At 42.4% G+C, this 144,179-nt stretch overlaps 3 protein-coding genes and 1 pseudogene across 4 annotated transcripts; 2 read left to right on the top strand and 2 right to left on the bottom strand.

Annotated features, from left to right (window-relative positions):
- The first annotated feature begins 8,312 nt into the window (after positions 1 to 8,312).
- Positions 8,313 to 94,806, top strand: LOC139447161 (thrombospondin-1-like). Of its 2 annotated transcripts, none has more exons than XM_071228354.1 (5): positions 8,313 to 8,849; positions 82,817 to 83,067; positions 84,860 to 85,024; positions 89,905 to 90,102; positions 91,644 to 94,806. In XM_071228354.1, exons 2-5 carry the CDS (start codon positions 82,824 to 82,826, stop codon positions 91,724 to 91,726), a joined length of 690 nt encoding a protein of 229 aa, XP_071084455.1. In that variant the 5' UTR covers positions 8,313 to 8,849; positions 82,817 to 82,823; the 3' UTR covers positions 91,727 to 94,806. The 2 variants fall into 2 exon arrangements, with proteins under 2 accessions (XP_071084455.1, XP_071084454.1); XM_071228353.1 differs by lacking the exon at positions 8,313 to 8,849 and adding an exon at positions 62,701 to 62,917.
- On the top strand, positions 36,915 to 41,095 carry LOC139448648 (uncharacterized PE-PGRS family protein PE_PGRS54-like). The gene is made up of 2 exons (XM_071230209.1): positions 36,915 to 39,693; positions 41,031 to 41,095. Exons 1-2 carry the CDS (start codon positions 36,915 to 36,917, stop codon positions 41,093 to 41,095), a joined length of 2,844 nt encoding a protein of 947 aa, XP_071086310.1.
- A 5,760-nt stretch (positions 94,807 to 100,566) lies between the features above and the next one.
- Positions 100,567 to 113,725, bottom strand: LOC139448649 (uncharacterized; annotated as a pseudogene).
- Positions 113,726 to 124,608: 10,883 nt separating this feature from the next.
- LOC139448650 (uncharacterized) lies at positions 124,609 to 127,501 on the bottom strand. Its single transcript, XM_071230210.1, has 2 exons — positions 127,078 to 127,501; positions 124,609 to 124,904 (listed from the first exon to the last, which is right to left on the bottom strand). The coding sequence occupies exons 1-2, from the start codon at positions 127,499 to 127,501 to the stop codon at positions 124,609 to 124,611; spliced, it is 720 nt and encodes a 239-aa protein (XP_071086311.1).
- Between the last annotated feature and the right edge of the window lie 16,678 nt (positions 127,502 to 144,179).

Below are 144,179 nucleotides of genomic sequence, written 5' to 3' on the forward strand. Positions count from 1 at the left end.
GAGATGGAGATTTGGGTGGAATTCTTTAAATTTATTTTTTGTGATAATAATCTGTATGAGGAAATCGATAAAACAGTTATACTTCTTGGTTCATAGATAGACATTTATGTGACGAAAGGTGATGGAGCTACACATCCCCTAAAAGAAGAGCTAAAATTCAAACTTGATTGAAGTCATGATGTTAAATCACTTTGTTGTCTGTTAATGTTCTTATGAATAAGAACCGTGCCAATGCCCCTGACGTGGAATACATGTCGGGCAAAAGAAAGAAACTTCAACATTGGATTTGACCCCCAAATTACAAACGTTATCAAAACGGTACTAGGCTGAAAAAAGTCGAGCACCAAGGCAAATTTTAGATCAAAACCCATGGGTTCATGAATGCACGAACTACAATGGTTGACGAAGATCATATAAAGACGTCTAAGGCGACGAAATTCGCCATGTAGAGTTACGGTTCTTTGGCGCACCATGATCCTGTGATGAGGTCAAGGATGCCTGATATGCTCTGATATAGATTTGTGTTCAGTTAGTACGATACCCGTGCTCGTTTCTTCCCACATTAAGCTGACACGCCGTTATATAACTGAAACAATGTTCAAGGCGGTGTTAAACACAATCTACATGAACGTAAATCTACAACAGACAGTGAAACATACTTGCCTAGATCTTCAAGTGATTCCTGGAATTGCCTGAAAATATTTTTTCCAACTCACGATCACTTATAATGCCAGCATGAATTTCACTGGCCAAACTCGCCATGATACAAAGTCTTTGTATATCTGCTTGTATAACTCCAAGCACTGAATGATTGCACTAATCATACAGAGGAATATTTTCTGTCATGGCACAAGATACATCGTCAAGTCCGACTCCTGTTAAAAAACACATTTAAAAACCCCATTTTATTTTGTTGATTTTGTTTACTTTATCACAACTAGCGTCCCATCACATGTACCGTTAGCATTTCCAGAGGCAAGGGAGTTAACTGACTGGAAACGTCCAGTGGAACCCTAGCCGAACTAGGCTGGGTTTTCGGGGTTCGATCGTAGCGCCACCATTGCTATTATGAGTTATGTCCCTTCAATGTCCCTCCTATTGACCAATCAGATTCCATCTCTCATATCACTTGCATTTGCTTCAAATAAAATACCGGCGCCCAGTGAAGAAGATCTGATCGATAATCAAGATCTGTATTGTAAAAAAACGGGCCTTACTTCGCGAAGTGCATCAAATCAGGTGAGCACCTTCATTAAAAACATGAAAAGATTTGGAAGTTATCTGTTGATGCTTAGTTGACCTCACAAATGCTTTACAAATCCTGCAATCGACCGAATTCTGCACTGCAGTTTACGAACCGGATGTTGATTTCGTAACGTGATTTTGATTGGACTATGCATAGGCTCATTAGTCCAGCCAAAATATAACTCCATAATTTCAGCCTAGCTTGGCAAGAGTGGAAACTGGACTTTTATTATCAGTTAATTCCCTTGCTTCGGGTAGATGGAACCGTCAGGTGCCCGGCTGAAATTTAAAACGTCAACGCCAGAGAGTAACCAGTCTCAATTACACAAACTAATTCCATTAGGGGTAAAAGTTAAAATAGCGGTGGAAATTGTATACATGGTTCACTGAAAATCATTGATGACACCAGGTGTTCGCGAAAAGGGTAGGCATGTCCTGCTCTACCGGTAGAACCTGCAACTTCACACAATTTCCTTACAGAAGTAAGAGTAACATTTACTACTGGAGAGATTACATATTTCTTATACACATTCTTACGGAAACCTTTTAGGGCCATTTTTTTCGATACTATCTTGAAATTTCTAGATACTAAGTTGAAATTTCAAGATACAGAAGTTGAAATTTCAAGATACAGAAGTTGAAATTTCAAGATACTATCTTGAAATTTCAAGATAATAAGTTAACATCCTAAGATGTAAAAATACGTGAATAAATGAAAAATCTTGAAAAATCAAGATCCTACGGAAGCGTTTTAGGGCCATTTGTTTTTTTAATTTTTTTCGATACTATCTTGAAATTTCAAGATAATAAGTTGAACTTTCAAGATAGTTTCTTGATATTTCAAGATAATATCTTGAAATTTCAACTTAGTATCTTGAAATTTCAACTTTGTAGCGGAATAAAGCAAATGGCCCTAAAAGGCTTCCGTACATTCTTGCAACTCATTGTATACATTTTCTTGACATTATGTATAGACAAACATTCATTCGATGAAATCTAATATCACACAATACCCTTCTTGACTCTAACATTAAATTGCTGATTTTGGATAGAGCTAGCTAGAGCTGGCTAAACTTACTTTTGTATACATATCTAGATTTTTTAAATAAAATGAATATATTCCTAAGCCATGGTACAGGACTACATTAGGTACAAAGCTGGCATTTTATATTTTCAACGACCAAACCATTTAGAGTGGCTAGGTATCTCTGCGCTTGTTGTGTAACAAGATTAAGATATCCAGTGAAAGTGGTTTTGTTTCTAAAGAAGATATTAAAAGTCAATCTGTACAAGTCTGCGTCCGACCACGTGTAGCAAACAATGCTGAGTCAAACTTCAGTTGAAACGCAGATTTACGAGACAATTACTTTGTGACAATTCTCTTGATTTGTTACGAGGTGAAGACACATAATCTACTTAATATTCTGAACGTCCATGATCAGATGTAAGTAATCACCGTCAAGGTGTTGTAATTATGAAAATCAGACTATTTGCTAGAAAGAACTACCCTATATCGTATTCAAGAATTAAGTACAATCTCCCCCATGGGCATTCGTCTGGAGAGTAAATGAAATCTTCGGATATAAAATACTCCCCGAGTTCCATACCAGTGGCACATTAATTTGTTTTCCATTCAATTTGACGATTATTGGCGCGGAGAAAGAACTGTTCCCCTCTCCAGGGTTCTGCGGTATTGTTTGCAGGCTTAATTTACACCTCGTGGAAATATAAAGATGTGGTGTGAGAAGCGGGGCCATGAAACGTTTATAGGAGCACGGTAAGTTGAAACACTGAGTCCTGACTTCAAACATTCGATTATTTAGGCGAAAATAAACATGTTCCTTATTATTTTGTAGGTAATTGAAAACATGTTATGTGAACGATTTTCTTTTGTGCGATCGATAATGTTTGGTTTTGTCAGGTTGAAAATCCACGTTTTTATATCATCAGTGAATTTCATGATTGTCCGGTTTTTAACAGAACAGCGAGTTTGGTTTAACGCCTTTTTCAACAGCATTTCACTCAAATAACGGCGTGGCAGCTTGATGTGTGAGGAATTGAGGGTCGAAACGATGCACGTCCTTGACGTTTATAACTTGTTGAAACCTACGAGTATGGTGCTGAGAAATATAGAAACACAAATAGGGCGAGCTTTCACGGAAGACGTTGCCATGGTTGCTGACGAGTTTGAATTAAATTTTAATGTATTGGTCAGCAGAGCAAGAACATAAAAACAACAATCCTGCCATTTTGAAAATTACTTTCTTAAAAATATATAATGATTTGGCGGCCAACGTTTTGAATCAGTGTAGTTGTGTCACTACCCTGTTTTGGACTGTTTTTAAATCATTCTTTATACGCCAAATGTGATGATTTTATTAAAAAAAACTATATTTTTTCAAACCTTTTGGCCTACTTGCAGTGGTACGTATTTTGCATTTTGGAAACAAATGAAGGATTATGGTCTGCGGTTTGTTTGTTGTTTAACGCCGCACTCAGCAATATTGCAGCTATATGACGGCGGTCTGTAAATAATCGAGTCTGGACCAGACAATCCAGTGATTGACATCATGAGCATCAATCAAAGTAATTGGATACCATGACATGCATCAGCGTCCCTGATCACCCGATCCCCTTAGTCGCAAACTCATCTAAGCAAAAAAACAAAACATAATGTATTTGTACAAGATAAGTAAAATTTACAATGCAACACATTACCTAATTTTACACACACACACACACACACACACTTACACCATGCACGTCGCTATATAAGTGCAATAATCTTGATCGTGACGTTGAGCCCCATTTTACCTCAACTGTAACTACTGTTTATCTCTGTTGTTTTCTAACGCCAGACACAATATTCCAGCTGTATGACGGCGGTCTGTACATGATCGAGTCGGGACCATACAATCCAGTGACATCATGAGCATCGATCCACGCAATTTGGATACGACGACATGCATCAACCAAGTCGGCGAGCCTGACCACCCGATCCCGTTAGTGGCATTTTTCGACAAGCACAGTCGGCTTTTACTGCAAGCAATGGTTGCTGAAGACCTATTCTACCCCAGATCTTCACGGGTCTAATATTACTGACAATAGATGATACTGATTTTACGTCCTGACTCGCTATTGGAGCCTTTTCAAAGTATTACTTTTATGGTCCCGACAAGCAAACATTCACAAGTGCTTGAATACAAATTAATTTTGGTGGAGCTTTGTTGCTACCCTCCAAGTCTCTAAAGCAATTTTCGTAATGAACAAACTTCAGCGTAGGTCGATGGAAGGACAATAACGCTTTCATGTTGTCTTTCAGTCATCTTTTTTCTTAATTTCACTCGACCAATAATACTTTAAGTGATCACTTTAAGAAAAAAGACACCCTTAATTTTTTTTATTCAATTTATTTTCGACCACCAATGGGATTTTAAAAAGGAGCTGTGACAAACGATTTATATTCTGCCCGTGAAGAGAAAGAATATGACAGAAAATTAAAGTAGCAAAAGCATTAGTTTGTCTTCTGTTAACGACAAGTGGTGATATATTTCACTAAAAAAGACACGAGGATGAATTTGTTACAAATGTCCAATATTATTCTGAAAAAATAATCATTCGACAATCAAGCGGGTATTTGAGCCCATTTTGAAATAATTAAGGTTCCCCGTGCCAATATCGATATGCACCCCCACCCCCATGTCGAGACGTTTAAGAGCAAGAGGACCAAATATCACATCTTATGAACAATAGTTTAGTAAGATAAAAATGCACCCATAGCCTTCTCGGAAAACTGTCTCCCTGTCATTGTTGACCAAAACTCTCCAACAAATATCATGCATGACCGCCCTGGGGAGTTTGGAAAACCCAATCCACATGGATCGATATCGATGCTCCTGATATCAGTCACTGGATTGTACCGTCCAGACTCGATTATTTACAGACCGCCTTCATATAGCTAGTGTGTGTGAGTGCATGCGTGTCTGCTTGTACTAGTCTGGACTAATGCCGGTTCTACAGTGCTAGCCCAATGAAATACCATGCCGCAGGTTAAAATGAAAAAGCCACTTGAGACAGAGTATACCGACTCCGAGCCGACCAGTCCTTGTTTAACCCCTTAATGCTGAGCGCCAGAGAGCGTGACAACAAATAACATCTGTTAACGTCCTTTGTATGACGCGGCCAGGGATCGAAGACCTGACCCTTCGCTCTACGGGTGGACGCTCTACCACTAGACCACGGAGGCGGTCCATCAACTTTGGAAATGTCCTCCACATGTCTACCATACAAAGTTCTGAAAGACTTTCTGAAAGCTGATGACTCCGTGTTAACTAAACCCATAGACAACCATCAAGTATCAGCAATGAACATATTTAACAGATAAAAGTTGTTAAATTGTAGTTATGAAATATAATAAAAAGGAGCCCAGAGATTCTCTTCATTTTCAGAAAAATCTAGACTTGCCAAATTTTATAGACTTGCTTCTTTGGACATATTTGTTTTGGGTATGTATGCCCAAACCACTCAATGTTTGCAGCAAAGGGAGGTTTGGCGATCTTCAAATGTTCTCGCAAAGAACCACTCCCACGTTCATCGTGTGTGTCAAGAGTTTGACATACAGAGTCATTACTCCCGGACGCAGAAAACAGGTTCCTTGTGGGGAGAATCTATTACCATTTTATAAGCACTCCTGTCAGTCCGACTAAGTAACGGCCCCCATTAATCCACTCAAATTGGGTAATCTTCCCCAACCATTACCACAGTAAACTAGCCTGGTACATTTCGATTACAAAATGAAAGGCTGTTAGACGCGAATGATCGACCCAGAAACATAAGACGCAATAAGTGAACAAATTCACCATCAAACAGTATCATTAATACGTAGCAATGCCTCTCCATATCTACAAATTGCCAAAACCAGATTCCGGGGAGTCGAATATGTCAATCAAAAAGTGCCAAGTAGTTCTTTATGTCAAATAAATCCCCGTTTTCTCGGGGCAGTTCATTGGCCATTAAACACTTTGATGTCCGTGTAATCTGCAAATGGCTTCTTTAGATCCCGGTCTAATGACAAAATGTCACGGCTTACGTCTAAACGCTGTCGACTCCCGAACCGCATGTCTCGCTTACCGATCGTGATGCAAACACTATGTTCGCCGATTCAATACTCGTCACCTTACCGGGGAATTGTGTTTTATGATGAAAGCGAGTGATTATTCCGCCGATAGTAAATCAGCAGGAGGCGGCCCCCTTCACGGTCTCCACCATAACCTGCGCTAGAGTTTCTTCAGGGCGAGGAATATCGACAAACGGGTTTACAACAACCTACTAAGCAGCTGTAGCGCCAGTCTTCGCTGTGCGGAGTTAATTCCCTTACAACGAGATTGAGTTTGGGCGAATGTTTCAGACGACGGTAAGCAAGAACATTATTCACCGTCCTGCTTTCCATAAACCCAGACTGTGCTAGCTGTAGCAACCGCTGTAGAGATGTAAAAATTCACAAATGTCGGCGGTTAATCGTAGCTATGTATGATATTTTGAGTGGGTTTCGTATGTTAAGGTCATATATGAATTAAAACAAGATGTATATGAGGCCTCGGGCCGATACCCCGCGCACAACTGAGGGCATTGACCTTCAGTAAAAGACCCGCGAAGATCCGGGGTAGAATAGGTCTTCAAAAACCCACTCTTGCTGTAAAGGCGACTATGCTTGTCGTAAGAGACGACTAACTGGATTGGGGGGTGAGGCTCGCTGACTTGGTTGATGCATGTCATCGATCCCAATAGAATAGGTCTTCAAAAACCCAGTCTTGTCGCAAAAGGCGACTATGCTTGTCGCAAGAGGCGACTAACTGGATTGGGGGGTCAGGCTCCCTGACTTGGATTTGGGGGTCAGGCTCGCTGACTTGGTTGATGTATGTGACGGGTGTTTTTGATTTTGTATCGACATTAGACATTTCTCCAGCTACAGCTGCAGCTACAACGCCAGTTTTTTGTTTTATCATATCGAGCCTGATTTTTTAAAGGGAAAACACATTCTAACAATGTAATTATTGTGGCAGGCAATTTCTTTTTTATCCTACAGCCTGAAACATTATTATATTATTTTAAAAGAATTGTCGGGGAAACTTTATATTTTTAGATGAAATCCCAGGCGAATCCGTGTCTTCGGCGAGACGAGCGAACGCTTTAATCAGTAGCCTATCCCACGGCCCCATGATTGTTTTGAAAGAATATTGTGCTGATATATACTAACGGGATCGGGTGGTCAGTCTCTCTGATTTGGTTAATACACGTCATTGTATCCCAATTGCGTAAATCGATGCTCATGATGTCAGTTACTGGATTGTCTGGACCAGACTCGATTATTTACAGACCGCTGTCATAGAGCTAGAATATTGCTGAGTGCTGCGTTTAACAACAAACTTCGAGTTGATTGTGTACTCCAAAACCAAAAAAGATTATGTGGACTATTTGTCTGAGTGCCTTAAATCGCTGTGCAGAGTTGCCTCCCTTCGCTGTCAGGATCCGTTTATCCTAGATTCGGCCCGATAATGATGCACGAGTTCATTTTTCCATATGTAATTGCAAGTTTTTGCCTGGTATTTGGGCGTATGACTTGCGTTTAACAGGTCATGAAAACAACACACTAAATGGATGTTTGACTCGATATGAAACCAAAATATCACGAATGAGGAATTAATGGTAACACATATTAAAACGAATTTAACGAAGAAACAAATATGCATTGAAACAGAACAGCTCATGTACTGTATCGCACAGAGCAGAACTTGGCGAATCGTTCCAACTTGAATGCCAGCAAGGCGACTCTTAAACACCGCCTACAGAAAGATCACAATCAAATAAATGATTGAGACAGGACTGTTTTTTTACTTTACAAATCACTTGTCATACTAACGATCAAAGAATACTTGAAGATAGCCCCAAATTGTGTTCAGTGTTGAGGAAAAAACGCGAGAACTATGAATCAAAACCGGCGACATGGAAACAGCGCTCTCGAACGCAGCCGAACTCGATACGCCTGTGATTCCGAACACAGAGCCCAATGCAATGTGTCGTTTACTCGAGTGGCGAGGGCGACGCAAACAGACGCTATTTGTTGGAAGGTGAAATGCAACAGCGTTCATGGCACGCGATCGAAGGCAGTCAGTGAATATCGTCTTTGTATAGCCGAGGTAAATCGTAGCTGAGGATTGTCGTTCTGATTGTAACCGCCGAGTCAGGCCGACATCACGAATGAGGACACTCGACTATTGACACGGTGGCATAACCTGTTGCTTGTTGATGATGCTGTGTTTTAGGGACGCGCATCCTTCATCCTATCATCTCTAGCCTTTCTTTGAAGGATGTAACACAGACGTTGTCTTGTATTGAGGAGCTCCTTTACTGGTGAGCCGGTACCTTTGCTAAATTTAACCCGTCATCAACTGCATGGCAAATGAATGCGTTGATGAATTGAGTATTTTAACCAGAAGTTTTCTTTGTGACCTAATTACGTAGAATTATAAACTGGCAATCGCTCCAAGACACCAACTTTACAGATTCCACTGGATTTAATACCAATCGGCGTCGACATCACAAAGGTAAGTTCAACTATTTGGTGTTATGTGATCCTACTGAAGACCCCCTCAAAGCTTTCCTCGTTTTCCCTTTAAACCACGAGTCCCGCTCATTCATGAAACAGGATAAAAATAGCATCGCAAGCAATGCTCTTCAGGTCAAAACAAACCCGCTCCTCTCTTCGTTTGGGCTAGTCAAACCTGCATTCTACACCCCAACAGCTTGTCTATGTATTGATTTGGCGGTACGTATATTTTACATATGAAGAAAACCGGTCATCTTAATTGGCAGAACCACAATGGGAAGTCTGGTTAGAATTATGGATTAGCTTATTAACTTTGTATTTATGTTCACATAAATGTAACTAAGTTAATTTGGACAGCTGTGCCAACGACAGAAATGCATGTTGTAAAAAATAGGGGTTGTTTAGTAGCCAGCTGTACATTGTACATCACGAGTGAAATCGATGCGTCACGGGTTGCACGTGCTCCACGATGTTTATGTTTTCATTTTCACGCCATGATTTCATACGAAACGGTATCGACCGCCAGTGTTGACATGACGTCAAGGTTATAAATAAACCGTATCTTGATATATCGCACATGCGTTTGTGGTGTTGGAGCGGCGCGTTAATCCGGAATTGCTTTGATGGAATTTAAGGAATTTTGAATATGATTGGCACAAGTTATTCTCGCGGTTGCAAATTCTGAGCGATTTCAGGAAAATAACGCATGCCATAATCGGTATTTCTACAAATTTGTTGTCGTTGATTACTGCATTCGTTCAAATAAATGCCTGTCTAAAACCACTCGGTTGGCACATTGCAAGAACGCTCAAGAATGACAGATTGCAAAGGCAGAAATCTCACAACGTTCGCGTGACTTGACGGCTATACACGATCTATAATAGCTTTGATTCCAAGCCTGCTAGTTCCAAGTCGGGCATCTCTCGACATTAGCAATGGTGTAGCTTTGCGCTGACAAGATTGTTGTGGCTCTTTCATTGTGTAACGAACGGATGGAAATATAATTGGCATTGTTGTGAGTTCCGTCTCCTGGAATCCGAGCCTTGCGTGAGAAACAAGTAACATGATTAATTCCGTGCGCCAAGTTCACTTTTATTTGATGTTGTAATTTATCTTAACTGACTTGAATTGACATGAGTCAAGACAATGAGAATTTAGACAGATTTTCGTGAAAACAGAATCATTTACAAAAAGGTGGGTCATAAAGTATTCAATTTTCACGGCTTTGGAAATACCATTCTCCACACAGATGTGATATAAATGAGGTAATTATTCATACCCTCACAAATAGCAGGGGTAGATTGATTATCGTGTTTAAGTCTTGTGCACATAATCTATAACGGAAAACGCATAAGCACGTTTCATTAGTCACATTGATCATTAATCCTTATGAATTTTGGGCTGGATTAATGGATTAGTTTTTGTTTTTGTTTTTATAAAGGTTAAAAGACACCCGTGAAGACTCGGGGTAGAATAGGTCTTCAGCAAATCATGCTTGCCGTGAAAGGCGACTATGCTTGTCGTAAGAGGCGACTAACGGGATCGTGTGGTCAGGCTCGCTGACTTGGTTGATGCATGTCATCGTATCCCAATTGCGTAGATCGATGCTCATGATGTCAGTCACTGGATTGTCTGGTCCAGACTCGATCATGTACAGACCGCCGTCATACAGCTGGAATATTGTGTCTGGCGTTAGAAAACAACATCAGATAAACTGTAGTTACAGTTGACGTAAAATGGGGCTCAACGTCACGATAAAGATTATTGCACTTATATAGCGACGTGCATGGTGTAAGTGTGTGTGTGTGTCTGTGTCTGTGTGTGTGTGTGTGTGTGTGTGTGTCTGTGTGTGTGTGTAAAATTAGGTAATGTGTTGCATTGTAAATTTTACTTATCTTGTACAAATACATTATGTTTTGTTTTTTTGCTTAGATCGGGTGATCAGGGACGCTGATGCATGTCATGGTATCCAATTAATTTGATTGATGCTCATGATGTCAATCACTGGATTGTCTGGTCCAGACTCGATTATTTACAGACCGTCGTCATATAGCTGGAATATTGCTGAGTGCGGCGTTAACCAACAAACAAACAAACAAACAAAGGTTAAAAGGACATTAACCACGGCTGGGTCCAATGGAATGCGATTCCTACAATTATGTTGCTGGCATGCTTTCATTAAAGTTTAGAGAAGTGAAGAGTAATAAATTCGAGCCCTATTTCATTTACAACTTACAACTGTATTAATGAGTCTAAGTGAATTAACGACAGAATCATGATGCGGAGAACAGACATCTCCCGGGACCGGCATGTTGACACTCTGCCGACTGTATAGCAATTAAACAGCATGGCACACACGGGAGAATGAGGGAATGATATCTATTGATTGCTTAGATACGACCCCAGATAACCTTGCCACCCTAGGACCTGTTATTCCAATGTTGGTTAAATATGCAATAGATGCTTAGATTTGCGCAGTTTTGTTAAATTGTTTATGTAGGAAGGGCATTTGTAAAAGAAGAAAACATAGGTTCCAAATTGCAATTGTTTTCTAAGTCTTATGTATTAAAGATATACTGACCATGGATTTCTGTACATTCCAAGGCCGTCTACAGTTGCGCTGGACGAAGCCGTTTGTTTTTCGCTGATACGTGCTTTTTGAGCATGTTGGTTTCGTGTTATAGTGAGTGAGTATGGTTTTACGCCGCTTTTAGCAATATCGAGGCTGGGGACACCAGAAATGGGCTTCACACATTGTACCCATGTCGGGAATAGAACCCGGGTCTTCGGCGTGACGAGTGAACGCTTTAACCACTAGGCTACCGACCGCCCCGGTTTCGTGTTATAAAGGCACGTGGTCTCATGCACAGCGCGCAGTACACAAATCGGGTCAAGTTAGGCGACGTTGGTGGCGGAGAGTAGTTGGATTGATGACCGTGTTAGGCAGAATGGGTACCCGGTAGAACGACTGTTAACCGTCTAGCGTGGGTCGTATACTCCCAAGGGAGATGAGACTCAGAATCAACTGTACACTGATCCGTTCATCGGGATTAGGATAAAGTAGCATTTGCAATCATGCGGTTGGATTTCGGCGCATTATAAATGGACTTTTATCATGTAATGGCAAGTCTGACACGTAGTCTAAGCTTTGTGTAGCGCGTTTCATACTGACAAAACCTAGCGCAATATGATGTCCAATTATGAACGCCTGGGTGGGAAACTAAGGTGACGTTATGGTTGCTTGTTCATTATTCCAAAGACAAACGTCTTACGGGAAATGGAAGATGTTGGACTTACTAACTATTGTCTCCTCCTCCCCCCCCCCCCCCCCCCCCCCCCCCAGCTTTCTCCAATATTTTCACACACACACACACACACACACACACACACACCCGGTCGATGGCGTGGATCGTTGCCCCATAATATCGATCACTGGATTGTCTAGACGGACTCTTTTTTTATCAGGTAGCCGGTATATTATTGCGGCTTTAAGCAAGAAACGCACACTCAATTTTTTTCAAAATCAAGCTGACACGCCGTGATGTAATTGAAATACTGTTCAAAGCTGTTCTGAATTTCTGAACTCACTCACTCACTTATCGTATTCAGCATCAACAAAAACCAAATTATCACCGTATGAAATCAGTCGTATCGTATCAAGTCATGCGAAGGCGTTAATTATAATTCTACATTGAAAGCTTATAGCGTTTTTGTTTAGTAGCCCATTGAAAAAGTACACTTATATTATTAACACTATTTGCTGAGACCTCATTTTCCATATGAATATTGTATGAACACTGTCGGATTCAGCTGCAGTATATTATTAATATCCGATTACACATTGCAAATCAATAATCAGTTCCGGGGGAGTCTTTGAAAGAACATCTGTAGCGGATCAGGGAAGGTTTACAGGAAACGTGTAAATTTTGAATTCTTAAATAGGTTGGGAGGGTTAATATTTTCAGCCTTTGTTACGTATATATTATATTTTTGTTCTTTTTCATTTGATTCAAAAGGGGGCTCGAACCCGGTTACGTCCCCATCCATCTGTTTTTGTTTGTTTGTTGTTTAACGCCGCACACAGCACTATTCCAGCTATATGACGGCGGTCTGTAAATAATCGAGTCTGGACCAGACAATCCAGTGATTAATATCATGAGCATCGATTCACGCAATTGCGATCGATGACATGCATTAACCAAGTCAGCGAGCCTGACCACCCGATCCCGTTAGTCGCCTTTTACGACAAGCATATAGTCGCCTTTTATGGCAAGCATGGGTTGCTGAAGAACGTATTCTACCCCGGAATCTTCACGGGTCCCCCACCCATCTGGATATACCATTGACCAGAATATTTGTGTATTATCGTCTTGTCTTTTTGAGATCAGGTCAGGTCTTTGTTTTGTTTTGTTGTTTGACGCCGCATTCAACAATATTCCAGGTACACGACAGCTTTCTGTAAGTAATCGAGGTTGGACCAGACAATCCAGTGATTGATAGTGTTGGCAACGTCTCACGGCATGCAATCAACTATAAGTGACCAAGCCTGACCACCCGATCCATTTTGTCCCCTCGTATGACAAGCACGGTTTGCCCGTGCGGTTGGTGCATGACTGTCAGCTTGCGTGCATCACATTCGATCTGCAATAGCCACTGGTGTTATGTCAACATGCTGATAAGCTGTCACAAGTTTGAAACTGTTTGACAGCGTTGCCTATCGCCATTGCACCACAAGACACGTGCCTCGCACCACATAACTCGTACCATGGGACTGTTTGAGAAGTGCCTGGGGGACACATGGCTGTTTGGTGACGCTCACAGTTTTAGACCCGTCGGCAAATAGTTCCTCAATAAATCCTCAAAGTCAAAGATGAAAAAGCTTGAAGTCCGCAAAAATAATTCCCAGGAAGCATGATTTGCGAGCACAGAATGTCACTTAAGGTTAGTGTGCGAAGCTTTCGTGTACCGTGCTTTCGTCGAGGTGGGTTCGTGATAACATATTTTAACTGACATTTCACCTTAGCATTTTAGCTTTGTCTGTGTGAAACTTTTAAGAAGTGACCATCACCACCAGTATGCTCTAAAGAGTGGTTGAGTTTGATTTTACGCCGTTTTTAGCAATATTCCAGCAACATCACGGCGTTTGCTCCAAGGAAGTGTGACAGACACCGCAATTCGCTGAGCAGAGTTGCGCCCCTTGGGCATGTCAGGAAGCTGATCGAGGGACCATCGCTCGCTTTCCTAATTGATGGATGCTCATGATGTCAGTCACTGGATTGTCTGATCCTGACTCCGTTATTTACAGATCGTCATCGTACAGCTGGAAAATTGCCGAGAGCAGCGTAACCCCCCCCCCCCCCCCCCCCCCACACACAGAACGGATAACCAACTACGTGTTTATTTTTGGAATGGGTTGAAGATAACGTACTTGAAATCCCAGACGGGCGTGATCTCTCTCTTATTGCGATACACGTCGTGAACACTGCTACTTCTAACGGCCTCTGTAGCGGCAACACCGACAATAGTAGACCCGTGAAGTCCCGGGATAGAACAACCATGCAACCCATGCTTGCCGTGAAAGGCGACTGTGCTTGTAAGAGGCGACTAACGGGATCGTGTTGTCAGGCTCGCTGACTTGGTTGATGCATGTCATCGTATCCCAATTGCGTGGATCGATGCTCATGATGTCAATCACTGGATTGTCTGGTCCAGATGATTATTTACATACAGACCACCGTCATATAGCTTGAATATTACTAAGTACGGCGTTTAACAACAAGCACTCAAAGAAAACTGTAATATGGTCGCATACATTTCCACATATTATGGACATGTCAGTATAAAATGAAACTCCTCTTACCCATCAAAACAAAATCATTTTCTTTCAGGAATAATTTATCCTTTATATCGCCCAGTTTATCAATCAATGGATTGTCTGGCCCAGATCGAGTATTTACATACCGTCGTCATGCAGTTGGAATATTGCTGAATGCGGCTTTAAACGACAACCTAAATAAACCAATGTCGATGAATGCAAGAACGAAAGAAGTGAAATACCGCGTTTATCTCAGTCACAGACTGTTTATGACCCTAGATTTCGTTATATACGGCCCTCTAATATTGCTGGAATATTGAAAGTATATATTGACATAGCCCGGTGAACCAGACACCACATCAATATCAATGATAAGGGAACAATATAAAAATCGTTTCTTAGCAACAACAAAAACAAACTTGTGAAAACATCTGTGGTTATATTGGAAATTAGCCAAAACAGATAACACAATGCCCTTTCCCGATAACAAATTCACGTCTCAAATCAGTTGTATTGGTTGATAAATAAAAGCGACAAAAAAAAAAACCATTTCCACGAGCATGAGAGATCTCTGCTGAAGGTCGAGTCTGTTGTAGGATTTCGACAGTCGGATATAGCTTGTCTGAGTAAATATTTGTAGGTTTCGTGCTCTGCAATTAAAGGATTCACGTTATAAAGCCCGCTGTTGTGGCGTCCTCAGGACGCCAAACAGATGGCGCCCGGAATATCTACAATACGTGGTCATCCATTGAACATTCGGACGGGTGGTTCGGAAATCGCTTTAGGTGGTAAGATCGAGAAAAGCTGTCTATACTCCTGACGATGGACCTTTTGTAATCCCCAACCACATAGCCTAAAGGCCAACACAAATATCTATGTAAATTGATTTTAAACTTTCATCGCCATCCGAGATCGATTCCTTTACCCCCTGTCGACCTTGGGGATACATGAAAAGAAGCAGTGGTAATTCCCTGGCGTAATTAGCACGTGCTGCTCACAAGAGGGCGCCACCGTTTCCGCGGGAGATTGATCGGCTGGGGAATCCCCGGCTTGGGCACAGGTGGTCGACGGCGAAAATCAAACCCCACCTGTAGATCTTGTAGCGGTTATCTCCCTTGAAGTGTTTTTTAATTGGGTTTGAAGACGGAATAATTCTTCAAATAGCAAGGTTCGTGTTTCGTATCAACGCTCGAAGTAGGGTTTGATGACTCATTTTGAGACTTAATTGGACTGTAAGAGTTAGTAGGATTGCGTTTAGATGTTTGATGTAAGTTAAATATTGGAATCTACTAGATTATATTCCAATAGTCGTCTTTTTAACAACCTGGTTTCAATGAACGTTTTCCTTTGGGGAATATTAAGGAAATGGTCCGCTAAAGTCCATGTTTGTCGTAGAGTATGGTAGGACCTGGTGACAATGGGCAACAAGATGATTGTGTAAAGTCGTACGCCGGTGTGTTTGTTTGTTTGTTTGTTTGTTTGTTGTTTGACGTCGGACTCAGCAATGTTCAAACTATATGACGGCGGTCTGTTAATGATCGAGCCTGGACAAGACAGTTCCAGTGAGTGACATCATGAGCATCGATCCAACCAATTCGGATACAATGTCATGCATCAGCCATGTCAGCGGGCCTGACCACCCGATCCCGTTCCCCTCGTACGGGTCGCCTTTTACAGTAAGCATGGGTTGCTGATGGCCTATTCTATACCGGTTCTTCACGGGGGTACCTCGGTGTGAATCGGTGCTCATACTTTCAACCACTCGTTTTCTTCACCTAGGTATTCTTAGCTGTGAAATCCTATCTATTTACTGCGCCATATGTTTTAAGTACTTTCATATTCACATTTATTTATTATTCAATGTCTCTTCTTATGGATTCCCCCATAGTAATATTCTATTTGAGTCCGATACTGACTTTTCTCATAACAGACTATCGTGAACATTGTTACACTTCTCAAGCTCACGAACCATTAATCTTCAAGTACATAAAATATTTAGATTGGAAATAGTGTTGTTGCGACACTGTAAACTCCAACGGGACAAGGAAACTGCCTGGGACTCTATCAATATGCTACCCAACTATTGATAGGGGTAATCAGATAAGGTCATGATATTTATATATACACTTGGCATATTAGAACCATTTTTGTTTATCATGGGAACTTAAAATATTCATTGTCACGTTATTGAGACAATAAAAGCGAACCTTACATAAATGCGATATGACAACAAATTGAGATGCCACTGAGATACCATGCCGCAGTTTAACATGAATACCCTAGTCACACACAGTATGGTACAATCTGAGCAGACCAGGTATTGTTTTTTTCCTTTAGTGTTGAACGCCACGTAGGGTAACCACAGGTAAATCTTTTAACTTCTTTTGGAATGATTCTGCCGGGGAACGACCTTCCGACCTTCCGCTCTTTCTTCTAGACCACGGAGGAGGCCTATTGCAACTAAGATGTACCTGACAATAGGAGGGAATTCATGGAAACACTCTTTTTTTCGTTATGCTTCGAGGGCAAGAATATGTCCTTGGATAATAACCTCAGAAATTTGTGTTTTTATGACATTTTCTGTCAGCTTTCAGTTCAAATTTGGAGCAAAGTTAAAGCATTGAGAACTGGCTAAGAATTATAGCCTTCAAATGCTACATGTCACGAGGACTACCGTTATTAGATTTTTACTTGTCCTTACCACAATTTAGTAGTCTCGGGCTAGCGGACTATCGTGAATTTCGAAGGTTGGATAATGTGATGCCAGATGCCAGAACGATGGTTTTCCGGTTTTAGCAGAACCGTAGCTTGATCTAGACAGGTGATACAAAGCAGGAAGACATACGGGCGAATATCCTAGAGCTCCTGTAACGAAGGTCGATGCCCTTCTTACCTATCACACAATAGACCCACCCAGCATGTGCATTATGTTTAGCTCACCTGGCGCGTTGTTCGTTCGTCTGTCGATAAGTTTAACATTTTCGAAATTTTAGCACTATGAAAAAGAAAATGACGGTGTCTCTTTCAACCCGACTTTAAACGTGGCAGCCATTATGTTTTCATAATTAAAGTGAGCTACAGGGCCTTGGGGCTCTACATGTTTGCTTCGCGATGGAAACCGGTTATCATCATCATCTGTTTATGTTGCTGCAAAAGCAAGGAGTGACGACTCCGATGTGACAGAAAGCAGACTCCCACTTGATATGCCAAGTTAATGATATGTCCCACGGCGATGTTATTTAACATCATAAATAGTTACAAGCCATTATCGGATGACTCACAAGGTTATACAACTCATTTAACTCATTAACATAGCAGAGGCATCATTAGGGAAACCAGGAGCAGGAGCGATATGGATGCAGCCAGCTAAGCAGCCTTAAAACAATGAACACGTTTGCATAGCGGTGAATAAATATTGTACACCGCTGTGTCCATTGCCATGGTAACGCACACAGCTGAGCGTAATACAATACCTCCCTTCGTTTATGGTTGTGTTTGTTTGTTTGTTGTTTAACGTTGTACTCAGCAATATTCGCGGTCTATAAATAATCGAGTCTGGACCAGACAATCCAGTGATTAACATCACGAGCATCAATCCACGCATCTGGGATACGATGACATGAATCAACCAAGTCAGCGAGCCTGTCCACCCGATCCCGTTAGTCGCCTCTTACGACGATCATGGGTTGCTGAAAACCTATTCTAACCCGGATCTTCACGGGTCCTTTTCTTTTTAGAATGAAATACAATGGAAGCACTGCTGGCAATAACACTTACTAGGCTATGTCGAATTGGTCTCATGCTTGTCGTAAGATGCGACTAACGGTATCTGGTGGTCAGGCTGACGTGATTGATGAAAGTCATCGTCACCCAAATTGCGCGAATCGTTGCCCATGATATCAATCCCTGGATTGTCTGGTCCATACTTGATTCTTTAAAGACCGCCGACATGTAACTGAAATATTGCTGAGTGCGGTGTTAAACAACAATCAAGAAACGAACACGTTGGGTTAGTTCCTGTTCGAGACATTCATATCAGTCTTCAAAAACATCTTCAAATAGGACACTGTATTGATATTCCGCTGATTCCGATTCTGCAACACAGGAGTGCTCTCGATGTCAATGTATCTTTTGTTGTATCAGGGCATTGAGGTAGTTGATTGACCCTTTAATGGGTGACCTCACTCAAGTCGATGCTTCTATAATTCCCATTCAGCTGGTTTTGTTGCGTAATGCCACTTAAAGTATAAAAACAGTTTCCAATGTATTCATTTTAACGTCACTTCTTAAGTGTTTGCATAAAATCCGACCAACAATGAATTCCACTGTACAGCCTCCAGTAAAGATGGATTGACACTGATGCGGGGTTCAGAGGATGGTTGGAAATTGTCCTTTTGAAGATCATTAAGCGCGCCGTTATTTCCCATAATTCATCTTCACTTCAAGGTCCGCCATTAAGAAGGTATTCAACTGTCGAACCTAATGGCTTTGAAAGTTAAACTACTCGGCTTGTTTAAACGCGAGACATTCACGGGCCACCAGGTTTGTGCAGCATTCAAATAAAACACATTTGCCAGATTAAACATGATGTATTAAAAGGTTCGAAATCTGTCATGATTAATGTGGTTTTGACAGGTTTCTACGTGTGAATTCTTTAGTGGTGGAAATACCTCTTAACTTCTTTGCACGTTTTTTTTTGTATGTGAGTGTTGTTTCCGAACGTATGTGGTCGATGGGTGATGCGTGAATTTGAATGAATGTTTGAATTTGTTTGGTACTTGAAAATTGTTCAAGGAACAAAAGTGTCTATATTTGCAATGTTCCTCACTCTCTGATTCTAATGCAACAAAATCGATTCCGGCTTTGGGTATGTCATGCTGAAGACTAAAGGGTCTTTGTCCCCAACATATTACCTTCCTCTCAAAGAAAACATCCTTTGAAATGCTTATGTTTTTTTTAAAGAACGCAGTAGCATATAAAGCAGGTCTCTGTAATTGTTTGTTTATTTGTTGTGCAAAGCGTCACTATTCCAGCTGTATGACGGCGGTCTGTATATAAGCCGAGCCTGGATCAAACAATCCAGTGATTGACATTCTTACGGCCTGTTGGTGGATGTATGCAACATGTCTATTGTGTAGTGATTTAGTTCCGTAATCACGAAGAACAATAGACAGATACGACTTCCTTGTCTCAGAAAAAGACTCTTTTGAAGTGGAGGAATTGGAAAAAACCCAGCTGTTTTGTCTGACTTGAAGACATTTACAACATCAAGAGGAAGTCTGTGGACCACTCGGATGTCTTGAAAGCGTTTTATCAGTTCTAACTTTGTCTTGTTCCTGGAACAATAATTGTTCTTACCATGCTTACAGAAGTTTGAGAACAACAACAGAGAAATATATGATGCTTCAGCATGGAATTGTTTTCCAACGATATTGGAATTTTGGTTTCAATGACTTTTAATATCACGTTGGTATTGATCGAACAAAGAACCCGCAGCGCTTTGGTGAAAGACACTGATTCTTTTATTTGGTGCATTGATCTCCAATAATCTTGTTTCTATTGATGCAAACATGACAACATTTAAATTGACTGCCGTCAATGGTCAAGTTTATGTTTGTTTGTTGTTAAACGCCGCACTTGGCGATATTCCAGCTGAATGATAGCGGTCGGTAAATAATCGCGTCTCGACCAGACAATCCAGTGATTGACATCATGAGCCTCGATCCACGCAATTGGGATCGATGACATGCACGAACCAATCTAGATCTAGTTAGTCGCCTCTTACGACAAGCACAGTCGTCTTTTATGGCAAGCAGGGGTTGCTGAAGACCTATTCTACCAGGGGGTCTTCACGGGTGTCAAGTTTATGAAAGACGTGTGGAATGAAATACAATATGCAGGTTTGATTAAAGCTCCGAGCACATTCAGGTTTAATGACACTTGATGCACCGATGATATGTGATAGAAAGGCAATACTTGGAGTTGTAGATTGGCTCGGTCCGCGATGTTGGAAGAGATAAGGTACAGCAACCGATGTGTCGCAGTCAGCCAATCTACTGATTGACATCATGAACATCAGCTTGAATATTTGCTGAATGCGGCGTTAAACAACAAACAAACAAAACAATAAAGGTTCCACATTGGTTAATGACGTCATCGCATCCCATGATGATCTTAATATCAATCACAGGATGGTCTGACGCAATTAATAACAGGCCGCTGTAGTGAAGATGGAATAATGCGGCTTTCAACGAGAAACAAGGAAAGCAAACGGAAAGATTTTAGATCTTAGCAGAAGGTCGGGGACAGAGCAAAGTCGTAGACCCACCCCTTTCCACCCCCGTCAGGTCATGTGGTGGCCTCCGTTCCACCTTGCATGAGCTGCCGGTATGCGGACATTTTGTAGGTATTTGCTTTCAAGCTCAAGAGATAAAGTTTATGGTTATCCCTGAGGATATGCTACGTGCATATTTCAAGAAGATGATACTTTTAGATCCTTTTCGCTAATATGATATTTCACATAAATAATAATTTCGGATGCAATTTATCACTTATCGTGTATTTCCATGATATCTGTGTGTCAACAGGGGGCTTCAGATGGCGTCTTACAGACTTAAATCTTGTCTACGAGGACAGACTTATGACTCAAAGCCACGCGAGGACAGAGTAAGCAGATGAAAGAAACTTCCAATATCATTCCTGATAATAAATAGAAAGTTTATGGTGATTAGGCGCTTATAAAAAACCTGCTTCATACGGTTGGTCCTTAACCGACTCATTGTCGGTCTTCCAACGCAATATCGTCTGATGACGAGTACTGTCAAAGCCGAACAATGGAATCAACGAAATGAGCACGGCTTTGGCGCTGATCCGCAGTCTTAAATGAAGGCACAGGAAGCCAGGAATAATTCTGGAAAGCTTCAATAACGCGGTGTTTTAAAGAATCCGAATTTCGGCTGAATTGATTTCATTGAGAACTGACTCCGTTACTGGAAATCCGAATGCTAATGTCCAAACAGGGACGGAGAGTACTAAATTTTGTTCGCTCAATGTTTGCGATCTGGTCTAGGTGATTTCTTATCATGCAAATCGAGCGGGTTCTTTGGAACCAGGATTAAATTTACCGTTAATCACAGGTAACCATATTGGATGCTGCGCCAAGAGCAGTGATTTTAATTCGTGATAGCTGATGTATATTGTCTGAGACGAGCGTCTGTCCAGACCCTGGGAATGAAGTCTCAGACTTACCTCGTGGGATCTACTTTTTAAATTTTCGGTTTCCATGACATTGGCTGCAATACTTTGACTATTACCCCATATTGACGTCGTGATCCAAGACCTGTATGTAGAGTGACGTCATGCCTGGTGGCCAACTTGGCGCCGAATGCCATGTTAGTGGCCACAGGGAGGATTCCGGCGTGGGACTGGTCTGGAACTTCTGTGAAAGGCAGCTAAAACTGAACAGAAGAACGTTATTGTTCAACCTTGACCTGGACCTGTTTTACCGTATCCCGACTGTCTGGTTCAATCCAAAATGTGATTTTTACCTGCGCCAGGGCCGGTTTCATGTGCATTCCGTTGCGAATTTCCTTTAGAAACCGTGGGAGTTCCGGGTTAGGCCCACAGTCGTAAGGTGTGACTAGATGGATTTGGTGGTTTGATGGTCATTTGCGTGTCATCGTAACCCGACGTCGTGGGGCGTTGCTCATAATATCAATCACTGATTTCTCTGGTCCAGACTCGATCAATTAGAGGCCGCTGGCATGTGGCTGGAATATTCCTGAGTGCGGCGCTATGCAAAAAAACAAACAAATAGAACCTTAGCCAGCTTTAAGGACTGCATGCCATATTCACCAGTACGGCCCGGTAACTCACCCGTCAAGATCCGGGGTAGTACAGGTCTTCAGCCACCCATGCTTGCCGTAAAAAGATGACTATGCTTCTCGTAAAAGGCGACTAACGGGATCGGGTGGTCAGGCTCGCTGAGGTGGTTGATGCAAATTGCGTGGACCGATGCTCATGATATCAATCATTGGATTGTCTAGTGCATACTCGATTATTTGCAGACCATTGCTGAAATATTGCTAACTGCTGCGTCAAACAACAAACAAACAAGATACGTACAGAAAAGATTCAAATTATTATTCGATTGATCGCTCATTTCAAGACTGTTCTGTAACCGGAAGCCTGCCAATACGAATATTTGCAGCAATGTGATCTACCCAAGTACCGGAATATAATGTTGAAACACATTAAGACACATAAGACTGGTTTGTCCCTTGAACCAATTTAAGTTAGTGCTTTGTCAGCATGGCGTGACAACTCGACTACAGACAGACAAACGTGTCCACGATGCGAGAACAAACATGCCATTGATGGAACGGCTTGTCATATCGCCATTATGTCTAACTCCAATGCAACCCACTCTAAGTATTACAGTACCGCTTTTTACAAGGTTGCCAGACAAGGTTCTTAGATTCGTACATTGTATCGCTTATATCTTGATATAAGTTATCATCTGTTGACGAGCACTGTCAAAAACGAAGTCGACGAACTGTGGCTTTCTTATAAAACCTTTGATGTCTTGTCTACAGACAATTTCAATTTAGAGTTTCTTTAAACTTTCAGCTTTCCAACATCGATCATGGGAAACCATATTTATTGTCAGCAGATGTATCCATGTGTTTTTTTGCAACTAATGGAATGAATTTCAAACTTTTGTTCCGCGTTCCTTGTTTGAGATAACTGTGTGCGAGTGAGTGAGTTAGGTGTTAGCAGTATTCCAGTTATATCACGGCGTGTCAGGTTACTGTGGGATGAAAGCCTGATGTGATGCAGGTCTCGGCCGGTTACCAGTTCGGTGAAACCTACGAGCACGGGTATGGTGCTGACAAAACCCTCCCCTCTTATGTCAACCCCCTCAAAAACATTCAATTCTCCAATGCTCCATTTGATGCGATTTACTGTGGTTTGATCTGATACCAATCGCTTTTTGACGATGTAAATATTGACGCATTTAAAAGCAATAAATCTACAGTCTCGACCGATGCCAACTTAAGCCGTTTCCTATTGCAAACGTACGGGGTGTGCCAAACTCTTAACGGAAGATTTGTTAGTATGGAATATCAATCAGGTATTTACCACGCTGAAAGTAAGACTTGAATCCACCAGACTTAGCCGACATCTGATTCGAGCCACGAACTACATACTTTATCGCCGCCTGAAAACACTGCAACGACGATTGGGCTGAATGGATCTGAGAAAGAGGTCTGATTGTACCCTTGCTCTGAATAGCAGCAAGAAGGTCCTTCTCAAACAGCCTTGTTCAATCACCAGAATATATTCAACTGGGTGGCGACGACTGGACGAGGGATTGGATGCAAGTGCCAGTTTGCGTCGATTTCGGACGAGAATGCCTTTCAAATCTACTCTTTAAGGTTCCGGGGTCATTTAGGAGCAATTTGAAGGTATTTACACAACAATCGGACTCCAAATTGGGATTTTCTGCTCAATTAAAGGGCCAGGTTAGCATTTGAGGATCCAGTGTTTGAAATCCCATTCTATTGACGTCCACATCTTGAAGCGTCTCTTGATCAATGCTTAAGTGATTGACGTCTCGTTGTACGGGCGGATCGTAGGCCTACGGGCATGGCAATCCAATCGTTTTCGAATTGTATCACTTGAGGGAATACTTTTCATGTAAATTTCATTCCACCTTGAAAGTTTGACGAGGAAATACATGCAAATATATCAGTAATGACAGCTGAAGGTCCACGGCGAATTGCAGAAACATGGACCGATTAGGGCGTAATTCCATATCGGTAAAATTGAACGGTGCCGATTTGTGACGAAAACGTCTCTTAATGCTGAGCGACTCGGCGAGATATGCTATAAAATGAAAAAAACGCTGCAAATTTAATTTCGGTCCCAGAATCAATAAGGACACGTGGTGGAAGGTGAAATAATGCCCGCCTTGTTTTGCTGCGTTCAAAGATCAGGTCGAAATTGTTGCTGACGACAGGGAAGATCCAGGATCTGTCTTCTTATTAGCACTGTTGGCGTCTTTAATCTGAAGTGGTTATATTCGCCCATGTACGTTTATTTGTTATCACACTCGATTGGAAGGTTTGCCATGAAGTGGTCTCCGGTCCGCGGGCCACAGATTGAGGATCAATGTGCAGAATTATGTCCCTTAAATGCCAGGATCCGCTTGGCTTGCATTCGAATTAGATCTGTCCTGAGAGGCTCTGCGCCTCCTTTAACGGTTTTCACGACTGGGAACACCAGGAATGCGCGTTATACATTGTACCTATGTGGGAATCAAACCCGGGTCTCGGCGTGACAGGCGAACGCTACAATCACTGGACTACCCTCACTCCCTGAATATGATTGTCAAACCATATCTGAACTCGTGGCTTTCACGGACATATAACGTCCACGACCCTATTCATCACGGGTCGTATCCCAATTGCATAGATTGATGTTCATGATGTATATAGCTGAAATATTGCTGGATGCGGCTTTAAACAATTAGAAACTCAAACCTGTAATTTGTGAAAAGGTGGCTGGTTCACGAGGTGTAATTATAGAATTTGACACATCAACAGAGAACATGATTCGCCTTTGCTAAGAACCCTCGACAAACGTTGATGGCCATGTGGTCCAAACACGAGTTTACAGAAGAATTGTCAGTGTGATACAAATGTCGTGATAACGATCAGCCGTAATCCTTGTGCAAAGTGTGCTCGAGGAGATTGCTTCATTTAGGAGAACGTCTGTCGTCTGCTTGTTCAGTCTGTTGGACTTAAGTATGCTGAAGGGGGCACGGGTGGCCCAGTCGTCTAAGGCTCCGATTTCGCTGTGCAGAGTTGCGTCCCTTGGGCACGACAGAAACCTATGCTCTTGGGTTCGAATCCCGGTTCGCCCGGATTGTGTTTCTGGGTTTGTCAGCACCATACCTGTGCTTGTGGGTTTATACCAAAGTTGTAAACGTCTGAGACCTGCATCACTTGTGGCTTTCTTGTCACATTAAGCTGACAAGCGATCAAGGCTCTTTCATCCGACCCGCCTACTATGAACTCATCAAGCAATAATCACTTAATTGTTTAATTGGCTTCATGTCCCATTGACTTTCACCATGTGTCCATCGTGTTGTGACAGTGTTATATACCCTTGTTGTCAACACATTACCTATGCTATCCCACTCATATATGAAATTGTTGTTACTGTTAATCCTCCACTATTAATCCTCAAACTTACTATATATTCTGTACTATGTCCCTCATTCAGACTTGCTTGACAACGGTGAAAGGTTCTATACCGAAACGTCGCTTTTTACAGTATTAAAGAAGTTGTTATCCATAAAATTGTGTCTACCTTGTCATCCGTCAACTTCTAAGTAATGCCTATCAAACAATGTAGCTGACAAGCCGTTATATAGCTGGAATGCTGTTCAAAGCGGCGTTAAACCCAACTAACTCACTAGTATGCTAAATGAAGTTCTCCTTTTATCCCGCGGTGGTTAACGCGTTCCCTCGTCACGCTGAGCTTCAGCTGGGAAAAAGCGGCGTAAAACCATATTCGCTCACTTATTCTGACGGGGCTGCTTTTTAGGGAGACCTTCATCGCTTGTGTTTAATTAACGCTGGGCGTGATAACATTTGACAGGGCGTGATTGTCGAGATGTTGCTCTCTGCAGATTGACACAAAACTGTTTTCATAGCTGGTACCAATAATCACCATATTCGTTTGTTGCTCAACGCCGCATTCAGCAATTTTTCAGCTGTATGACAGCGGTCCGTAAATAATAGGAGTTTGAACCAGACAATTGGGATATAACACGCGTCAAACATGTCAGCGAGCCTGACCACCTGATCCCGTTAGTCGCCTCTTATTTTATAGATCTTAAAACAGTCATATTTCAAAACAGAACTGATTTTAGTTTCAATTGGTATACACACCCCATTTAAATGACCCCTGTTTTGGTAACAATTATGTACCACGATTTGGACTTAACCCCAGTTATAACAGGTTTTCATTAATGTGGCGTGTCAGTTTGATGTGGTTTGAAACCAGTGATGGGGTGTTTTAGACGTTTTTAACTTGAGACGACCAGGAAAAACGTGACACCCAATAATTATTACACAGAGATTATGGCCTACTTAGTCTTCTTGGGGGGATTCCGCGTCTAGCCCCAGTCCCTCATGGTAGCCGATCCCCTTAGGGATTCCCAGGTTAGAATAGATTCCCAAGCAACTTAGCGTGGTCGTATTAGAGGCTACAAGTGGATCGGGTGGTCAGTCTAGGTGACGGTTGACAGCGTATCCTCGAATCCCATTTGCGCGGATCGATGCTCATAACATCAATCACTAGTTTGTCTGGTCCAGGGATTAAACAACAAACAAGCAAATAAGAGCCGACTCCAGTGGGGATCGACTGGTCATGGTGTGTGTGTTTTTTGTTTGTCGCTTTAGGCACATTCAGCAATATTCCAGCTATATGACAGCGGTCTGAAGATAATCGAGTCTGGACCGGACAATCCAGTGATTGACATCATGAGCATCGACCTACGCAAATGGGATACGATAACATGCATCAACCAAGTCAGCGAGCCTGACCATCCGATCCCATTAGTCTTCACGGGTGCAATGGTGTGTGACGATTTTGATGAAACACTGTTGACTGCCGAGTTTAAAACACTCATGTTCACTCCCTCGCTTATAACACGGTGACCCACGCTGTATTACAGTCCATTAGCCTGAGTTAATTCTTGTCCCAAGAGAAGCCATATCGAGACTCGGTGTGAAGCACTACTGGTTCTAGGAGTAGATTGGTGTGGAAGTTAGGCTGCGTTACCACACAGTCAGCCTCCATGAAATCCTCTTCATCACCAGAGAGTTCAGTCGCTTTAATCATTCCTCTGTTATGGATGGCCTGGGCAGAACATCAGTCGAAGGTTGTGTTTAGTTCCTGGGAATCTTCATGGTTTGGGCACAAACTGGGAAGAATTGAAAAACATATTTCAATTCAGTCACATTGACCCGAAAATCGGAATCTTGAAACTTTGGATTACGCTGAGCTCCAAGCTTGCCCATGCTAACATACAGTCGCGATCGATCCTTCCGCTGCTTCCAACTTTTGCCTTTCGAATTAACTTTTTCTTCATCTCTATGCTTTATTGTTGTTTGATGTTAATAATTCAGCAGTCAATATGATACTTTGATGTTATTTAAACGATCGCCATTCAAGAATATTAATTTAAACGCGATCATTCTATCTCCATGCGTAATGGCTTGTGCATTTGGATGTGAGAACGTGGATTGTTTTTCTCATATTTCTTATTCCTTGAAATAACACCATAGAAGTGGATAGGGTTTATGGTACTGCTATGTCATGATATACATTTTAATCAACTTTCAAAATCTTCAAATAGTCCAACAGACTTATCTATACTTGAACTTCCGGTCTCTTGTGGAGCGCCCGCCATTCCAATTACCGCCCCGAGAGGTTTGGGGATTGTCCTGTTGGGACGCCAAATAACTGTTATTAGAAATAGACATGGTTAATATTGAGACCCATGTCAGTCATTCTGCGTCCAGCAGGGATCTTGACCAGATGACCACATTTGTCATGCGGGACTTCATGAAATCGATCACCTTAGGCCAGAAGCGCCAAACTGTGGTCGAGAAACAGCGAGAAATGACGAGCTTTGACATCGGTCCGACATATCACGCCGATACAGGACCCTTGGTTCTAATTACCAGTCGTGTGGATGGTAGTATTTGTCGATAAAGAGGCTGTTATCAAGATGTGTAAATATTTACACGCTGTTAGGAGCTATGATTTCTGGTACAGATATCGCGGATGAGTAGACTCATTATTGTCTGGATAAGGAAAACTGAATAAAGACTGACCTTATCCAACAGTGGAATGTTTCAATCCTCAGAGAGGTCCAAGGTCATAGATCCTACAGTTTTAACTGTGCTTTTAATCTCGACACGTGTCTTCCGGAAAAATACTTGGTGTGTAACGAGTTCAAATATTGGTGCAATCCGGCAGACACATTTCTCTTTGGGCGGTGATTTAGTGAGATTTCCACCCAGGGACCATCAATTAGAAATACTCAAATGGCTGAGAGTTGATTATTTATGGCAATCAATACCCTCAGCCAACTCGACTTTTAATCAAGTCTCTTGAAGTAACGACATGCATTGACGTGTATATAATTGGTCTGGGATTGGAGACAAACTAGCCGAGTGTAACTACCTATTATAATGGCCTGTATAACAAACGTCATCACGCAGCGACAATGATGTCGGAGGGTCTTAACAACGTCCACAATGCTCACTGTTGTCATCGTTTCTTTATTACGTCTACTGGCATTATACCGTGTCCTCGTTATAAAGCCACTATTCAGTAACACTAATAAAACAAGGGTATTGATTATACTGCACGCCGTCGACTCAGCACTTTAGTAATGGTGGTTGGCTATGGGTTTGCTCGGTCGGGTGAAACACCAAGTGGGAGATTAACGACATGATTTCTCTGTGAGCAAGCCCGACAGGTAATTCCTAGATGATAACGAAACACGCGGGGGACGGTGTTGCAAACACAGTCTTATCACTTTTAATGTGTTGTCGGAAACCGTTAAGGCGTTGTCAGTCCCATTTGCCTCACAAACGTAGTCCGGTGGTCGAGGAGGTCGCTCGTTGAACTTAAAACCATGTTTGGTTCTCATATTATACAGATTTGGAAATAAAAATATCAGAATACTCTACAAGTCTCCAATTTTTGCATGTTGTTTGTTTGTATTGTTTTCTGACGCCACGCTCAGCAATATTCCAGCTATATGACGGCGGTCTGTAAATAATCGAGACAGTCCAGTGATTGACATCATGAGCATCGATCATACAATTAGGATACGATGACATTCATTAACCAAGTCAGCGAGACTGATCGCCTGATCCCGTTAGTCGCCTCTTGCGACAAGCATGGGTTGCTGAATTACCAGTTCTAACCCGGATCTGCACGGGTACTTTGGAATGTTTATCCAGGCTGAAAATGGAGAGATTCTCAAAGCCCCTTTCTATTACGTAGTAAAGGCCAATTAAGAGATTTTAGAGATTAAATATCAGTCTAGGTCTCTACATTGGATATTGTTCGAAGCAATCCCTTGGTATCATTGATGGTATTATTGATGATGATATTAAAAACAATTTTTTTCACTGGAGCTCCGTTCCCAGTGATATTGTCCGGATTAGTAATTATTGGAATCGAGACTCATAAGTAAACCCTCTGTAAATATGGACTTTCCAAACTGTTTGAATGCCGAGTATCCGGAATAACAAGGTCCTGCAATATATCACTGCCTTAGTTCCATGTTCGATTGTGTTTCTAGGTTTGTCAGCACCAGACCCGTGTTCGTGGGTTTCACCAAGGAGGTAAAAGTTTGGGACCTGCATCACTTCTGGCGTTCCTCCCAAATTAAGCTGACATGTTGTGATAGAACTGGAATACTGTTCAAAGCGGCGTTAAACCAGCGCAGTCACACACTACACATCCAGTGTTCTCGCTGAATAAGTAACATCTTCTGCTTACAAGGACGACAACAACGTTTCTTCCTTTGAGCATTTCGCAAATGTCTGTAAGAACACAGTGAGAACTGCAAACAGAACCTGTCATGATCCATATCTCGTTGCCACACTTATCGGTATAATTGATTGCCTCTGGCATTTGACGTGGTGGAAATTCTCAAGAACATTTCATGTACTCTCATGAGAACATCGACACAACAAAAAAGTGGCGATTTCAGAAATCAATTTTTTAAACCCATGTCTTCAATCCATGTTCTCGGGATCTTTAGAAATCGGTCTTCTCGCGTACACCAAACCAGATCAGTAAATCTTCATAAGAAATTCTCAGATGATTGTGGAAGCCAATTTTGAACCTACTGGAAACTGCGATTCTCAAATGCGCAGAAAAAGTCGGAAACTGGTGCGAACATTGAACAGTACTACCAATACTAGTTGTCACTGTCACGAGTATGCAGACAACCTAAGTTATACATAATTCGTCTATGCCAAGTAACTCGAGAAGGAGCTAAGAGGGGGATCAATGTAAAAATAAGTTTACGAACCGAAAGAAACGTTCAATGATGCATAATCATGAAATAGAACGTTTTGAAATGACGTATGACGTTCATGAGCCTTCCAGTCGAACACGCCTCAAAGCCAGTGGTGTCGTCATGATTTGCACCAACTTCACCGAGGCCGAATCAATCTTGCACCTGCAACACGATTTTTCTCGTCAAAACGTTGAGCTCACAGCTGTGTCTTTCAACACTGTTCAAGTCAATATGAATATTTTGTCGTGATTCAGGTGTGATTGAACCGTAAAAGATTTCACGCAATCTTCAGAAAGTAGAAACATGTAACTTACTTCATATTCATGAAAACAACAATAGTAATTGTCATGGATACACACAAAAACAACAATAGTAACTGTTATGGATATATATATATCGAATAATAGGATAAAGGCATTTTAAGTATGACATCAGAAGCGAATATATTGACGAAAATTGTTATTTGCGTTGACAGTTTACGAAGTGAGAATAAATCTAGCCAAAGTGACATTTACCTTGTTAAGTCCATTAGCTACTGCTGCCAAGTTTAGATTGAGAATTGTTATTTGATTTGAATTGATCAGGTGTCATGTGGGACTCTGTTGGCTTGTAAAATGGTCTCTTGAGAGACTGTCAGTGGCCGCTTGATCTTATAACCCACTCACGAGACATGTTGATTGAATCTTTAAACTGATTCCTTCTACTTAGTTCAGAAGCCCCGTTAGAAAGGTCACCTTGGGCCCATAAAGGTAGCGTGGGTCACCTAATGCTCGCATAGGACGCAGGAAGGTCGCGTTACGTCAAATTGGACACAGGAAGGTCGTATTGTGTCACATAGTATGCCTAAAGGTCGCAGTGGGTCACATAGCACGCCTGAAGGTCGCATTGGATAACCGTAGGACGCCTGAAGGTTGTATTGGGTCGCATTGGGTCACATAGGACGCCTGAAGGTCGCAGTGGGTTACATAGGACGTCTGAAGGTCGTTTTGGGTCACATAGGACGTCTAAAGGTCGTTTTGGGTCACATAGGACGTCTGAAGGTCGCATTGGGTCACATAGGACGTCTGAAGGTCGTTTTGGGTCACATAGGTCGCATTGGGTCACATAGGACGTCTGAAGGTCGCATTGAGTCACAGGGGACGTCTGAAGGTCGTTTTGGGTCACATATGTCGCCTGAAGGTCTCATTGGGTCACATAGGGACGCCTGAAGGTCGCATTGGGTTACATAGGACGTCTGAAGGTCGTTTTGGGTCACATAGGACGTCTGAAGGTCGTTTTGGGTCACATAGGACATCTGAAGGTCGTTTTGGGTCACATAGGACGCCTGAAGGTTGCATTGGGTTACATAGGACGCCTGAAGGTTGCATTGGGTCACACGGGGCGCCTGAAGGTCGCATTGGGTCACATAGGTCGCATTGGATCACATAGGACACCTTAAGGTCGCATTGGGTTACATAGGACGCCTAAAGGTCGCATTGGGTCACACAGGACGCCTGAAGGTCGCATTGGGTCACACAGGGCGCCTGAAGGTCGCATTGGGTCACACAGGGCGCCTGAAGGTCGCATTGGGTCACACAGGACGCCTGAAGGTCGCATTGGGTCACAGACGCATGGAGGTCGCATTCGGGTCAGAAATGCGCATTTGGTCCCATCGGATCACAAAAGTCACATGGTTTGCACAGGGTCACGGGGCACGCCGTTGGAATCACACAGGTAGTGAACGATCTGTTGAAATAATATTTCTGTCTGGGGAAGACCGGTGTGTTATAACTGTATTGGCGGTGTCTGATTACATCATGCGACGTCTTTGTCAAGCCGATGATACCAGGTAATAACGGTTGTTTGTACAGATGCCGTAGACGTGATGTGTCTTATACTGTCATTACTGGGATCACCTTATGCGCCCAAGTAAGAAGATCCGATTTATGAAATCACGTTAAAGGTCCAACGCCGTTCATGAAGGCAGTACTTTTCCTACCTTTAGATAGGTAGCCTTGTGGTTCACGCGTTGACGGGTTGCGCCGATGACCCGGTTTTGTTCACTTCTTTGGAATGGTGTCCTCTGTCTTGTGTGACATCTTGTGTGATATTGGTTGACTGTTGCAAAAACACAACTAACTCGTAGTGTGGTATAATTTAGTTGTTTAATATTTTCCTTCTTTCCAGCCGTGACGATCCGGGGTAGATTAGGTCTTCAGCAACCCATGCTTGCCGTAAAAGGCGACGAAGCTTGTCGTAAGAGGCGACTAACGGGATCAGGTGGTCAGACTCGCTGACTTGGTTCATGCATGTCATCGATCCCAATTGCGTGGATCGATGCTCATGATATCAATCACTGGAATGTCTGGTCGATTATTTACAGACCGCCGTCATACAGCTGGAATATTGCTGAGGCCGGCGTTAAACAGCAAACCAACCAACCAATCCTGCTTTCCGTATGTCCATGTGGGGATTCCGGTGCAGGATACGTCCCGAGTACTTGATGCTAACGGTAATTGTCGACGATGTTACAGTATAAGTAATCCACGGGTCTCGAAGGGGGCATGAGTTGAGGGCACAGCTACTGCACTGCCTATTATATTGCAGGTATGTCTTATGCATGGTTGCTTTGGTCCGAACCGATAAGAACACCACAGTCAGGCATGTTTCAACTTCTTTCAGGAACACGTTCACAGCTGAATCCGTTATTTGTGCCCGGATCCGCTGATAGTAGGTTTGAATCCCAGACGCAGATTGTGATCTCAGCACGGACCACGTGTGGGTTTGACCAAGGAATGAACATCCTCGAAGAGCATCACTTCCCAACAAGTGACACACTCCATATCGGGGGCACGGGTGGCCCAGTCGTCTAAGGCGCCGCGATTCCATGTGCAGAGTTGCGTCCCTTGGGCACGTTAGAACCTATGATTGTGGGTTCGAATCCCGGTTCGCCCCGATTATGTTTTTAGGTTTGTCAGCACCATACCCGTGCTCGTGGGGTTTCATCGAAGTGGTAAACGTCTTAGACCTGCATCACTTCGGGCTTTCCTCCCACATTAAGCTGACACGCCGTGATACAGCTGGAATAATGTTAAAAACAGCGTTAAAACCCAACTCACTCACTCACTCAACCCCATATCCGTGCACGTGGGTTAAGACCTGCATCAGTTGCGTCCCTTAGGTCTGCCAGGAGCCTGTGGTCATGGGTTCGAATTCCTGTTATGACCCCTGCTCGGTTGTTCACCATAATGAAACTCCTCTCACATCAAACTGACCATAGCTGAAATATTTTTAAAATGACATGGATGACATACTTTGCCCCTAATAGAAACTGCGCATACTTCGCATATATTTCTCGCACATCAAATCAGAGTAAAAATCGATTTGCCTAAAGTAAGTCCCTTCAGATGAATACCATGGTAATTCTTGGATAAGATCCTTTCCTGTCAACTCCTGGGATGTATAACTCTTTAAGCAGGTATCATGATAGCACGGTCATTGAGCAGTCCAGACGGTATGTTGATCAAGACATCATGTTCTATTATGGCGGAACTCCAAATCCTGTTAGGAATATCAGAAACTCGTCTGGTGGAGATTCAATAATAACGGTTTAAGGTCAGTAAGGCAGTCTCACGTCGATGACAGCTTAGACAGCTGGATGTCCGATCTGTGTAAATGAGACGAGGGTTATGATTGCAGATGAAGACTGAAGCTTAGACCGATCAGCTGGGCAGGTTTTGGACATTCATATCGGCGTTCCTTTAGAGGTCCGTCCGTCCACCTACAGTGACCCTTATAGGCACGTGTGGTTAGCATGTACGCGATGACGATATTGAGATCAATGATATTAATTTAGATGTTCGATTGTGACAGGGATTATTTCTGAACCTTTATACACCTCTGGCCGTGTGTGAGTTAACGCCACTTTGGTGTTTGTTTGTTTGTTTGTTTGTTGTTTAACGCTGCAATATTCCAGCTATATGACGGCGGTTTGTGAATAATGGAGTATGGACCAGACAATCCAGTGATTGATATCATGAGCATTGATCAACGTAGTTGGGGTACGATGACATGCATGAACCAAGTCAGCGAGCCTGACCACCCGATACCGTTAGTCGCCTCTTACGACAAGCATAGTCGCCTTTTACGGCAAGCATGAGCTGCTGAAGACCTATTCTACCCCGGATCTTCACGGGTCAACGCCGCTTTGAACAGTATTCCTGTTAAACCACGACCTGTCAGATTGATGTGGTTGAAAGCCTGAAGTGATGCAGGTCTTAGACGTTCAGCGCTTCGGTGAGATCGACGAACAGGGTATGGTGGTGAGACACCAAGAACCATAATCAGGTCGAACCGGGATTCGAACCCACGAGCGTGTTTTTGCACGCAACACTGCAAAGAGGATGGCGGCCCCATGGACCACTGTACCACGTGTCGTGACTGGGGTACTAGCTGATTGGATATGTTGTTCTCTGACGACTCTGGTCGATGCTAATATCATGTGATTTGGGTGGTCCACCACCGCAGTGTTGGTCAGTATTCCCGACGAAGTGAGTTCATCACTGATTTATCTTCTCAAGATGGGATGCATAAGGACTGGTCTGCTCGGACCGTACTGTGACTGAGTAGGATATTCATGTTAAAACTATGACATTGTGTCTCAGTGGGCTAGCACAAGAAGATGGACATTTAACTTTTGAAAGCAACCACCCCCCCCCACCCCCCCCCCCCCCCCCACCCCCACACACACACACACACAAACACACACACACACATACACGTGCATGAACATCGCCATGTGAGTACAAAAACCTTGAACACGACGTTAAACCCGAATTTCACCTCGCCTCACGTCCCGACACATGCGTCCAAAAGCATTAGAACCAGCGATAGCGTACGTGAACACTGATTCCTGGTTAAATGATAAGGACATATGCGTATTTTCTACGACAGCCTCGGGAGATGGGATGACTGAAGTTCTTTGAACCTATCCCACCGAGCCAGCGTTGATCGATGGTGTACTCGTCACGAGATGACACCTGACACACGCTATAGACTGGCTCCCAGTCCTCCTGTCAGCCGACATCCATCAGCAGCCTCCTCACTCGTCAAAACTCGAGTTTAATTTGGGTGATCCCTGCGTTGTCTGTGGACTTTCAAGTACAGCTTGAAATAGCGGCGTCACCCGAGTTCAAACGTATTCCTGAAGCAGCGGTTATCAGGCATGGCGGATGATTTCATAGTTGGGTGACAATTCGACAAGGCATTAAATAGCCGCCATTACTTTCGATATTTAACGAAAACGAGGCTGCATTATGCCCCGACATCAAAGGGGACGAAACTCTTTGTGTCCCTTAGCTGTCGATGAGACTAACTCCCTCCCAGCGCGTGGCACCTTGGTTACCCTCCCGGTATCAGTGCTCCCACCAATGCGGAAGAATCTTGGGGGTTGGTGGGGGTGGGGTAGGGGGTGGGGGCACGGGTGGCCCAGTCGTCTAAGGCGCCGCGATTCGCTTTGCAGATTTGGTGTAAATAATCCCTGTCACAATCGAATATCAAAATTAATATCATTAATCTGAATATCGTCATCACGTTTAGCTCACTTTCGCCCTCAACTGTACATAGATTCCGAAACACTCCGGGTCACACTCGAGGCTCAAAAGTGATGTCATTAACTTTGGATATCGTTATCTGGTATATATTGAGCACGTGTTTGGTATATATTCCTGTAAGTAATAAATCGATAAAATTAATCTACCGGTGCGTTTTTGTAGACTTGTAATTAAGTTTCCCGTAGACTGATATGGCGATGTAAGAGATCAGTAATGCATGTCTTACTGCGCTCTGTAGGACTCTCGTCGATTAATGCCGCAGCAGGACAGACCTCCTACTTTCCTATGTCTGACATTATTGTGGATCAGGTGGTGACAATGGCTACCAGAGAATGCAGCAGTCAGCTGTGGCGTCACGTATGATGTGGGGTTGATTCAGAAGCTGGAACATGTTTATTGATGTGTGACACGCACCAACACAGAAGGCAATGCACATGCCCCCCAAGAGGAAGACGTGTCAGCTGTCTTTTAGGACGTGATTAGACAGCTCAATCCTTGATGTACAGACCTGACGGGATTGGGGGCACTGGTAGTATGCTGAAGCAGGGCAGTGGGGGCACTGGTAGGATGCTGAAGCAGGGCAGTGGGGGTACTGGTAGGATGCTGAAGGAGGGCAGTGGGGGCACTGGTAGGGAGGGTAAGGAAGGCAGTAGGGGCACTGGTAGGATGCTGAAGGAGGGCAGTAGGGGCACTGGTAGGATGCTGAAGGAGGGCAGTGGGGGCACTGGTAGGGAGGGGAAGGAAGGCAGTAGGGACACTGATAGGTTGCTGAAGGAGGGCAGTGGGGGTACTGGTAGGGAGGGTAAGGAAGGCAATAGGGGCACTGGTAGGATGCTGAAGGAGGGCAGTGGGGGCACTGGTAGGGAGGTGAAGGAAAGCAGTGGGGGCACTGGTAGGGAGGTGAAGGAGGCCAGTAGGGACACTAGTAGGATGCTGAAGGAAGGCAGTAGGGACACTGGTAGGTTGCTGAAGGAGGGCAGTGGGGGCACTGGTAGGGAGGTGAAGGAAGGCAGTAGGGGCACTGGTAGGATGCTGAAGGAGGGCAGTGGGGGCACTGGTAGGGAGGTGAAGGAAGGCAGTAGGGGCACTGGTAGGGAGGTGAAGGAGGGCAGTGGGGGCACTGGTAGGGTGCTGAAGGAGGGCAGTAGGGGCACTGGTAGGGAGGTGAAGGAAGGCAGTAGGGGCACTGGTAGGATGCTGAAGGAGGGCAGTAGGGGCACTGGTAGGGAGGTGAAGGAAGGCAGTAGGGGCACTGGTAGGGAGGTGAAGGAGGGCAGTGGGGGCACTGGTAGGGAGGTGAAGGAGGGCAGTGGGGGCACTGGTAGGGAGGTGAAGGAGGGCAGTGGGGGCACTGGTAGGGAGGTGAAGGAGGGCAGTGGGGGCACTGGTAGGGAGGTGAAGGAGGGCAGTGGGGGTACTGGTAGGGAGGTGAAGGAGGGCAGTGGGGGTACTGGTAGGGAGGGTAAGGAAGGCAATAGGGGCACTGGTAGGATGCTGAAGGAGGGCAGTGGGGGTACTGGTAGGGAGGGTAAGGAAGGCAGTAGGGGCACTGGTAGGGAGGTGAAGGAAAGCAGTGGGGGCACTGGTAGGGAGGTGAAGGAGGGCAGTAGGGACACTAGTAGGATGCTGAAGGAAGGCAGTAGGGACACTGGTAGGTTGCTGAAGGAGGGCAGTGGGGGCACTGGTAGGGAGGTGAAGGAAGGCAGTAGGGGCACTGGTAGGATGCTGAAGGAGGGCAGTAGGGGCACTGGTAGGGAGGTGAAGGAAGGCAGTAGGGGCACTGGTAGGGAGGTGAAGGAGGGCAGTGGGGGCACTGGTAGGATGCTGAAGGAGGGCAGTAGGGGCACTGGTAGGGAGGTGAAGGAAGGCAGTAGGGGCACTGGTAGGATGCTGAAGGAGGGCAGTAGGGGCACTGGTAGGGAGGTGAAGGAAGGCAGTAGGGGCACTGGTAGGGAGGTGAAGGAGGGCAGTGGGGGCACTGGTAGGGAGGTGAAGGAGGGCAGTGGGGGAACTGGTAGGGAGGTGAAGGAGGGCAGTGGGGGCACTGGTAGGGAGGTGAAGGAGGGCAGTGGGGGCACTGGTAGGGAGGTGAAGGAGGGCAGTGGGGGTACTGGTAGGGAGGTGGGCAGTGGGGGTACTGGTAGGGAGGTGAAGGAGGGCAGTGGGGGCACTGGTAGGGAGGTGAAGGAGGGCAGTGGTGGCACTGGTAGGGATGTAAAGGAAGGCAATGGGGATACTGGTAGGTTGCTGAAGAAGGGCAGTAGGGACACTAGTAGGATGCTGAAGGAAGGTAAGGACTCTAGTAGGATGCTGAAGGAGGGCAGTGGGGGTACTGGTAGGGAGGGTAAGGAAGGCAGTAGGGGCACTGGTAGGGAGGTGAAGGAAAGCAGTGGGGGCACTGGTAGGGATGTGAAGGAGGGCAGTAGGGACACTAGTAGGATGCTGAAGGAAGGTAAGGACTCTAGTAGGATGCTGAAGGAGGGCAGTGGGGGTACTGGTAGGGAGGGTAAGGAAGGCAGTAGGGGCACTGGTAGGGAGGTGAAGGAAAGCAGTGGGGGCACTGGTAGGGAGGTGAAGGAAGGCAGTAGGGGCACTGGTAGGGAGGTGAAGGAGGGCAGTAGGGACACTGGTAGGGAGGTGAAGGAAGGCAGTAGGGACACTGGTAGGTTGCTGAAGGAGGGCAGTGGGGGCACTGGTAGGGAGGTGAAGGAAGGCAGTAGGGGCACTGGTAGGATGCTGAAGGAGGGCAGTAGGGGCACTGGTAGGGAGGTGAAGGAAGGCAGTAGGGGCACTGGTAGGGAGGTGAAGGAGGGCAGTGGGGGCACTGGTAGGATGCTGAAGGAGGGCAGTAGGGGCACTGGTAGGGAGGTGAAGGAAGGCAGTAGGGGCACTGGTAGGATACTGAAGGAGGGCAGTAGGGGCACTGGTAGGGAGGTGAAGGAAGGCAGTAGGGACACTGGTAGGGAGGTGAAGGAGGGCAGTGGGGGCACTGGTAGGGAGGTGAAGGAGGGCAGTGGGGGCACTGGTAGGGAGGTGAAGGAGGGCAGTGGGGGCACTGGTAGGGAGGTGGGGAGTGGGGGCACTGGTAGGGAGGTGAAGGAGGGCAGTAGGGGCACTGGTAGGGAGGTGAAGGAGGGCAGTGGTGGCACTGGTAGGGATGTGAAGGAAGGCAATGGGGATACTGGTAGGTTGCTGAAGAAGGGCAGTAGGGGCACTAGTAGGATGCTGAAGGAAGGTAAGGACTCTAGTAGGATGCTGAAGGAGGGCAGTGGGGGCACTGGTAGGGAGGTGAAGGAAGGCAGTAGGGGCACTGGTAGGGAGGTGAAGGAGGGCAGTAGCAATATTCCAGCGATATCACGGCGGGGGACACCAGAAATGGGCTTCACACATTGTACCCATGTCGGGAATCGAACCCGGGTCTTCGGCGTGATGAGCGAACGCTTTAACCACTAGGCTACCGGACCGCCCCGGGAGGTGAATGAAGGCAGTGGGGGCACTGGTAGGGAGGTGAATGAAGGCAGTGGGGGCACTGGTAGGGAGGTGAATGAAGGCAGTGGGGGCACTGGTAGGGAGGTAAAGGAGGGCAGTGGGGGCACTGGTAGGGAGGTGAAGGAAGGCAGTAGGGGCACTGGTAGGTAGGTGAGGGAAGGCAGTAGGGGCACTGGTAGGGAGGTGAATAAGGGCAGTAGGGGCACTGGTAGGGAGGTGAAGGAAGGCACTAGGGGCACTGGTAGGATGCTGCAGGAAGGCAGTGGGGGCACAGGTGGGATGCTGAAGGAGGGCAGTACGGGCACTGGTAGGTTGCTGATGGAGGGCAGTGGGGACACTGTTAGGTAGGGGAAGGAAGGCAGTGGGGGCACAGGTGGGATGCTGAAGGAGGGCAGTGACAGGGCCTAACCGGTCTCAGACCAGCACGATTCGCTCCCTTCGGCTACTTTCAGAGGAGACGCATGCCTTCCTTGTCATTGAGCGCCAGTTTGTTCTGTCCTCAGCGCAAGTCTCAAGATCTCTCTGTGAGGTGCTTAGGTACTTGAGGCTGTCTTTCACGCTGTCCTCATGTCTCTTCTTCGGTCTCCCGTGGTTCCTTTGGCCCTGTGATAGAACTTCTCAGAGGGTCTGACGTGGCAGGTGGGGGAAATATCCATGCTGCGACGGGCTTTGAAGAACACGGTCTCGATACTAAGTCAATGTGCGTCCAGACCAAAATGACACAGCCAAGTGCACATTTCTTGCTATTTTTATTTTTTTCATTGCCGCATCCAGCAGCATTCAAGCTTTATGGCAAAGGCCTGTAAATAATCGAGTCTGGACCAGAAGATCCAGTGATCGGTACTGCAAGCAAAGATCCACGCCGACGTGGTACGAATACACACCATCAAACAAAGTCACCGAGCCTGACCACCCGATGCGACCAGCATAGGTTCCTGGGTACATATTCCAACCCGGAATCCGACTGACTGAATGAAATGTGAATATTTATTATTCCATACAAATATTGGCATAGTATTGCTTTGTCTCGAAGTCAGAGGCTGGCGTTCATCTTTTCTAATATATCGGTTCCAAGTCACCGAGGGACATATTAAACTTACGTAAACATTAAAAATACTAAATACAGTTGATGTCCATGTCCTTGACGTTGTTGCTTATCAGCTGTTGACTATCAGCTGTTGACGGACTGTTTGTTGAAAATATCGGTGGGCGATGGCCTCGCTTAACAGATCGTGTTTCCAATCACTGTTGGATTTGACAAAAAGGTTGCAACGTAAGATGACATGAATAGCTCTGATAAACTTATATAGTCATGTCCAAGAGACAAGAAGTCGCCGTTTCTGTAAGATCAAATGTCCTCAAGAGGATGAAATATGTATCTGTTGACTTGCAGAGAAATAGAACGTTTCCTTTGACAGTCCTCTGTGGGGGTCGCGGGTCGCGGGTCGCGGGTCGAAATTGTTTGTCGCACGAGGAGACGTAATGGATCGGGGTGACGTGGTTGATGCGTGTCATCGTATCTCAGTTACGTAGATCTGTGCTCATGATGTCAACCACTGGATTGTCTAGTCCAGATTCGATTATTTACAGACCGCCGTCATATTGATGCTGAATGCGACGTTTGTCAGCAAACAAACAAACAAACTAACTAACTACCGAATAAAATAACAGTAAGTATCCTTGTCCGTAGATTTAACGGTGATACTATGAGACATTATCTGCGGAGGCTGGTTGATCAGGTGTAAAATCTTAAGATGTTTGTAGATCTTTTAATTTGACGTTGACTCCCTCACTTATACATCTACGGGGGAAGTTTTTCTTTTAGTCATTTGGTCACCGACGAATTCGATGTTGTGTCCAAGCAGTCCTAAAAATAGTTACGTTTCCTTTTACCTTTAATTTCCCTAACATCACTGGCATCGCTCCATTTGATTCAATATCGATTCAACCTTAAAATAGCTTTTTGTGGCAAGACTAACACATAAACTATGGCCCTTCCCCCACCTACTCTTAAAACAATATTAGTTTTATGTTGTTGTTTGCATTTTTCGGTTGCAGTTGCGCATTTTAAAAATTATTTGTTTGTGTAACCTGCCCTTACGGCCAGCAAAAACTGTGAAGTTTTATAACGCTACACTGACGTTCATTAAGTAAATGAAGAAGTTGGGACTATTCAGTATTGAAAATCGAGATAAAAATTACAATTACAATTACAATTCGACGTACATATCCTTTCCGTTGAGAAAAGTGATTTTGTATTGGGGCCTCACCGCAGTCAAAGTAATTTACTCCACATTACGATTGAGTAACATATTGCTTTAAGACATGTCAAGGGTTATGCTCGATTGTGGAGATATGATTGAAGAGCCTGAGGATCAATTATACAGTAAGTCCTATTACATCCTCGGCTGTATCTTGTTGGCCAGATGTTCCCATTATCCGGCTCCTTCCATCGTGTCCTCTGTGGCTGCATCCAATCACACATACCTAAGCCCTATTACGCAGAGGTCTATACCGTGTAGGCTTACCATCCGCCAGTAACCAAAGTTAAATCGCCAGGTCAGGCGAGCACCGACATCCAAATGCCCCAGATCCCTTCCTCGTCGTATTGACATGACATACGGGCAGAGGGTGATCAAATCCCTACCACCTTCAAAATCCTCAAAGCGGATTCGGCCACTGGTCTAATCTCCAAACCTCGGTCCGTTATTGATCCTTCTTCTATCGTCGGCGAACCTTTGAGTCGATCGCTCCTCGGAGGGTACTCGCTGACTGCCGCCATTGTCCCGTTTCATCATACGTTGAGATTACCAGGTGGATTTACAGCCAGTGAGGTTGTTATTATTGAATACTTGCGATTTATAGAGCAAATGGAGTTAATATAACAGAGTCTTGATGCAGAGGGGAGTTCGCCAAGGCGATTACTTGAGAGCCTTCTTAATCGCCTCTTCCTCGTAATGATGGCACAGTCGTCAGGCACGTGAGCGTTCGGCGCCCAACAAAAGTCCATTACCGCTCACGACTTGTAGAATGTACTCTAATGTTTATGAAGAAGAAAAACACGTATGCGACTGGTATACAAGGATATGACAACTTGTGTGGAAGTCAATTCTGCCGTACACTGCTTTCGGCGCGTATATCTTTCCATATGACATAACATCAATACATCGGATACGGTTGAAAGAGCAATAAGAAGAAGAGATCAATTGGCTGTGGTTTCAACACCGATGTCCATTAAAGCTGCGACTGGTGAAAAGCCAGTCAACATGGCATAATGCGAAAACTTCGTGAGTTCGTTGATCTACGTCAGATTGGCTGGCCTAATACCTTCACGGGAGACATGTTCTTTGTAAGATGGCAAGGCAGACCTGTCTGGCTGTCTTTGAGGCGGTATACACGATGATACACAGCCCCAGGGCCTTGTGTTCACGGGAACTGAAGTACTTAGGGTCTACCGCATGATACATATAAGGCTGGATGTATAGAATAAGTTTGGGAATGGTCGATGAAGCTGAGAATCATTGCTGCGTCTGGTACTGCTCAAGCTATAGATCAACTCAATGGTTGGCATGGATGTCTTGTAGTTCAGAGTATCTGTCAGACGAAGGTAGTTTATTTGGGCAAATGAGCAAGCTGGACAGTTGAATTAGCACTGGGTCACTTATTATGTCATGCAATGCGCATGATCTTTCACTTTTTACCGTTATTCAGTGAGTCGGATGAATCGGACACTCGTGTTTCTTCCCCCTAGGTTGTTCAAATATACTTATACAGTGAAGTTTATGTGTGTTCAGCTTCCTAATTGACCCTTGCGATTCCGGTAGAACTGCCCCCTTTGCACATTGCTTGTCGTAATAGAGACGCTTTTGGCAATTTGAACTTTAAAATTAATCTAAGCACCAGTAGATTTCACCCTGAACCCCATGAGCCATAAAAACATAAAATACTGATAACTCATTTCGTCTGATCTATAATATATGTATTTTTGGAGGTTCAATGACCTATTCACGCACACAAAAGTTCCCAGTTAAATGCGTGAATGGTTTTGCACCACTTTTTTCAATATTTCAGCAATATCACGGTGGAGGACGCATGAGATAGGCTTCACGCACTGTACCCATGTGGGAACGAACCCGGACCTTTTGGCGTGACGAACGAACGAACGAACGCACGAACGAACGAACGAACGAACGCTTCAGCCAGTAGTCTACCCTGCCACCCCACCAATGGTTAGATGAGTACAGGGTGTTTCATGAATAACATGTCATCCCCGTATGATTGTTAGAGCCGAATAAAGAGGATTGGGTTGTCATTATGTGTGATCGGGGTTAGTGGGTGTGTCCCGACTGCGTGGAATGTTGCTCATGATATCAGCTCCTGGTTTGCCTGGTTCAGGAATACTTACAGTCTGGGTGCATAACATAACATTCACTCATAAAGATACAAACAGTTATAATAGGTCTTCAGCAACCGATGCCTGCCGTAAACGGGATCTGGGGCACGGGTGGCCCAGTCGTCTAAGGCGCCGCAATTCGCTGTGCAGAGTTGCGTCCCTTGGGCACGCCAGACACCTATGATTGTGGGTTCGAATCCCGGTTCGCCCCGATTATGTTTCTAGGTTTGTCAGCACCATACCTGTGCTCGTGGGTTTCACTGAAGTGGTAAACGTCTAAGACCTGCATCACTTCGGGCTTTCCTCCCACATTAAGTTGACACGCCGTGATATAACTGGAATACTGTTAAAAGCGACGTTAACCCCAACTCACTCACTCAGTCACGTAAACGGGATCGGGTGGTCAGGCTCGCTGACTTTGTTGATGCATGTCATCGTATCCCAATTACGTAGATCGATTCATGGTATCAAATTAATTGTCTGGTCAAGGCTCGATTATTTACAGACCGCCGTCAAAAAGCTGGAATATTGCCGATTGTGGCGTTAAACAACAACCAAATAAAAAATAAAATAATTTTCCATCTCTGTCTCTCAGTCACATGGTATGGATATCGCTGGAATTGTTCTGTTCTTAACGTAAATTAACGATCCAGAAATGAGATGACATTTTCACAAATGTTAACTTCGCAGACATCTCTATTTATAGACTTTCATAACAGTACAAATCCAATTAAAGGCTAATACGCCAAGACCAACATAGGGATGTCAAACATTGTGTTCCAGTATGCCCGTAAGGGCCGCCCCAATTAGCTCTAATGAGCTTTAAGATTTACCAAAACTCCCCTCTGTGACCAGTTCCTGTGAATAGGGTCAAATGTCCTAAAGAAGCGTTAACAATACTGGCCAGTATTATTAATAAGGTACCGTTACATCTTCTCCAGGCCATCAGCGACCTTTGCAAATTTACCTGTGTTCTTGAGAGCTCAAGGGTAAAAAACGACCATAGAGTTTCATTAAGACGTCGTTTCTTCACAAGTACCTCGAAGCCTTTGGGTCATATCAAGGATGATCTTGTATATTTTCAATATCATTTTTCGATATTTCAGATTCAATTATTTCTGCAAGTGGAATCATAGCAGAGGTTGTTTTCGTATGATCTTGTAGCGATCGATTCAGACCGCGTGCTGCACGGATGCACGGCTTGAAATGTACGCACGTGGTCGGGTTTTTTAAAGAGAGAATTTGCGATCGCGTGTTGTGTTTGTGTGTAAAACTGAACTTCAGATAGTTTTTCTGTGAGTTGAACTCTCTTTGTACTTAGAAAATCTTGTTGGTCGTTTTGGGAATTCTAACGAACATTCCCCAAATCGAAAGCTTCGGTTTTAACAGTTTCAATTTTTAATTCAACGATTTCCTCCAGGGAGATACGGTCGCAGTCTTGTACGCGTACCTCATAGTTGCCAAAATGGATTTTATTTTCTCAAAATTGTGTCACTATGGAAAATGTCCGATGCCTAGATGCCGGTAAATCTGCAGTTAAATCTTACGTTAATACGCAGATAATTCCCATAAAACGGCATAATGAACTATTGGTAGGCTTTATTTAGTTATAAGGGCACATGGTGTGGTTTTTAGAAAGGGCTTTTTATATACCATTCTGTTTAGTATCAACACCAGGCCATCTAACATCAGACCCCATTCAGCTAAATATTGATTAGGAAAACAGTATCGGCAAAAGAAAACGATGTGATGTTATTGGACGTCGTTTTAAAAATGCAATCAAATTATACGGTTTTGCGACGACTAGCTCCAATCGAAACCTAAAATCTCCAAACCTGTGCTGACTGTTTAAACGGAGATCAACTAACAAGAAATCCGCCAAATTGTCCTTTGCTGATTAAATTAAATTGCCAGCTCATATTTGCTGACCAAGCAATCTAGCTCTAACCCCCACCAACTGTACTGACCTAAGTTCGATTCAGCTACAATCTCCGTATTAGCACAGATCATTACATTGAATTTTTCTTCAAAGGCTAAAAGAATGAATTCCGCAAACACGTCAAGAATAGAAAATTTCGGTAAACCCAATTAGGATTTGTATCACTTCCCCTGGGTGCTAAATCTGTTTTAAATGTAATTTTGGATTTCTTAGGAATTTCCAATACCCTTGCGTTGTATCGGAAGGAAATGGGTTTTGAGCACCATGACTTTTTGTTCCGAAATAGCGCTAGATTGGGTATTCCTGATACGATCGCCTGGGACGGATTTTCTGTCCTTGCTTTCTAAAATGAGAGTACTTTGTGGAGGGAGCTCTATAACGTCAACACGGCTGTATTATCGAATGTTCATTTCTGCTTGCAGATATGGTATAATGAACAAAACACACGTTAAATTCAAACGTGATTGCTAATTAAAAAGAAAGTACGACACCGTTTAAGAAACACAAATAAAACAGCAGGGACAATGAAGGGAAGTCGTTGCTGGCCCAGCAACGGGAGGACTTTTTGATGCATGGGTATCTGTGACAGGTGATGTTGTTGTGTGATTAAGGGTTTTTTGACGCCTCCACCAACCATAACTCTTTGATTTTCCAAAAGTTTACGAATGCAGTGCCTGATCCTTTTATCTGTTGCCGAACTCTACGAATGTAGTGTCTGATTCTCTGTTTTTGCCGATCTCTGTGAATGGAGTGTCTGATGCTCAAAGTTGTCGTCGAGTTCATTTTTTTATCGTTGTGAATGTAGTGTCTAATTCTCTTATTATTTGTCAAACTCTGTGAATGGAGCTCGAGTGTCTGATTCTCTGGTTTGGGCGATCTCTGTAAATGGAGTGTCTGATTCATTTTTTTCTGATCGTTGTGAAAATAGAGTCTAATTCTGTGATTATTTGTCAAACTCTGTGAATGGAGTGGCTGATTCTCTGGTTTGGGCGATCTCTGTGAGTGGAGTGTCTACATTCACAGAGATCGGCAAAACCAGAGATTCTCTGATTATTAGTTGAATTCTGTGAATAGCGTGTCTAATTATCTGTTGTTAGTCTCTTTTTATCTGTTTTGTTGCTGAACCGTGAAGCCTCAGAAAACAATGTTGCTGTGTCTGACTACTTCATCTCTCTGGATGTACTGCTTCATCCGTCTTGTTACGGCAATTTGCCAGGGTCCCTCCCTGATTGAACCACATCTGTTTTGTATGAGTGTGTTGAGTCCGAAATATTTTGTTTTAACAATGTTGTGATTCCCGGCGTCCAATTTCAGCACCATCGTGAACGTCAGGTACCTGCGTCAAGTAGCCCCCTCGACTTCAACTGAGTTCATACGACTGAAGTACTAGTAAAACTCCATTAAACCCAACTCACTCTCAAATACCTAAAGAACCGGACATTTCACATTGGTGGCCAAAATGTTCTTTTAGAATGCAGTAATGTATATAGTATGGCTATTTAGATTTTTTTCAACAGTCTGAAGTTTATATATTTTTCAAGCATTTTCTGGGACAATATATTTTTTCAGATAAAATTCCAGGAACCCCCCTTAGCTATCATATGGCCGCTCCCTAAGCTGCGTCTGTCAACACCGCTGACATGATCCCCTAAGTAGGCTGACTCGAATGAACTAAGCGCCTGGACCGTCGGGGTGTGAACTTCATTAAACCATCTCCCACACGTACCAAACGTCCACAAACATACATCCACCACCACACAGAATACCTAACATAATAATCGACACAAGCAATTCCCAGCGAGGAGGTCCGAGGTCCGGAGACCCGTAACACCAACACCCGAGCTATGTGTGTTAACACATGTATGTCATCCCAACAGATCTCTTACTCGGCGACTTCAGATGTATGCATATTTAATACCTCCTCCGGCTCGGAAACTCCCTTGGGAAAGTCCTGGGTGTTAATCCGCGATCTGTCTGGGAGATAGATTAAACACGTTGAGTGTTGAGTGGAGGCTTGTGTCAGCGGCACTAAATACTGTATTAATCACTACTACATTTCCGAAAGGGCCTCCTGCCTTTCAGACAAAGTCGCGATGCATTACGTTAATTTTGAATCCATTTACCATCGCACAAACAGATGCTGCTTAACCAGTGATATTTTTCCGAATCGGTTCTATCAGTGTCTGTTTTACGCCTTTAAGATTGTAAATTGTGGAACCGTGTCGCATGGTATACAGATTCCACATCATCAGGACATTGTCAGATCTTGTCATCCGTCATGTTGTTTCGTCGGAACTGGAATTCTATGGGGATCTGTTGGGTGATTTGGGCTCCTTCTCTGGTGATGTTCAATGCATCATGTGGTTGGTGCGCTGCGTTTTCAGTGGGTAATTGACCCACTTCTAGTAGTCTTCGATCTTTTTGACTAAACATGAAATGAAAATCAATGGAAGGGAGTGATAGGTGTGTTATAGAGCAGGAATATATACATGTATTGTGCACAAGGGTGTCTGGTACCCATTAATGTCGGGTGAGGTGAGAAAGGGTTAAATTACGTCGCGGTCGCGGAGTGTGTGTGTGTGTGTGTGTATTTATTAGTGCTTGTCCCCTGAGATAGTATGATGCCGCAGTTGTGTGTGTGTGTGTGTGTGTCTCTGTTTATTAGTGCTTGTCCACTGAAATACTTTGCCGCAGTTGTGTGTGTGTGTGTGTCTGTCTGTCTGTGTGTGTGTGTTTATTAGTGCTTGTCCACTGCGATACTATGCCGCAGTTGTGTGTGTGTGTGTGTTTATTAGTGCATGTCCACTGAGATACTTTGCCGCAGTTGTGTGTGTGTCTGTGTGTGTGTGTGTTTATTAGTGCCCGTCCACTGAGATACAATGCCGCAGTTGTGTGCGTGTCTCTCTGTGTGTATGTGTGTCAGTCTGTGTGTGTGTGTGTGTGTGTTTATTAGGGCTTGTCCACTGAGATACCATGCCGCAGTTCTACATGAATATACCACTCAAACACAATATACTGTCTCCAAACCGACCGTGCCTAGCGCCATGTAGGAACACAATGACGTAAAGCGTATACAAAGCCTATGGCGTGGCATGTCATTGGAATTTGCACAGTCTTGCCTTAAAGCAGGAATAAAAAAGATTGGCTTAGCCAGTTAGTGGCCAAGTACAGGGAACTGTTCATACCAGACCCTCTTCTGAACCAAATGTCACGAGATTGTGGTTGGGATTTTGGGTGTGGATGTGGTTGTGGACGTGGTTGCGGATGTGGTGCATCGAAATTGCTCAGTGGTCCTCTCAGATGCTTATACCCGCCCGGGCACGACCGGAGTTGTTTGGTGTGTTCCATCCCCATTAAGGCGACAGAAACAGAACGCAGAAATGGCAGTTATAGCAGAAACACTCACTCACTCACTCAAACGCCGAGTTGCTCACTCCTAGGTACCTATTGGTTTGAATTCCCCGGGGTCCCTCATCTCTCGCTGTGGGCGGATACCGTCGACCACACCGTCCCAGTTAAAACAAATATGTATTATTACTGTCATTGTTTGGTTAAAGAATCACTACAGGTTTGAAATAGGTTGTCAATTAACGCAGCCCAGGGTGACGACTGACATCGACATGCAACATCAACGATAATGAACCAATATGTGAGTTTGTTAAGAAACATGCACAACCGTCCCATTCGCAACACAAAGTACGTCAATATTGAATGAGCCACTAAATACACCAAGCCTGGGTAAATATTGCTCGCTCAATGATAATACTTTCCTAATCTCCTAACAAAATCCCATTCATTGTGACGAAAGGCGCGAAATTGTTTTTTTCCAAGAGTGTTGATGGGCTTTTGGGGAAAAGTAGATGTACAAGTATTGAAATTCTGTAAACTGACATATATGAGGAAGAGAATTTATTGATGTCAACTCATTCACCTGATGAAGGATTAAGAATTTACTCCGAAACGTTGTGTTCCTCATAATAAAGAAGTTGACATCCATAACTTCTCTTCCTTATGTGTATCACTACTAAATGCCTTTCAAAGACTTGACTGACATGCATGGTTTAATCATTTTATTAGTATGTTAAGAGCTATTGCTAAAAAGATCCCAAATTGTTAACAAACTGTATCGCTGTATCAGCAGACGTTCATATTCTTTAAGACTCCTTGAGGGAGAAGCGGTCATGTGTTCGATTGGAATCAAATCGTCCAAATCATGGTCCAACATTTTAACCAGTAATTCCTTCTAATTCCCTCCGTTATTTCATTACTGACGAGGAACATGACGAGAATCTGCGATCTCCCTCGACTATCAGCTTAAATTGAGCATAACAGAAATTCGATTGTTTCCCATCCGATTGAATCCTCTTGTGTTTAGAAGATCTAGCAGTATTGATCGGTATGTCAAGTTCTGTCTCTGACCATTTGTCCGTTCATCCGTTCGGCGCTGCCCTGGTCAGTTTTGGTCATTAGATTCACGCTGGTCCTTCCTTGACCTTTGCCTTTCTTCGTGACTTTGGACAATTTGGCTAAAAGAATTAAGTCTTGTGGTCAAGCCACAACGACTGTTGATAAAGGCTGGCATGACACGGTAATCCAAAGCATCCGGTCTGGGGTAGCAGAGTTTTGAGAGCCATCTGGTTCTGTTCATTGGGAGCATTTCCCATCAAATTACGGTCAAGTCGAAATGGGCAGTTGATGACGATGTATGTCAATGTAGTGTCTATTTATGTCCAGTGATGCGCTGCCCACGTCTTCACGGGCGTCCGTCGTGTGTTGTTCTGTAATGAGCCCAGGCTCGTAATTGCATCGAATTCTAATTAATTTGTGTGGGTGAAAATTAATGGAAATATTGACCTTTTGAAGATTTCATATTCCCAATTGGGTGGCCGAATCGTCTTTGACGCCAGAGATCGATTTGCAGAGTTACGTCCCTTAGGTTTGTCAGGAGCAGGGCCGTGAGTTCGGATCCCGATTATAACCCTGTTCCTCGGTTTACCAAAATGGCTCTCCTCCCACATCAAGCTGACACGCCGTGGCCTACTTGAAATACTGTTCAAAGCGGAGAGAAAACATTGACACTCGCGCTTTTGATCAAAAGCCAACGTGTTTCTAAACGCAGATCGATTGAGCGTATTTATGGTGATGGAATCAAGCTTTTAATGGACGCTACAGCACACTAAGGACGTTCGTTATGTAAAGGTGGCCTAATATATTGTCATAAGTTGACAATACTGCCATACATCCGCCGCTTTCATACAGTTACACCATAGCCTGTCAGCCTAATGTGACATCGTCATTTGAACTGACTTAAATATATAATGCCTTCAATACAGAATAGCTTAAATATTACGTTTATACCTTTCTCCATGATAAGGGTATTGAAAAAGGGCGTGCAGATAATTTTAATAATTTATTTTTAAAAATCGTAAAACTTTGAATGCTATCTGTTACGCAATATTATCTGTTTCAATTTTTACCTTGCCAACGCCGACCGCAAAAGGCAGATGTAAAAATATGCCTGTCTATAAACGGTTTTGTAAATTGTAATGACCATGGATATTGTACGAACGCTCATAATGAACTGACGGATATAACGAACGTTTTATATGGCCCCGGCCATTTGCTGTATATATGCTGCATATATGCTTATAACGAACTACGGTTATAACGAATCAAAACTTGTGGTCCTTTTGATTCTGATATAACCGTAGTTTACTGTATATTTTATACGTGACTATTTTAACATTAGGAATTCCGACATATCTGCACATTTTAGAAAAAAATGAATCTGTATGTAAAATATTCTCTTTGTTACAATCCCATGGAATACCTGTTTCAGGTTCTGTGATGTGTTGTTTGTTTATTTTTAACGCCGCACTCAGCAATTTTCTAGCTATGTGACGGCGGAGTGTCAAAAATCGAGACCAGACGAGTCAGTGATTGATGTTGTGAGAACGATCCACGCCGTCACTCGTCTCTTACGATCAGCTTTGGCTGCTGGGAACCAATTCTAACCCAGAATCCCCAACGGGGTTATTTTTTATACAGAGTTTCAGCATGAAATAGGAGGGATGCCTTTAATTGAAGTCTGGGAGTTTGAACACGTTCTTCAACTTAAAGCCATCCACAAATCTAATTCTGTCAACGGCTGTTTTTCTTACGTAATTTGCGTCTGTATTTTCAAGCCTAGGCAACAACAAATTGATTTCTTTCGTCCTTTTTGTCTTCGTCCAGACTGAAAAACTATTGTGTGTTTTTTGTTTCGAAGTGATGTTTTCCTTTTAAAAAATAGAATTAGAATGACGTAATTTCTCCTGGTTTTTTTATGTGAGTTCGGGTTTGAACACTGCATTACGAATAAATAGATGTTTGGGATTAATTTGTAAAATGAGAGATACTTTTTAATGGAAATATGAACCTTAAGCCCCATCATAAAATAGCTTCTGCCTTAATAATAATTTTCTTAGATGTTTAACCGCCCGAGATCAGCAATATTGGAACTACAGATGTATTTGACAGCGGTATGTAAATAATCGAGTCTTCACAAATCGGATACGATGACATGCATCACCCAAAGCACCTAGCGTGATCACCCAATCCCTTAAGTCGCCTCTTACGGATAACATGGGTTGCTGAAGACAAATTCACATACGACAAGTTAAGTACAAATAGGTCACAGTAAACATTTACATGATGATGTTAAACTTCTGAAGCAACAGATATGTCGCTATAGATAGGCTATTTTTTTTATATTCATAGGACATGAAAAAAACTTCCATTAGTGATCTCTCAACGAAAGTACTCCCTAAAAGTATCTTCCCAAAGATGAAATTATAATAATATGTTAATAAGAAAATACTTAAAATATATTGTCAGAAAGAAAACTCACAGATAGAAAAAGAGCCACAATAAGTTTTGAAAAAACCCAATTCCTAATTTGTTTTATTAAAAAAAATATCCAATGAACAGTCATGTTTAGAGGTTCCTATGTAATCTTGACAAAACACACACTTGAGCTTTGTGTAAAAAACAAAACTCCTTAAATTACCTGTAAAAAAATGGAAAATCCCTGAGCTATGTGTGAGTACCAAATCTCAAATAATTTGTCAATAACAAAGATCACAACCTCCGTCTTCTCTCCTACTTTCACTCCTCCCTATCCATATCATATTACAAAGAAACGGGTTCAATATTAAAGTCTTGCCAATCCGAAATCAAACCAGATTTTCCTTGAACAGCTGATCGAAAAGCGTGAATGACGCCACGACACCCGACGATATACCTGTAACAGTGCCAAGTCGTGGCCCCAGGAGAACGAGGCTTCCAAGATGGCGCCATCATGCACCCGAGACAGTGTATACATTCAGTCCGAGACAGCCAGCGCGAGTCCGAACAAACTCAGACTTCATTAATGTTCCATTAGTCCAGCCGGTAGCTTCACGGAAGCCGACACAAGGCAACCTGCTGAAATCTCTATCTGCCCGTCGACTCGCCCAGCGTCAAGATAATTCGCTTAGCGAAATTTAATTCCAGGTATTTGGTCTGTTCTGCTGTGGGGTTTATCAAGGGAGAGAACTCAGATTAGGCTCCGAAGTCTGGCCTATTTTCAATATTGCGGAGTTAAACGATGTGTTGACACTCTTATCTGGTAATAAGTTGCTTAAAGGTGATTTATTCTGATGTTTTATTCATATATATTCCCCGTTGTAGGGGGATGTGTTTTTAGTATTATTTTGAATGGTACACGTGAAGGTCAAGGTGACTCATGCGTGTTGTGGGAAGCATGGTGGCATTCGTCACCACTCGCCTCTTTCCGCAACCTTCGGCTTGTCCCGGAATAACACGAGTTGGTCACGAATGGCATGGTTCGTGTTGTGCTCGTTCGTAGGGGCGTGAGTGAGTTACAGTATTCGAGTTATATCAGTGCGTGTCAGCTTAATGTGGAAGAAAATACCTTTATTAATAGTTGTCTGCAGACTGGGTTCGATTCCTGACATTGGTGAAAGAATTGCCCTCTGACATTAATGTTGCGGCGTGTTACTATAGCAACGTAAAACTTTGTTCGCTGATTGGACGAATTGAGTATAATCCGTAGTCTCATAGTTGTACAGACAGGCAACGGGTCTTCGTCTATATAATTAGATCCACACCTGAAGATCCGGGGTAGAATAGGTCTTCAGAAACCCATGCTTGCTGTAAAAGGCGACTGCGTGTCGTAAGAGCGACTAACGGGATCGTCATTCTCACTGACTTGATTGATGCATGCCATTGCATTGATCGAAGCTCATGGTGTCAATCACTGGATTGTCTGGTCCAGACTCGATTATTTACAGACCGCCGTCATATAGCTGCAATACTGCTGAGTGCGGTGTTAAACAACAGGCAGACAAACAAACAATATTGGATCCAGTTGTTCGGTTAAGGGACGTAACTCTGAACAACTAATAGTTACGCCTTTGACAGTTTGGCCACTCTTGCAAACCTTTAAATTTAACATATGATATGCTGAATTGACCTGTTACATCTGTAAGGGCAAGTGAGACGAAAGTGTTTCCGTGAATATAACTTTCAAGATGACAGGATGCAATCACCAGCCTGGGAGGCCTTTTTGGTCGAACAATTATCATGATCCAACACAGACCACTCAAGGGCAAATAACCACGATTCAGGCTTCTTGTCCGGCTGTAGACTATGAAACCCATGAAAGAAACTCACTCAATCCCGTATTTGGTTCAGTACGTGTGAAGCTTCCCCGGCCATTCTTTGTGTCAAGGAACATCTCAAGCACATTGGTCCGTCTGCGGGGGGCGTCCTAGGTCGACCATTAAGGCCCAAACAAATATATCTTGCCTCTACGCTTTTGCCCTCCAAGTGACCATGATTGCCGTCCGACTATTAAAGCTTTGACCATTCCTGCGTTGCAGACCACTTGAAGATGTGTGTTTGACCACTTAAAACAACTGGACAGAGGATCAGGGGAATTAGCAAACGAGTGGTTTTAAGATAGTTTACGTTGCCGCCCTTGGGAGACGGACTCTGCTGCTATTAGCTTACCAATCTCATTGAATTTGTTTCCTGTAACTGAATAAGTGCGTCCAGACTCTCTAAGTCTTCTCATGGGTGAGAGAGGGATAGGAAAATCGATCATCTTTGTATTGGATAAAAGGGTTTCATTTGGGGTTAGCATCAGCGTCTTGAAACAGCGACAAAGAAGTAACCAGTGGTCATTTCATCCGAGAGCCCCCTCCCCGGAACGCTAGACGGTAATGAACACTCGTGCGCCAGGGCCGTCTCCAAATTTCTGCATTCAGTCATGTAACTTAAAATAATGAGATTTAGGGGACCAATTTGTTGTTCATTTAAGTTTCATTTTACATCACTTGCGATAGTCATGTACACTAAATCTATCCATTTCTACCTTCAAACCTAATCGGGAGTTATCGGCAGTTCCCGGCTATTCTGGAGTTTTTGAACCACCAATAAAGTTAAACTAATCGGGAGTTATCGGTAGTTTCCGTCTCGTATACATGTATATACTGTGTACTCGGTTACTGTTATTTGCTATATTGATTTCTTTCGGCTGTTTCCGGCTCTGTTCGTTTAAAACCCAAATCGCGGTTCACTATGGTGATTCCGAACAAAGACATCTGTTGGCGGATATAGAGGGTCAGGGAAATAAGGGGAGGTAACTGTGCAGGAATCCAAGTGTTACAAATGCAGGACTGTGATAATTGTAGTTTTGGCGACGTAGTTGGGAACATACGCGTGGAGTTAGTTCTCTCCTCAAGTTTCCTTATCAACAACTAGGTCATCGTTTTACGGTAACACTCGGATGACATCGTGAAGAAACGACCCAATGTCAGAAAGTGAAACTATCTTCATCTCTGCACGAAACTCGCAAGGGTTCTGATCCACCAATCAGATTGTGTGTTATATCGGTGAGTTTCTGTTACCTGAAGGGGGTGCTTGTTCCATAAGAAATCAATTACTTCTGTGTATGCTTTGCGCCTTTGTACTCGGACAACTAGCGGGACAGCTTTCACAACAACCATTGATTCACTCTACAAGAAATACTACTTTGCTCACGACAAATTATACAAATGAATATTGATTACTATTGTTCGAAGCTTGTCTTTGATATGCAGTAAATGTCTCGCCCGAGACTTTGTATTAATGTACAACAAGTCTTAATTCAACACATCAGTTCACCTGGGACGTTACGCTTTCCAGACAACTAGTCTTTATTAGCCCTGTGCGTAACGGACTGGAAGATAGTGGAAGGGAGACAGCATCAATCTACTGAAACAATGTCTTCCAAATTGTATGCGATGGGGTTATGGGGAATCGATGTGTACATGTAGTCAAGCTCTTACAAGTAGAACATCTATTGCTACTTTAGCACAGATTTCAATACTCGATAACGAAATACAGATTGCCGATTAAAATGATGATGAGTGAGTGAGCTGGGTTCAAGCAATATCACGGCAGTGACTCGTTGAACACTTGTAGGGAATCGAACCCGGGCCTTCTAAACGTGTGTCGGGCGAACGCTCGATGTAGTAGGTTACCCTTTCACCCTGATGATGATGATGATGATGATGATGATGATGATGATAGTAATCAAATTAGTCATGAGATACAGATTATGAATATGTTTATATATTTAAGATATTGATGATTATGTATCTTAGCCTTATTTGTAATAACAATATAAACATGACAGATCACCACACACCCCGATGATGATGATGATGATGGTGATGATGATGATGATGATGATAGTAATGAAAATAGTAAAAGAGATGCAGATATGAATATTGTTATAGATATTTTAGATATTGATAAGTATGTGTCTAAGCCGTTTTTGTAATAACAATATTAAACATGGCAGATCACCACACCTCCGGATCATGTCTGTATTATAGCAGTGTCGGTATAATTAAGATGACAACGTTTGGTAAAAAAAGATAAAAACACTTCATCATTTGATCGGTTTTAAGTCAGCGGTACGCGCACAGTTTATCGAATTTAGATGATCGCGTCTAACCAAGCCTCTCAGATCAAAACAACGTCGTAATTTGACACTATTGTTATTTGTGAAAATTATAAGTTCAACCGTTTACCTTGTGACGCACCAGAAAAGCGATACGCCTTTGTGACCAGAAACGACCCGGGGTTGCGTAGGTGTCAAAGAAATTTACTGCTATATACCCCCATTCAATGGGGGAAAGGGGGATAAGATACTGGGGTAGTAATCCCCAAACTCACCCCCAAATACCTTGGGGGTAAGCTTACTCATTATCATCTCTGTCAGGATAACCAGGGACCCGGAACACAAAGCCAATCCGAATGCAATACCCCTGTCACCGGCCCCGTGTCTCGTTCAGTAATCTACTTCAGTTGGTAGTTGTCCTTACATGCCCCGGATCGTGCTGTGCATTGCGATGTTTGATGTTGGGGTAAACTGAGGACGGATCGAATCTTTTAAGGATATTGTTTTGAACTGGTGAGTAATTACTGTTGGTGACGTGTGTTTTGATGTAGCCATGAGCTTTTTGCTTTTATTAATATATTATTTTTATATTAATAATCGTTTATTACGAAATTATGGGGGCCTCGGAATATTACCTGGGACAGGTACGTTTGGCATCTTGGGCCACGGATGGGCTGTTGGTGGTGGGGTGGATTGAGAAACTTGACAGACATAGAGTTTATTTTCGTCACTGTCCCGCACAAAATCTGATCTTAATACATCCTGCATATGTACACGTTATTGAACAATTCCATTCAAAAAGTGAAAAGAAGTTAAAAACACATGGATAAAAGAAATATTTGGAAGAATGACATGTGTTAAATATTCTTTCTTCGATTGAGCATAATTTTTTTCAGATTCAGGCAACTCAAAATTTGTCCATTTATGAACGAATAGAAAAATCCTCCCTTGTCTCCTCATCAAACAGTTAAACAGTACATTGCCTCGTTCTACTAACGGTTAAAACAGTTTGTCTCTGCAAGGGGGGACATGTCACATCTGTCAGTTCTCTTCATCTTGGAGCCACATCACATGGCTACTGTTAAACTTATGGAATGGGATTAGAACAATCATTTCAGCGCAGTATTGGTGTTAAAAAAAGACTTCCAAACCTTATCTATTTCAACTTTGGCGACCTTGTTCATCGTACACATGTAGAGGTGCGTATCAAATGGCAATCCAGGCTATACACGATCTCACTAAATGAACAGGTACATACTTGTACATTTTAAATGTATTGTCTTAATTATATTTAATTATTCTATTTGTTAAGATACGTGTACTTCTTAGGCATGAAGTATCTCCGAAAACCTGGCTAATAGATTATTTTGTCAACATTACCGACCAATATGTTCGGTTATGAATAATGCATTTGATGAAAAACGATTTTGAGACAGAATTGGATACTGTGCGCAATTCAATAACACGATGCCGTCATAAGGATTATCGTTGTAAACACGTTCGCAAAAATGTATATATGTATCACTGTTGCAAATAATAAAACACATAGTTTTCATTTGGGTTTCTATAAATATTCTAATATGTATACAGAGCCTCGCTCAGATGCGAGAATAGACCCAGGGAATATGTAAAAATATGCAAATAGTTCGACTGGTGATTACCTCGCGTCGACGCACTATAGCATGCGCTCGCCATGGGACGTCAGTATTCAATGGAATGTGATTGGTTTCGACATGTTTGGTGATGAAAGCGTAAATGATTTGTTTTTTATTCCTCGTTGTCTTTTATCGTGGGATTTAGGGCGAGAGCTGGATGGCATAGGAATTAACCCGGTCTCTTGCGGTTAGAGATTTGTGGGACTTTATGCTTGAGACTTTCCTGGAGGATGACACGTTGTGTAGGTTGACAGGCCTGGCTTGACGGGGACTATGCTTGTGTGCTAACCAACTCGATAAAACCGATTTGACTGGAAGATTGCTGCCGGTTGTTTTTCATTCCTCTGTCTAATTGAAATTGCACCGTTATGCGTTTCGTGACTCAAATGTTGACTTGAATGATGTTGGCCTTGGAGAGAGCGTTGTAGGACTAGGACCTCTGCTACATGCAGGTTTAGGCACTAGCTTAAGTGATTCAAGTGATGTCTGGAATACATGTTGTTTGTTTGGTTTGTTATTGTTTGTTTCATGTTTAACGCCACACTCGACAATATCCCAGCTATTAGACGGCGGTCTATTAATAGTCTAATCTGAATCCAGTGATTGACATCATGAGCATCGACCTTGGACACAATAACATGCATCAACCAAGTCAACCTTACCACGCGATCCCGTTAGTCGCCTCTTACGACAAGCATGGTTGGCTAAAGACCAATTCTTACCTGGATATGTGTCGAGTTCATGTACAACAACAGCGGTCATTGTCCTCTGTGGTAAAAAACAACTTGATAATTGTTAATTTGTATACGTTTATACTCGACATTTTCAATTTGATGTCAAATGAGTGTTTATAGTTTAAGACTGTATATCAGTAATGTCCCGGAGTGCCAGCGTAATGCGGTTGTGGGGGCACAGGTGGCCCAGTCGTCTAAGGCGCCGCGATTCGCTGTGCATAATTGCGTCCCTTGGGCACGCCGGAAACCTATCATTGTGGGTTCGAATCCAGGTTCGCCCCGATTATGTTTCTAGGTTTGTCAGCACCATATCCGTGCTCGTGGGTTTCACCGAAGTGGTAAACGTCTGAGACCTGCATCACTTCGGGGTTTCCTCCCACATTAAGCTGACACGCCGTGATATAACTGGAATACTGTTAAAAGCGGCGTTAAACCAAACTCACTCACTCACTAATGCGGTTGTAAATATATTCAGATCAAAGTGACGCATAGACCTTTACTATGTTTTGAGAAGCCCACGGCACGGTCTAGTGGTGACGTACCCAGATATATTTTATATCTTCTGGTGCGATGTGGTAGCCTAGTGGTTAAAGCGTTCGCTCGTCACGCTGAAGACCCGGGTTCGATTACTAACATAGGTACAATGTATTAAGTCCATTTCTAGCGTCCCCCACCGTGAAATTGCTGGACTATTTTAAAAGCGACGTAAGATACAACTGGATGTCTTCTGCGAGTCAAAACCGCGATGCGGATCCTGTCACGTCTAAGGGGCTCAACTCTGCAAAGCATTGAGGCGCCTCAGACCACAGGATAAACCGTGTCCCCATGGTTCCTGATATTTCGAGGGCACCTGTGTACCTCTAAGTTGAATGCCAAACCCCATATAATACGAGCAGTTATAATACATACAGTGTCTTACAATCCACGCTTGTTAAAATCCGGAAACGAAATGTCATGTTTTAGATATTAAAATAACACTAATAAAGAGAACAGTCATCTGAAAATGTATGACTTGTCATTCAGTTTATATATGTTTAACTACGGACACTTTAATGCTTTTAAAAATGGTCATATAAACCTTAAAATCTTTCAAATCAAACATTAATTGCCCGCTTTGAGCGTACGCCTTTTGTGAACTGTTTATGCAGTTTGCTCCGGGGCTGTCATTATTACCACGAACAATATTGTTTAGAAATGCCACGGGCTGAGGAATAAGCGTGACAGGTTAATGCACTGTCTGCAGTGTTATTTACAACTCGTCTCCACGGTCTGCTAGCTTTTGAATAATAAATGCAGTTGTTGCGTTGCTCAAGCTTGACGTTGGCCGTCTCGCCCAGTACTGTGGATCTTTGTATCTATTTAATGGTATTTGAAATGGTGAAATAATAACGAGAATTTTGAAAATCGGGATCTGTTGTTTCGCAATACATATCCTGACGTGGTTAGGTTTGGACAGGATTGGCACTCCCGCATCGTTTCGACATTATCCTCTGGTTATTGTTTGATAGGCGAGTGTATGGCGGGTTGAAGGACAATAATCTGGTGTATTGGGTTGGGATGTAGACTGGGACGGTCTCCATTTTAATATAATAAAATATCATATGATAATTTGCTGCTCTATTTTCAAAGAAAGTGGAATATATTATCAAATGACATGAACACCTATGGCCTTTCTGTATTGTCTGTCGAATATGAATTCCATGTCTGCCTAATCTGCTACAGAATTACAAACCAGTACTCTTAAATATTATATGTATCCAACCCATATGGTGATATCATTGTTTGCAAAATCTATATTCTTTGCTCGAAAAAGCCAACTAATTTTCAATAGTATGTTCCAGTTATACATAATACATAAAATAAAGTCAAAGTTTCTCATCTATACCATGTATGAATATCATATAAATTGTGTTTCTTCATAAAGAGCGATGCATGATAATGCCCTGTACATGAAAAATGTACCAGTGGCGCTTTTACTTAAATAAAAACACAATCAATTATTATCAAGTAGTGTCTCAAATCACCTCAAACAAGCAAACATATAACTATTAATTATTACGGTTTTTGTGCATTCAGTTTACACGAGGGACGAGGAAAGCATGTGTATTTTTTTAATAATATTTTATTAATTCATATTCGAAAAGGGACTGCTCCCAGTCTAGGTTGGGAAGGAAGGGGTTCGAAGAGATATGGCTGGAACGGACATCATTTCTCATCCGCTTGCTCTGTTATTTGTGGTGTAACGGTTTCGCAAGATTTATGATACGTGCATGTACTTGCTTTGGCTTATGAAACACGGATGCCGGAGTTATAAAAAGATGATGTCGACAACCGTAAAGGATGCTTAATATTGCATAACAAAACACAATAAAGTACATTTTCTTACATCGAAACCAGTCCTTAGTAATTCATTTTAAAAATCTCGTTTTGTCGGCGCAGCTTCATAGCGTTTTCTAAGTGGAAATTGGGTAATGGAATAATCGATAGTTTCACTGCAGGAAAAAAATATCGAATTAGTTGCCGTGAACTTTAACCTTTGTTGATGTTACCAGCCTAATACAGCGTGTTGCTGCGCTCTCTGGCAATCAGATGGCATCTCTGCTCACATCATAAAGATGTCAGGATAAGAGCAGCTTAATCGACATGGTGATTGGCCTCATGAAATGGGGAGTCTTCTGTCACTCCGCCCATCGATCAAAGTATATGGATACATTTCACCGCTCGAAGTTTTCAAATCTCAACGTTATCATCATTATGGCAGCGTACATTGCTGTTTGATTGATGTAATAACAATGATTTTGTAACTTTTATAATTAATGGCAAATATTTGTATGAGTAAGATTCATCGAACGGAACATATATATGTTTTGTCAGTGAGTTTTCTATTCACAATGACCGATTCAAGGAGGTGACACGGGTCCTGCCTGAAGGCTATGATCTACTTGCCCGTCGGCAGTTACTTCCCTTCCAATCATAAAGGGAGAGAGCTGTAAAAGGGCTTAGAATGTGCGGTATAAATAATACGGGTTGAAGGATCGCCTCTTGCAACGTGGTTACCTCCCTTTGACAGAGTAAACGCGGAAGCAGGACGTAGATTGGAGGGTGTGTTATACACGCTGTGACTAAGGTTGACGATATAGCCCTACATACCGCCTGTGAGGACATGAAAGGTTGTGTCCAAACCAAGTCTTTCACGTAAGTCACGGGAACAGCGGAAACTCGTCATATTGTCGACACGGAGTATGTTGCTGACTGAAACCCATTCAGTCTCACTGTCCCGTTAACAAGGGCTACGTATCGGATTTACCTGTAGCGTTCGGGCTAATTTAAAAAGGTAAGTCGACTGAATGTGGTCTGGTTTGTACCCAAACGATTTCTATGTTACACGTGTGAAGTTTGGGAATGTCGGGGGCCTCTCAAGCTGTTTTGTCAAACCGGGTTTAGGTGTGAGTTTTGGGGAAAGTCCAAATCATTTGCGTGGCGGGCACATCCCGACTCGACAGAATGACGGTGTTTTTTTGTGTAGCTTGTCCCGTCTGAGACATCTATCAGAAGACGTGACACTTCCCACTCGTACTAAACAAAGTGGACACCCCTTTGTGCGTGGATTATCTTGACACAGCAACAAGTTTGCAGCCGGTTCTCGCTTGTTGATTTCGACTGGCCTGTATTCTCAAATAAGACTGAAACTGAAATTGGCTACCTTGGTTAGCGGTGTGTTTATTTTGAATACTGAACGACTCATATTAATATTGCATCGTGCCCAGAGAACCTTCAATGTGTTTATACGACTCGCATTAATATTGTGTCGTGCCCAAAGAACTCCAATGTACCGTTAATTACTGTTTGACAAGAACGGGCGCTTTGACAAACATTACGTAATAGCGACCTCGCTGACATTGACTATTTGTATGTGTACATAACTACTTACCCTCCTTTGGGTAAACGTGTGGCTTGTTTGAAAAGGAGTTGTCCAAACACAACAGAAGTAGGAGCTGTTATTTTGTTAGAAAGGAATGGTATCCCCGATCTTTGACAACATAGCTAACACAGCCGTCAACCAACTAATCGCGTTTTAATGACATATTGTTCAATGATAAATGGTTATCATTATTCGAAACATATTTTTCATATATTCTACACGGACGTATATGAACTGTTTCTCGTTAGGTGTGTAATTAGCAAAACACTCTCTATGTTGAGGTGAATATCGACCTCAGATCTACCTCAGCCACTGTGAGGTCAGTGGCATTCTCGATAACTGTCTACAATGACCTCTTGATAACTGTACCTATTATATATACAATGAAGATTGTACAGGCTTGGAGGTCGGGTCACGGGACATAGATACGTAGCCTACCGAGAGACCCCACGCGATCATATTTGTTGATGTTGTAAACGACAGCTCTACCCTGTTTTTAAAACAGTAGCAAAGTCTACATGCATGTTTGTTTTGATAAGTCATGGTGTGCGTCGGTTTTAAAAACACACTAAACTACGGCTATAAGGAACACGCTTACAACGAACTGACGGGTTTAACGAATTTTTGTTGTTGACCCGGCTATTTGCTGTATATAATAATAATAATAATGATAATAATAATGATAATAATAATAATGCGCTGTAGCTTTAGTCGTAGCGGTAAGTCAAAAGAGAGCAACACGAAGAGGTAATACGTCTTTTCACTATTGTATCTATACAAATACACAAGTTATTTAATGTATAAAATGAATTAGTCTGTTTCACAAGTACACAAGCAACCTCAGTGACACTTCCTAATAAGAAGTGCTGTTGTGCACTATATGAAATAGCAGCTTTGGTTCCGCAATTTGAATAGGTGCGGGTCACTGTGTATTTGCAATAAGCTTGGACGCGACGTTCTGGGAAGACTAGAAGAAAGACTAGGTGTGGATATATGGGTTACTGTGGTGATGTGTGACAATGTGTGACTAAAATGTCACATTTATGTATCCGTGATACTACTCCTGCGTCCATAATGTAAGTGAGTTGCCATGATATGTGAATGTGTGTAGCGGAATGTCGTATTTGAGTAGCCATGATATGTGAATGTGTGTAGCGGAATGTCGTATTTGAGTAGCCATGATATGTGAATGTGTGTAGCGGAATGTCGTATTTGAGTAGCCATGATATGTGAATGTGTGTAGCGGAATGTCGTATTTGAGTAGCCGTGGTATGTGAATGTGTGTAGCGGAATGTCGTATTTGAGTAGCCATGATATTTATATTCACTTTATTCAGATGTATTGTAGGCCATAGGCCCATGATACAATGGTTACAGTGTGGTAATGGGAGTTGGAGATCCCAACAGACTTTGCCTTAGATTCATAGCTTTCAGAATATACATGGCTAGTTTCTTAACAGTAAATGGGTTGGTAGATGACATTAAAATATTGTACTTATGTCTTGTCGGGAACTCATAATAATGCAAGGATATATATTCTGACCTCAAAGCTTGATAACAATCACAAATTAAAATAAAGTGATACTCATCTTCGATATAACCATGTTTACAGACAGTACAAACTCTTTCTTCTCTAGGTTCCTTGTTATGTCTACCTGATTCAATTCTTAGATGATGAGAACTACATCTGAAACGTGCCATAATACTTCTAAATTTATCACATGATAGCCTTGTAATATACATTTCAACACCAAATGTTTGCTTATACAAAGAATAATAATATGATTTCGAACTTTCATGTATAGCTGAATGCCAGTCTTGTTGGTACGATAATTTTAGCCTCACAAAAAAATCCTTTATGAACAAAGGTATATTTCCAACACACTGTTGATCCCATATAAAACCAAATCCTGCTGACACAATTATGTGTCTAATTTTGGAAACCCAGTTTACTTTACCATTACTTACAGCTTGCAGTTGCATATTATAGCATTTCTTTACGTATCTAGATTCTGGCATTTTCAAAATTTTGCACCAATATTTAACAACTCTTTTATAAGCATAAATGTATAGAGGATATCGGCCACATTCACCTCTTATAACGTGAATGTGTGTAGCGGAATGTCGTATTTGAGTAGCCGTGATATGTGAATGTGTGTAGCGGAATGTCGTATTTGAGTAGCCATGATATGTGAATGCGTGTAGCGGAATGTCGTATTTGAGTAGCCGTGGTATGTGAATGTGTGTAGCGGAATGTCGTATTTGAGAAGCCGTGATATGTGAATGCTTGTAGCGGAATGTCGTATTTGAGTAGCCATGATATGTGAATGCGTGTAGCGGAATGTCGTATTTGAGTAGCCGTGGTATGTGAATGTGTGTAGCGGAATGTCGTATTTGAGTAGCCATGATATGTGAATGTGTGTAGGGGAATGTCGTATTTGAGTAGCCATGATATGTGAATGTGTGTAGCGGAATGTCGTATTTGAGAAGCCATGACATATGCTTTTGTGTAGCCGTAGTATATAATTTTCAGAGCCCAATGTCACATTTGAGGACCCATGATATATACTTTCATTACCGTGATACGTAAATGTCTGTAGCAGAATATGTCACGTTTGACCAGCCATGATATATACTTTCATTACCGTGATATGTAAATGTCTGTAGCAGAATATGTCACGTTTGACCAGCCATGATATATACTTTCATTACCGTGATACGTAAATGTCTGTAGCAGAATATGTCACGTTTGACCAGCCATGATATATGCTTTCATTACCGTGATATGTAAATGTCTGTAGCAGAATATGTCACGTTTGACCAGCCATGATATATGCTTTCATTACCGTGATATGTAAATGTCTGTAGCAGAATATGTCACGTTTGACCAGCCATGATATATGCTTTCATTACCGTGATATGTAAATGTCTGTAGCAGAATATGTCACGTTTGACCAGCCATGATATATGCTTTTGAGTAGCCGTGGTATATGCGTATTCACAATCGTTCATATTTAGGTAGCCATGATACATACTTTTGAGTTGCCGTGATAAATACTTTTTCTTCCCCGTAATGTTATATTTGACCTGCCATAACATAATTATGGTTAAGTCATAATTGTGTAGCCATCATATATGCATTCGGATATCCAGGGCTCATTCGATATTTAAGATGCGGGGTAGAATAGGTCTTCAGCAACCCATGCTTGCCGTAAGAGGCGACTTACGGGATCGGGTGGTAAGGTTCTCTGATTTGGTTGATGCATGTCATCGATCCTAATTGAGAGAATCGATGCTCATGATATTAATCACTGGATTGTTTGGTCTCGACTCGATTATTTACAGGCCGCCGTCATACAGCTGGAATATTGCTGAGTGCGGCGTTAAACAACCAACCAACCATCCAACCAAACATTCGATATTTAGCCGCAGTCACACGTATATTACACCGTGTCTCACGTATACGTAGGTATAGAAAAACTAAATATGGACTAGTCACAGCAAATTGATTCTGATCGTTCACATTTTGTCTTTAGCCCAGATTTTATTATGCGAACAGACATACACTGTCCCGTTTGTCACAGATGTCTATATACATCGTCTACAGCGACATGGACACCTTATCGTGGGACACTGGTGTACTTACATATTCATATGAATAGTGACCATGGTATATGCATTTGAGTGGCAGTGGTATAGGAACTGTCACATTTAAATAACCATGATATAGGTATTTTGTAACCATATATTATTCAATATTTAAGCAGCAGTGATGCATACATTTGAGTAGCTGTGATATGTATCTCAGGAGTAGCCCCGTTTCCCCCCCCTGGGGTGGTATTATGATTCTCTTTCTTGTTAAATGCATAATGAAACGTCTAACAAAAATTGATTATTTTGCAAAATCAAACTCCTTCTTGGACGTTTCCGTAAAGAAACTACTTAATAAAATAAGCACTGATGTAGTATCCGGCTCGCTGAAAGTGTTTCAGTAACACGTCAATATACACCTGAAAAGAAATGTGTCAATACATGCCGGAAAGTGGATTGCAAACAAATAATCTATTTTACAGTGTTTTACCGTCATTATGATACTGAAATGTAAACACGAAGGCTTTTTCTTCTCAATATAGCATGTATCGATACAACGTTGTCGTTTTCTCTTTTCATTCGCTATGTAATAGAAACGGTGTGTATATAACTCACTGTTGATTTAACGAACGTGTCACTCATACAGACTTCACAGATTAAAGATTTAGCCAAAGCATACTATCATCCTCGGACGCATCGTCCCGTATGAGTCGTCATGGAAACGCATCAACAAGACCAATGTTTACAAACACATTTATATTACGGATGTTGGGAACTGGTTAAGCGTATTGAGGAGACGTTGACATTTGTGGGTACCAGTATCAACTTGCACAATCATATCGATCAACTGCGAAGGTAAATCCAATCCCGGTAACGCTATCTATAATCTCGAAGCTAGACAATTTACATAAACTCTGGAATTGGTTGAATGATTGCCCATTCCAGCGTACATTACAAGCTTATCCTGAACAGAGAATGATGGATGTCTAGTTCCATGGCCGACATAGTTGATGGCATTAGGTCTCTTTATTTGTTGTTGAACGCTATGCCCGCAGCTATTCTGCTCAAGATCAGTTAAAAAACTCCCGATTCTTTCATGTTACTATTAATCTGTCATGCCGGTTATTCTGTAACTTTATTTGGGTTGTATACATGGTGAGCGCATTAAATAGTCGAGTCAGGGTCGGGCAAATATGTGGTTAGTAGCTCCATCAACGTACCAAACCTGTGTGTGTTTTATTTGTTCCTGAAAATGTTAAAAAAATAATTTGACATCAGGTTTTCCCCCAAAAGTTTTTCGCTGGCCTTGTTGGATGTGGGGGAAAAATTAGTTGTCTCCCCCTTTTTGAGTTTATTAATTGAGTGTTCGGAATAAATTCTGACACTAACACCCCCCCACACGTGTGTGTGGCTGCTTGTACTGGTCCGGACCGGTGCCGGACATTGAGGTACCATGCCGCAGTTTAACATGAATACCCCACTCAGACACAGTGTACTGACTCCGAGCCAACCAGTCCCTGTTTTAGCGCCTTAATGCCGAGCGCCAGACAGGGTAACAACAAGTACCATCTTTTAACGTCTTGTGGTATGTCGCGGTCTTGGATCGAACCACGGACCTTCAACTCTCCGGGCGGACGCTCTACCACTAGACCACGGAGGCAGTCCATAGGCATATGAACAAAGTCGGGTGTTCCTTAACTTAACTGTGAGCATTGTAAACACTTGAAGGTGGCATGGTGCGCGTCCATACAAGAATTCTTTGTTCGTCACGCTCCAGTGGTCCAATAAGGTACTGCTGGCTGGACGACTGTTGCTAATGATCAATATATCGGGATGTGGCCGAACGAAAATACCTTTCAGCATCGCAGTTCTTTCGAACCCACGATTACAATAGTGAAGTCGATACTTTCCCGTAAGTCCCTTCTGCTGACCACATCACCCTAATGATCAGATCTGTATACTTGTATAACCGGTTTGAGAGTTATGTAGTGTGTCGCCTATACTGTATTGTATATGTGAAAGATAACATACTTTGTTTTGAAAAGGTTATCGTGTGACTGAACACTATTTCACGCCAGTACCTGTAGTGGCTTGTTTTGTGGACCAAATATAGTGTACCTTCACCCCTTTCTAACCTTGCTCCTCTGGTTGGTATTCTGGGTTTGTGCTGACGGGAAGGATCGCGTGGTCAGTGCGGTGATTTAGTTGCTTGTGTGTCATCATCTTATTTGCATGAACAGGGGGCACGGGTGGCCCAGTCGTCTAAGGCACCGCGATTCGCTGTGCAGAGTTGCGTCCCTTGGGCTCGCCAGAAACCTGTGATTGTGGGTTCGAATCCCTGTTCGCCTCGATTATGTTTCTAGGTTTGTCAACACCATACCTGTGCTCGTGGGTTTCACCGAAGTGGTAAACGTCTTGAATTGACCGGCATCACTTCGGACCTTCTTCCCTCATTAAGCTGACACGCGGCTATATAACTGTAATACTGTTAAAAGCGGCGATAAACCAAACTCACTCACTCACTCACTATTAAATAAATATATACACAATCACCAGTTTGTTTGGTCCAGATTCGTATATTTACTGACAGCCATGGAATAATGTGGCGTGGTGTAAGGAAGAAAGTACGCACCTTGCTTCAGCATGATGGTTCGATGGACTCGTCTCCCACCAGAATCTGGCTCTGTTCCCAGCCTTGTACTGTGTGAAGCCCACGTGTTTCCCCGAGTGATGGAGACCGGATAATCTTGTGACTGACAGCATGTGTACACGTCATTAGGATATCCAACCACAAAGTCTCAGAGCATGACCACCTGATGTTTGACTGCTCTGGTGACAAACATTGGTACGGGTATGGGTACTGACACAAGAATGGTACTGTGACAAGTATGGTTCCGTGACGAGAATGGTACTGTGACGAGAATGGTACTGTGACAAGTATGGTACTGTGACAAGCATGGTACTGTGACAAGATTGGTACTGTGTCCAGCATGGTACTGTGACAAGTATGGTACTGTGAGAAGCATGGTACTGTGACAAGATTGGTACTGTGACGAGAATGGTACTGTGTCCATCATGGTACTGTGACAAGATTGGTACTGTGACGAGAATGGTACTGTGTCCAGCATGGTACTGTGACGAGATTGGTACTGTGACGAGAATGGAACTGTGAAAAGAATGGTACTGTGACAAGAATGGTACTGTGACAAGTATGGTACTGTGACAAGTATGGAACTGTGACAAGAATGGTACTGTGACAAGAATGGTACTGTGACAAAAATGGTTCTGTGACAAGTATGGTACTGTGACAAGTATGGTACTGTGACAAATATGGTACTGTGACGAGAATGGTACCGTGACAAGTAAGGATACTTGTGACCCGGAATCTATTGATCAGTTTCCCGCTTTTGAGTTACGTCACCGTTCGTGTGTCAGATGAAGCAATAGTCTTTCCTTCTTGTTTCTGTTTCCAGTTAGTGTTGTCTTCCAAGAAACACCTCCATGTATTGTTTGTTTCGATTTCGATTTATTTGCCAAAGCCAAGCATTGAGTCTGTAATTGTCTCGTTTTGAAAACGCTTCACAAATGAGAGTACCTGTTGAACACTCGACGAGATTCAAAGCAATCACTTTCACGCTCATCAAAAGCTCATTTCTGTCGACATATTTACCACCTAACGTTCAGATCAATATGGCTACCTGCGGCGCGAGGCTAGCTGGGAGACATTTACCGTGTTGTCGTTCAAGATCCTTCATCGCTGCTTTGTGGCAACATTAAGAGCAAGGTCACTTTTGATATAAGATACACAGATTTTCTTTGTTAGCTTGTTGAAGATGAATTATCGGGACAGCCTAATGGGTCTTGTCTTGCTAATCAATAACCATCGGACACATTGATACACACGATAAACGCCGTGAATACACGAGCTTCGTCCGATACGTGCGCGACTTCGAATAATGACTGAAGAATCAAGGGAGGCTACTCTAAATCCCGACGTTAATTATCCTGGAATCGCTCGGTAATCGTTACAAGTGCTTGGGCATTTAGAGACACTGTTTGTGATTATCAGCTAAGTGATGCTGTTTTACTTCTTTCCTTCACTATGAGGAGATGCTTTGCTGCATATTATTGCAACATAAACTTTTAGGCCGTTCTTGTTATGGGGATTATTGCCGACACAAGGGAGATTACTCTTCCATTACGCCCACTTTGGCGACTGAAGTAGCTTTTATTGAGGCGGTTCGTCCTGCATTGATGGAGTTAACGGGGAAAGTGGTTAACTTCTTATGTCGCTTTTGTATTACGATTCGAACTAGATTACTGATACTGAACAAGGGGAGATAACTACAGAGTTGCATGCCTTGCCTTCGCCAGAAACCTACGATTGTAGGTTCGAATCTTGGTTCGCCCCGGTTATGTTTCTAGGTTTGACAGCACCATACCCGTGCTCATGGGTTTCATCGAAGTGGTAAACGTCTGAGACCTGCATCACTTCGGGCTTTCCTCCCACATTAAGCTGACACGCCGTGATAAAACTGGAATACTGTTAAAAGCGGCGTTAAACCCAACTCATTCACCCACTCAATCCACACCATGAAGATCCATGAAGATCCGGGGTAGAATAGCTCTTCAGCAACCCATGCTTGTCATAAGATGCGATTAACGGGATTGGGTGGTCAGGCTCGTTGACTTCTTTGAGGTATGTCATCGATGCATGCTCATGATGTCAATCACTGGATTGTCTGGTCCATACTCGATTGTTAACAGACCGCCGTCTTAAAGCTGGAATATTGCTGAGGGCGGCATTAAACAACAACAAAAACAAACAAACAAAACAAGAAAGCTACTCGATCAATATCAATCGCTTGATGACTCTCACACGGTAACGTGATATTGACAGACGAATAGGAGTTTATTTATTCCCACAACAACTAAGTTCTAGAAATCTGTATCTAATTCGTAAATATTCGCTGACAATGGTAAATCGAGTATTTGAATTCTCCAATCAACTTCTGTATTTCTGAGCCGGGCAACAACACTATATTCAACGAATTACATTTTTTTAGATACTGTTTTCGTGTGATCAGTATCATAAGTTATTATGATATATATTTTCGCTTGATCAGCAGTTACATGATGTGAGCACAAACGATAATAATCTTCCAGAAAGCCTCAAACTAATAATACCGTACGCGTGCTGTCAATAAATCCGATCTCCCAGCTAGAGGGAAATTAATTTCTTTCAACCACGTTGTTATCAGTTGTCTTTCGACATGTCGCCCGACATCCCAGTCATTAATTCAGCGAGAGACAACAAGATGATGTTAATTAATAGTCACAAGTTGTAGTACGGTTATCAATACCGTAGAAAATTACCGCTAACTACACACGAATTGTGACTATTTCAACACTTACAGAACCAAATAATCTACGTCCACGGTGGCGACATTGACGTCCGGCTCTCACGTTGCCTTACCAATCAATCAAGGTCGATACTTCCTAGATTTGATTAGAAACAACGTTTTGGTTAGGGTAATACACCTGTACAAATTGCAATTAGGGTTGGTGCTAATGTGAACAACATGCGGCGCTCACAGAAATGTTTTCTCATCAGTCTAACGGTAGTCGTCGCGTCAGTATTTTCATTCAGGATTTCTATAAGGAGTTTTGTACAGATGAAATAATTCAGTATGTTCACGAGTTTAGTCGTGAATCACTGGATGATCCCATGGGAATTAGGTATTCCCAGTTATTGTAAATGTAGCTTTAATGGTTGGTTCATAGTGATTGCGTTCGGTTACTTCGTGATGTTTGCTTGCTCGTTAACCAGTCTACGTGATGGACAGAGCATTCCGTGGTATAGTGTGTGGGACACAATGTCGATACGGGTAGCCATCCTCTCAGGTTGGTGGTATATACGGATATAGCGCCCGTTGTAGTTACAGTGTGTGGGACACAATGTCGATACGGGTAGCCATCCTCTCAGGTTGGTGGTCTATGCGGATATTACGTCTGTTGTAGTTATAGTGTGTGGGACACAATGTCGATACGGGTAGCCATCCTCTCAGGTTGGTGGTCTATGCGGATATAGCGCCCGTTGTAGTTATAGTGTGTGGAACGTCGCTGCAAAACCCATTAATCCCGCAATGGAACAGGGACTGTCACACTGAACCCCCGTTAATTCGGACAACGTCCTCAATGCAATTTCCCGGATAAACTAATGTCCGGATTAACGAATCTCGGGAACACAATAGATGGTTCGAACAGCAAGTGCCCGGATGGCGAGGATTCCGGACCTACGGTCTTCCGGAATGACAGGGTCCTGTCTAACGAGGTTTCTGTACCGAACATGGTTTAAAGTAAACTTACATAACACGTGTCAACGTGTGTTGGAGCATATTGAGGAGACCAGCAATGACTTATCGATCGCCGATCCGTCGAAAACGTTTGATTAAGACATTTAACCTCTCTAATGTACTTTATGCACATGTATGCGGTGCCAAATATGTAACAGTCCTAGGACCAATCTCTCCACCAAACCCCAAACCCCAAACCCCAATATAAAATTACCAGTCCCTCAGTTACAATGTGGGGCGGTCGGGTAGACTAGTGGTTAAAGCGTTCGCTCGTCACGCCGAAGATCCGGGTTCGATTCCCGACATGGGTACAATGTGTGAAGCCCATTTCTGGTGTCCCCCGCCGTGATATTGCTGGAATATTGCTAAAAGCGGCGTAAAACCATACTCACTCACTCAGTTACAATGTCAAATATTTCCGTTTGCGAACAAAAGCCAACACGGATCTACAAATCATGTTTAGAGCAAGAGTTGTTTTTCACTACACACACACGTACACTATACACTGAGGATGGTTGCAGTAAGTGTTGGTTCATCAACTACCCAATGCATCATCATTAACATATTTAGTGTCGTGCTGGATACACAATTACAGGAAATTACTGAGAAATTTGAATGTGGACCTTGACCTTTGATAAAGTTCCAACTGTGACTCATGAGACTCTGGTTCTGGAGGTGGAACCAAAGCCTACAGCCATGTAACGATGTGTATAAACTTCCTCTATAACTTGTAGTTGCGTCAGTTTAACGTGTGTAAAGTTTGTTCGAAATGGCCGGTGATTTCCTGGCTCAGAATAAGCTGAACAACAATAGTGTGACGTCGCTGGGAAGTGTTGTCGGTATGCAGTAGACAGTCTCATGTTCCGGATACTGAAGGGCAGGCCTTGAGAGTGCTCTTGCATACACATTGCAGCGCAGATGATTCACGTCGTGTCAGTCCCTTTAACTCATTCGCGACCACTCGTGTGATTGCGGTGTAGGTTACTGTAAGGGACGGGGCAGTCGGGTAACCTAGTGGTTAAAGCGTTCGCTCGTAACGCCGACGATCCGGGTTCGATTCCCGAAATGGGTTCAATGTATGAAGCCCATTTCTGGTGTCCCCCGCCGTGATATTGCTGGAATTTTGCTGAAAGCGGCGTAAAACCATACTCAGTCAGTACTGTAAGGGGCGAGTGGTGTTTGTTTGTTTGTTGTTTAACGCCGCACTCAGCAATATTTCAGCTATATGACGGCGGTTTGTAAATAATCGAATCTGGATCAGACAATCCAGTGGTTGACATCATGAGCATCGATCCACGCAATTGGGATCGATGACATGCATAAACCAAGTCAGCGAGCCTTACCACCCGATCCCGTTAGTCGCCTTTTACGACAAGCATAGACGTATATCTTGGTATCTACATCATCAGTGTCGGAATTAAAAGTTTATCTACGTTCACGTTTTCGTTCGTCGGAATCAGCGTACGTCAAGGTACATTGGCTTTTGAGGTATTCATGGTACGTCAGCGTACGTCAAGATACGTATACGTCCACGTACGTTAGCGTTTGTAAGAGTTAGCGTACGTCAGCGTCATTTTATGTCAAGGACAACGTACATCAGCAATGGAGTTGTGTCCGTTAATCATCTATCCCCGTGAGGGCGGTCGGGTAGCCTAGCTAGTGGTTAAAGCGTTCGCTCGTCACGCCGAAGACCCGGGTTCGATTCCCGCCGTGATATTGCTGGAATATTGCTAAAAGCGGCGTAAAACCATACTCACTCACTTTCCTCGTGTATTATTAATGCAGGTAATTATATGTAGTTATTATGAATCTCCCTGTTTAAAGTCTAACTTAATGGTAAAAATACCAGCAATTATGATAAAATTCTTAGAGAGAGAAAACTGATTCGTTTAATCAATTATTTTATAATCACAAATCAATGATTGTAAGAATATACAGAGTATAGCTGAGGTAACTGACAGGAGGGAATTAATAGAGTTAGCCAAACAGCTGCAGCTGTGAGAATCCATGGAAGGTGCTTGTGAGAAGTCCGGCTGGTTACATCGATAATAAGGGGAAATCGATGGGAATAACAGCAATTATTTATGATTGGTATGATATCTTCACAATTTATTGTTACGTGCTAACGATCCAGTCTGCAGTGACAAGGACGCCATGGGTTCCGACAGCCTTCGACCCGACATTATGATGACGCGATTTGAAAATGTCGAAAACATATGTCTTTATGATCGGAGAGAAAGTAAACTTATTTTGTGCGAACTTAAAAATTACATCGACTACAAAATTAACACTGCTTGGGGTTCAAAAGTCTTGTACCAGCTAGGAAATGGCGCTTTGAAGTAACGTGTCCTTAGCGAAACATTTAGAGAAGTTTGTAATCCATGGAGTTAGAAGAAACTTAGTGGCACCAATTTAAAATTTCTTTTGAAAAAATGCATTCAACGTAATTGATTGAGAGAACTGTATATTTGATTCGATGTAAATTATCTTTAAGAACCGCTTGAAAATGCTGAATACAATTATTGTACCAAATAGAATAACAGTTATTTTGTACCTTAGGCCAAATAAACATATTCTTGTTTCTCACGGGTAGGTTTGGTCACTCCAACATACGTTCATTATTTTACCAGTTGGAGACAGTTTTACAACAATGTAAAGACGTTCCTGATTTGCACAATTACGAACGACATCGCTTCTTGGTCGTCAGGAGGGTGGGTAAAAAAGTGCTGGGTGCTGACAACCAAGAATATGTTTCAGATGTCCTTAGTGGGACTTACGAGCTTATACGAAAATTGAGGATTTAACTATTATGTGCGGCAATCAGCCTTTCTATCCCAGTTGGTGTGTGGCAAAAATGGAATCACAAACAGAGGTCGCTGTAAAAATATGGAACGTTTCTTCAGGCTGTTTCAAGTCAATAGTTTCTTTCCGCACAGTTCAACTTTTTGAGAAACCCATGTTCTCTATAGGTGATTAAACCGGAGGGTTATTATTTAATTAAGTGAAATTTAGTTCTATGTTATGCAGGGCAGTCTTAGGGATCTAGATATCCGGAAGACGCAAGTGTCCGGATAAGCGCATCTTCCCGAGGCAAGAGAGTTAACTGACTACAAAAGTCAGATTCCACCCTTGCCGAACTGGGCTGGTATTATGGAGTTACATTTTGGCTGGACTAACGAGTCTATGCATAGTCCAATCAAAATCGCGCAACGAAATCGAAATCCGGTTCGTAAACTGTCGTGCAGATTTCGGTCGATTGCAGGATTTGAAATGCATGTGCACAGCCAACTCGTTGTCAACAAGTATTTTCCAAATCTTTCCATGTTTTTTAATAATGGTGCTCACGTGTTTCGATGCACTTCGCGATGTAAGACCCGTTTTATCACAATATAGATGTTGATTATCGATCAGATCGTCTTGACAGTGTCCGCCATTTTGTCTGAAACAAGTGCATGTGATACGAGAGGTGGAGTCTGATTGGCCCATAGGAGAGGCTTAGAAGGGACATAACTCGTAATAACCACTGGTGGGGCTACGATCGAGCCAGGAATTCCAGCCAAGTTTGGCAAGGATGGGAACAGACTTTTAAACTCAGTTAACTATCTTGCCTCGGAAGACGGGATAAGCGAGATTCGACTGGAACTCCCCCAAAATAGATTCCAAATCAGAGCCAACATCGCGTTGAAGATGTTCATCGATGCGGATAACGTGTATCAAAGTTGGATATTATGTATTATAATGTATACTGCAACTACATAAAAAAAGCATACAAACTGGTTCAGCTCAACTGACTTTCTTCTGACAACTGTTGTGTGTCTTTTGACTAGCCGCTTTTGAAAAGCCAAGCTCCGCAACGACGTGTTTTTCTATAACGTGGCACGGCCTAACCATGCGTGATGGGACGTGATATGAATGCGCATCATTATTCAGTGTCCTCTCTTTCATTGTCATATCGCTGCGCCAGTATACGATTTTATACGTCTTGGTGATTTCTTTGAAATGACAAGTCCTCAGGAGGTTTAGCGTATGTAAAAATCACTTGTAAGCTTTTGTGCTATTTTGATATATTTGCCTTTGGTGCAATTCCGTCATCATTCCTTAAAGATTGGGGTGTAAATTCTGCCGATATAACGCCAGGTAATGCGTAGTGAGTGAGTAAAATTTTAAGCCGCTTTTAGCAATATTCCAGCAATGTCACGGCGGGGGACACCTCAAATGGACTCCACACATTGTACCCATGTGCGGTATCGACGGGCATTTGGGGTGACGAGCGAACGCACGAGGCTATCCCACCGTCCCTATCACCGTGACTATTTATTTAGAGGGTATTTTTCATTCGCTTTATGTGGCAATATGATCCTTATCCTGTATTGCACTGAGGGATCAAGATAAGTTTTTGAGTCGTTGGGTATCTACTCACAAGTTATCATTCGGGGGGATGGCTTTTACTCCCTTGAGTCCAGACTATTGGATACTTTTGCACCTAACGAGGGGATCTTTTTAGGATAATGCATCTTGAAATGCTGCTTCGGGTGACGTGTTTTTTTGTATGTTTAGGTGATGCCCCAAGTGTGTAAACCCACTGGAGCGATACGCATGTCTGGTTATCACTCTACGACAATGCAGTAAATGTTCACGTGTGTGTGTGATGCGTGCATGTAATTAGTTTATAACTACATGTAAAAACCGATGTGCAGGCAAGTTGAAAATGATACAAGGGATAATTACTATTGGACTTTTATAACTTATAACACATTTTCACGTAAGCAACTAAAGAATATATATAATGGCTTTTGCGTGTTTTAACGTATTTTGAACTCTTTAATGTGTTGATGTTTTTAATCGACTAAAGTGAGTTAGTGAGTGAGTAGGATTATATGCCGCACTGTCCCAGTCATATCCGGCTGGGACACCAGAAATAGGCTTCAATAATTGCACCCATGTCTGGAGTCGAACACAGGTCTTTGCCACGACTAGTGAACGCTTTCACCACTAAGCTAGCAACCTTTCCCAGAGTCAACCGAATGTTGTTTACGTCTTCAATATTCCAACTACGAAAACCGATGGTTGATAACTTGAGCTACGTTTTACACCGTCACACGATATTATATATGCTTGAAATAGCACTGCAGTATACCATAAATTGTTGTCTTTGTTTTATGCGACTAGTCTTAAAGTACACACCGAATCAGGGGGCAGGTTGCATGGGAAGATGGGGAGAAACGGGAGGTACCCTTGGTTTGTTGTTGTTTGGTATAAAGTCACGTTGCTGTTTTTGTTGATGTATAACTTTTTATTGTCACGATATGGATGAAATACTGCCGATGTGACTCAAATTTGGAGTCACTCTCTCTCTGGGGGAACGATACACACACGTCCCTCCAAACACGGTTTAGTTTGGATCCAAGCGAATAAAACCGTTAACGATCAACAATATCGTTTTAATCTGTTTACGTCTGTTGCCACTATCGATAATGTAGAGCGACATTTGTGCCATATATTGATATTATATTATCATAAAAGTCAATAAATCGATACTCATGATGCCCTCAAGTAATAAACCCCTCCAGCCGGTTGCCGTAGTACACACACAAAATCATGCAATATAAATAGTAAGTTTGCCATGACTGACGTGTGTTACATATCTCAGATTTATGAATTCTTACAAATAAACTGCTGGTCGTTAAGCACACAGTTTTTTCACTTCACCCGTTCTTCGTTTCAATATATAACATATCTCCACAATCCTGAACTTCTTATTTGTGTCCCCCGATAAGTCGGTCGATATGTTAACGATCCTACCAAGGCCATTTAATGTAAATATGGCTGCAACGCTCTTCTGACATCACGATTTGTTGTTTTGCGTATTTTGTTAAAAAAAAAACATTGGCTGTTAGTCCACATCATATTTGTGCTGCGGAAGAAATCTACATTAAACGTCAAGAGGTTCCTTTGCCAATAAATTTCAAGATTGAAAAACTCCTTTTAAAAAGATAAGTGACACGCGACCACCGAGCACAAAGTATCTCTACAGTCAACAGTCATGTGGTCGCATTCCGGCGGCTATGTATGTCCATATTGGTCAATATGTGTGTGTATATATAGACCAATGCAATTTCTAGATGACTCAGAATATCGATCACTGTCACCTACATATCAGTGGACGACCTATAAATACTCTTTCCCCCTACGTCAGGTAATTACGGGAAGAAGGTACCTGGTCTCACATTTCGTTATTAATTATTAGGTACAAAATATTATCATAACGGCGCTCGTGTCCCTGCGCTCGGTAAGTTCCGTGAATTGTCGTAAACGTTTTGTTTATGAGATGTTTGTCGAATGTCACTGGAAATAGTATGGAATTCAGAACATAACAATTTTTATTTCAGTACGAGGGAATGGGATTTTACGCCGTTTTTGTTTGTTCACAGCGTGATAGACGTCTTCCGTTTAGTCCGAGTTCCGGTGTAGTGTTAACAGACAAAGATTCATTATCGGGGCGAAAATGATATTTGGACCCACATTGTCAGGGTTTTGGGGTGGGGGATGGGATGGGGTGGGGAGGGGAGAGGGGTTCGGAGGCTAGATATTTTTGTCAGAAGTAATCTGTTCCAAAAAGTGTTGGAAACATTAAATTTTCCTTCGTCCACGGTATATGCTTTGTACAGTAAACTGCGTTTATAACGAACACGCTTATAACGAACTGACGGATATAACGAACCGTTTTTTTAGTCTCGGCCATTTTCTGTCTATAAGCTGTATATATGTATATATAAGCTGTATATATAACGAACTACGGTTATAACGAACTGAAAATAGAGATTCATTTGAGTTCGTTTTAACCTTAATTTAGTGTATATCCCTAAAATACCTGCTTTCTGTCTCCAATCAGAAAAAGTGATGATATGTGTGTCTGTATACGTGTACGGTGTATTCCAGAGGTTGAGTGAAGGTCGTTGATATTGGGATAGATTTCAGTAACCCTCAAGTCATATGACTATGATTATATGGCTAAGTGTTTAAACAAGCATATCCCTGTCGGTACCAATCGTTTCACCTCCTTCAAACTACTTTTTTAAGTTTTCACAAAACCTCCCCAAAAATGGTTAAAAAAACGGACATCAAAACCAATATTTACCGGTTCCAAATATGGATTCCCAATATTCTATTTACAAGGAACCGCCGAGGGACCCATGCTACAAGCCGTAGGAGCTCTAAAGTTCGTAGATCTACGATGCTTTTGAGGAACGCTGGGCATTGGTTTTCAATAAGTTGCTGACACAGTGGAAACCAGTGTAAGGTATAGCTGTTTGTGATCATTGTGAAGTGCTGCGTAAGACGTCAAGGCAAGCCATGCATATTTGTCATTTCAAAAGAACACAAGGCCATGCTGCCTGAAACCTGCTAAAACTGGATCATGTCGTTTTACTGGCGTAAGGGGTCATCTATGAATCACCAGTCGTTTTGTATTGTTTTCTGTGTCTGCGAGGTCATGACGTCAATGTTTTCGTCTATTGGTTTCATCTACGACAGTCTGTTACCACACGCTCTGTCCTCCACCCACTTCAGTATTAGCCACAACCCACTACTAGTGCTTACCAGCCCACACATGGACAAGCTTGGCTTTTCTCCAGAATTTATTTTTCTTGTGCATGGCCATTTTATGTTTCGCTATAGTCTTGAGGAGCATCTGTGTGCGTCATCGTTGTTGTTTAAATGATGCTCTATTCCGTATGGGTAAACACGTTATACGTTGATTTCAGAGATTGGTGCACTGTTGAATGGGGTTTAATCTGACTTTCAGAATGTAGGATAGAACCTACTGTTGAGCTGTTCGTAAAGTAGGATAATACCATTGTCGAGCTGTTGCTAAAGTTGGATAAAACCATTTCCGAGCTGACGTAGAAAGTAGGATTAAACCATTTCTTAGCTGTTGCAGAAAGTGGGATAAAACCACTGCTGAGCTGTTGTGGAAAGTAGGATAAACCTATTGCTGAGCTGTTACTAAAAGTGGGATAAAACCATTGCTGAGCTATTGACAAAAGTAGGATAAAACCTTTGCTGAGCTGTTGCTAAAAGTGGAATAAAACCATTGCTGAGCTGTTACTAAAAGTGGGATAAAACCATTGCTGAGCTATGGCAAAAGTAGGATAAAACCGTTGCTGAGATATTACTAAAAGTTGGATAAAATCATAGCTGAGCTGTTGGCAAAAGTGGAATAAAACCATTGCTGAGCTGTTACTAAAAGTGGGATAAAACCATTGCTGAGCTATGGCAAAAGTAGGATAAAACCGTTGCTGAGCTATTACTAAAAGTGGGATAAAACCATTGCTGAGCTGTTGGCAAAAGTGGAATAAAACCATTGCTGAGCTATGGCAAATGGAGGATAAAACCATTGCTGAGCTATTACTAAAAGTGGGATAAAACCTTTGCTGAGCTGTTGGCAAAAGTAGGATAAAGCCGTTGTTGAGCTGTTACTAAAAGTGGGATAAAACCATTGCTGAGCTATGGCAAAAGTAGGATAAAACCGTTGCTGAGCTGTTGCTAAATGTAGTATAAAACCTTTGCTGCGCTGTTGGCAAAAGTAGGATAAAACCGTTGCTGAGCTGTTGGCAAAAGTAGGATAAAGCCGTTGTTGAGCTGTTACTAAAAGTGGGATAAAACCATTGCTGAGCTATGGCAAAAGTAGGATAAAACCGTTGGTGAACTGTTGCTAAAAGTGGGATAAAACCATTGGTGAGCTATTGGCAAAAGTGGGATAAAACCGTTGCTGAGCTTTTGCCTAAAAGTTGGATAAAACAATTGCTGCGCTATTGGCAAAAGTGGGATAAAACCGTTGCTGAGCTGTTGCTTAAGGTGGGATAAAACAATTGCTGCGCTATTGGCAAAAGTGGGATAAAACCGTTGCTGAGCTGTTGCTAAAGGTGGGATAAAACAATTGCTGCGCTATTGGCAAAAGTGGGATAAAACCGTTGCTGAGCTGTTGCTAAAGGTGGGATAAATCCACAGCTGAGATTTGGCTGTAAGAAGGAAAAATTAAATGCTAAGCTGTTGCAGAAACTGGGATAAAACCAGTGCTGAGATATTGCTAACATAAATCATATTACGCTCGTTGAATAAGGGGGAGGAACACACATGTGTTACTTGCGCATTCATCAAGAAGACTGTTTGACGAATCGCCCAATCCCCATATACCGAACCACTCTAAAACAGTACTGAAACCTTTTAGCAACCTTGACTTCCAGATTCGTCATTGGTTTGTTGTAGGCAAACGTCAGCTATATGGAATTGAATATCCTACCTACACACTGTCATACATTACACATTACCCACACAACTGTACAGCCCCGCCATCTTGGTTTCAGATAAGCGATGGATCTGAAGTGTGTCCCCGTGCTGTCCTTCGTTGTGCTGATGCTGCTGGACATCGTCGCTGGTCAGAATGCGGATGTAGGCGCGTGGACGAAGTGGTCCCAATGGTCAACGTGTTCCGAATCGTGTGGGAGCGGCATAACCTCCAGGACACGTCACTGGCAACAACCGAAGGGCGAGACACCGTTTGATAAACCCTTCACAATGTCCGAGAACTCTGGTTGTAACAACGGACAATGTCCCGGTGAGTTTCCGTGACGACCGAACTGGACACACTGAGTGATAAGGACCCTGTTTGTCCAACCAGATCTGAATCGATTTAGAAATTAGCAAACCTTTCATAAATGATCATCATTTTCACTTGTAGTTATATGCATTACATTTTTCTATTTTCAAATTTTGGACATCTTAAGATACGGACTTGACTTAACTCATGTAATGGCTTAAGGCTAAAATGTTTTAAAAAGAATGACTGTGTCTGTCATCCCTATTACATGTGTATTGGGTAATCATATAGTGATATCTTAGAATTGTTTTGAATTCTTTAATTTTAACTTTGTGTCACACTCGATGAAAATGAAATCATTCAGGCGATCGAAAGGTTAAGGGCAAGATCGGAATAGACGTCTTTAAGTTTGAGACGGACAGTATGTTAAAAACGACATCTTTGATCTTAGCTATGACTTCCATACGCTCACACACTGGTTGAATGGAAATCCCCTTTCTGGAACTGAAAGCGGGGATCTCACATTTATTTATATCAAGTTTCTGGCAAAATCTCTGCTTTGCTCCGGGGCTGAATAAGACCCTGGCAAACCCAGCTTGTTGTATGGCCGATTATGATGAGTATCAGATGCCCGCAACGTGTGACCTGGCTGATTGAGCGTCATCGTACTCTGACCTCGGTGTAAAATTCGGCAAATGGAACGCAAACCACAGCGTCCAGTTGCTGGATGCTATCCATTGTCAGCCTTTTAAGCCCATGTTTGGCCCCGACTCATGACGAGAACCGACAGCTATCAGTCCTCAGACTTTTATTTGACTGGGATATAGATAAATTGTAAATGATTCCGTGGTATATATTGGCTAACCAACCAATTTCTTTTGGGTTTATGTTTCCTATGAACCGACAACTATTTGTTCCACGCACACTAACGGGCCCGGGCTGCTGTTTCCTGATTGGTCGATAATAGAATGGGCGGGGCTTGTTACATTATTGCATGAAGGAAGATTAAACAAGCAGTCTGTGAGGTTATGATCGTTGACATATGAAATTATAAGACTTGAATGTCTTTGCGACGCGCATTTACACAGTGTTTTTTTACTTTTATACCTCAATAAAAGTTCCTAAATAAACATGAAACCGGGTGTGCACACAGTGTAAATATGCGTAGCCAAAGTAAACGCAAAACATATTGACGTCAGTTCTAAAATCACCATAGCTGTGACACGGGAGAATTTGTGTTATACCCGAAAGCATGGATCAATTATTTACAGGCCGTCGTGATGCACCTGATAAAAATTGCTGTCTTCGGCGTTCAAGGTTAAACCAACTAACGAACACTGTTGATAATAAGCACCACCCTTATCAGTATTAATTATTATCACCGTCAAAACTATCACCATTATCGTTATTGTTCCTGTTCTTGTTGTTCTTGTTCCTGTCGTTACAGTTGATGTAATCATCATCATCATCATCATCATCATTGTTGTTCTTCTTCTTGTTTTGGGGCACGGGTGGCACAGTCATCTGAGGCGCCGCGATTCGCTGTGCAGTGTTGCATCCCTTGGGCACGCCAGAAACCTATGATTGTGGGTTCGAATCCCGGTTTGCCCCGATTATGTTTCTAGGTTTGTCAGCACCATACCCATGCTCGTGGGTTTCACCGAAGTGGTAAACGTCTGATACCTGCATCACCTCGGGCTTTCCTCTCACATTAAGCTGACACGCCGCGATATCACCGGAACACTGTTAAAAGCGGCGTTAAACCCAACTCACTCACTTACTCTTATTGTTGTTGTTGTTTTCGTTACAGTTGACGGTAGCTGGAGGCCCTGGGGTATATGGTCACCATGTTCCGAGGCATGTGGTGGAGGTATTCGACAGCGGGATCGCACGTGCAATCCACCTATCAATGACGGGATGGAATGTGATGGAGAGGCCTTTGAAGAAGACGAGTGCAACACAGTGCCGTGCCCACGTAAGTTCCGATCCTCCCGGTGAACTCGGGTGCATACGGGTTGCCGCGGATCCGTTCGGATCCACTCGGGCTCATTCGGTTCCTTTCGATTTCTACTGAGTGCTATTGTGTTATTTGTGGCGCACGGGGATTCTACACCTGTCCTCTGCAAATAGGTCATTACATTGTGACCAATTTGTCACGTGATAGTTAGTCTTCTAGCGTTGGTGCGCCCCTCGATGACTTCCTTTAAATGACATTTCCGTCCCATTCAGGGTGTTAGACAGATATTTTATTCATGCACCGATTGTCTTTAAATGTAATATCCAGTTATGCATGACTGTTTAATAATCTCATACCAACTTTGACTGGAGTAGGTCCGATAGTTTTTCAGATACTGTAGTAAACGTCGGTACCTTAAATTACCTTCCAGACTATATATTGGTCCAATACATTCGGTCCATGCGGCATAGCCTGTCACATACACAATACCAAGGGCAGTAGTTAAATACCGATAATGAATTATTTCACTGTCAAACGTACAAACTCAAATGTCCAATCTCTCCGCATATGGTTCATTTGACAACGGAATATTTTTTGTTCATGGTCAACAGAAATGGGGAATGCAGTTTTATATGTATATGATGGTGTTCTGTCGCTTGATTGTGTTTCGTAATAGTCACGTAAACTAGTGAAACTAGTAAACACTTCCAATGCTGACGGATCACCTATGGGGTCGAGGTGAGCCGAAGGATGCGATAATGAGTTTGAAAGTTTCGACAGTGATGCGTAACTCACGGAGACATGAAATAACTTGAGTCAAAAGTCTCATCAATCGTTGAAATACATTTGTGTAACATACAGCAGAAATAGGGAATGTCTAAGAATCCAGAAATATTTCTCCCAGTGAGAAAACAAATTTGACCTGATCGTCTAGAATGACGTTGGTAACGTCTGTTTAGGCAACATCTGTAAAACATCTGTCAGGAAAGTAGTTTCTGACTGGCCAGGAGGATATATTGTCAGCGAGGGGGGATGCGTCTTCTGGGAGTCGTGTCCGTCCCCTGTCTGCTCACCTGATTGATCTGTAATGATTCGATGATCCGAAATAGACCCAAATCGATGACAGCGTTTAAATCTTTGACGATTTGAGAACCTTTGGGAATGTTGCGTGTTGCGAGTTTCGCGTGTGAGTATTGCTTTCTTAAGTCCCAACGCTCTTTGACGGTGATCAGCATTTAACTAAAACGTCAATGTGGTTTGAAGGAGAAAAAAAACACGAATTTGGACCGAAATCTGTGTAAGGGGACATTGTGAGACGTGTGCCTTTCAGGATTTTCGGGTAGGTGATGCTTATGGGGGTGGACGGTAGGGTAGGTGAGGGTCATTGCAGTGGTCGGTAGGGTAGATGAGGGTCATTGCGGTGGGCGGTAGGGTAGGTGAGGGTCCATGTGCCGGACAGTAGGGTAGGTGAGCGTCATTGTGGTGGACCATAGGGTAGCCGAGGGTCATTGGGGTCGACCTTAGGGTAGCCGAGGGTCATTGTGGTGGACCGTAGGGTAGCAGAGGGTCATTGCGGTGGACGGTAGGGTAGCTGAGGGTCATTGTGGTGGACCGTAAAGTAGGTGAGGGTCATTGTGGTGGACCTTAGGGTAGCTGAGGGTCATCACGGTAGACCGTAGGGTAGGTGAGGGTCATCACGGTAGACCGTAGGGCAGGTGAGGGTCATTGCGTTGGACCGTAGAGTAGGTGAGGGTCATTGTGATGGACCGTAGGGTAGCCGAGGGTCATTGTGGTGGACCGTAGGTTAGGTGAGGGTCATCACGGTAGAGCGTAGGGTAGGTGAGGGTCATTGTGCCGGACAGTAGGGTAGGTGAGGGTCATTGGGGTGGACCGTAGGGTAGGTGAGGGTCATTGCGGTGGACGGTAGGGTAGCCGAGGGTCATTGCGGTGGACCGTAGGGTAGGTGAGGGTCATTGTGCCGGACAGTAGGGTAGGTGAGGGTCATTGTGGTGGACCGTAGGGTAGGTGAGGGTCATTGCGGTGGACCGTAGAGTAGGTGAGGGCCATTGTCGTGAACCCATTGTAGGGGTTCCTGGAGGGGTCTACCTTTTTTAAAGGCGTTCTGTAAATAATCGAGTCTGGTCCATTCAGTCCAGTGATTGACATCATGAGCATTGATCCACGCACTTGGGATACGGTGACCATCATCAACCAAGTTCGGCGAGCCTGACCACCCGATCCCGTTAGTCGCCTCTTACGACAATCATAGTCGCCTTTTACGGCAAGCATGGGTTGCTGAAGACCTATTCTGATTATGCTTTGGGTTCGTCACACCCTACCATTGCTCCTGGGTTTTGCCAAAGTGGTAAACGTCACTTCGGTCTTTCCTGCCACATTAAGCTGACACGCGTGACATAACTGGAATACTGGTAAAAACGGTGTTAAACCCAACTCACTCACTCACTCACTAAAAGCCGCGTTAAACCAAACTCACTAGTACTCACTCATGTTCAACGTGGATGAGACGGCTATTATGACAACAGGGATACCACGTATACAGATTCAGCTATGCCCTGGCAGTCTCTACATTTCAGGAGCACCATTTCTTATATCATTTTCATTTTTAGTCCCCAAATGGGTTTCCGGGCCAGAATGGGTCCCTGTCCAACTGGGCTGGTCGAAAGATGGTCAATTTATTGTAAGATAAATGACGCCAGTAAAGTTACCTCTATTTATACAGATGGTATTTTGAAGCTTATGTTTCATGAAAATACGTATTTATAATTTTGGTTCAAAATTCGTTTTAGGGCCGTCAAATGACAGCATCATTGAAAACACAATATACTGAGTATTTATTCCCTAATCTAAGACACTGATGTGTCAGAAACGTAGTTATCACAACGGCACAAAGTTATTAATAACTCACCGCATAAAAGGATAATTTTACGACCTTATTTTGAATTCGGATATTGCAACAACACGACGCAGGCCATGAAACATCATTCGGATTCTCTCGGCTTTATCCGGGGCAGATCGCCATTGAGACCTACTGTGCGTCATTTCTTATTCACGTAGTATATTTAGTATATGGCATTGTTTAATTCTGTTGCGGAACATCTGTCGCCGTACTATATCCGTGACACGGTTCCTGCGGTACGAGTAATGACACAGCGATTCCCAGAACCCATTCACGTAATGGCGGACGCTCGCTCACTGAATCGACATAGAAATGAGTTGGGTTTAACGCCGCTTTCAACAGCATTCCAGTAACACCATGGCGTGTCAGCTGAATGTGGGGGGAAGCCTGAAGTTATGCAGGTCATAGACACTTACCACTGGTGAATCCACCAGCACGGGTTTGTGCTGACAAACTTAGAAGCAATCGGGGGGTGCGAGAATCGAACCCGCAATCATTCGTTTCCGGCATGCCGAGCGGACGCATCTCTGCGCAGCGATTTGCGGCGCGTTAGACGACTGGGGCCCCCGTTCCCCCATACAAGGAAAATAAAATATGAACGGGTACTTCCGATTTATTAATAAAACGAGCCTTCCTCCAAAGTTGGTCAAAACCATCACTCAGTTTTACATAGGCTAGAAAAGTGCGAGATGAGTAGGGCACTGGGAGGACAACGAAGTAAATAAATTATTATAGTTTTCCCTAATCAGCTACCTAATCCCAAACCCAATCTGTCCCAATCTGTCTTGATAACTGGTGGTCCTTATAGTGAGTGAGTGAGTTGGGTTTAACGCCGCTTTTAACAGTATTCAAGTTATATCGCGGCGTGTCAGCTTAATGCGAGAGGAAAGCCCGAAGTGATGCAGGTCTCAGACGTTTACCACTTCGATGGAACCCACGAGCACGGGTATGGTGCTGACAAACCTAGAAACAGAATCGGGGCGAACCGGGACTCGACCCCACAATCATAGGTTTCTGCACAGCGAATCGCGGCGCCTCAGACGTCTGGGCCACCCGTGCCCCCGATAGTCTTTATAAGTAAGGATAAGATTCATCAAGCCATCTTCTTATACACGAGTTATTACCGTAGGGTATAATATCATATATTGATTTGTATATAGCACACAAGGGGCGGTCCGGTAGCCTAGTGGTTAAAGCGTTCGCTCGTCACGCCGAAGACCCGGGTTCGATTCCCGACATGGGTACAATGTGTGAAGCCCATTTCTGGTGTCCCCCGCCGTGATATTGCTGGAATATTGCTAAAAGCGGCGTAAAACCATACTCCGTCAGTCAGTATATATAGCACACATTGTAATTAAGGCATGAGATACTCTAGATCCGCTGTTAATAATAATAAGAAGAAGAAATAGAAGAGGAGGAAGATTATGTATGTTGAATACAACATTTGCTCTCTTCCCATTTTTATTACATTTCATATTTCATAATGCAAAACATAAAACATTAAAACAGGCTTATAACCAACTGTATTGGACAGTTGAAATGTGTTCGTTATATCAGTAGTTCGTCATATCAGTAGTTCGGTACGAAACCATTTGGATTACACCAATATTCATGCCATTGCCATTCCGGGTCAAGCTAAAACTTGGACTAGAGTCTCTAGTACTCCACATTTGAGGAGATTTCTATGTTTCTATGATACCCAAAACTGATTCTCAAAAAATGTCAAGTTTATATTTAAATACATATGACATCTGATTTCCCCTTCCAAAGGTTCAAAAGTATGTAAACTGAACAAAAAAATAAAGATCATGAATATTTTTGGGGATATTTATTTGTAGCGAAGAGCACACAGTTTAATGAAAATATCCCCCAAAACGGCCATGATCCCAATACTAATTTTTTCAGTATGTTTATTGCGAACAAATATCAGTGCTTGTTGTAAACGTTTTGTGATGAAATATCATCGTTTCTTTCCTCTCAGCTCTGCCCGTCCGGTTTAACACGTCAATGTGCGCGACATCGAAGTACTTCACGTGCAAGAGCGGCAAGATGTGCATACCAATGAGCGAATTGTGTGACGACACCGTGCAGTGCCACGATGGCAGCGATGAGAAGAGCGACCCCTGTTTCAAGGACAACCGGGTGGGGTCGGTCCACTACCAGTTCGTCAAGGACACCGGTATGTCATTAATTTCTGGGGTGGGGTTGGGTTGGAGTGTCGCGTGTGGGGTATGGAAGGTGTGTGTGTGTGTGGGGGGAGACCCATTCCTCTGGACGCCATAACTTGCTGTACAGAATTGCGTCCCTTGGCAGTGTGCGTACTTCTTGCGAGGTATGAGGGGAGATTTGTAAGAAGTCATCATTTTATTACTGGGTTTCCACCACAGTGGTAAACTTCTCGAACTGCTGCAACCATTACGTGACATGACTACAGTACTGCCCAAATCAGTGGTAAACTCACTCACTCATCTTCCCACTCCGTACTCACTCACCCGACCACCCAAACAACCACTCCGGTTCAACCCATCTGTTCACTCACTCACTCACTCACTCACTCACTCACTCACTCATCTGTTCACTCACTCACTCACCCATCTGTTCACTCACTCACTCACTTACTCACTCACCTGCTCGCTGACTCACTAACTCACCTGCTCACTCACTCACCTGCTCACCCGCTCACTCACTCCTTAAACCTCCCCATCCGCCCATTCACTTACTAACTCACCTGCTCGCTCACTCACTCACTAACTCACCCGCTCACTGACTCACCTCACTAACTCACCTGCTCACCCCCTCACTCACTCACTAAACCTCCCCTCCCGCCCACTCACTCACAAACTCACCTGCTCGCTCACTCACTAACTCACCTGCTCCCCGCTCACTAACTCACCTGCTCACCCGCTCACTCACTCACTCACTAACTCACCTGCTCACCCGCTCACTCACTCACTCACTAACTCACCTGCTCACTTACTCACCTGCTCACTTACTCACCTGCTCACTCACTAACTCACCTGCTCACTTCCTCACTCCCCTGCTCACCCGCTCACTCACTCACTAACTCATCTGCTCACTTACTCACTCACCTGCTCACTCACTCACTCACTCACTCTCTTTAGCTTTCTCCCTCATCTTGCACCACACACTGGTGTGAGTTGCGCCGTACCAGCCAAAACTCGACACTTCACGAGTGGAAGACATTAATTATTGTAAGATTACGTTAAATGTTTTAAGACCCCTTACATTATTACAGTTATCGGCGAAATTGTTTACGAATTTCCGAAGTTATTTGACATTTGATTAATTGAACTGTTTGAATTTGTCGGGAAGTTTATTGCTCTGTTATCAACTAAACGGATTTAATACCAGGACTTGTAGAAGCTTCTAAGACCTTAAACCAGTTGAAAACAGATTTTTTGCACTTTAAGGAGAGTTTTAAAGTTTTCATTATTTTTCGTAATTGTGTCAAGAGTGGGGGAAGTGTTCCAATATTGATCCTGACAAGCCTATGGCTGCTTCCTGCGCAAGTGAATCTCGTCGTATATTGAACACTGATGAAGAGAATCTGAAGACGGGTCGGTGTGTTCCGAATGGCATTAAGAACTACCAGCGGGCATGGTGAAGTCATTTCGTGGCGTCAACAACAATGTGACCTTTTATTATTCGTCTTTAGTTTAATTAATCAGAAATTACAACACACTCCTTATTTTGCTACAGGTGCATCTCATGGTGGATCTTTCTCCGTCATCGTTGGTCTGGTTGTCATGGCGATAATGATGCACGTCATCGGACACTGTTGAGTGACAGGTGCGAGGCTGAAATGGACATCCCGACGTCATTGGTTGGTGTATGAAATATACAACACTTCTGCGAAATGAAGATGAAGAAATGTGGTTTTCGTCCAAAATTGAATTTCTATATCAAATTGTGTTATTTCAAGACGACAGTCTAATCGTCCACTCAGTAGTGTTTTGTGCACAGACGTATGTGACGAACATTCTTTTATTCTCTGTGACGACTTAAAGACGTCTGAACGTCACCCTGACGTAAAGTTCCCAAGGACATTGAAGATGCCAACAACAACGGGATGCAACGCAAAGACGAATATTTGTTTGCCAAAAATGAAATCAAATGATTTGATTGTTTATATGGACGTGGTGTCAAAGACTGATCTTTCCGAAGGGGATGAAAGTCACGTGACATTTACACGTGCTGAAACTGATATCAAGAAACATGTAATTCTGCGTATATCGGTATGCAATTTGCATATCTACAGATGATGGCAACATAACGTGGCTATGTACACGTGTTTATGTTGATATGAAATCTACACGCATGTAGCGGAATGAAATACGCACGCTGATGTGTGCGTTGTGAAATGTACAACGGCTGGTGTGAAATCCACTCGTGTATATATCAGGCCGACAATCTTTGTCCATCCGGTGTGTACTTAACTCTCGTCGTCATCTGACTCAAGGTCGTAAGTTCTGACATGTAGTTTATGGGAGAATATCAAATATTATATAATTAATCAAAATACCCATGAAGCCCTTGCGTCATGGCGGCAGTGAGTTTGAAACAAAGTCCTTCAGGTCAACCTACTCGAAAGCTTCACAAAACATCCATTATCTCTAATGGGTTACAACGCAGGGGGTGAAAGAACGAAAACTAGGCGAAGGCAAAATCTATACGCTATTTAAATTATAAAAAAACCAAATAGGTCGACGCTCGTGGGAGCTTTTTCGTATCAAAATATCCGAACCCACACGAGCGTATAATTTTTACGTCACAAAATTAACATTCTTACGATTTTGGTTTAGGCATCAGAGATGGTTTATACATGATTTCGAAGCGATGCCTTTTGCGTTGTGTATACTTGTCCTCTGGTCAAATCGGCATTAAATGTAAGGCATTTTGAAAATGAGTTTTAACTTTTACATACACTGATTGACAGGAAAAGTATGTTACCATGACTACAACGAACTCACGTTTGTTGGAGTCAAAAATGATTTTCGAGTGTTCATCAAATCAAATTAGGATAGTTCTCATATTTTCTTTAATCCCGTAGAATTCGTAAAGACAGCTGTTGTTAATAGGCCTATGCAAAGTAGATTTACGTAAGTGTACGTTGCTTTTGCAGATTTGTCATCAACCCCTTAGACGCAATATGCTATATAGGGTAATTTGTTTGCTTTCTACATTTTATTTGGTCATTTATTATATAACCTATGGTTAACAGACCTGTTCTTATGTTCTCTTTTATATAAGAAATGGTTTGGATATGTTATTGAGCCGTACAGATTTCACGAAACGTCGGACAAATCAGTTCTAAAGAATTTTATGTCGGAGTACCCGTGTGCCTCAAGTGCTAATGTCTTGTTACCTGAAAGGTCCGAGAAAGAGACAATTAAATTATTATTAATGTTATTAACGGCATTTGTTAGAAGGAATGGTGTTCATCATTATTAGGGGTACGGGTGGCCCAGTCGCCTAAGGCGCCGCGATTCGCTGTCCAGAGTTGCGTCACTTGGACACGTCAGAAACCTATGATTGTGGGTTCGAGTCCCGGTTCGCCCCGATTATGTGTCTAGGTTTGTCAGCACCATACCCGTGCTCGTGGGTTTTACCGAAGAGGTAAACGTCTGAGACCTGCATCACTTGGGCTTTCCTCCCACATTAAGCTGACACGCCGTGATATAACTGGAATACTGTTAAAAGCGGCGTTAAACCCAACTCACTCATTATCATTATTATGTTTAGTGTTTAGAATTCCCTTGTTTCATCCATCTATGTATAGTACGACGCTTGCTGCATGCACAGCAGCTATACACGCCCCATATATTTAAATACGTAAAAAAACTAAACCCATTTTCGGACTAATCATTTCAGTGAGTAATCAAAAGTTTGTGAATTTAAAAAAAGTGTATTCAGGCAAAGTTCCAAGTTCATGATCATGAAATGTTCGCATAGTTCTTAACTGTTAGGGGCACTGTTCATGAATTGTTCTCATATTGCATTTTGATGTCATTCGTACATGTAGTTACTGCGCATGTCTACGCATATCGCTATCTGCGCATGTCACCAGATCATATGACCGTTTAGTGTCATGTGAAAGGGATGTTTCCGTTAATTTTGAAATCTCCTGGCTTATGAACTATGTTATCCTATTTATTTTTATGTTCTCCTCTCTACAGTAGTTGAAGGAAGTAGGAGACTTGTTCGAACCATCCCATTTGCTCGGCGCGCGGCCATCTTTTCATTGTTACTGTTGAAGGATCGAGCCACAACTGAACGGTGCTTGTTGATGAAGTCAAAACATATTTTCTTTCAAGCCTCGTGGCTTATCTTAACTGATGTACATACTTTACCAATCGTCTGTTTGTATATTCGCCTATTTGTATATTGTTGTTACTGACAAAGCTGTTCCGTATCCACATGCCTTTCACCACTCCTCTGTATCATAACAACAATCTCTCCAAGTCTGACAATATCACTGAAAACACTCGTGCTTTTCTCGTGATGAACTGCGAGATCCGTTAAATCCATTCGTCACCACTCCCGTCTTCCCGGAAGCCTTCGGATGGTCCCGGACTGACACGAGTGGTCACGAACGTCAGGCAATCTGGACACTCCATATCCGTCTACGCAAAACCATGTTTTTTTCAATACGCATTTTGTTTTGTTTATATTTTAGAACAGTATTTGTAGTAGCTAGCGTATATTTCCCTCTGATTTCTTCACCTTTATGAAGCTAACACATATAGGAGGCTTAGATTTGAACGTAAATGCAATTCTTTGGTTATGCAGTCAAATTCTGATGTAAGGAATAGCAACAGGTCAAAGATTACTTTTCATCTTCTCTGGCATTACGCGGCGCGGCGCGGCGCGGCGCGGCAGTTAGCAATACGTTGGAACGTCAGGAAAAAGATCCTGATTCCTTTACTCGCAAGAGGAAAATGCGTGAGTCCCATTGAAGTGCCACCTACCCCGGCGTAATATGAAATATTGCCAACATGGTGCAAAATGATAGTCACTATTTCTCTAATTATCTTCGGAGTGACTGTTTAACGAACGCCAACTACGTATTCCTTTTATACAAACGTGTGTATTTTGTCATCATTATTATAATCATTATGTTGTACATTCCCTTGCTATTCCTGCGTTCATCCTCGGCACGCAGGGTTATGTTTTCTGGGATTCCACGCCTAACCCTTACACACCCATGACGAGCCTGTATGTCATTCCCCAGTGTACCGAGGATGTCTTGCTTTATGTTTCGCTATTTGTTTGTGTTCCGATGAACTTTCCGACAACTCAAGCAGACTTCACTCTTGACACAGCCGTGCGTTGCACCTACCACAAGAGCAATAAAACAGTGATACCGTTAATTTCAGCAATTAATCGTTAATTTCGATAAATATTTTACCCTTGTTAAGCGAACCATGTTTTGCACAAACAAATGTAATGGCTTGTTTCCCCACATACAGCTTCATTAATCATTACACAATTTCAATACGCCTTTTTTTAACTTATCTTTTTAACTTATCGTTGATTTTCAAACTACTGTCAAGTGAAAGGTATTGGTGGTATGTATCTGAAAGGCACATAAAAGGATTGCTTCCAATAATACTTTTCTCAATATGTCTATCAACCAAAGAATATGTCTTAAAATATCTGTTCTATATCATGTTAAGAAATTAATCAAAATATTTCAAACTTAAAGAAGCATTAAAACATTGATGTAGTACTAAATACGTTTTTAATATAGACAAGTTTTTTTGTAATACATCTTCTGTTTATATCTAAATAGATTTCCCTGCATCAATTTTTTTTTCTGATGTATTTACGGGTGAATTAATTTTGCTATTAAATTGACATTGAACAAATCTGATATTTGTATATGAACTATTTTCGCCATGTTAGAGTTTTATAACGAATGTGATCTACTATGAGGTGATTCGCCTGTACTTTCATGCAGATAGCTACTGGCATATTTGAGCTTCGTGTTGGTTATCTGAAATAAACATGTTTGAAATATACCACGCTGTTTGTTGTCGACAAAGAGGCGAGTGTTCGTAGAACAGGATGCACGAACAGAAATGCGTGTTGAGTACGTGTGATTGGTTCGGTGCGTGAAAGCCAAGTCGATCAAAGGGAGGCTACTCTTCATTTCCCGCTATCACCACACGATTCTCAACTATAGTAAATTTCGTGTGATGTTTTTATCCTATCTGTGTTAAAGCTTGCTAAGTCTTACAAAAGATACCATTTTATTGTCCGAGTTCAAACCATGTCCTAAGGATTTCCATCCTGAAATAACAGAATTTTTTCTCTCATCTCTCACATAAAAGTGTCTTAAAAAATTATCTCTCCTCTCAGTCTCTCAGATATCTCTCCTCTCAGTCGCCATTGCAAAGATTAAGTACAAGAGACCGTGAAATTTTACATTTTGCTGGGTCTTGGCACTGAAAGTTTAGACACGACCTCAGAAGTGCAGTTCTAGAGAACGTTCATTGTTTATTACAGCGCCAATTAGTCCTAATGTTACCTGTTTTAAAGTTCTGTGAATAAAATTTCTGTCATTTTACTGACCACGCTTACACAAGTGGTCTTGTGGTTTTGTTTCATGATCATTTATTTCATTGCGACATCCATTTACTGTAATGCAACTTAGTGTAACATTTTTACGTTATGGTAACCAGTTTCTTCTATCTATTTGTGTCTTAATTTCCACACTGCATCGGGGTTAGTAGTTTTAACTCCGACAGTTGGCACAGGCACTGCACGCAGAGTGGTGAACATTCCCAAGGCCACAATTCTGGATCTGATTACGTCCAAGGGACGACGATGCCAGTCAGGATTGTACTCTATTGGTGGCCATCACCTTGAAAATCTACTGTGTCATTTTGAACCTGGGTCAATGAATCACTTTTGGGCTTCTTATTTGGAAGAGTTTGTAATAACTTATGTTAATTATTTCTTTGCTGTAAATGGTGTCTCATTGGCCAGTAATGGCCGGATGGTTACTTATGAATATATTATGTGTCTCCTTTACTGATGTACTATGTGACACCGAAAGAAACATTATTATTTACAGATTAAAATAAAAAATGCAGCAAAGAGGGTTTGGGTGATCCTAGCACACTCAGGCTGGTAAGGCTCACCATCAGCTCAGGGCCCTCTACACGCAGCCCAGACAGCGAATGGGACTTCTTCCAGGAAACGCTGCCTAAATGAAACTACCCAGAACTTTTCGGAGAATGTGTAGACTCCCCAACACTGCAGCCTTCTGCGTTACCCAGATTTTCAGAAGGGCTGTATTCCTGGTAGCAACCCCGGGTGCTCTCCCAATATCAGTCAACAGATTGGGAGGTACCAAACCTATGGCACCGAGAACAACGGAGAGTCGGACAACTTGGTTCTTGGGATGCAAGCGTGACATTTCGAAAGTGAGGTCTGCATATTTGCCATATTTTCCCCGAATCTTGTCAATCGCATTAGTGTGAAAAGGGACAGTTAATATATATGTTTTCATTGGATTTATCCAAAAGGACAAGATCAGGTTCGTTGGCCTGGATAGGTCTGGGGCTACATACGGGTCTATCCCAAAGAATTTTGTACTTATCATTTTCCATGACTCCCTCTACATATTCTGGGGCGTACCATCGATTATTAGTTTAATTATTTTAATTTTTATTAATTTATTAATAATGATCGTAAACCAGGAATTAGTTTGTCTGTGTACGTTGTTGCAGTGAGTGTCCTGAGTGTGAAGGAAGCGGATATGGCGATCCTTGGCTGCTGACGTGATGTGAAGTCTTCCCATTCTTGGACGATATCTATTGTTGCCATGTTACCGATATCGTGCCAAAAGTCCGGAAAGTTGGCTGTGGACAATGCGGAAATGTCTTGCCACTCGGAACCGTTTCTAACTTTCGTAATTTCAATTTTGCCAATTGCGAAATATTTCTCATATTGTTCTTGAGACTTGAAATGACAATTTTCAAAGGTTTACTTCGTTTTCAGAATTACTTTGGAAAATAACATGTAATCAATTTGCCACCAAAACCCATGACAAATTCCGTGACTTTCACGAGAAAATTGCAAATATCAAAGGTCATCGATATTAACTTTATCAAAGACTATAAAACCGCCTCGCAGCGCAACATGGAATACTTTCCATCCACAAAGTTTACTTTTGAAAACATTATCACCACCAATGCTTTTCTTTTCTTTTGAGCGGCTGTCGGGTAGCCTAGTGGTTAAAGCGGTGGCTCGTCACGCCGAAGACCCGGGTTCGATTCCCGACATGGGTACAATGTGTGAAGCCCATTTCTAGTGTCCCCCGCCGTGATATTGCTGGAATATTGCTAAAAGCGGCGTAAAACCATACTCACTCACTCACTTTTCTTTTGAGGGTGTATGGTAAAACTGACTTAAAATAGATCGGCAAGTCTGGGAAACAAGGACTAATGGCATGTATACGAGTACGGCTCAAGCAGTGTGAACCTCTGTTCACTTCATCCTCTATTTCGGTAAACCTACATTAACACCTTGATCCATCCCAGTGGTTCTCGAGATGTCTAATTACCCGTCCTTGATTTTCATTAACATCATACCGACCAATCAAACGTTGAGATAAGGCAAATGAAAATGGGTAAGGGTGGTACGCGTATTGCCTACAAACCAAACCAAACAGTTTCAACGGACATGGCTTTCTTTTGCGTGTCAGTCTGTTTTTCAATGGTGAATTTCTCGCAAACCCTGTCGTAATCCATGGGACTGGCCGCCATATTGTTGATATCAGCAACCCAACCTTGAGGCTGGTTTGTAACTCGCATTCTGATTGGTCCCTTAGAACGGGAATGGATCACGGGATTTGTGCAGGTATACCGAATTGCGAGCCCTGAAGGATGTACTGACATTAACGAATAAGCAAAAGCTCGACAAGCAAGGTTTATATTTAAAGGGATTAAAGCCTAAATGCAGAAGAAAACAAATTTGATCATTATTCAAATTAACGGGCAATCAACAGGCTTCATCATCTGTATGAATAATTAGAAATGTATGTACATTCGATTCTAAGGGAATATAGTCTAAACAACATGTTTTGTAATTTGCTTTAACAAGAAAATGTAGAAGAAAACAACATTGATCATTATTCAAATTTCAAAGTCAATCGACAAGCTTCAACATCTGTATGAATAATTAGAAATTTATGTACATTTGATTCTGATTAAAGAATATCTAACAGCATTTGTTACAATTTGCTTCAACTAGAAAATGCAGAAGAAAACAACATTGATCATTATTCAAATTTCATGTATCCATGTATGAATAATGAGAAATTTATGTACATTGCATTTCGAAAACATTTCTAAAATGACAGTAAACATCAATCGCATAAAAACAACATTTCTCAAGATTTCCTTTTATATATATATGCATGTAACAATATAAGGCCACAATACTATGTTGGCAATAAAGTTACAACACACACAGTACCTCCAGACATGATACTGAAGGTCTTGCTATCAGTTCAAGTACATTTGAATAGGTCATATCTTAAGTCCGATACTACATATCCTTCTTTGGACCAAATGATATGCGTATATGCTATATTCAGTGACTCTTAATTGTACATAGTTGTTCAAGTAATCAAAACTTCAACGCCAGAGAATAATCAATGCCGATTATCTGTCGAATCAGATTTTATAGGCATAGAAGGCTACATAGTGATAAGGATGATATAAATGGGCCATTTGATACCTCTAATGCCAACATGTGTTCGCTAAAATGGTTAGCATATCCTTTTACGTGACAATTTTTACAAGAAGGTAAGCGCAAGTGGGGAAGCAGGTGCAAAGGTCATAGCATACTGGCAAGCGACTCGTCATATGTCGTAAATTCCTCTGAATGTCTACTATGCAATTTCTGGAATGGAATATGGTCTTTGATGAAATTTTGGATTGGAATTTCGTAAAGTGTCCTGGCCATTCAGATAATATAACACAATTATTATATAATCGCGTATGGTTTTTATGTTAAAATAAGGGTATCTGAACTTAACCACAAATAAATCAATATACAGGATAAAATTTCTCTGCTATCTTATTTGGTAATATAAGATACAAACTGCTTATCAATTTACCAGGCGTGCATATCATCCTGCAGATTGGCAGTGAACGCTAAAACGGATTATGATAAAAATAAATAGATCATTTTACCGTGTGTATGACAATTGAGTTGTGCTTTATATGCCTTAAGAAAACTAAAGGATAGTCTTCGTATTCCCTTTTTCTGATTTTCGAAATAAAACTGACCTGTCATTGGCTAAATGCTAATGACGGGGATGAAGTTTGGTCAGCCACGGATTCGTTGGCCATTTGACAATACAACATGTTCTAGTATTAGGGGCCTAACAATGTACAATCTGTTGTTGGCCTGGGATTTAAGTTTTGAAGCAATGATTGAAATATTGTGTCTACAAATCCGAGGTCCTCATCATCAGATAATTAGTCTGTTCCTTACTCTTCTTTCGCAAACAGTTCCAGTTGTTTATGCTACATAGCATCGATTAGATCGACATAGAGTCTATCCATGACCTTATCCCGATTGCATGTTTGAACTGGCTTTGTCATCAAATCTTGGTAAGAGGCCAAGTTCTCTTTCGTCCTTTAAGAAATGCAATGACTCTTCCACAGTCAAGAAGGACCACTCCGACAAACGGAAGTACAGTAAGGACGATTCCCATCGACCCGATGGATTTAGCAGATGGGCGATCGTCCTTTGCCGATGTTTTCTTGCGTCTGAAGGATGAGAGGGTGTGTTTTTCCAAAATCAATGCCTTTATAAGTTGTGCCATTTCAAACTCCGAAGGCGTGGCTGACGAAAAGCAAACACAATTGTTGGCATTGGTCGAACTGTAAATGAAGCCTGAAAAGGGAATTAGAACAAACAAAATAAGTTGATGCATGCACGGGTGAGGAGTATGCGCAGCGTCTGAGCTGACGATACATCAGTGTGCCTTCTGAGCACTAAAGTCTGTAAAACTGTGATTAGTCATGTGTCCTTATGAACTTCAAATATAAATTTCATATCATCAACGATAATGATATGTAAACTGCACCGCAAAAGAAACGCCACCCCAAGTAACATTGCATGAAAGTTGTCTTTTAAATATGTGGGTAATTTTTTAAATTTAACATTACCTTGTCCGGATAAATGAAATTTGATGATAAAAAACCCAAAGCAGATGACAATAACACGCCCAAACCCATCACGGCAACGGCCATGGTAACCCGATGCACGTGAGTTCCGTTCAAATTGAAATGCACATGCGTTTACCCATTTCTTGCCCTATAAAAATCCACCAAGATCTGATAACATTCATTCGTTATTGAATTGCTACCACATGCCAAGATTGACAAGAAATCAGCGACACCAAGCCCTTGGTCGATTGCAAGCTGGACAAACCGACCGGCAAGTAGCCAATGCATTTCAAGTCAACGTAAGGACCATGTACAGGCTCAAGCAACCGTACTTGACCACCAACAGTACAGATGACCGACCACGTAGTGGAAGACCATGGGTCACTACCCGACGTCAGGATCGTCAGATTGTGCGACAGCACCTTCAAGATCGCTTTGTTACTGCTGCGGAAACTGCTGGACAGACCATGGGGACATACCAGGGACTCATTAGTGAGGACACCAGGACCATCTTCAGTGGGCAACACAGCACCAGCTTTGGCGCCACCAACAGCGTAGAATCATCCTCTTTTCATACGAGACTGTATCTAAACAGCAGATGGCAGAGAAAGAGAGTCTGGCGACGCCGTGAGGAACGTTATTCGGATGCTTGTATCGAGAGAGACTCAGTGGGTGGTCCGAGCATCATGGTGTGGGTTTGAATTGGTCTTGCATAGAGGGTCGGCCTTGTGGTCTTCCAGAACATCTGTCTAGGGAGAGGCAATGGTGGCACAGCAGCTCGGTACATTGATCAAGTCTTGAGACCACGCACCATACCTCATTTGGCACGTCACCGCAACCACGAGTTTCAGCATGATAACGCCCGTGTCCACACTGCGAGAGAAACAAGATACTTCCTCCAGCAGAATGGCTGCAGTGGCCTGCCCTCACTCCCGATTTAAATCCCATTGAGCACTTGTGGGACGAGATTCAAAGACGGCTAAATGGCGTCTGACCAAGGCCGACAACTGCAGCTGAACTGCATCAGAGTGTGGGCTTAAGTGCCTATGGCCTTCAACCGCCTCGTCCATTCCATGTATCGACGTTGCACGGCATTCATCAATGTACATGGCGGACACACAAGATACTGACTTGTGATGCCATTTTCTCAGAGACTAGTGTTGTGTTTCACTATAAGAACATTTGTCACATTAATTTCAGCCTTGATGATCAGTTTTGCCAAGTTTCATCTTTTTAATATGGCTCAAAGTATGTTTATAGTGTTTGGACAAATAAGGTTTCTCATATATCTATCCATGGTGACGTTTCTTTTGCGGTTCAGTATATATATTGACTTGCAGATCAAAGGTGACACAACGGAGTATTGCGGCGAAGAAGGCTGCATGATTACGCCCCTTAGTCGATATGTTTGATCCCACAAAATCCAAATGCTGTTCCAAAGTATGTCTACCCAAACCCATGTTGTTTGATGAAGATGCTCGCTTGCTTTCAGTGTATTCCATGATTGCGGCGTCCGGAATATTTTACAGAAGCCCGCTTGATGCAGAATCTTTCCTTTCTTGCCAACATCCCTTTTGTGCAGAACTCCTAGAGAATTGAGCATTTTCTGCAGACACTTACAATGTAAATCGAAAGCCGGTCCTCAACATACAGATGTTGCATAGCCTCAGAGAAACTACCAGTGACATGTAAATTTACTGTTTTCTATTTTTGTTTTAATAAACGTATTTATATAATTTTAGAATAAGAAAATAAAATTATACAATAGCATTTTACATTTTACTATTTTGAAATCAGTATTCCAATTTTCCGTTTGTTATTACCACACACATGTGTCTAACTGTCTCAAACTGTGACTGGCAGTCATTGCAAAGGGGCTCCAATTCACAAAAATATAATGAAGCTTTTCTGGGCAATTAACCAAAATGTTCCTCAAAGCACTTTGAATTTTATGACACGTAGGTACTCATGGGCGGCATGATGTGATACAACTGAACTATTGTTCAAAGGAGCAAAGCAGTTGTTCAATATATCTCTTCAATATTGAAACCAATATAAGATGTCAGCATTATAACATGTTCCCTAAGAGGCGCAGGAAAAGATTGGAAGGAACAGTGGTTCCGAAACCGGGCATTATCCTATCATTATAATATCAAATCAAAACAAATGTTGTTATACCTGATGCTGACGTTGATCCATATGGGTATGTCGTGGTTAACGCGGACGTCACCCCATCTGATTGCGATGTCGTGTTGTCTGTCATTGATGACGCTATGTACACGTCTGTCGTTGTTGCTTCTGGTGGCGTGGTCACTCCATCTGGTGTTGTCGTCATTCCATGTGATGTCGTCGTCAATCCATCTGGTGTAGTCGTCAGTCTATCTGGTGTAGTCGTCAATCCATCTGATGTTGACGTCATTCCATCTGGTGTAGTCGTCAATCCATCTGATGTTGACGTCATTCCATCTGGTGTAGTCGTCAATCCATCTGGTGTAGTCGTCAATCCATCTGGTGTAGTCGTCAATCCATCTGACGTTGACGTCATTCCATCTGGTGTAGTCGCCAACCCATCCGGTGTAGTCGTCATTCCATCTGACGTTGACGTCATCTCATGTGATGTCGTCGTCAGTTGTGTAGCAACTGGTTTTGTCATTCCATCTGATTTAGTTGTAGCTGCATCAGCTATTGTCATCACTGTTCCATCAGATCCTGTCGTCATATCATAAGGTATTGTTGTCGTTTTATACGGTTCAGTTGTTGACCCATGTTGAGATGTGGCAGTGGTTTGATCACAGACAACTTTGTTGTAGTGGTTGTTTTGGGGGACACTTGGAGTAGTGTCTTCTATTCTTGCTGAAGCACAAATGGAATTCATGTTCTTTACTGTTTAGCAATGTTGGTCCAAACATTGGTACAAAGAGAGACATTCCTTCAGGAAATAGGACTTATATTTTGTGTCCCTTTTCAATTATTCACAGTGGTCGACCACCGAACTCGTACCTTTGTGATATTGTTAGTATTTCCTGCGACATCAAGATATCAACATAGTATGTAAGAAAATTATTGTTTTAGTTTACAAAGTAGCACCCACACGTACCTTCATAACATCGTTTTAGATAGACAGTCGACCGAGAGTTCACCGTCAGCTGAGGTGTAGACACAGTTAAGTGATGGTAACTTCCGGTATACGTTCGACAGAAAGAGCCATCGTGTCGAATAGCAACACAGGGGCTATCTTCACTGTTCCTCTCCAGACAGGACTGCTTGCACGCCGTAACATTATAGTTTGTCGTTGGAGACTCGTTTAAACCCAAAACCTCTTGGCCTTCTTCTTCAGTAAACCAGCACCCTGGTACGTATAATTAGAATTAGAATTAGACACTATTACACACTTTTATTGAGGAGCTAAACGATGGAATGAGATGACAACATGAAAAAATGGGGGTGAGGTAAACGTCGCGTCCAAGATTGTTGCACTTACATAGCGACGTGCATGGACGTGTGGGGGGGGGGGGGGGGGGGGGGGGGGGGCTGCTTGTACTAGTCCGGACTGATGCCGATTTATACTTCTAGCCCACGTCACATCCTTTCGTGGTTCCGTCTCACCTGATTAGCAGAATGTGGAAAAGACAACTAAATCGAAGTGGTTCTGATAAGTATTGATCAAACCTAATACTTACTGGTGTCCCTTTTGCAAACCCGAATGGCATACGTTTTTCTATTTGGGATTGAGTGAGTGAGTGTGTTGGGTTTAACGCCGCTTATTCCAGTTATATCACGACGTGTCAGCTTAATATGGGAGGACAGCCCGAAGTGTTGCAGGTTTCAGACGTTTACCACCTCGGTGAAACCCACGAGCACGGGTATGGTGCTGACAAACCTAGACACATGATCCGCGCAAACCGCGATTCGAACCCACAATCATACATGTAGATCACAATCATAGGCCCAAGGGACGCAACTCTGCATAGCGAATCGCGGCGCCTTAGACGACTGGGCCACCCTAGCCCCCATTGGGATTGAGAAAACAACATACTTATCAATGAAAATATTTTAAATTGACGTTTTCAACCCACCAGATTGCAGAAGACACGTCCATTAGTTTCTCATTATTGAATACATTTGTGAATTTAAAACGGCAACATCTTGCAATTGAGACTAAATAGACTGCGACTGAAGCACCTCTTAGGGTGAGTATGCGGAACCTGTAATTAGCATTAGTATGGTATCAAAAAGACATTTAGGAAACTTACTTTGTTTTCTCAATGTTGTTTTAGGTTACCTGTAGATTTAACCACATGAACTCCGAATGTAAAATTCCTCACAGTTAAATCTGCTGATAAACTAGCTCTGCGTTGAAAACACATTATGTTTGTCACCAGTCTACCATGACAGAAGTATGCGCGAACTCTTTGGTGTTTGCGACGATATTGAACGACGCAGCAAGCGTTGAGTCCATTGTTTTGAGTGGGTTGTCGAGATGAATGGAGTAACCACCGATAATGGCCATAACACAAGTTGTGGTATATTTTCAAACATTGATTTTTAGCATCATTATAATTTCCTCGCATATAGAACAGTCATTGGAAGTAAGCCAACCCGAAGTGGACACCCCAAAAGAACATTAAGTAAGCCTCACAAGGTTTACACCAAATGTCACTATTAAGACGTCACGCCGTTCATTGTGACACAGTTCAGACGGCTTTTGACAAGCGCTGAATGTCAAGCTCGCTGTGGTCCTTAAAACTTGAAATACATTCTCGTAGTGGATTTGTATCGTGTGCTCTGCCTAAAATGTATTGCCGCGCATTCTTTGTATATTGATGTATTTGCAAATCTGCAATTTGTAACTTATAACTGCACATATCATTTTTCAAAAATGCCCACTGAGAATATGTACTGTTATAAATATATCTCCAGCAGTGATCAGGCCGTCTCATCGGCTGTTTTAATCAGAGGTGGTAATTGTGATTTGATACCTCTCATTGACTAATTTAAAAAAAAAAATAAACATGGCAGAATGGGTATTAATAACATTAAACGTCTTATAGCACATCATTTAAGCATTTACCAGTTTCGTTTTCGCATACTGCTGCATACATTTTATTACATTCCTTGGTCCTGTACGACTGAGCCAGCCCATAACGAACGCAGTTTTCCGACCCCTTCTTGTTAGGTTCATTACCCGTCCATTTTGAAAATGCTCCGAGTGAAGTACAGTCTGTCCATCAGAACACAAAGGCAGTACCGGTATTTGGCGTCAGGTCAAAGAGACCCATCCAGAGGTCAGACGTCCTGAAACATAAGTCAGTTAAGGCACTACACAGATACTTCTTATGTAAACACCGTTCTTGGAGCTGTTTAGTATTAGTAATGTTGACGTGGAAGTAATTTAGTGATAGTAATATTTTCTGTAGCTGTTGCAGTATTAATACTGATTGTGGAAGTAATTGTTGTGATCGTATTATCATCTGCCCCTTCTCTCGGGCGTTTACCACTGTCATAGCAAATATGTAATTCGGCCCTAATGCGGGATTGGAACCCACGATCAGCGGATCCTGGTATGGAAAAGGGGTGAAATTCTACACATCGGATTGCGGTGTCCATGACAACTTGCAGTCATATTTCCCTGAGTCATCCATAATTCAAAAACGGACTTATCGTGTTTTGTTCAGATGAATAATTGACTTGCGAACACTTATCATCGGTATTTGATTGTGGTTCATAAAGACATGCCTATGATATAGTCGGAATCTTACAATGGATTATCCTAGGATATTTATTATAATATGATCATTGAGGTTTTTGTTGTTGCTTTAGTCACACAACCCGATGTCAGGAATTGAACCAGGCCTTCGCGTTGAAGAGCGAACACCGCACCCACTAGGCTACCCATGATCTGTCTTGAATATTTCCCACCGAAAAGTATATATAAATATGCAATGCAAGAGAATAACCAGTCTAGATTATCCGCCGAAACAGATTATAATTTTGGCGTAAAGGGCCAAATAGCCGCAAAGATTATACAAATAAACCACTGAAAATCAGTTATGACACCAGGTGCTAGCGAAACGGAAAAGCATTTTCCCGTCTGGCAGCATCCGTCATTCAAACATTTTGCATAAAAAGTAAGTATTTATTGCCCGAAGCTACAAAAACTCAATCTCTTTGCGTGTTAAGAAGCATTGACAAGCTAAGAACAAAACATCAAACTTACAATTTTTTTTCACTTGTCCACTGTTCAAAAAACAAATTGAAAATATCGAGTTCTCTGGCCGTCTTAAATCGGAGCATTTGTTGTCCTTGACTTTTGCACATTGCATGTGTCTCATCCCAAGTATGCAAGCTCTTGTACAGTGTAAAGATCTTCCCGCAGCTGGAATGCAGACTATATTCTGAAAAGTAAATATACTTTCCATTAGTTATGCACATGCGGGAAATGGCATATCTAACGGAGACAAAAATCTATGAAAATGGCGATTTTCAGGGGAACTTCAAAGAGACAAAGGGACCCGGTCACCATTAATCGGGAGCTGCATAAGTATATGCCGATTTGGTTTACCAATCCCAACTGTAATTCATGCAATGTGTCTCCATATGTGCAATGTGTCTTCATATGCTTCAAATGGTTCACCTCACACCCTCTTGACGTTAACATGTTGACTATGACATCACCACCACTGAAACAGTTCATGCAATGTGTCTTTATATGCTTCAAATGATTCACCTCACACCCTCATGACGTTAACATGTTGAACATGACATCACCACCACTGAGACAGTTCATGCAGTGTGTCTTCATATGCTTCAAATGATTCACCCCACACCCCCATGACGTTAACATGTTGAACATGACATCACCACCACTGAACGAAAACGAAAACAAGTGCTTCAGAAAGGTGCAAGTATCGGCATAGCTCTTCAACAAGTGGAAGCTTCTTCATCCCATCCTGCAGCCCATCCCTCTACCAGACCTATACAATCTCAGGACATCGTTACTGGAAAGCATGACAGCAAAGCCATATTTAGACCAGACAAGATCAGTGTCTTGTTAATGGTTTCAATTATGACTTTAAATTTGTAATAGAAAATCAGTTAAACCCTCAAATGTCACAACTAAAAGTGTGGAGAGAAGATGACACGTGTAGATTTCCTGGGCTCTTTGATTACCCTAATTTAAATATTCCCCACTGAGGTGAGCAACAAATAATGTTCCAATGGACGACAGATTAAAATATAACTTGTGATATTGTAAATAATTCCATTGATGAGAGCGTGTTTTCTGTACAGTATGCTCAATTTTAAAAAGCAATTGTACTTGTACAGCAGTTAGGACAACGAGCATTGCCTGGAAATAGAAAATGCTTTTCATTTGATTCTAGTCTGGCTTGGAAACGTTACTTCATAAGGATTTACACTAAGCAATAAATCAATAAATTGTGTTTAGCAATGGGATGATCGGTAAGTTGCTCTTTGTTGAGAAACGTGTTCTGCTTTCATTGAATAGGCTTCTGATTGTACATTACAACGTCAACAGATTTAGCATTCCAACTCTTGACACACCTTTGGAAGATAGCACAGACCTTGGTGGCCTATTGCCAGTGGGTAAAGTGGCCTTTGTGAACAAACTGACATTTTTAGGCCTTAAGCTTGATATAATTAACTTGTGAGTTAGAGTGCCAGAGGATATGGTCTGCCGTACTTTGTCATGTACATGTAACAGACTTCTTGTAACTAGGTGAGATTGAGAAAAACTCTGTCCCTCCCAGCTTTATTGAATGTCCTCATGTAATGCAGTGCCAACCAGGTTTACCAAATGTCTCATATATTGTAGTCCCCACTTGGTTTCGCGATAAGAAGGCATTACGTTGCACGTTGGTTCAAGCGAGGGTAGGAATCGTTTCTGGAGCTTTACTCGTAAACAATTTTTTTATCATTTTTTGTGAAACTTTGTACACAGATCAAGCAAGTCCTGAACTGATGCCACTTTGTCAGGAATTTTCTAGATTTATAATTTTTGCGTTTCCAAGGTGAACCTCGGTTCAATCGATGGTACTGAATGTTTCCGAAGCATAACGCAACAGTTGTTTGTCATTTCTTTGTGAAACTTTGTATACACATTAAGCAAGTGATGAACCGGTGTCCTTTTGAATCAATAATTAACTGTCATTCTTAGAGGAATGCTATTCACGGTCAAACGTAAGGTTGAGAGAAATGCAGTTCCTACTGGGTTTGTTAAATTGTCTAATGTAATGCTGTGACTCCAGGCGTTATGGAACACCTGGTATTATCACTATTTGACAGTGGTTCATACACTCAGGCTAATATACATGTAGTTGAAATCGTACAATGGACTCTGGTTTTGCAGAGATTTTGTTATAATAATAGAAATGGTTTTGTCGCTTTTAGCTATTCTAATCAATAGTATCCGGGGCAGTAAGCCTCACTACAGATATGGATCGACCACAGGTTTGGCAAATAGTTTTGAAGAAGTTTATTGGAGCACCTTTAACTAGATCAAGGTCCTACAGCAAAGATCTGGACATATTTACTGACATTGCTGGTAGACAAAGCAAAGGGTTTGGTATTTATTACAGTGGGGAGTGTTCCTATGGAGCATGGCCAGTTAAATGAGTACAACCAGCTTTAACTGATAATATCCCTCGTTTCAAATATTGTCTTGTCGCTGTTGCAGTTGAAATATCGGGCAACAACCTGGGCGAGAGAAAGGTTTTATTTTAATCTGACAACAAGGCTGTTGATTGCATAAACACGACGTCCGAAGATCGGATTCAGTCATGTCCCTATTGCGACACCTTACCTTTCTCTGCTTGGTGTACAGTAAGGAGATACACTGAAGAAGAGGAATGTCCCAGATGACACACTTTCCTGGTTTCATTTGGGAAAGTTCCGACTGTTTGCTACCAGAGCTGATTGGACACCAGTAGTTTTTCAGACACAGCATGGAGCATTCGAGAATACAGGGCTGTTGTTCGAAGGTGATTTACCTATCTCATCACCCAGAGATAACATACAGGGGGCTCTGACCTGCAGTTGAACTTTACCTGTTTATGGCGAGTACCTTTGAGTATATACAACTGACGACACTGCATGTATGTTCTTGAAGGGACTACTCAATTCATCACTATGTTTTCATTTGGCAGCATCAAGCTGATACAACTGATGATGCTGTCAATAGTTTTATTGTGAGGAAAGTGTTGGAAGGATCAACATGACTTAGTCAGTAGTGTGACCGAGAACCAATAACCTACACTATTCTAACAAGAATGTCTCACGCTCTGGATTGTCTTTGCAATTTCCAGAATGGATCTCTTTTGTTTGAAGCACCATCTTTTTGTTCTGTTGTGATAGTTGTGGAACTGATATCACTGATCACTAGCATGTTGAGTGACCTTTGAAGGTTTCTGATGTAACAGCGTTGTTATCTAGACATAACGGTAAGAGCTGAAGTCAGACCAGATAGCAAGGGCTTGCAGCACGAAGACGGTCCCCGAAAAAGACGCAATATCTTGCAATCCACCACATGGGGCCGGTTTTGTCAAAAAATTCTCACCCTTTAGCAAGATAGCAACTTGAGCAATGGTCTCAGTAGGCTTAAATCCCACTCGTTTCACACTGAAACAAATACGGATGCAGATACGGGAGTGCTTTAGGCGACAATACAATCAGCTGGATGCCCAATGTCTTGAAATACATGTTGTTTTTGCAGAAGTTTGGATAATATGCTCCTCTTTTGCAAATTAGGTTCACCGTTAATCATTCAAGTTAAAAGTGGGGCCCAATCGGCTACTCTCGTCTCAGATCATAGATCTACTGGTTAGTGGAATGACATGGATGGAGTTCATAACCTTTGCACTCATGGTAATCAGAGAGCTCCACCAAGCATCTTAGCTTTGCATTTTAGCCCTAATGACTTTGTATGCCAACATCGTGGCTTAACATCGAAACCTTTGGCCACAGTCAGTTACCATCTAGTCAGACGTCCTACCGAGTCTATACCGGCCAGTCCATCAACCTATAGAAACTCGAAAGTGTTAGGCGTTGACTTAATCAAAGCCGTCATGAGATGGATGGACAATGCATTCATCACAAATTGGACATGGGAACAACACTCTTTTTGTTGAGACATAAGAAGAATCCTTGCAAGATTTCATGCAAGACAGAGAAGTAAACAGTAAAGTATGTCTTGCTAAATAATGTGGCTATTTAAAAACATGTGTTGGAGGATATTGTGTATGGACACATATCATGGCCTACCCTTTAGACCCTTTGGTATACTGTTGGTTGTGAAGCCTACTGAGACCCCCTATGTGCTATAGCTAGGGGGCCCTTGTTTGACTCTGCTGTTGGTTGCACCCTCAGAATCGCGTTTACGGTCCAGCACAGCTGTGTTTGACATTTCCCAGAACAGAAAGGTTCTGGGTTACCCATTACTTTTCGTGTTCTCCACCACCCTGTACTTTCGTGTTCTCCACCACCCTGTACTTTCGTGTTCTCCACCACCCTGTACTATCGTGTTCTCCACTACCCTGTTCTTGCGTGTTCTCCACCACCCTGTACTATCGTGTTCTCCACCACCCTGTACTATCGTGTTATCCACCACCCTGTACTATCGTGTTCTCCACTACCCTGTTCTTGCGTGTTCTCCACCACCCTGTACTATCGTGTTCTCCACCACCCTGTACTATCGTGTTCTCCACCCTGTATTTTCATGTTCTCTATTACCAATTACGTGTCCCGTTTGTAAACACGTGGTCGTACCTCCAAGAACGAGTTTTGTCTCTGGTTATGTTCCTATGACTACTATCATTATCCTGAAATACTTCGGAGAAGGCCACAGTAACATATGCTTTTTGTGCGAGGCGGCTAAACGGATTGGGTAGTCAGACTCGATGGCTTGACTGATTGCAATTCGTCATATCTGACGTCGTAGGAATCAATCACTAATTTGTAGTACGGACTCTTAGCTGGAATAGTGCTTATTGTGACAATAAACATTTGGCACATTAGCGAAGCGACAGCATAGCCACTGTCAAAACCACTTACCACCAATCGTTAATGATTTTTATAACAGTCACGGTCTATTATGTAACGGATAGAAGCACTTGCTTGACTGTGCTAGGTGTTCAGGTTTGAAAGTTTCCTTGAGACACTCTACCAAGTTTTTTTCCTTACTTTTACATCAGACAACATTCTCAGTTTATTATGTATCACAGCAGCATTTAACAATGCATTGTTGTCAATGTCCATGTGACGTATCTGTTTGATCGACACAATGTGTGCATCCTTTGCAATGGTTTATGTATGTGTGTAAAGTGGCTGCAAGTCAGCCCTAATGATGCGATCGAAGTGAGCATTGTTTGGATGCAGTCTCCACACAGATCAGTGTAAATGAAACACATTCTCAGATCGACGTCAGCTGTTTGAGAAGATGTATGTTGAAATTATATATTGCAGGATTAATATCGAATCTACGTTAGATTATTATTTTTTTATGACAGCATCACCGCAAAAGAAAATACTTCAAAAACCCAGCAGATGGCCTATATATAATGAATGTATTCTATGATTATTGCGCAATATTGTCTAATAGGTCCCAAACTGTTCAAGGCTTTTATGGTGAAACTGTTCGGACAGAGCCATGATGGACATGTATTTAGACAATTAGTAACATGAACACACCTTGGCTTGGTGTCACATAGCTGAACTATTGCTGCATGTGTCGTTAAATAACAATGAAACATATAACTAACGTGATATGATTGGTTGTCATTCAACAATAAGTGCAAATGTACCAGTGAGGGGCGGGGGGTATCTCAGTGGTTGAAACCTTCGCCAGGTAACAACAGTTTCCGATATCCACTAAAACAGATTCCATTGAGTTTAAAAGGCAGAATATCCGTGATGACACCAGGTATTCCCGAAGAGTGTAAATCATGGTGACAATATATGAAGTAATCTGTATCAACACAACAACAGATTCTTTTCATGAATTAATATATTATCATGAATTTTGAAAGGGTTTTGTCTCTTTTATTTTAAACCGTAGTTAAACTTGTTACCAAGAATATATCATAAGGGACACTTTAAATACAGATAGTCTCAGTTGCAGATGATCAAAACGCCTTGCCCATTTGACAAACTATGTAGAAATTCAATACAGTTTAACCAAGCTAGAAAATATATCAGATACGATTTACGAACCAAGAAATGATCATCAATATCAATTATATACCACAACCTGAATCAGTATGTTTACAATGTACAGTAAACTACGTTTATAACGAACAAGAATCAGTGGTCCCTTTGAGTTCGTTATAACCGTACTTTACTGTATGTGAAACATGTGTATGTCGGGAGATGAGATGATTCATTTATTGAAAATAATAAGAAATCCTATATAGTGACAACTGGGGTCATAACTAGGATACACTATTGCCTTTCTCTGCTTTTCTGCAGTCTCTTCTTGAGAATTTGTTTGTACTTCAGTGTCTTTAAAAGAAGGATTTTATCGTACTTACCAAGATATATAACTGTGATTGTAAGCAGACATTTCGGCAGATGCATTGTCACTTGAGAAGAAGTAAGAAAAGAAGCCTGAAATAAAATTCCGGAAGTACATCATTTAACGCATGCATCATACCATTGTTGTTTTGTGTTATAACGCCACAATATTCCAGTTAAGGATACCACTAAATGATCGAGTCTGGAGCAGGAATTCCAGTGATTGATATTGTGACCAACGATCCACGCCGTCTAGGTACGTTGACACTAATCACCCAAGCCACGGAGCCTTGATCACCCAATCCATTGAGATCCAATCAGCAAAGGGGACCTATTCCAACCAGGAATTCCCGCGGTGCTTGATATCAGTAAACCGTTAGTTCCATTTAAAAAACAAATTGACCATTTGAAATTATGATTGCTGAATGTATGAGACACAAAGTCAGTGTTTTGAACGGACTTTGTTCATAATTAATAGTCTTAGTATACGGATTTTCAATTTGAATGTAACGCACAGCCAAATATATGAACGTAGGACCCATATATTCCATGTTTTCCTATAAACTAGCTTCTTCCGGTGAAAAAGAACAGGTCTTCAAAAACTAATTAAATATGTTAAACCTATAAAAATATTAATAATGTAATTGTAGTTATGAGTTTTCGACAAAATCTGTCACAAATTAAACTTACCCAATATGTAAGTCCCACTAGCACCAGTGGAACTCTTCTGTCTAGTATCTGCTTACCATCATCACGCCACTCAGAGTGACATATTATTATTGATGTGGATGACGTTTAAAGAAGTAGCTCTGAAACGTCGTGACAAAGAATGAAAGCCGTTGCTGTCAATAACAAATTCATGACCATTCGTAATGGTAGCTTTCATGTGTGTAGGTTTTATGGGACTTGGGCAAGCATCATCTCTAGAATCATTCTCTAGAACCCTTGGATATACGTCTCACAGAACTACTCACATATGCGTTTATGTATGTATGTATGTATGTATGTGTGTGTGTGTGTGTGTGTGTGTGTGTGTGTGTGTGTGTGTGTGTGTGTGTGTGTGTGTGTGTGTGTGTGTGTATGTATGTATGTCCAATGTTTTCATAACGTTTCCTAGATGTGTCCCGGATTATTTCGATGCTTTCTGCAAAGTTGTAAGTGTCTATAGGTCGCGTCCTGTAAGGCTAGATGAAATATTAAGATGACATGTTTTAACAAATATACTCTTCAAAGCCACTTTAATCCAATGCAATCATTTTGATGCGGGTTGCCACAAAATGTCAGTTATGTAATCTACCACAAAACATACATATGTTTTAAAGGGACTGGTACCGAGAATTCCACTCAGGAATTCCTGTAAGTTTATTATTCAATCATTTAAGCAAAACACAGATAAAGGTGCTAACCCTTAACGTGTAGCAAAGTTCTTGTACTAAACTAATAGTTGTATAAATATGGAATACATGCCACTGTTGTAACCACCTAACCTAGAAGAGAAGTGGAGAAACCACCTCATCTGTTTCATATTTAGATCTATGTATAAAGAATCAGAGTGACAAAAAAAAAACTATCCAAAGTTTGTATGATAAGAGTGACTACTTCAACTTTCCAATAGTCAACTTTCAATTCATGAGAAGCATTTCTCCAGCAGTCTTTGAGTCTACTTTTCACAACTATTCAGAAATAATCGAGAATGCCATATTGAAATTTTAAGTTATTTCCAAATATCCCATTCTTTTAGAATAGATATGGTTAAACTGAGCGAACAAACCTAACTAGGAGCAAGGTGATATTTTTACAACAAGTGTTCACTGTTTGTCGTCATCTCCGGTGACAATCGGCTTGGGTCAAATAACACCTCTAAAATCAGCCCCTGGGATACACTTCACTTTATACTTGCCTGTGTCTATATAGTTGTCATAAATCCCAAATATGAAAATGTGTACACGTCTAGTTCTCACACGTCTGATAACATTCATAACAATTTCTAATAGGTTTGCTCAATTCTTACATATTGCAAATCTGGTGGGCCGAAAAGGGTCTTATACTACCTCGTTCTTTTTTTTTAATCTGTACTATTTTATTTATATTACGGTGAGGAATAATCAATTAGTGTGTGTGTGTGTGTGTGTGTGTGGGGGGGGGGGGGGGGGGGGGGGGTCATTGATCAACATTAATACTTTGTAACTGTATTTTAATAACTGTCAAGGTCATAAGTACCTGAATTTTGTGAAATGAAATCATTATTGGTCGAATTGAATATGAAGTAATTGTAGTTGTAGTTGGCAGATCTCTTTGACATATCTCTTAGAATTAGAGATAACAGGAAACACAAAAAACAAACTTCATCATATCTCCATTTCTCCATACACGTTTTTAAATTAACCAGCTCGTTGACTGTCTTGAACATCAGCATCTGTTGATCTTGACTTATAGAAACTGCATACACCTCATTCCAGGTATGCGAGTCCTTGTACAGTGTGTAGAGCTTCCCGAAATTGATGTGCAGGACATACTCCGGAAAAAAGATTACATGTTTCCTTAATTTGGCTGTACAGTTAAATCACCCACCCTACAGCCCAGACGTAGCCCCCAGTGACCGTTTCCTGAAATCTGTCCCACGTGGGAGACGCTTCCAGGATGACGAGGACATAAAGGCTGCCACAGAGGCGTGGTTAGAGGGCCAATCTGCGGATTTCTATTAAAGTGGTATTAAAAGCTTGAAGGACAAATGGAATAAGTGTATTGAGGTGAATGGAGATTATATTGAAAAATAAAAGTGCAAAAGATATTCTGCGACTTGGTCTTATATCGAAGTTGCAAAACCTATTGAATGACCCTCGTACATGTGTCGTGTGTCAGATAAGATAAGATCATGTCGGACAACGCTCAATACATGACCTTGTAATGTGTTTCATATGCATGTTGAGTGAGAGTTTAATGGATTCTGAATAGTTTGATGTAATTGCAAGTTTTCACGTTTTTATTTAAACATGAAACAGTGAGTTTTTATTCAAGTACGAATTCCCTAATAGGTAATTCTATTTTTTACAATTCCTATTTCAATAACTTGAGGTGTCATATGTCATGGTAAACATGGGGAAGTAAGCATCAAATAAAATTGTTTATGAGAGGGACTTTTTATAACTGCATGTGATATGCGTGATATGACACGCCACGTCGAACAAATGTTTTACTATAATATCATGTGTCATAATGTACAGGTTAAACTGTCAAATACACACGAGTGTGTGGTTCCTACAGAAAGCTGTTAGTACAATAGACACGATAGAAAGAGTGTATTTCAAGTTTCAGGAACAATAAAGCGCGTTAGACTGTGACGTCATATCTTTTTGTATCACCATATACAATGTGACGTTTTAATATTGACATGCAGTGTTAAACGAAATCTTAACTTATAGAATAATTGTGCTACATACTGTCATTGCTTGCACAAATGCGAGGACAGTATTATGTGATATTAATGGAAGATATACTGCGCTATACTTTTTTTCAAGAAGTATATCTTTGTTTCGTTAATTCATGTCGACAACCCACTAGACATATATACTCAGTAACAAAAGTTTAGCAACACCATATTTAAATACACAAAATAAGAAAACTCAAAAGAGAAATTTTTTTTTTATAATCTTGACCATTGTGTTATTCAATGTGACATTCATGAATGTTCGACACATTTGTGACAGCAATAGGAGAGATTAGGAAAAGTCACTCAAAGGACATGGGGGTTTGTTGACCATTTTCACACATGACTGTTACTATCCCTCAGTAGCGAGTGTGACGCCCACCGGCCTGTTGTACCGCCACACAACGTTTACGCATTCCTCTAATGAGCTTCCTGATCTCACCAAGAGTGATGGTTGCCCATGCTTGTTGGAGGGCAAGGCCAAGGTCACGAATGTTGTTGACGTTAGGATGGTTCCTTCTGAAACGTCTCCCAAGGATATCCCAGGCGTGTTCAATGGGAGCAAGATCTGGAGATCTAGCCGGCCAATCGAGGACATCAACGTTGTGTTGTTGCAGCAGATTCTTAGTCAGTCGAGCTGTGTGGGGGCGCGCATTGTCTTGTTGGAAGATGTGTCCAGGGTGAGCTCTCATGAACGGTAGAACCACTGGCGTTATCACCTGATCGCAGTACCGCTGGGCAGTCAGAGTGTTGTTCAGCACAATGAGGTCTGTTTTCCCACCCCAGTGTATTCCTCCCCAAATCGTTACACTTCCTCCACCATATCGATCATGTTGAATGACGTTATTAGTGTCAAATCTCTCTCTACGTCGTCGCAATACGCGGGCTCTTCCACCCGTAAACCGAAGGCAGAAGCGGGATTCATCTGTGAATAAAACTGGTCTCCATTGTGCATGGCGCCATCTTTGATGGATCCGTGTCCAGGTGACTCGGTCTTGGATGTGACGTGGCGTTAAGGGGATGCGTCGAAGTGGACGTCGAGCCCGCAAACCTGCTGAATGTAGGCGATTACGGATAAGCTGTGCATGTAAACGTGTTCCAGTTGCACGATGAAGTGCTTGAGCAAGTTCTGGTGCACTGTTTAGTCAATTACGCCGTGATGACGTCACTATGTAGCGATCTTCCCTTGCTGTGGTTTTACGGGGTCTACCGCTGCGAGCTCGATCTTTCACGGTCCCAGTCTGTGCAACACGTGTCTGTAGACGGGAAATGGTGCTGTAAAGCACATTAAAGTGTCTCCCAACTTGTCTCAAGCTAATCCCTGTCCTTAACATGTCAATGGCTTCATGTCTGGCATTTTCAGGCATTCCTCTGCGTCGAACCATGATTTAAATCGTGTAGAGTCCAGTGTTTTCCTTTCAACAATGAGTGCCACTAACGTTTCATCGAGGTTTTATAGCGATTCATGAGACGAGATTCACGGGAGTCCCGATGTGAGTACAATCACGTGAAATGCACATGTAAATGAAGATGTCACTAAAAATCAGCGTAACTTGGTGTGTTGGTGCGATATGTTCTCTTCGTGAAGTCAGTGCATTCGTCCGTTTCTGATATATTCTCATTTTCAAGTAATGCTCAAGATTTGGGTGTTGCTAAACTTTTGTTACTGAGTATATTAGCTTCACGTAATAGCTTCCCGGTGTGGTACTGAAGAATTAACTGCCTTTAATTGAACTGTGAACTAAATGTGCAAGAGGCGACGAAGTGGATTGGGTGGTCCAACTCGGTGACTTGGTCGATTGCATGTCATGGTATCACAACTTTGTTCATTGAAGCTCAGGATATCAATCACTGGATAGTATACAGTCCTATACTGTAGTATGATACAGTCCTAAGATCAATCCCGCCACCCCACAAAACAAAACATACATGCATGAAGTAAAGTGTATTGAGAAAATCAATATATCAACATAATCAACACTGAAAATGACATTCATAACGCGACCGAGAATGACGTCAGAGACCCCCAAAGTTGGGTGTGGTACAAAACTCGAGCTTTCAGAATCATGGACAAGAGGCAGAGTACATAAACAATCGCTCACGTTCAATAACAAGTCATTAGTAGCGTGTGTGACCACCAAATGCCACAATACACGCAAAAACTCTTCGACGCACAGAAAAAGTCAGTCGTCTGATGAGGTCACGTGGGATTTGACGCCATTCGTCTTGGGGGGGGGCAAGATCAGTTCTTGCCAGTTGGCTGGAGAGTGCGGTCGTTGTAGAACACGACGATCCATCAAGTCCCAGAGGTGTTCTATGGGGTACATGTCGGGTGAGCGTGCAGGCCACGCCAGGTCGTTGACGTTGTTGCCTGCGAGGAAGTTATTGACAATTCTGGCTGTATGGGCTCTAGCGTTGTCATGCTGATAAATGACACCACGTGGCTGCTGTTGGAGAAATGGTAGGACAACTGAACAAAGAATGTTATCCATGTACCGCTGAGCTGTCAAGTTTCCGTGAACGATGACCAGCGGTGTCCTCTCCTGCCCACAGATCCCTCCCCACAGCATGACACTCCCTCCACCATATGGTACGACCTCCTGAACGCAACACGCCGCCGTTCGTTCATCCCTTCGGCGGTAAACACGTTGTCTTCCATCAGACCTAAACATACAGAATCGTCAGTGAAGACAACCCTCTGCCAGTCACGTCGTTGCCAACGTCGTACAGTCCGGGCCCATCTCAATCGCAGACGACGGTGTTGCGCTGTCCTCTGGATGGTCTAAAAGCCCTGAATCCATGAGCCCTGAGTCTCCTGGCCAGTGTCTGTCGACTAACCCTGTGACCTAAGGCATTTGTCGCCGATGACGTCACTGTCAGGAAGCGATTTCGGAGGTGCAAGGTACGCAAGTACAACTCTTCATGGGGCATGGTCACCCTGGGTGTGCCTGTTCTTGGCCTGTCAGCGGTCCGCCCTGTCTGTCTGTAACGTTGCATCAAGTTGGTAACGGCAACACGAGAGCAACCGAAGGTTCGTGCAATATGGGCGTGGGTGGCTCCCATCTGTACCATACCCAAGGCTCGTTCACGTTGTTCGACTGTGAGTCGTGGCATTTCTTTTGTGTTTTTTTATCACTGTGGATGTCTGACTTGCCGTTGCAATCGTTTTATACCCTTACCCGCACGTGCATTTGAAGTTGTCCGTGGTGCACGTGTTTTTCACTTTTTCACTGTTATCTCGCAAACATGTAACAGACGATTAACATTTTCTGCATACACTATTGTTGTATTTAGGTTATGTGTTTTAGATAGACTTCATCGAAAAACGTTTTATACTTTGTCTGTAATTTATATTTTCAGTTGGTAAGGTTTCTTTTAGACGTCAGTTCATATGAGTGAGTGAGTGAGTGAGTGAGTGAGTGAGTGAGTGAGTGAGTGAGTGAGCATAGTAACTGTTTTACGCCACTTTTAGCAATATTCCTGCAATATCACGGCGGGCGACACCAGAAATGGGCTCCACACATTTTACCTATGTCGGGAATCGAACCCGGGTCTTCGGCGTGACGAGCGAACGCTTTAACTTCTGGCTACCCGACCGCCCCAAGTTATATAAGATGGTAAATGGGACTCCAATGAGTGGAATTCCCGAGTATGTTAACCGTTTGATTGTTGTGGTTGTTGTTGTTGTTTGTTGTCCAACGCCACACTCAGCAATGTTCCAGTTATATTACGGCGCTGGAAAAGCAGCACTTTGAGGCACGGTCTGATTATGGCTGTCGTGTTGACATGACGTAACACGTGGACCGTGGCCCGTGGCTAGTCACGAGTGTTGTCCACCTGTATATAACGTCCGCAAACATGACATTGTGTTTCAATGAACATTAAAATACCTGTTTCCAGCATTCCCTCGACGATTTTTAGTAATCCGTGCATTGCGTTATTTACGTTTGGGGAAAACATTTCTCAAGAATGAGTTCGAGAATTAGTGTCATAAATTATTTGTTCCAGAGAAGGGGCCTCTTGTGTGTATTAATTTCACATGTAATCGGGGTTTTTTCTGATGACATAAGCGACCCAGGTGTCTATCTCTTCTTAAGGCCTTAAAGGACTCTTTATTTATTCACTACTATTTGAACAAACTAATTTTTTATGTTCCCCATGGTGGGGGATAGTGATAACGATTTCTTGTTGATTCATTTACGATGTACAATATTGCAGGTAGTATTGACACAAATATCACGTTATCACACCCAACTCCTTGTGTTGTTCATGGACAGAGAAAGACACAATTACTCAGGGACCAGTTGCTTTCGACCAAATATGCATGTTATATCAGGTATTAGAATGTAACCTACTTTTTCAATCAGTAGCTGGGATATCAGCTAAAAGGACACTCATAACCATTACGAGCTCTGGTGTCTGGCTGCTCTTAAGCCGCGCCCAGCAGTTGTTTGATTGTCTGAAAATACAAGGCAGTATTACACCCATCTTTTTACAGACAAGCAGCTCGACGGGACTAAAAATCATAAGGTTACATGGAATTCTTCATGGAAAATTAAACAGAACATACGAAATTACATGAATCTATTGCGTGGTGCAATTAATGTAATGAGACGATCTTGTCCAGGGTGCCGTTGTACAAAACGACCTTAGCCCTAAGGTGATCGTAACTCCGATACCTTAACATAGACTTACGACAGTTGTTGCGTTAAGGTTGTTTTGAACAACGGTACTCAGGGTGTCGTTTGTAGGCCTGCAATGCCCGGGTCTCATTGCAAGTCTACCCGTTTGTCCTACAGTCGAGAAATTACACTTGATTTGCCAAACATTGTGACGTCCCCCTTCTATCATACCCATAATTCGTTATTTTGTCTGTTCATTGAGACAATGTCTCAGGTGCATTTTTAGGTGTGTGCTTAGCTCAATGGTATTAGTGATAGTAAGTTACCCTACAGGCGCACACACTTTAGGTTCTGTGGGCACGTGTATCACCAGCTGTTCATGCGGGATGAGAAATGATTTTATGATTAGATGTTGCGTTCACATGCAACTCCACAGTATTGTAAATGTACATCTCAACATTCTAATCATTATGTCCCTTAAATATGGTTTGTTGTTGGTTGGTTTGTTGTTTAACGCCGCACTCAGCAATATTCCAGCTATATGACGGCGGTCTGTAAATAATCGAGTCTGGACCAGACAATCCAGTGATTGACATCATGAACATCGATCCACACAATTGGGATAAATGGCATGCATCAACCAAGTCAGCGAGTCTGACCACCTCATCCCTTTAGTCGCCTTTTACGACAAGCATAGTCGCCTGTTACGGCAAGCATGGGTTGCTGAAGACCTGTTCTACCCCGGATCTTCACGGGTCCCCTTATATATGTATCGGACGTATAATTAGAGACTGTGTGAACTAGTTGTCGATCCCCCTCGTGTGACGTGACTCACTAGCATATCCTCACATGAACTGTTGACAGTTATCGTAACTTCACACACAGTTGTTTCCTTGTATGCAATTCCATCTACGGAAGTAAAATCCTTTACCGATTCTCTTTGTTTTTAGACGGCACAACATTTGTCTTAGGTACACATTCAAATACCAATGAAAAAAGACCACAGAAATATTTTATGAGTTTTATTTAAACAGTTAAAAAGAAATGACCAAAGTAAAATTCATGAGGAACAGACATGATATTCAACATTTATCGTATAATGGATAGGTTTTTCGGCAGGATAAAGCCAACGGATAAAGCCGATATCCGTTGGGGTCATATGCGGATAGAGATGCAAATATCAAAGGACAAGTAGGACTACTTACACTGTTTATAAACAAACATGGCGTCGACCTCGTCATTTGGCGATCGAGTCAGAATTAACCATCGGAAATCTGGATAAACTACAGGGATAATTGCCTTCATTATCAAAAGAACAGTCTAATATACTGAAAATCAGTGTCTAACTGTGACGTAGCGAAGGCATTTTATAAGTTTTGGAAACTTTGGAGATATGAATTTCGAAACAAATTTTCGAGGGCACGAGGCCTAGCCAAGCGGGATCAGTAGCCTTATCTGTGCTTGTAGACCTCTGCGTCTTTAAACCCTACCCACAAATTAAAATAGTTGGATTTTGCCGAAATATGTTTGAATTGTTACCTTGTTTCGTTTGTATCGCTGTGTGTACATCTGACTACAATTCTTAACGTTATAACAGGACAGACCGACTGTCAACAACGTCTGACCGTGGCCGTGACGTCTCATAGACTAGGTTTAGAGTAGCTTCCCTTTGACAAAGGGCAGTTACTCTAGCGGACAGACCGATGGATTGCCGCGTAGGCAATTAAAAACAACTGTTGTTTTGCGTATATGTTGCTTCGCCAGTGTATAAGAAACAGATTTCAGTTGGAACTATAATGGCTACTGTCACTGTCCGACTGACACATCACTTACCCTGTGACGTAATAAATATTAAATATTAATATTATTTTACAGGAAAACTCGCAATGTTTCGGTAATGTTTGTGAGAGAAAGAAAGCCATTTTAAAGCACAGAATTAAAGAATGACATTATATGATAAAGAGGTTGTCACGCTTGAGTGTTTGGGGATGGTAAATGTCCTGTATAAGGAATACACACTATGTATTTAGCTCGCCAAAGCTCGCAAAATGCAATGTTTATTCCTAATGCAGAATATTTACCATCCCCAAACACACTCGCGTGATAACCTCTTTTAATAAAACCTCGCCATATGCACTAAACCAGAAGTTGCTATCCATACAGTTGTACGTTTTCTTATTTGTAAAATGACGGCGCAGTGGAAAAGCAATTATTTGCAAGTCTTATACAAAACATACATTAACATAAGGCTCACTGAACCTTTACATTAAACATGACATTGACCATAAAGTTGATATTAAGTCAACTCCTAATAGAATGATTATAACGAAATACCCGATTTAACGGACGAAGGCTAAATTCGAAAATAGAGAAAGGGCAAACCCAAAATGAACATGAACAATATATATACAAACACAAAAAACAAAAATGCATTCTTCGAAAACCTTTATACCTACGAAAGAATATATATCAAGTCAGCTCCTGACAAAAGAATGATTAGCAGGATATACCCGCAATAACGCACCAATCGTGTTGATAAACGGTGTATATTGCTATTTCAAAGACCTGAATTCGCACAGCATTTGTTATCGTTCTGTCGTTCTCCAGGAATGTATGCCACACACTAAGCGGCAAAATCCTTTCTATAATCATAAGAAATATCTTCTGATAACAGGGTCTATCGTTCGATTCTGACAATATACTAGTATATAAACATGTATTTATAGTGATGATATAGTGACGAAGGTGAGCGTATCTTGTCCCACAGGTGGCCAACAAGCACAATAAGTGATTGTATAAAGTACAATGTTCCTCTGAGATTTGTAAACAAGAGGAGTCTTAAAGATCAAGCCTTAAAATGGCTGCAAAACAAGGTGACTGTTTTAACGATCACTGTATCAGGCTTTGCTAAAGATCACGCGTTTTCGGTTTCGCTTCCGAAGACAGTCAACGACTCTTCCACAGTCAAGAAGCACCACTCCGGCAAACACAAGGACAAAGAAGACGATTCCAACCTCTCCGATTGCCTGGGCAGTTGGCCGGTCGTCACTAGCCGATGTCTTTTCACGTCTGTAGGACGAGAGTGTCTTCTTTTCCAATCTAAGTTTCTTTATTAGCTCTTTCATTTCATCCACTGAAGGCCCAGCAGATGAAATCCAGACACACGTGTTGTTGGTTGTTGTGCAGTTCGGGCCTACAGAAACATTACACATACATATACGTCTATCTTTGTTTGTTTGTTGTTTAACGAGGCACTAAGCAATATATCAATCACTGGATTGTCTGGTCCACACTCGATTATTTACAGACCGCCGTTCAATAGTTGTAATATTGCTGAGTGCGGCGTTAAACAACCAACCAACCAACCAACCAACGAACCAACCAACGAACCAACCAACCAACCAACGAACCAACCAACCAACCAACCAACCAAATAGAACAATACAGCTCCAGTTGATCTATCAAATTCTGTAAACCTTTCATCGTACTAGAGAACTGAGCTATATCATCAACAAAAAGCAACAGAAATATCTTAATATCTGGATGTAGCTGTATACCATCAGTACAATTAGCTTAATTTGTGCAGCTAGTTCATTGATGAAAAAACAGAACAGGAAGGGGCTAAGAATACAGCCTTTTTGAGTCATGTACATCTCTTTTTTTTAGTAACTGACATTCCCATTCAAATCATTGTTGTGTTTTCATATCCATGTGAACTAGTATACTTTCTTCATTTCAAAGGAGAGTGCCTCTCTAATAACCTCGATACTTTCATCAATATTTGTGAATACGGCATCAACTGCTTTTTCAACAAGTGATAAAAACCTATCTGAAAGTTACAGAGAAATTTTTCTTCTTTATCAGTTCTCCATTTAAATTTAATTTTCTCGCATAATTGATATCATCCGAACCATCAATGCCTGAATGAAGCGTACGTGAGACAGTACTAAAGGAACATGTGGTGACTCGTAACGAGTGTCTGTGTTGAATGTTTAGCAGAGGTCAAACATGGGTACTGTGGAGGTAATATAGTCATTTACGTTCGCCCCCGTACTATTACGATGAGCCTTCTTTGCCTAAAGTGACAGAGGGTGATATCACAGAACAGGGAATATCTCACTAAATTCAAAACTGTCAAGCGTATTTGTGTGCGTGATGAATGCATTTTGAATTTTATTCGACTACACAGTAAGGGTTAAAGAGGGGGGACATTTATATGTCCTCTGGCATCCAGGGGGTTAATCAACATCGTTTGAACAATTCAATTTCTTAAAAGAACGATAAGAATAATTTTATTAGGTTTTTTTAAATCCACGAGGTTGATGCTTTCAAATAATTATCTCTTGCCATGGGAAAATCTGCAGTCAAGCAGTAAATGTGGTGCTTGAATATCTCAGGTATTCCCTATCAAGTGAAGATTCCGGGGTAGAATAGATCTTCAGCAAACCAATACTTGCCGTAAAAGGCGACTAAAGAGATCGGGTACACCGGTGGTCAGGCTCGCTCACTTGGTTTTGATACATGTCATCGATCCCAACTGCGTGGATCGATGCTCATGATGTCAATCACTGGATTGTCTGGTCCAGACTCGATTATTTTACAGACCGCCGTCATATAGCTGGAATATTGCTGAGTTAAACAACAAACAAACAAACTTAATGATCGTTTTGGAACATTGATCTGTCTTGTCAAAGGTCAAGATCATCCTCAAAACGAAAACCTGAAAACTCGTTATCACCTACCTCAAGAAGGATTTACTTGGTACGTGCTATCCTAATGCCAGGGGCCAGACCCGAAATGTAAGGTCACGGTGGGAACAAATGATGACAATCAATGACGTAAGTGATAGCCACTGTGACATTTAGTTAGTTAGTTTGTTGTTTAACGCCGCACTCAGCAATATTCCAGCTATATGGCGGCGGTCTGTAAATAATCGAGTCTTTACCAGACAATCCAGGGATTGACATCATGAGCATCGGTCCACGCAATTGGGAAACGATGACATGCATCAACCAAGTCAGCGAACTTGACCACCCGATCCCGTTCGTCGCCTTTTACGACAATCATAGTCGCCTTTTACGACAAGCATGGGTTGCTGAAGACCTAGTCTACCCCGGATCTTCACAGGGCCACTTTGACATTTGATGGGAAGCATATGCTTGTTTTTTTGTCTTCAGATAAGTCCGGCCAAGGGATATCATGTTAAATTTCTAATTCTGGTTCGTCACTTATTGTGAACTGGAATAAGCAACAGAACAAACACAGCACTAGTCTTCGAGTCCGATTTAGAACATAACCCCTTCTGTCCAATGTGTCAAAAAGAAGAGGACAATCACTTATGTTATTCTGACAGTGTTTGTACTTACACAAGTTTTCTGGCAATTGCATCACTGGAGTTGTTTTTCCATTAGATGATGTAGTTGCGTCTGGTGTTTGAGCAGATTCTGTTTCCACAGTTGTTACATCGGATTCTGAAGTTGTTACATCGGATTCTGAAGTTGTTACATCGGATTCAGTAGTTGTTACATCGGATTCAGTAGTTGTTACAGCGGATTCAGTAGTTGTTACATCGGATTCAGTAGTTGTTACATCGGATTCTGAAGTTGTTACATCGGATTCTGAAGTTGTTACATCGGATTCAGTAGTTGTTACATCGGATTCAGTAGTTGTTACAACGGATTCTGAAGTTGTTACATCGGATTCAGTAGTTGACTCCGCCGCAGCGGGATCTGTTGCAGCTGATTTCGATAAACATAATCGGGGTGAACAGGCTAACTGTTTGATTGGCATTCTAGAATTTGGTGAGTAAATTAGAAAACGTACACCTTTATGGATAACAACTTCTAGGTTATTGCATTTAGCAACGTTTCGATTGACATTCTTTCGCCGTTATCAAGCTGGAACAGGGACAATTGTATGGGAACAGTGGTTTACTGAGTGTTGTGCCGGAAAACAATTGCATTGGAATTACGCGGGTCCTGATTTGTTTAATTCTGGTTCAGGAAGAAAATGTACAAGAGGTTCCTTCAATATAAATTGGGTCTTTGCCTTGAAACACAGCGGTACTTTACGACAGTGTAGTTTACATTTGGCAATCGCTCATTGCATTTTGGATACCCTAGGTAGACCTTTCCACTAACTTCCTGCTGCTAGTCATGAGAGGCGACTTAATTGGGAGTCGGGTTAAAACTGGTCCCCAGCAAGCCATGCTTGTCAGAAGAGATGACAAAATGGATTGGGTGATCTGACTCGTTTCCCGAAGCGTGGATCGATGTTCATGATATCAGTCATCGGTTTCTCGATACTTGACAGACCGCTGTCAGATAGCTGGAATACTGATGAATGCCGCTCTAAACAACAAAGATACACACGCATTCCAAGAAATATTTTGGGTCACATGACAAATAAATGGTCTCAAATAAGCGAGAACGACCCAAAGCCTTCGGAAATAAATTGTTTCTGAAAAACAGTACAGTTGTTTTCTACTCGTTCTGATAGTCTAGCGATACAGTATCAGAGAGCGTTGTGGGAATTACAATAGTTTCCATAATAGCATTGATTCCAGGAATGTTAAAAGACCGACGATACATTGATAAACACAATTCTTAATCTTCACTTTTACCGTTTAGTAGGCATCACCAGTGTGATCGTCCCGAGGAAACAGTGCCGAGTACGAAGTAATATCGTTTGTATATATCTACACGTTCCAAACAACAGTCGTCCGGAAGGCTGAGTGGTCTTACTGTGACAATCATCGTAACTGGTCAAAGCAATAGATCATCTCTTGCCATCATACTGTTGTTAAGCTCTGCATATGACGAAATATATTTCAAGATATATTCCAGATCGTACTTGTTATGTTGTCGTGGATAACTAATTAACGCATGTTTTGGGGGCGTTTTCAACTCATCTCTGCCCCTAGCTTAGTTAGCAGCTCCATAAGGCTTATGGATGTGACGACGACCGTCGAGGATAAGACACAAAGATTAGACATTAAATCGCTGCTGGGGACACATTTGACACAGTCGTGAAAAGGTGACAAATCAAGGGTACTTTTTACAAACGTTATTAATGCATTTATCTTGAAACTTGTTATATACCTTGGCCCAAATCAGGCCAAAGGATTTTATAGAAGCAGGTTGTATGATTTTCAGTCTCTGAAGTATGCTCATCACTTCAACTATTGAAGTATATATGTCTATGTGTCTTAACACATATTACAAAATCACTTGTGATTTATGTATTTATGACAAAGATAACGTCTGGTTATTGTGAAACATGGATGTAGCATACTTTCTCTTAAATGACATTACTGAATATACATCAATGGAACACGGACATAGATAATGGTTTGACCTATGATGTAAGAAGGTCAAAGGTAAAGGTCAAGAAATGGAAAGATCTTACTAATGTGTTTGTAGTTAAACTTTCGAAAAACATATTGATGCTGAGAATTTACCGTCTTAAGGTTGAGGCGACACGTCGCTAAATGCAGTAAACCAAAAGTTGTTATCTTTAAAATTGCAAGTTTTCCTATTTTCACACCAATGAAACAGTTATTTTAGTTAATTCTTAGTCAAAACAAGTTAAAGTGAAGATTGAGGTTTTTGTAAAACATGGTTATCTCCTGGTGACCTCTACGACCATAAAACGTTTTAATTGCATGTATCCCATCACATAAAACACACATTTAAAAGGTCATCATTGGGGTTATTGTGAAACGGCATTTCCTCCATTGCCAGTTACTGTTGCACTTCACAGTGAAGGTATCTTGATAAGGTGAGGGTCTAGAGATTATTTTTGGAATGTACATGGAATGTTAACGTAATGGGAGCATTGGAAAACTAACAGTGAGGAGCTGCTTCTGTTTATATACTTGTAAACACCTTCACTGGTTCTAAACAATGGCCTATGACACACAAGACTCACCGCAGTACTTTCCATTATAGACAATTACAGCCTCGATGCTGGCACATCCGTCTGTAACCGAAATGTTAGAGCAATGAAAGACTCGATTTGATTTATTTCATTATCTTACCCACTTACTCACCAAATTTGTTCGTCTACCAAAGTTCACACACGAGTATTTACGGCTATTTAACTTTTTACAGTACGAGACGTGAGTAGTTGTTACTTACGAGATGTGTGTAATTGTTGGTCCACGAGCACGGGTATGGTGCTGACAAACCTAGAAACATAATCGGGGCGAACCGGGATTCGAAACCACAATCATGGGTTTCTGGCGTGCCCAAGGGACGCAACTCTGCTCAGCGAATCGCGGCGCCTTAGACGGTGTTGATAGTTGCACGTAATATCAGTCACTTGATTGTGTGGTCCAGACTTGATTATTTACAGGCCAGCGTCTTGTAGCTGAACTTTTGCGGTGTGCGATGGGAGACACGGATGTAAATAATGTTTGATGTAATTTACACTGATTATTATAATTATCAATCTCATAAGATATATTTGTTTCAAACGGTTGCATAAACAGATAAGATGCCGCGATAGGTAACTATTGTCCTGTAACACATCTAAGCTGGTATATATAAAAAGTAGAGTAATACTGATTGTGAAGTCGTTGTTCGCCTGTGTTAGCAAATAGTGATTTGACTTGCTAAACGGTATACCGTGAAACAAAACAACGGTTTATTGAGACTTCCATACACGGTTCAGAACATTCGACGCACTCTTTCAAATCCCTTACATGGACTACACGGAAGGTAAATCAGACGTTAATCCAAGAGGTCACATACTGACCCAGTTCTTCTAGGCCATATGCGAACGGATGGACCTATTGTTTTTGTTTGTTTGTTCATGTTAAGCACACAGGAATATTCTAGCTGTTTGACGGCAGTCTGTACATGGACCACACAATGCAGTGATTGGTATCATGAGCATCGATCTACGCACTTGAGGTACATGACATGACATGCATTAACCAAGTCAGCGAGCCTGACCACCCGATCCCGTCAGTCGCCTCTTACGGCAATCAGGGGTTGCTGAAAAAAATTCTAACCCGGATTTCACGGTTTGGACCTATTCTCATGTGAGGAGGAGAATTCATGGATGTCAACTTCTTTATTATCAGGAACACAACTTTTCAGAGTCTATGCCTACTCCTTTAGATGGTAAGGATAAACCCTAGGGCATCCTCTAACCGTGGTTTTGATATTCTAATGACTGAGTGAGTTTATGCTTTACGTCACATCGGCAATATTTGATATTCTAAGGGTGTCAGAGTATATAGTGGAGCCACGAGTATATCAAAGTGATGTATTTCAAATCGAAAAGTACATGTACATGAACTATATTTATATAGTTTTATATTAATAGTTATTAGGTTAATGGAGTGGTATATCATACGAATAACCAACGTAATCAATGAGATGTAAATCTGTCAAGAACCATACGTCACAGCATTACATACGTATTTCTTTAAAGAAGTTCTACAAAGTATGTAGACAGGCGGAAAAGAAATTTCACACTCTGACATACTGATAAATGGTATGCAGAAACTCAATATAAGAGGGAACAGATTCCGTCATATTTTTTTTTCCAAAACTTAAAATACTTACTTGTCTCCTTTTCACACACGGTCGCATATGTCTGAGTACACTTCTTAATTTTCAATTTATGATTATGTGTATACAGGACACAGTTCACAATTCCTAGCTTGTTTTGTTCACATGCGGCCAACTTTATGAATTCCTCGAGATCAAAGTTTTTCCATTTTAATGAAGCGGCGTTGCTTGGGCCCAGATCCAAGTCACAAAAACTAATCCAGATGTCACGAGGTTCCCTGATGGTCAAGAGATATAGATCAAGTACTGGTCTTACAACATGATAATAGTAGTACACATGTTACGATCATATGTAGTTGTACCGATGGTATAATTACTATAATTATGTTGTGGTACTGAAAGTTGTGATGCTAATAATTAACTGTGAAACTGATTAAGGGTATCAGTAGCAGAAAAAGGACACATCTTTATGTAAATGTGTGACGTTTCGGAAGAAAAACGTCCACAAAACAATATAACTTTTCTAAAACTATTGAAATTCATTTGAACAAATAACGGGTAGCTATTCTAACATCTTGTGTTCATCAAGTCAAGAATAGGTTGCCAATTCTGTACATGTTTCGTGATATTCCCTATCTTGATTAGTGCCGTATGTTCCTGTTTGTGACTACTTCTTATGCCCTTCCATGTGTTTGAGGGTGCCGTATGTTCCTGTTTGTGATTACTTCGTTTGCCCTTCGATGTGTTTGAGGGTGCCGTATGTTCCTGTTTGTGACTACTTCGTATGCCCTTCCATGTGTTTGAGGGTGCCGTATGTTCCTGTTTGTGACTACTTCGTTTGCCCTTCCATGAGTTCGAGGGTGCCGTATGTTCCTGTTTGTGACTACTTCGTATGCCCTTCCATGTGTTTGAGGGTGCCGTATGTTCCTGTTTGTGACTACTTCGTTTGCCCTTCCATGTGTTTGAGGGTGCCGTATGTTCCTGTTTGTGACTACTTCGTATGACTTTCCATGTGTTTGAGGGTGCCGTATGTTCCTGTTTGTGACTACTTCGTATGCCCTTCCATATGTTTGAAGGTGCCGTATGTTCCTGTTTGTGACTACTTCGTATGCCCTTCCATGTGTTTGAGGGTGCCGTATGTTCCTGTTTGTGACTACTTCGTATGCCCTTCCATGTGTTTGAGAGTGCCGTATGTTCCTGTTTGTGATTACTTCGTATGCCCTTCCATGTGTTTGAGGGTGCCGTATGTTCCTGATTGTGACTACTTCGTATGCCCTTCCATGTGTTTGAGAGTGCCGTATGTTCCTGTTTGTGATTACTTCGTATGCCCTTCCATGTGTTTGAGGGTGCCGTATGTTCCTGTTTGTGACTACTTCGTATGCCATTCCATGTGTTTGAGGGTGCCGTATGTTCCTGTTTGTGATTACTTCGTATGCCCTTCCCTGTGTTTGAGGGTGCCGTATGTTCCTGTTTGTGACTACTTCTTATGCCCTTCCATGTGTTTGAGGGTGCCGTATGTTCCTGTTTGTGACTACTTCGTATGCCCTTCCATGTGTTTGAGGGTGCCGTATGTTCCTGTTTGTGACTACTTCGTATGCCCTTCCATGTGTTTGAGGGTGCCGTATGTTCCTGTTTGTGACTACTTCGTATGCCCTTCCATGTGTTTGAGGGTGCCGTATGTTCCTGTTTGTGACTACTTCGTATGCCCTTCCATGTGTTTGAGGGTGCCGTATGTTCCTGTTTGTGACTACTTCGTATGCCCTTCCATGTGTTTGAGGGTGCCTTATGTTCCTGTTTGTGACTACTTCGTATGCCCTTCCATGTGTTTGAGGGTGCCTAAGACAAGGCAGTATACGCTTATCGTTTCGCAAACACCTGGTATGATCACTATTTGATAGTGATTCCTAAACATATGCTTATGATTTTGTCGAAATAGTCCAACGGAATCTGCTTGTACCAGAGAATTCTAATGATTATTTAAAGGGCATTGTCGATGAATAAATGCTGAAAACTGCATTTACGAAAACTGCTTTTACATGTATCAAATTTAAGGTCTTATGCGATAATAGCAACACTCGAATAACATCGTAAACTGCATATATATTCTTAAAATTCGACTCAAAGATGTGTCTCACGCATAACCATCATTATCTTGACTGGTAACCATGGTGTTTGGCTGTCAATATTGTAATACATGATATCACCATAAAGCCGCATCATGTGTCACTAAGATGCAATAAAAACTTTTCTGAAACTATTGAAATTCATTTCAACAAACAACGGGTAGCCATTCTCACACCTTGTGTTCATCAAATCCTGATTAGGTTGCCAATTATGTACAAAATTCAGGAAAAGAAAATCCTGCTCGTTTCATGATATTCCCTATCTTGATTAGTGCCGTATGTTCCTGTTTGTGACTACAGTACTTCGTATGCCCTTCCATGTGTTTGAGAGTGCCGTATGTTCCTGTTTGTGATTACTTCGTATGCCCTTCCATGTGTTTGAGGGTGCCGTATGTTCCTGTTTGTGACTACTTCGTATGCCCTTCCATGTGTTTGAGGGTGCCGTATGTTCCTGTTTGTGACTACTTCGTATGCCCTTCCCTGTGTTTGAGGGTGTCGTATGTTCCTGTTTGTGACTACTTCGTATGCCCTTCCATGTGTTTGAGGGTGCCGTATGTTCCTGTTTATGACTACTTCGTATGCCCTTCCATGTGTTTGAGGGTGCCGTATGTTCCTGTTTGTGACTACATCGTATGCCCTTCCATGTGTTTGAGGGTGCCGTATGTTCCTGTTTGTGACTACTTCGTATGCCTTTCCATGTGTTTGAGGGTGCCGTATGTTCCTGTTTGTGACTACTTCGTATGCCCTTCCATGTGTTTGAGGGTGCCGTATGTTCCTGTTTGTGACTACTTCGTATGCCCTTCCATGTGTTTGAGGGTGCCGTATGTTCCTCTTTGTGACTACTTCGTATGCCCTTCCATGTGTTTGAGGGTGCCGTATGTTCCTGTTTGTGACTACTTCGTATGCCCTTCCATGTGTTTGAGGGTGCCGTATGTTCCTGTTTGTGACTACTTCGTATGCCCTTCCATGTGTTTGAGGGTGCCGTATGTTCCTGTTTGTGACTACTTCGTATGCCCTTCCATGTGTTTGAGGGTGCCGTATGTTCCTGTTTGTGATTACTTCGTATGCCCTTCCATGTGTTTGAGGGTGCCGTATGTTCCTGTTTGTGACTACTTCGTATGCCCTTCCATGTGTTTGAGAGTGCCGTATGTTCCTGTTTGTGATTACTTCGTATGCCCTTCCATGTGTTTGAGGGTGCCGTATGTTCCTCTTTGTGAGTACTTCGTATGCCTTTCCATGTGTTTCAGGGTGCCGCATGTTCCTCTTTGTGACTACTTCGTATGCCCTTCCATGTGTTTGAGGGTGCCGTATGTTCCTGTTTGTGACTACTTCGTATGCCCTTCCATGTGTTTGAGGGTGTCGTATGTTCCTGTTTGTGACTACTTCGTATGCCCTTCCATGTGTTTGAGGGTGCCGTATGTTCCTGTTTGTGACTACTTCGTATGCCCTTCCATGTGTTTGAGGGTGCCGTATGTTCCTGTTTGTGACTACTTCGTATGCCCTTCCATGTGTTTGAGGGTGCCGTATGTTCCTGTTTGTGACTACTTCGTATGCCCTTCCATGTGTTTGAGGGTACCGTATGTTCCTGTTTGTGACTACTTCGTATGCCCTTCCATGTGTTTGAGGGTGCCTTATGTTCCTCTTTGTGACTACTTCGTATGCCCTTCCATGTGTTTGAGGGTGCCTAAGACAAGGCAGTATACGCTTATCGTTTCGCAAACACCTGGTATGATCACTATTTGATAGTGATTCCTAAACATATGCTTATGATTTTGTCGAAATAGTCCAACGGAATCTGCTTGTACCACAGAATTCTAATGATTATTTAAAGGGCATTGTCGATGAATAAATGCTGAAAACTGCATTTACGAAAACTGCTTTTACATGTATCAAATTTAAGGCCTTATGCGATAATAGCAACACTCGAATAGCATCGTAAACTGCATATATATTCTTAAAATTCGACTCAAAGATGTGTCTCACGCATAACCATCATTATCTTGACTGGTAACCATGGTGTTTGGCTGTCAATATTGTAATACATGATATCACCATAAAGCCGCATCATGTGTCACTAAGATGCAATAAAAACTTTTCTGAAACTATTGAAATTCATTTCAACAAACAACGGGTAGCCATTCTCACACCTTGTGTTCATCAAATCCTGATTAGGTTGCCAATTATGTACAAAATTCAGGAAAAGAAAATCCTGCTCGTTTCATGATATTCCCTATCTTGATTAGTGCCGTATGTTCCTGTTTGTGACTACAGTACTTCGTATGCCCTTCCATGTGTTTGAGAGTGCCGTATGTTCCTGTTTGTGATTACTTCGTATGCCCTTCCATGTGTTTGAGGGTGCCGTATGTTCCTGTTTGTGACTACTTCGTATGCCCTTCCATGTGTTAGAGGGTGCCGTATGTTCCTGTTTGTGACTACTTCGTATGCCCTTCCATGTGTTTGAGAGTGCCGTATGTTCCTGTTTGTGATTACTTCGTATGCCCTTCCCTGTGTTTGAGGGTGCCGTATGTTCCTGATTGTGATTACTTCGTATGCCCTTCCATGTGTTTGAGGGTGCCGTATGTTCCTGTTTGTGATTACTTCGTATGCCCTTCCATGTGTTTGAGGGTGCCGTATGTTCCTCTTTTTGACTACTTCGTATGCCCTTCCATGTGTTTGAGGGTGTCGTATGTTCCTGATTGTGACTACTTCGTATGCCCTTCCATGTGTTAGAGGGTGCCGTATGTTCCTGTTTGTGACTACTTCGTATTCCCTTCCATGTGTTTGAGGGTGTCGTATGTTCCTGTTTGTGACTATTTCATATGCCCTTCCATGTGTTTGAGAGTGCCGTATGTTCCTGTTTGTGACTACTTCGTATGCCCTTCCATGTGTTTGAGGGTGCCGTATGTTCCTGTTTGTGATTACTTCGTATGCCCTTCAGTGTGTTTGAGGGTGCCGTATGTTCCTGTTTGTGACTACTTCGTATGCCTTTCCATGTGTTTGAGGGCGCCGTATGTTCCTGTTTGTGACTACTTCGTATGCCCTTCCATGTGTTTGAGGGTGCCGTATGTTCCTGTTTGTGACTACTTCGTATGCCCTTCCATGTGTTTGAGGGTGCCGTATGTTCCTGTTTGTGACTACTTCGTATGCCCTTCCCTGTGTTTGAGGGTGCCGTATGTTCCTGTTTGTGACTACTTCGTATGCCCTACGATGTATTTGAGGGTGCCGTATGTTCCTGTTTGTGACTACTTCGTATGCCTTTCCATGTGTTTGAGGGTGCCGTATGTTCCTGTTTGTGACTACTTCGTATGCCCTTCCATGTGTTTGAGGGTGCCGTATGTTCCTGTTTGTGACTACTTCATATGCCTTTCCATGTGTTTGAGGGCGCCGTATGTTCCTGTTTGTGACTACTTCATATGCCTTTCCATGTGTTTGAGGGTGCCATATGTTCCTGTTTGTGACTACTTCTTATGCCCTTCCATGTGTTTGAGGGTGCCGTATGTTCCTGTTTGTGACTACTTCGTATGCCCTTCCATGTGTTTGAGGGTGCCGTATGTTCCTGTTTGTGACTACTTCGTATGCCTTTCCATGTGTTTGAGAGTGCCGTATGTTCCTGTTTGTGACTACTTCGTATGCCCTTCGATGTGTTTGAGGGTGCTGTATGTTCCTGTTTGTGACTACTTCGTATGCCCTTCCATGTGTTTGAGGGTGCCGTATGTTCCTGTTTGTGACTACTTCGTATGCCTTTCCATGTGTTTGAGGGTGCCGTATGTTCCTGTTTGTGACTACTTCGTATGCCTTTCCATGTGTTTGAGGGTGCCCTTTGGTTTCAGTTTGTGACTACTTCGTATGCCTTTCCATGTGTTTGAGGGTGCCGTATGTTCCTGTTTGTGACTACTTCGTATGCCTTTCCATGTGTTTGAGGGTGCCGTATGTTCCTGTTTGTGACTACTTCGTATGCCTTTCCATGTGTTTGAGGGTGCCCTTTGGTTTCAGTTTGTGACTACTTCGGATGCCTTTCCATGTGTTTGAGGGTGCCGTATGTTCCTGTTTGTGACTACTTCGTATGCCCTTCCATGTGTTTGAGGGTGCCGTATGTTCCTGTTTGTGACTACTTCGTATGCCCTTCCATGTGTTTGAAGGTGCCGTATGTTCCTCTTTGTGACTACTTCGTATGCCCTTCCATGTGTTTGAGAGTGCCGTATCTTCCTGTTTGTGACTACTTCTTATGCCCTTCCATGTGTTTGAGGGTGCCGTATGTTCCTGTTTGTGACTACTTCGTATGCCCTTCCATGTGTTTGAGGGTGCCGTATGTTCCTGTTTGTGACTACTTCGTATGCTTTCCATGTGTTTGAGGGTGCCGTATGTTCCTGTTTGTGACTGCTTCGTATGCCCTTCCATGTGTTAGAGGGTGCCGTATAATCCTCTTTGTGACTACTTTGTATGCCTTTCCATGTGTTTGAGGGTGCCGTATGTTCCTGTTTGTGACTACTTCGTATGCCCTTCCCTGTGTTTGAGGGTGCCGTATGTTCCTGTTTGTGACTACTTCGTATGCCCTTCCATGTGTTTGAGGGTGCCGTATGTTCCTGTTTGTGATTACTTCGTATGCCCTTCCATGTGTTTGAGGGTGCCGTATGTTCCTGTTTGTGATTACTTCGCATGCCCTTCCATGTGTTTGAGGGTGCCGTATGTTCCTGTTTGTGACTAGTTCGTATGCCCTTCCATGTGTTTGAGGGTGCCGTATGTTCCTGTTTGTGACTACTTCGTATGCCCTTCCATGTGTTTGAGGGTGTCGTATGTTCCTGTTTGTGACTACTTCGTATGCCCTTCCATGTGTTTGAGGGTGCCGTATGTTCCTGTTTGTGACTACTTCGTATACCCTTCCATGTGTTTGAGGGTGCCCTTTGGTTTCAGTTTGTGACTACTTCGTATGCCCTTCCATGTGTTTGAGGGTGCCGTATGTTCCTGTTTGTGACTACTTCGTATGCCCTTCCATGTGTTTGAGGGTGCCGTATGTTCCTGTTTGTGACTACTTCGTATGCCTTTCCATGTGTTTGAGAGTGCCGTATGTTCCTGTTTGTGACTACTTCTTATGCCCTTCCATGTGTTTGAGGGTGCCGTATGTTCCTGTTTGTGACTACTTCATATGCCTTTCCATGTGTTTGAGGGTGCCGTATGTTCCTGTTTGTGACTACTTCGTATGCCCTTCCATGTGTTTGAGGGTGCCGTATGTTCCTGTTTGTGACTTCTTCGTATGCCCTTCCATGTGTTTGAGGGTGCCGTATGTTCCTCTTTGTGACTACTTCGTATGCCTTTCCATGTGTTTGAGAGTGCCGTATCTTCCTGTTTGTGACTACTTCTTATGCCCTTCCATGTGTTTGAGGGTGCCGTATGTTCCTGTTTGTGACTACTTCGTATGCCCTTCCATTTGTTTGAGGGTGCCGTATGTTCCTGTTTGTGACTACTTCGTATGCTTTCCATGTGTTTGAGGGTGCCGTATGTTCCTGTTTGTGACTGCTTCGTATGCCCTTCCATGTGTTAGAGGGTGCCGTATGTTCCTGTTTGTGACTACTTCGTATGCCTTTCCATGTGTTTGAGGGTGCCGTATGTTCCTGTTTGTGACTACTTCGTATGCCCTTCCATGTGTTTGAGGGTGCCGTATGTTCCTGTTTGTGACTACTTCGTATGCTTTCCATGTGTTTGAGGGTGTCGTATGTTCCTGTTTATGACTACTTCGTATGCCCTTCCATGTGTTTGAGGGTGCCGTATGTTCCTCTTTGTGACTACTTCGTATGCCCTTCCATGTGTTTGAGGGTGCCGTATGTTCCTGTTTGTGACTACTTCATATGCCTTTCCATGTGTTTGAGGGTGCCGTATGTTCCTGTTTGTGACTACTTCGTATGCCCTTCCATGTGTTTGAGGGTGCCGTATGTTCCTGTTTGTGACTACTTCGTATGCTTTCCATGTGTTTGAGGGTGCCGTATGTTCCTGTTTGTCACTACTTCGTATGCCCTTCCATGTGTTTGAGGGTGCCATATGTTCCTCTTTGTGACTACTTCGTATGCCTTTCCATGTGTTTGAGAGTGCCGTATCTTCCTGTTTGTGACTACTTCTTATGCCCTTCCATGTGTTTGAGGGTGCCGTATGTTCCTGTTTGTGACTACTTCGTATGCCCTTCCATTTGTTTGAGGGTGCCGTATGTTCCTGTTTGTGACTACTTCGTATGCTTTCCATGTGTTTGAGGGTGCCGTATGTTCCTGTTTGTGACTGCTTCGTATGCCCTTCCATGTGTTAGAGGGTGCCGTATGTTCCTGTTTGTGACTACTTCGTATGCCTTTCCATGTGTTTGAGGGTGCCGTATGTTCCTGTTTGTGACTACTTCGTATGCCCTTCCATGTGTTTGAGGGTGCCGTATGTTCCTGTTTGTGACTACTTCGTATGCTTTCCATGTGTTTGAGGGTGTCGTATGTTCCTGTTTATGACTACTTCGTATGCTTTTCCATGTGTTTGAGGGTGCCGTATGTTCCTCTTTGTGACTACTTCGTATGCCCTTCCATGTGTTTGAGGGTGCCGTATGTTCCTGTTTGTGACTACTTCATATGCCTTTCCATGTGTTTGAGGGTGCCGTATGTTCCTGTTTGTGACTACTTCGTATGCCCTTCCATGTGTTTGAGGGTGCCGTATGTTCCTGTTTGTGACTACTTCGTATGCTTTCCATGTGTTTGAGGGTGCCGTATGTTCCTGTTTGTCACTACTTCGTATGCTTTCCATGTGTTTGAGGGTGCCGTATGTTCCTGTTTGTGACTGCTTTGTATGCCCTTCCATGTGTTAGAGGGTGCCGTATGTTCCTGTTTGTGACTACTTCGTATGCCTTTCCATGTGTTTGAGGGTGCCGTATGTTCCTGTTTGTGACTACTTCGTATGCCCTTCCATGTGTTTGAGGGTGCCGTATGTTCCTGTTTGTGACTACTTCGTATGCTTTCCATGTGTTTGAGGGTGCCGTATGTTCCTGTTTATGACTACTTCGTATGCCCTTCCATGTGTTTGAGGGTGCCGTATGTTCCTGTTTGTGACTACTTCGTATGCCCTTCCCTGTGTTTGAGGGTGCCGTATGTTCCTCTTTGTGACTACTTCGTATGCCCTTCCATGTGTTTGAGGGTGCCGTATGTTCCTGTTTGTGACTACTTCGTATGCCCTTCCATGTGTTTGAGGGTGCCGTATGTTCCTGTTTGTGACTACTTCGTATGCTTTCCATGTGTTAGATGGTGCCGTATGTTCCTGTTTGTGACTGCTTCATATGCCCTTCCATGTGTTAGAGGGTGCCGTATAATCCTCTTTGTGACTACTTCGTATGCCTTTCCATGTGTTTGAGGGTGCCGTATGTTCCTGTTTGTGACTACTTCGTATGCCCTTCGATGTGTTTGAGGGTGCCGTATGTTCCTGTTTGTGATTACTTCGTATGCCCTTCCATGTGTTTGAGGGTGCCGTATGTTCCTGTTTGTGACTACTTCGTATGCCCTTCCATGTGTTTGAGGGTGCCGTATGTTCCTGTTTGTGACTACTTCGTATGCCCTTCCATGTGTTTGAGGGTGCCGTATGTTCCTGTTTGTGACTACTTCGTATGCCCTTCCATGTGTTTGAGGGTGCCGTATGTTCCTGTTTGTGACTACTTCGTATGCCCTTCCATGTGTTTGAGGGTGCCGTATGTTCCTGTTTGTGACTACTTCGTATGCCCTTCCATGTGTTTGAGGGTGCCGTATGTTCCTGTTTGTGATTACTTCGTATGCCCTTCCATGTGTTTGAGGGTGCCGTATGTTCCTCTTTGTGACTACTTCGTATGCCCTTCCATGTGTTTGAGGGTGTCGTATGTTCCTGTTTGTGACTACTTCGTATGCCCTTCCATGTGTTTGAGGGTGCCGTATGTTCCTGTTTGTGACTACTTCGTATGCCTTTCCATGTGTTTGAGGGTGCCCTTTGGTTTCAGTTTGTGACTACTTCGTATGCCCTTCCATGTGTTTGAGGGTGCCGTATGTTCCTGTTTGTGACTATTTCGTATGCCCTTCCATGTGTTTGAGGGTGCCGTATGTTCCTGTTTGTGACTACTTCGTATGCCCTTCCATGTGTTTGAGGGTGTCGTATGTTCCTGTTTGTGACTACTTCGTATGCCCTTCCATGTGTTTGAGGGTGCCTTATGTTCCTGTTTGTGAGTACTTCATATACCCTTCCATGTGTTTGAGGGTGTCGTATGTTCCTGTTTGTGACTACTTCGTATGCCCTTCCATGTGTTTGAGGGTGCCGTATGTTCCTGTTTGTGATTACTTCGTATGCCCTTCCATGTGTTTGAGGGTGCCGTATGTTCCTGTTTGTGACTACTTCGTATGCCCTTCCATGTGTTTGAGGGTGTCGTATGTTCCTGTTTGTGACTACTTCGTATGCCCTTCCATGTGTTTGAGGGTGTCGTATGTTCCTGTTTGTGACTACTTCGTATGCCCTTCCATGTGTTTGAGGGTGCCGTATGTTCCTGTTTGTGACTACTTCGTATGCCTTTCCATGTGTTTGAGGGTGCCCTTTGGTTTCAGTTTGTGACTACTTCGTATGCCCTTCCATGTGTTTGAGGGTGCCGTATGTTCCTGTTTGTGACTATTTCGTATGCCCTTCCATGTGTTTGAGGGTGCCGTATGTTCCTGTTTGTGACTACTTCGTATGCCCTTCCATGTGTTTGAGGGTGTCGTATGTTCCTGTTTGTGACTACTTCGTATGCCCTTCCATGTGTTTGAGGGTGCCTTATGTTCCTGTTTGTGAGTACTTCATATACCCTTCCATGTGTTTGAGGGTGTCGTATGTTCCTGTTTGTGACTACTTCGTATGCCCTTCCATGTGTTTGAGGGTGCCGTATGTTCCTGTTTGTGATTACTTCGTATGCCCTTCCATGTGTTTGAGGGTGCCGTATGTTCCTGTTTGTGACTACTTCGTATGCCCTTCCATGTGTTTGAGGGTGTCGTATGTTCCTGTTTGTGACTACTTCGTATGCCCTTCCATGTGTTTGAGGGTGCCGTATGTTCCTCTTTGTGATTACTTCGTATGCCCTTCCATGTGTTTGAGGGTGCCGTATGTTCCTGTTTGTGACTATTTCGTATGCCTTTCCATGTGTTTGAGGGTGCAGTATGTTCCTGTTTGTGACTACTTCGTATGCCCTTCCATGTGTTTGAGGGTGCCGTATGTTCCTGTTTGTGATTACTTCGTATGCCCTTCCATGTGTTTGAGGGTGCCGTATGTTCCTGTTTGTGACTACTTCGTATGCCCTTCCATGTGTTTGAGGGTGCCGTATGTTCCTGTTTGTGACTACTTCGTATGCCCTTCCATGTGTTTGAGGGTGCCTAAGACAAGGCAGTATACGCTTATCGTTTCGCAAACACCTGGTATGATCACTATTTGATAGTGATTCCTAAACATATGCTTATGATTTGTCGAATTCGTCCAACGGAATCTGCTTGTACCAGAGAATTCTAATGATTATTTAAAGGGCATTGTCGCTGAATAAATGCTGAAAACTGCATTTAAAAAAATTGCTTTTACATGTATCAAATTTAAGGCCTTATGCGATAATAGCAACACTCGAATAACTTCGTAAACTGCATATATATTCTTACAATTCGACCCAAAGATGTGTCTCACGGATAACTATCATTATCTTGACTGGTAACCATGGTGTTTGACTGTCAATATTGTAATACATGATATTACCATAAAGCCGCATTATGTGTCACTATGATGCAATAAAAAAACAACTTGACCAGCATAATTACATATTGGATTAACAGGGAAATTCGTTGCACCTATTAAAACGTTCATAGCAAACTTGTGGGTACTCATTCTCTTACCCTGGATTCAAATGATTGTCGCTTCTCCAATTGTTCACAATCGATGTAATAACTGTTCTGAGTTCTTCAGCCGTTTTGAACGTCAGCATCTGTTGACCTTGACTTCTGCAAACTTCATACACCTCATGCCAGGTATGCGAGTCATTGTACAGTGTGTAAAGCTTCCCGGAAGTGGCACATAGGACATATTCTAGGGAACCAAATATGTATTATTAGGAATATTGCTTGACATAAAGCGAAAGTTGACTGTAACACATGCTATATTTGGGATAATACTTTCCGAGTAAAGTACAAATTCTCGTACTTTCGGTTCAGTCCCGTCCGGAATTCGAACCCACAAAGTTGACTATTGGAAAGTTGAAGTCATCCCTCTTTGTCTCTCTGAATGGATCTAAATATATTTTGTTTGTTTGTTGTTTAACGCCGCACTCAGCTATATGCAATATTCCAGCTATATGACGGCAGTCTGTAAATAATCCAGTCTGGAACAGACAATCCAGTGATTAATATCATGAGCATCCATCCACGCAATTGGGATCAATGACATGCATCAACCTGCGAGCCTGACCTCCCGATCCCGTTAGTCGCCTCTCACGACAATCATAGTCGCCTTTTACGGCAAGCATGGGTTGCTAAGACCTTTTCTACCCCGGATCGTCACGGGTCTGGTCTTAATATGAAACAAATGAGGCAGTCACACTTATCTCCTTTGTTTTTAGTTCAAGTGGGTAAGTCAGTAGAAGGAAATTGGCTATTTGATGGTCATTAAACGATATCAGATCATCGATAAAACTGACCTGAAACTAAAAAGATTCAACTGAATCTGTGGTCACCTCCTTATGTACCATGGATGAAGGAATGAAGTTTTTCATTTAGTTTGTCATCTGGGATACTGGGGTAAAATGGTTTGACATAATGGAACCTTGCTCTTTTCTGACATTGTAAA

This window comes from Haliotis cracherodii, unplaced genomic scaffold, assembly GCF_022045235.1.
Source record: "Haliotis cracherodii isolate W230 unplaced genomic scaffold, xgHalCrac1.p SCAF_7, whole genome shotgun sequence".
Classification (NCBI taxonomy): domain Eukaryota; kingdom Metazoa; phylum Mollusca; class Gastropoda; order Lepetellida; family Haliotidae; genus Haliotis; species Haliotis cracherodii.

What these genes read in the sequence shown, in the direction of transcription:
- LOC139448648 (XM_071230209.1), top strand. Translation starts at nt 36,915, where the DNA reads ATGCTGAAGCAGGGCAGTGGGGGCACTGGTAGGATGCTGAAGCAGGGC. An exon ending in GGAAGGCAGTAGGGGCACTG is followed by an intron (nt 39,694 to 41,030) that starts GTAGGGAGGTGA and finishes GTTGCTTATCAG; the next exon opens with CTGTTGACTATCAGCTGTTG.
- LOC139448650 (XM_071230210.1), bottom strand. Translation starts at nt 127,501, where the DNA reads ATGCCAATCAAACAGTTAGCCTGTTCACCCCGATTATGTTTATCGAAA. An exon ending in GCAATTGCCAGAAAACTTGT is followed by an intron (nt 124,905 to 127,077) that starts GTAAGTACAAAC and finishes ATGTTTCTGTAG; the next exon opens with GCCCGAACTGCACAACAACC.
- LOC139447161 (XM_071228354.1), top strand. Translation starts at nt 82,824, where the DNA reads ATGGATCTGAAGTGTGTCCCCGTGCTGTCCTTCGTTGTGCTGATGCTG. An exon ending in TAACAACGGACAATGTCCCG is followed by an intron (nt 83,068 to 84,859) that starts GTGAGTTTCCGT and finishes TTTTCGTTACAG; the next exon opens with TTGACGGTAGCTGGAGGCCC. An exon ending in CCAGTTCGTCAAGGACACCG is followed by an intron (nt 90,103 to 91,643) that starts GTATGTCATTAA and finishes ATTTTGCTACAG; the next exon opens with GTGCATCTCATGGTGGATCT.